At 34.8% G+C, this 144,179-nt stretch overlaps 1 protein-coding gene across 1 annotated transcript; it reads right to left on the bottom strand.

Annotated features, from left to right (window-relative positions):
• Positions 1-27,758: 27,758 nt before the first annotated feature.
• On the bottom strand, positions 27,759-94,653 carry LOC149772842 (uncharacterized). The gene is made up of 3 exons (XM_089947208.1): positions 94,402-94,653; positions 69,326-69,457; positions 27,759-39,228 (listed from the first exon to the last, which is right to left on the bottom strand). The coding sequence occupies exon 3, from the start codon at positions 39,168-39,170 to the stop codon at positions 37,116-37,118; it is 2,055 nt and encodes a 684-aa protein (XP_089803334.1). The 5' UTR covers positions 39,171-39,228; positions 69,326-69,457; positions 94,402-94,653; the 3' UTR covers positions 27,759-37,115.
• Positions 94,654-144,179: the final 49,526 nt, after the last annotated feature.

The following is a 144,179-nucleotide window of genomic DNA, read 5'->3' as shown; positions in this document are numbered from 1 at the left end:
TGAATTTTATTCCAAAGATAAATCGCTCCTCGGAATGCGAGTTTTTTATATGCTCGATTATCTTCTTGGCCCGTTCCAGATTCATCGTAGCATCAACAGAGTTAGTTTTCCATGTCGACCAAACATGAATCGCTCCATCATCGAGGAATTCTCTCTTGGCACGATCGACCTCAGGAATGATATATTCTGCCTCATCAAGATCAAATGTATCCATTATTATATTTTAGACAAATATTTAAATTATAATATGCAGTGCAAATGGATACCAATCGGATCAACAAAATCATGTGACAAATCCTGCAGAGGCGATTATTGTGGCGCTCACATATATGCAATTCGACGTGGCAGCAAGGGACCACAGCGGTGTTTAGTTTGTCAAGTTGGCACTCGAGGAAAAACTCGATTGTGTTTGTCCTGTGGAGGGAAAAATTATCGGGAATTGCTCAGATATTACAAAAAGAAATCTTCCTCGGTGATAACCTGCGAAGAGGATTATATTAATCGATTCAAGGCAAATTATGATTTAGACAGATAATTATTATATAATGGAAATGAAATCAACGATTCCTGCAATGAAAATCACACACGAGTTTAGATCTCATCCTACGATCAAGGGATACGAGTCATCATCAGATGGTATTGTCAGAAACATCAAAACAAAGAAAAATGTTGGTAATATTTGCAATTCTGGTTATTTGATATGTAACTTCAGTAATAGTGGGAGAAGAGGTATAAATTATCTTTCTCACAGATTTATATTCGAGTGTTTCCATGGACTCATCAAGAATAATTTGGTCATTGACCATATCGACGGAGATAAACTTAATAACAAATTATCTAACCTTCGAGCGATAACTCCGAGTGAAAATTGTATATATGGCAATACCGGCAAACATCCGAAATATGCCAAGGCCGTCAAATCGATAAATCAGGAAACGTGCGAGGAGATGATATTCGAATCAATGAGCGCCGCTGCAAAATATTATAATATTAATCCAGCATCGGTGCAACGAGTGGCAAAGGGAATAACTAGCGCAGCATTTTCCTACAAATTTGACGAGTGGATCGAATTTTCTTATATACCAATAATACTCGATTCGGAAAGCGACGAAGAATAATTGAATATTACAGAATTATATAATGGACGAACAAACCATAAGCAATATTATCGAAGCTATCGATGACCTGAGAAAGAAAAAAATAAATCTTCCATCAGAGTTGGACACGAGTAAAATCAGATCCGAATTCAAGACGATTGTTCAGGGGAAACTTGAATACAAATACACGCTGCCGTCAGAGTACAAATTAATAAAGAAAATCCAAATTGCCATGTATCAATCACTTGCGACAGTCAGCGATGATCGCGTCGAGGATTTTGTTAAATTATCGACGCTAGTGGAGAAAGCTAGATTGATTTTATCAGAAGCGTACGAGTCAAAAAAAATTACAAGTTCACGCATCAGACAACTGAAAAAGCTTGTCGATGAGAGCAAGGCCAAGGAAATCGCAGACTCTTGAATTTTCCTGAATATTTTCCGCAAACAACAAAAAAAACAAAAATTAAAAAAATATATTAATTTTGAAAATTTTCCTGGATTTTATTTATTTTTTTGGCCCGTTTTTCCCTGGTGTACAGATTTACGATTTCACCAGGAGATTGATACTTATCGTTTCTCCGCGTATATCAAGCAAATTTCCTTTCTGATCCGTTAGTTTGAAATTTATCTTCGACAACAATCGATTATGACATCTTAGGTAAAACGGATTCACTGGCTCCTTTATTATCAAAAAACCAGGAGAGGCGCTAGGTGAAAACGAATACAAGATAAATCCCTGCTGCGCTTGATTTGACTCTGACGAATCAACATTGTAGCTGCCTTCGACAACATCCGCGTGAAGATAAATCGCGATAACTTCCGTTATATTAACGATACCTGGCGAGATATGCCGCCCCTGCCCGGCGGGATCATTATCGTGTTTGAGAATCGATTCTGATTGTATTTTTTTAGTCCACGCGGCATGTAACTTCGGAAATAAATCATCGATGGTATCAGTGACGGATTTTCTCATTTTATCAACATCATAATCGGGAAATTTGAAATTTGGTAGCGTTTCCTTGGTTAATCCAAATACTCTCATGAATTTTTGTTTTTCTCCTGAATTTTTGATCAACTCGAATTTGCTAATAGGAAGAACATAATCGGCAATTGATATATCGTCGACTATCGCCTTAATGAACATACCATGATAATATTCAACATCATTCGCGAGTTGATTTAAAATCTTCACGCGTTTGATAATTTCGCTACATGAGCCTGATTTATTTAAGATGCATTCATGAAAAGATTCCCGCAATAAATTTAATTGTATTGTATGTTCTTGAATAAATTCGTCGAGTGTTCTTCTTACCAAGATACCGTCTATGGGGGCTATTATCTTAATGTTGGTAGCGTCGAAGATTTTCACACCAGGGGGAATTTTAGGAAGAGGCAACCACGAGAGAATTCTTTCGTTAATAAAAGTAAAAGCGAATATTACCAGGTTAATTTTGTGGTTATTCATGAGGTTGATGGCGCTATCGATCAGAGGTTTGTGTTTGATATCTCCATACCATCCTTCGTCGGTGGTAAAATCTTCTTTTTTTGGTTCCGGTAGTTCTGGAGGAGCTTCCTCGTACCAACCTGGAATAATAAAATCTGATTTTTTTGGTTTTGCTAGAGGTGCGATTTCAGGCCAACCTAATATGGTCCTAATCGATGATTGGTAAATATCTACCATGTAAGGTGATTTCACTTCTATCATCGATGACAGTGTTGGTTCATGCGCAGATATCCTTATTCCCGGAGTAGCATCGCCGGTTATATTTGATATTCTGGTGGTAAATTCCTTATCCAGCTGATCAATTTCGTAACTGCCTGTTGGTATGCCAACGACGATCCAATCTGGCGTTCCATCGGGTTTGTTTTTGTTGGCAAAAACAAGCGAATTATTTGATAATAATCTGCCAAATGACGTCGATCTAACATTAGGCCAGCTATTGTAGACACGCAATTGTGTTAACGCAATTTCTTTGACGCTAATTGGTGTTGGAAAATTAATGCTAAATTCAGGTTTGGTGGAGCTTAACGATATTAGTGTTGTTGTCGGCGGTGTCGTGTTTGTCACGATCTGGGCTAGCTCGGACATTATTAATATTCATTTGTTCAATCTCCGAGTAAATACCGATCATTACCGAAAATTCTGGATCGGAGATAACGCCATCGTTGAGACTTTCAGAAAGTAGCGATGATAATTTCGAATACGCGTCATTGACCTGGGATAATTTGTTTTTATACAAAGACAATTTCTCACTCATGCACGAGGAGATTTTTTTCGCTACGATATTGAGAACACCTGCGATTGTTGTTGTTGACGAGATTATATCGTTGCTACGATCGGCGCGATTGTTGTTACCGCGGATAAAATTATTCCAGCACCAGCGACTATCGCGGATACCGTATACACAGCGACATCAATGATAACTAATCTACGCTGGTATTTTTTTATTTTTGTTTGATACTCGTCTAGTAGTTTTTTTAGTGAATCCTGCCATGATCGCGCTTGATTATAACGGTAATCCGATGCGGTCATTTATTAGTTATTTATCTAGTCAATTTCTTTGTAAAATCAGAGTTTTTCCGTTTTCAAATAGTGGGGGGTTTTATCTCGATAACTACAGTTTCCTCTTCCTCGGCAACTGCGACCGGCTCGGGTCGACCAATTACGGCCCAACCCGATAAATATTCGAAAATTACAAAATAATACACTGGTCCCATGGTAGTTCTGCCTTCTGGTTCTAGTGTGAAATTTACGATGTTATTTTCATCTATGGAAATAACGAAAAATCCAGGATAGTATTCATAAATTTCATGATTATCGGCCGTCACGTTAAATTTTATTGACTTCGAAATAATATATACTCGATATACATCCTGAATTGGCGCGGTAAAGTTAAAAGAATCATTATCAGGTGTCCAGGTAATATTTTGTGTCCTCAGCACAAATGATACATTGCAGGAAAGATCTTTTGATTCTACCTGATTTGGTATCGAAATACGCATCAACGCAGGAATATCCAACGATGATATTTCTAAGTTAATATCACTAATTTTTGTAGTTGCGTCGAGAAGTTTCGCGTTGATATTTTGAATTTCTCCGTCGTACACTGATGTATCGACTTTTTTATTCGCTAATTCTCGTACCACGTTAATTTCCTCGGATATTTTAGTAACATCTTCGCTGATTTTTTTTGTTTTCTCGTGGAGATCATCGTGTGATGTTTTATCGACTTTTTCGTTTACGATTTGGCGTACCGCGTTAATATCATCGTTGATGGATTTTGTTTTCTCGTCGTGTGATGTTTTATCGATTTTTTCGTTTACGATTTGGCGTACCGCGTTAATATCATCGTTAATTTTAGTAATATCCTCGTCGATTTTTCTTGTTTTCTCGCTGAGATCGTTATGTGATGTTCTATCGGTTTTTTGAAATATTAGTGCACGTGCCGATTCAATATCTTTGTTGATTTGGGCGATATCTTCGTCGATTTTTCTTGTTTTCTCGCTGAGATCGTTATGTGATGTTCTATCGGTTTTTTGAAATATTAGTGCACGTGCCGATTCAATATCTTTGTTGATTTGGGCGATATCTTCGTTTATTTTCTTTGTTTTCTCGGTAAGATCGCTGTGTGATGTTCTATCGATTTTCTGACCCATCGCGGTATTTATTTTGGTAATTTCCTCGTTGATGGATTTTACTTTCTCGCTGAGATCGTTATGTGATGTTCTATCGGCTTTTTGAAATATTAATGCACGTGCCGATTCAATCTCTCTGTTGATTTGGGCGATATCTTCGTTGATTTTCTTTGTTTTCTCGTTGAGATCGCTGTGTGTAGTTGAGGAGGTTTCGATGAATTTTTTTATATCCTCATCGAGTTTTTTATTGAGATTTTTTGATGTATCGTCTAGTTTTTTAAGATCGTTAGTTAGCTTGGTAAATCTTTTTGTCAATCTGTCCTGAAGATCGTCGTGTAATGCTTTATCAGCCTTCAGAAGCAACGTTGCTGATAACTCCTTGTCGGATTTTTCCACATCCGCGATATTGGCCTTTAGAAGCATCGCCGCTGATAGCTCTTTGTCGGATTTTTCCACATCCGCGATATTGGCCTTTAGTGGTAATACCGCGATAATATCGGTAATATCAGCAATAGATTTTAATACCATCTCCGATTGGCGAGTAAACTGACTGATATGATCGCGGTATTCGTCTCGCTTGATTATATCAGTTATTTTGACGTTGCTGGTTTGTAATCGCCCTTCGGTATTTTGAAAAACAGCAACTTCACCAGGATCCACCTCTGACAGCGATAGAAGATTGTTAATATCGCTCTTGGTTGCGAACTTTGATAGATCGACGTCAGTCACTTCTGCCTTTTCCTTCCTGTAGATAAATCTACCGTAAATATCAACCATGATATTTATCTACGGCGTATTCAAATACAATTTTGTGATACGGACCGGATGATTTTGAAATTGCATCGAGGACGTTAATTGATTCAGGGCCGCATATTGGTGGATCCGCTAATGTCTGCGTTGGAAGTGTCGAATACCAAACCGGAAGTTTCAGCGAAGACACATAGTTGATAAATTCATTTGGCGGTGCTAATCCGTACGAATCAAAATAAACGACTTCGCGAGGATTAATCGCGTAGGCAACCCAGTGTGTGCCAGGGCCGGTATTTTTATCGAGATTTATTATTCCTGTCTCGGTAGGGTTTGGTTTTTCTGGTAGTTGATCTCGCATAAATACGCCTCTGAAAAATTTTATTTTTTTTTTCTTTGCTTCGCTAAGTAAATCTAAATTTGAATAGGCCGTGCTAATCTTAGGCCGGATCCGTATGGGGGGCGTCTTAGATAAAGGCCGTTCCCCTTTTTTTTACTGTATCTCCCTCCGGTAACTTTTCGCATTACTGTGGAGCCTAATTCAGAACCTATACCTGTGAGCGCGCCTAATCCTAGTGTCTTTCCAATCATCGGAAGAGCCATTTTCGCTAGCCCCAATAGAGCAGCAGGGAAAATACCGCCTGTTTTGACCATATCTCTGATGGCGCCTATGGAAAGGCTCACATGAACGCCAGAATTTGCTGATTTGGCCTTGGTAAATCGTTCACGTTGACCTCTAGTTAGCGACAGTTTGTTAGGCCCACCGTGAATCTGATCGTTTTTCAGTGTTAATTTCATACCACATCGCTTTGATATCGCTGTTTGGAGTTTTTTCATCTGACCTGGGGTCAGAGTTACACTGACGTGTTCGTATGGCATATTAATAATCGCTTAATCTAAATTTGGAATTTGTCACATGTTCTCGACTGGAGCGTCGATGACTCTCATTCTGCCGCTGATTCCCTCCAAGATCATTGTTCTATCACCGAGAATCACCGCGATGGCTCTTGCATTTCCAGCTGTGTTAATTCTGGCTTTGAAATGGATATCGACAACGGATTGTTTTACCAAGTCGAGATGCTCCAGGGAAAAGTAATAGATAGGATAAAATTTATTAAAATCCAGCTGTGATATTTGCAATCCGGTATCGATATTTTGATCGCGGCCCATGAAACTTAGCAATCGATGATACGCGCGGGCCGTCGAATAGTTGTCAAAATCGATGGCGATTTCCTCTGATGGTTCTTGCTGCCCGTTTATCCTTAGTGAGACGTTTGTTGCCGCGAATTGATCGAATATCATATGACTGTGATTTTGATCGTATCTGTTTGCGTTTTGAAGAGCAACGAAGATATGCCTAGGTGCCGAAGCGCCCTGTTGTGACGCAATTCGCCAGGTAAATATTCCGTTGATATTAACATCACAAGAGTCGGTCATCGTTGTCAACCAGGACATGACGGATTTTCCACCTTGATTCATGAATGATAATAATTTTTCTTCCTCGAGTATCGATGGAGTTATCGCTGGCATCCACAAGGTAAATTTAGTTAGGATTACCTTGCCTGCATCACCAGGATCTCGCCAGATGGCTTTGTCATTGCCAGTAGCGTCCCGAACGAAAATTATCGTGTGTTTTGCTCCGTAGATAACTTTCCTGAAATGTCTGCAAAATCCAAAAATGTGAGATAGCGGAATTGCACAGGAAAATCTTCGCTCATTTCCCTTTAACATAGCCCTTCTCGTGGCAAATCCAAGATTGAAATTGAGATTGGGGGATATCATCGTTGAAAGAACATCGGCGGCGGCAGCGCCAGCGGCATTTCTCGGCCTACCGATATCATACGGTAAATGTTCAGGGTCATTGGAGTTATCTTTGGCGAACATCATACTAGGGCCAGCTGACCTGGTAAAATCATCCGAGTATCTCGCTAGGCCTATTATCGTCGTTGCTATATCAATATTGTCCGTTATTGATTCGATCTCTCTTCCGTCGATCATGTAAGTGGCGCTCTTGAATAATGCCATGATGCCGTTGTTGACAAACCCAACAGCAAAATCATCGGCATAGTTGGTATCATCGACTTTCACAATTCTCCCAACAACCTCAATATATGCCTCGGATGGAAGAAAATATCTTGTTGTATCGTGAACTTGAATTTCCAAGCGATTATTTGTATTTGGTTCAACCGCATCGTATGAGAAATACTGGAAATCTCGCACGGATGTGTCTCTGCCTACAGGCTCGTCCATGTCGAACACTTCATTTGACACTTGTGCGAACATTTATTATTAAGAATATCATCTAAAACGAAGACCGCTACCTGAAATAAAACTTGTATTAGCAACTTCATTTGCGAGATTTGTCTTAGCAACTTCCTTTGCGAGATCATTTATTTTTTTATTTGCTGCGTCGTTTATGGCTTTACTGACTTCGGGCGGCATTTCTCTGGTGCTAGGTAATTTGACGGGTTGTTTTTTGCGCATTAAATTTAATATTTTACTTTTGACAGTATTGAAGCCTTTACTGGCCAAATTACCGATACCAGAAATGGCAGTTTCGCCGATTTTTCCTATTGCTTTTGACGCGAATTGCTTGATCGTGGGTCCGATTTTAGGTATTACTCGCGTAACGAGACTTCCAATGATATCGCCGAATCCATTACCGTGAATATATTTGTATACGGGCAATCGGGAGTTTACTATGCGGACCTGTTTGGGTCTGCGCTGATGTTTATGAACAATCATGTTATTTCAATTGTGTTGTTTTAATCGATGAGTTCATCGACAAGTTCCTTGTAAATGTGAGAATTAATGATGCCACCGCGGAATAACCGCTGACAAATATCTGAAGCCTCGTTGATTACTTCGCGAGAGTTATTTCCGGCTCGTTTTCCTCCGATTAATACCTCGAGGCGAGACACATCGTTGACAACACTGTCAGGGCAAACGGTATATCCGCTTCCTGTTTTTGGTTCTGATTCATCTGACGATAGAACTGGCGAATCAGACGACCTTGGTGAATATATTTCTGGTGGAGTATCGCGTCTACCAAGTGGCCAAGCCTCATCTTTCGGAATACTCCGTTTTCCTGGGGGTGAAAGTTCCTGTGGTTTCCAGTTTGTCGATGTTGGTTCTGGAGGTGGGGAGAGCCAGAAGGGGCGTTCTGCAGGACTCCCCCTTGGATATATTGTAGGAGAAAGGGAGGGATGGTGAAGATCAAAAGAGGGGGAAGAAGAACTATCACTCTTAGGTAATTGTTCTGAAGGGAGGTAAAAGGAAGGGGGGGGGGGATTATGGGGATTAACGTGTCACTCGCCAATGTAGGTGACAAAATTGTACTTCTCTTCATTGCTTTATATTTATTAACATCCGATAAAAATTTTATAAAATTTTCATCATAATATTTTATTGGTTTTCCTAAACTACCAAAATAAATTATCGCCAGCCAATCAATTTCTTTGACTTTATCGGCAATATCCTTATTCAAAAAAGATCTTTTATTTTCCGGAGAATTATCCGCAGCCATCTGAATTCTTGAACCATCGTTACTGAGTAAATGCAACAAATTCTTGTTCAAATAATTATCAGCTGATATTTTAGGATCAATTATAAACGAACCATTGTCCGCAGATGGTTTATATTCGCTTGGTTGAGTTACTGGTTCCTGATCACTCTGATCTTTTTTCTTTTTTGATTTTCTCTCTTTTTTCTGAGGTGGAATTTTTTCTTTTGGTCTAGCTCCTAATTCCTGTGGTTGAATATCTTCTTCCTGTGGTTGAATATCCTCTTCCTGTGGTATTACCTTTTTTCCTCGTGTTTTAGTTTTTTCTTTCTTTTCCTGTTCTTTTCTTTCTTTCTCTTGCTGTTTTCTTTCTTCCGCCATTTGTTTATTATAATTATATCTATCGTTTGCTGCTTCTAAAAATCTTCTAAAAAATGGATCCCTTTCACTCGCCTGTGTTTTTTCCGCATAAACTTTATATAACATACTATACCAACTATTACGAGTTTTATATTTTCCCTTTCCTATTTCAGTCAAATATTCATTTCGAGTACTAAATATATCTTCCGCAAATTGACCAATTCGATCTATGGAATATAGTGTCGAGAGCGGTCGTGATATTATTTCCCATCCCTCATCGGTGAAATTTTCTCTTAAATTCTCGATACTAAACTTCCCTTTTTTTACTCCCGGTTTTCCCTTACTACCTGTTTTATAAGTAATTGTAGATCGTCGCCCTTGTGCTGCTGCTATTGCTAATCGATTGGGTAATGTTCGTGATTGTTCCTCAATACCTTTCAACATAGGAAAAATTCCCTTTTTCCTGGTATCTGGATCTTTTTCGTCACCAAATACAACTTGCTCGATTGTTCCGGTAACTGACTTCAACCATTTCAATGATTCCTCGGCAATTCCATGTTGCACATCTTCGTAACCACGAACATTTCTCTTAAATAATTGTTTTGTCGGGATAAGCTTCTTTAATGCCGCTAATTGCTCTCGCGCTAATCTGGCAGAATGAGGCTCTCCAACTGTACTAGCTTTCGGACTCATATTATTTTCAAGTATATTGTTTTAATGCGAGGTAAAATTGGGATCGGGCAGCCAAATTCCATTTCACAAACTTCAAAAATTTTACTACCCCCCCCCTAAAATTGTTACTTGAAAATCACAAATTTGCACACAAAAAATTGTAGTCGGGAGTGAATTTACGCAAATTAATTCTCGTAGGAAGGCTTATTTTAGCTTTCTGAGGCTTCTACGGAGAAAGTTTGCGTAGGAAGGTTTATTTTGTCTGGACAGTCTGGTCTGTAGAACTTCCCTGCTGCTCACACACACACACACACACACACACTACGTAAACACTATATCATAAACGCTGCGTGTTGGTGCTACATTTACTGAACATACTCAGGCTTAAAACGAAATCCTTCTGGTAGTTAATCGTTAGAGATGAGCGCCTTTTACTTCCAATGCACATATGTAAAAAAAAAAGAAAAAAAAACTCACGAGTTGTACTTTTAGCAATTAACGCCTCGCCATAAAAACGACAATGGGCATCATCACATCAATAATTGAATATATCTCACAAACTGCCCGAGGCAAACTTAGAACCTCAAAGTCTGCGAATCCCTGATACATACAAATATTGCGATTACAAATTAAGCTAAATTATAAATAGTTAATCATTTTTTTGTCAAATCTAGCTTCAAATGGTAAACATTTTTATTATCACGTCTTCTACGTGAGAAAATGCGAGACCGACCTTGATATTGACTACAAGATGGAAATGACACATACAAAAAGATGAACGAAACTATAGCAGGTATACTTAAGAATAATGCACTATATGTAAACGCTAAAAAAGGTGCTGATATATGCATTGTGGCAGTGTACAACACGTGCAGAATATGTAGCAATACAACCTGAACACACCTTATCGGTAAATTAGCTCGCAAAGAATTTCTGTCTTTGACCAATGACATCGACGTTCAGATCAATGTTTTGTATCTTGCATGTACAAGAAAAATCGTCTATATTCTCTCATGACCGCAAACATTCCACTTTTTGTAGTTGGCGTTTATCTTCCTGTCGATGATAATCTTCATTTTTACCAAGAATGTACTGACATTGCTGTGTCCCTGTTTGAATAATATGCTTCCGTTGGTGAGGTAATACTCATGGGAGATATTAATGCCAGAAAAAAAAACAACGTTAAACTCTTATAATTGAAATTTCAATTATTCGTTATGTTGTTTTGTTTGCATCATTAAAAAATAGAAATCTTAATTGAGCGTAGTAATACATGTTTGGGGTTTTTCTGTTACGTAGCTATATATAGCACTTGGGATTGTCCTGCTTGATCGTAATAAGGTCATCATAATACCAGCCCTTCAACCAATGGAAGCCAAATTTATTCAATTTTGTTATAAACAATGTACGAATGCTGTTTTTCTTTAATGTTTACTTCGTGTCTGCCTTCACTGGCCGTGTTTATCTTATGCTGTACACGTGACTCTATTTATAGAAGTGGAAAAGTAGTTCTCTTTACAGTTCATACAGAAATTAACGCAATTCATTTTGATCACGTGGTGACATTCTGACCAATGGAAATGTTACTTTCCTGTACCAGCTACTGCCATTGCAATTATGAGGTAATATATATTTAAAATTGTACAATATTAACAGCTATGAGGAGAATCAAACTTAGTTTATTATAATTAAGTATTGTAACGGAAATAACAAATTTCTATGTTTATAATATAATAGGAAAAATACAAGAATCATTAATGTTACCTGGTTGATATTATATGATTTTTAGAAGTAAAGGTCTAGGAGAGTCTAACCTATTTGTGTAATGTATAATTTAAATACTGAATGATAAAATATACCATGCTTTAAGAATTAATCAACATAAGATGGCATAATTAATAAATGAAGAATATATATTTGTATGCCAGGAAACGTTATTCCGGTAGAGATACGCCCAAAAAATCGAGTAACCTGGCATCAAAATTAACTGTAGTGATATGAATAATAACGAATACTTGTCATTATCAAGGAATGAATTGGCATTATGATGTGCTAAAATATATAAGGCAAAATAATAAATGCTCATTTTTGTTTAATGGTTTAGATAACAAACACATACATAAAATATCTTATGATCATTGTTCCAGAAAAAACAATAAACACTATTTTGCAAATATTTATAATTAATGTACATCTCAGCTATATTCTTTTATAGCCTTTGATGAAACAACTCTAAATACACAACAGAAAGTGCTTTTATCTGTTCTGGAATCCATCGTAATTCCAACGACAATTTTCATAAAAAACAACAATTATGCCATATTTATGCTGATCGTAATTGTATAATGACGTTAATTACCAATATTTTGTACATGTTACCATCCATGTATACTTAAAGTAGAAGTTTTATTAATTGTATTTGCTTCAAACATACCCAATCTATGATTTTGGGATTTTATTTTAAGTAATGTAAAGCGATTTTTCACAAACGAATTGATATGGATCAGTGAATGATTGGTTTCCTTGTTTGCTCTAGCATCAGCATTTCATCCAATTCTCGTGGAACGGCCTTATTGTCGACCCCTTATTAGTGGGAAGCAGAAATAGCAGTCTCGTTACTGGAGGTGCTATCAGAAACAATCATATTTGTAAAGGATTTAGTTACGATTTTTAATTTACAGATATTGGCTAAACCTTTGTATAGACTTTTATCATACTTGGCACGAATCAATATGATGCCATGAAAATTTATTCTATGACATGTCTGCTAGGTCATGTAAACCTACGATCAAAGTTGCAGTCATAGTAACCGTGCCTTAAAGTTGTCGTCAAAGTTTTTCGTTTGCTAATATTTCTAAAACCTTTTGATAGATCGTCATCATACTTGGCATTAACCATTATGAAGTCAACAAGTTATACCTACCACACGCTCACTTGCCCATATGACCGTGAAACTTTGTGTTAAGGTTCCCATTAAAAAGTTTATATTTGGCTTATATTTCGTACAACCCTTGACACTTTTCTTCAAAAATGGGACGATTCTTTATGAAGCTAAGACATTCATTCTACTTACTACATGCTCGTTCGCTCATACGATTTTGGTGTCAAGGCAACCCAATATTGATTTTTTTATATAGTTAGATAAATCAATTTAAAGATAAGATAATTTTACATGCGACGTGCTCGGTTAGCGTTTCTACCTTGGGGTCCATGGCACACAATTTACAATTTTATATTTTAAACTGATGAGACTTAATAAACTGAACGCTGAACATAATTTTCTGCAGAGAGATTTGTTACATTTTTACTATCCTTTTTGTGCTTTGTCTTGAGACATCAACAGATCGTTTATTTTTGGTGTTAGAAATTCCGGGTTTATTGGAACAAATGTTGCTATTTAAAGGAGATGTCTGTTTAAGCAAACTAAAACTAGCCTGATTATACAAAAGGTGTGATACGCAGAAACTGGAGAGTTATAAAGAAACACTTATTGATTACCATGTGCACCTACAATATATTGTTTATTTTTCCGATACTTTGTGATCCCGACCTTACCATATACCTGAATATCATACTTGGAATTACTTGCAGTGTATGCTTAACCTGTTAATTAAAATAAATTTGTTTCCTAAAATATAGCATATACAAGTTATACATACATACTGTTTTATTTTGTTTCTTTACGACAAAAAAAATATTTATTCTTACACTGCAGTATTTTCTTGAGCATTTGTATCAACTCATGGAACACTTATTTCTGAAAATATTTCTTATAAGTGTTTCATAAAATCTAAAATAAATACATCTGCGATAAAAAAATGAGTAAATGGAATAAATTAAAGTATTAATATGAATTAAAACGTAAAGAGTATGACAAATAAATGTTAAGATCAGGATGAGCAAAACTCGTCACGTTATTGACCTCTTATATCAATTTATATTTGTTTTCGTGCCTATGGAGAGTCGAGTCAAAATCATCGACGATGTAATGTTATTCGAAGTGCATTTTCTGTTGCCTTCAGTATCGAACTCAAACCAATTTTGCCAATTAAAATTCCTCTGACTGCTCTAAGTGAAATAAAACAAGTGCCCTTTTATGCAAGCAATATTTGTTATTTTTATCCTTTATTTATTGTCTCCCCTTTCTTACCTCACTTCCCCCCCCCACACACACACACAAACACAATGTGGCCCAGATTGGCCGAGTGGTCTAAAGCGCGCATCGTTACGGATCATTGTCATCTCACCTTTGTCTGCGTGGGTTCGAGTCTCGGATTCGGATAATGTGGGTATGCGAGAAAGCTTGCCAGTAGCTTCTCGTGGGTCTGTGGTTCTTTCCGGGGTTTTCCCGGGTTCTTCCTCCACCATTTATACTGGCCTATCTTTTGCTGAAAACGGCGTTAAACCCTACAAGAACAACAACAACAACAATCCCACCGTTCTTTATAGGTTTTGCTTATCAACACCCAACGTTCCACATTTCTTATTGGTACTGAGTGAAATCAGTATTACTAAAACCGAATTGTTTTTGCAGACAGTCTATTATGTCAACGATTACAAACCCCAATACCATCTCTTAAATATACCCATGTGACCTTTCATAACCATTTTGAACTAATTGATTTGACGTCCAATAATCAGGTATCAACGAAATCTTTGCTAGACAAATTGATGTATTCCACTCACACCTCAGTTGAGAATTGGGCAAAATATCATTGCGTCTCAAGGCAATTACCACTTGCTGCGCAGTACACAAATTATAAATAATTTCAAAACAAACTGACAGCTTAGTCACCAAAATGTCCACAACCATCGTTACTGGCGGCGAAATATTCATATTTTAGATTCAATTTATTTGATATTGCCCCCAGAAGTAATTTATTATTCGGTCTAAGAGGACACAAACAAATACTTGCAAGAACGAATTGCATATTATCTTTAATAACCTACTGGATGCCAGAGGTGTCATCGGCCTTTTTAACAAATGCGATGAGACAAGCTTGAAAATTTAACAAAACCCTTGAAAACCGTGTCAAGTAATTTTGACAAGAGTACAAAATCTCATTCGAACGCAAATAACTTGCTGTATTACTAGTGTAACGAAAAAGACAATACTATTTGGCATAAGACCGTTACTGTCATGAAAAGTTAAAAATATACTGTATATTTTGGTTTTTAAACTTTATAATATTACTACATTTGTATCGCAGATATCAGTATATCTATATTTCCTTATATTTATAGCACCCGAAGAGGATATAAAAAAATCGATCAATTAGTTTTAAAAACGTGTCAGGTTCATATTCATTGTCATCATTCACAAAAGAAATTATTGATAAAAGCGCCACACCCTTGTTGAAACCATCTGTACATGAAAATTCAATTTTATATGATACAAATGATTAACCAAAATAAAATCAATAAATAATATTCATTCTTTGAGCAGCAGGCTGCCGCATCAGTAGGAAGATTCCAGTTCTTTTACCTCAGACGTACTGAGTTCAATTCTCGATGGTGTAAGCTTTAAAGTTTAGTGGCAGCCTGTGCAGTATTCATGATTTTCTTTGGGTACTACAGTTTCGTCCATCACCAAGGTAACTTAGTGCCACCTAGCAGTTAATTAATACAATGAATCAGGGTAAAACGAAATTAAGCTAATGGAATGAAATGTCTTCCAACTGATAGACGTGATAACATATTCTGATTATGAATTTTTCCTTCATTAGTGCCACTTGATTTCTGAAATGGAACGTACACGAAAGGAAATATAATTTATTCACCGTTTGGACGCTGCCTATCCGGAATTATTGTAATATTATATATATATATATATAGATATATATAGATATGTATATATATATATATAGCTATATATAGCTATATATATAGATATATATAGATAGCTATATATATAGATATATATATAGATATATATATATATATATATATATATATATATATATATATATATATATATATATATATATATATATACATACATACATATATATATATATATATATATATATATATATATATATATATATATATATATATATATATATATATATATATATATATATATATATATATATATATATATATATATATATATATATATATATATATATAGTGCAGAATCGAACTTTGAATTGCAGTAAACGTTAAAGTTGAATGCATTGAGCATTAAAATTTTATGGCATTTAAGCCAGAAAAGTCTTTGTGAAGGGTTACTTCGAGCTTTCTTTGTTCATCTCCCCCATGTCAGTGTATACGTCAAAGGGGCAGAATTCCAACTTTGACCGGGGTATCTTAACACGGTCCTTAGAAATTCACAGATTCCGAGCTGTCTCAAACTGGTGAAAGGAATTATTTCTTTGTGAAACTTTAGGGACCGCTAAATTAAGGCGTACAATTGAAAACAACCAGACTTTAAAGTGACGACATTAGTCGAAATTCTTTGGTGTTGTTGTTGTGAGGCTTAACGCCATTTTTCAGCACACGATAGGCTATACATGGCGGCTAGTATTAATGGTGGAGGAAGAACCCGGGAAAACCCCGAAAAGAACCACCGACCCACGAGAACCTACTGGCAAGCTTTCTCACATGCCCACATTGGCTGAATCCGAGACTTGAACCGCCGCAGACAGATGTGAGATGGCAGTGGTCCAAAATTCTTTAGTCTGAAAATTTCTTGGAAGAGGAAACTTAGTCGACGCCGTGTAAGCATAAAGATTATATTGCTTTCCTCGCGAAACAAGAAAGGGACCAGGTGGTCATCTGGTAAAAGGTAATACATGTTTAGAAACAAGATGGCCGCTATCGATTAACCGGCTTGAAGCAGCTGTTCCGTTTTTTAGCGCCGTTTTCATGATATTTGTGCTTGTTGCCTGTTTTCATCTTCGTTATTGCGTTCATTATGTATTGGCTGTTAAAAACAATTCGACCGTTAATTTAGATAACTTAAATCAAATCCCTATTAACTTTTGTGGCAACTATCCAAGAAAGAGCTCTGCGCATTGCATTATTGAATGCCCAGTCAGTAGGACCACCGGAAAAGCGTACAGAAATAGTTAATTTTATCAACGACCAGAATGTTGACATATTTTTCTTGACAGAAACATGGCTAAAAATATCAGGCGATGAGATCAAGTGTGCGGATCTAACACCCACTGGTTACTCCATCAAGTCGTTTCCCCGTAATTCGCGCGGAGGTGGAATTGCTGTCATCACAAAGAACTCCATGATAAGACGTCTTAACTACACCACAACATTCAGTTTCGACCACACATCGTTTGAACTAGTCCAAACGACACTCACACTGGAGCAGAGGTCAGTCCATTTTTTTCTGCCTATACCGCCCACCTCCTAGTACAGAAAACAAGCTGGCTGACTCTCTCTTTTTGGAGCAGTTTCCGAATCTCCTGGACTATGGAAATTCGATAGGTGGAAACCTGATTATTCTTGGAGATTTCAACTTTCTCTTTGACTGTCCCGGAAACTCAAATACATCAAAACTCACAGATTCCATTAATGTTTTCAACCTCAAACAGTCAGTTCACCAACCCACCCATAAACATGGTCACATTTTAGATTGGATTCTTCATAGACCTGATGATAACATTCTACAGTCCTCCCTGGCATCCCATGACCTTGCATCAGATCACTTCTGCATTATATGCCATCTTGACGTATCAGACCCTAACACTCCACCTTTATCTGCTACCAAGAGAAACCTCCGTATGATAAATAGAACCAAACTAATGCACGACATCCAAGCTAACCTAACATCTTGCTTACCTCCTACCGCAGTACAACTCGATAACTATCTGAGTTCATTACTTGACAAACATGCCCCAGCTACCAAGTGCAGAGTATCAATTCAAAAGTGTCATCCATGGTATAGCAGCTTCGCACTGCTAAAAGAGACCGCCGTAAAGCTGAGAGGCTCTGTCTTTCCACCAGACTCACTATTCAAAAGCAAATCTATGAAGTCGCTAAGAAGAATGTCACAAATATAGTCCATGCAGCGAAATCAGCCCACTACACTACTAAGATCATGGAAAGTTTCAGCTGCAAAGAACTCGTCGAGATTATAACAAGCTAATGTCAAGGAACAAATCAACACCACTTCCAACTACCTTCTCTCCAGTCGACCTTCCGGACATGTTTGAAAATTTCTTCCATGACAAAGTACAAACCATTAGAGTTAAGCTTGACACCACAATTCCACTTGACTCATCGTCACCATACAGTTGGGATACAGAATTTGAGCGGCAACCATTAACAGCATTTGAACCTGTCTCTATTGATTTCGTACGTACAATCGTGATGAAGAGTGCACCAAAGTCATGTCAACTTGATCCAATTCCAACATCACTGCTGCTTGAGTGCTTATATCCAGTATTGCCTTCACTAACTGTTGTTATCAATACCTCTCTCTCATCCGGGGAATTCCCATCATTTTTCAGAACTGCCATTGTAAAGCCTCTGCTGAAGAAAACAACACTAGACCATAATGATTTAAAGAACTACCGCCCAGTTTCTAATATCCCATTCATATAAAAAATCTTAGAAAAGGTTGTTCTATTCCAGCTTGTATCTCATCTGAATTCAAAGTCTTTTTAGCAATGTAAAATCTGCATATCGCCCTTGCCACAGTACTGAAACTACTCTTCTAAAAGTAGTTAATGACATTCTCTCTGCGTTGGATAGCGGAAAGATTACAGTCCTCACTCTCCTTGATTTGTCTGCAGCATTTGACACAATAGACCGTGATATATTACTTCACCGTCTCCAGCATGTATTTGGCATTCATGATACAGCCTTACTGTGGTTCAAGTCCTACTTGGTCAACAGGACACAAATTGTATCTGCAAATGGAATACACTCCAGCCCAGTTGATCTATGTTGTGGTGTTCCACAGAGGTCTGTTCTTGGACCTGTTCTCTTCATTCTGTGCACTCAATCGCTCTCAAGTGTCATAGATCATCATCCAGTGTCTCACCAATTGTACGCTGATGACACCCAAATATACAAATCTAGCCACCCAAATGAAGTTGATGCTGCCATCCAAGGTGTAGAGAGGTGCATTTCTGATGTGAAATCATGGAGGACATGAAACAAGCTGCAGATGAATGATGATAAAACTGAGGCCACTCTGATCACAACACAAAGACTTTCTCATTCACATCCTTTACCTCAAACAATAAATATCAGCAACGCCAACATTAAATTTGACACAATCAGTACGAAACCTAGGTGTTACTCTGGACAGTACTCTCACATTGCACCAACATGTCATGATCATATGCAAGGCTGCATATCTTCAGCTGAGACGCATCAGCTCAGTTCGCAAATATCTTTCAGTTGATGCCACTAAAACACTTGTGTGTTCATTAGTACTTTCAAGACTGGACTATTGTAACTCAATTCTGTCTGGTTCATCTCAGTATCTACTACAGAAACTTCCAAAAGTTCAAAACACAGCGGCTCGGATCATACTTAGAGTACCACGATCAGAGCACACCTCCTCGCTGCTCTGTACCCTACGCTGACTGACTATCCATTCGATCCAGAATCAAACACAAAATTTGTTCTCTGTGCTACGTTTCACTGTCTGACTCTAGTCCAACATACCTATCTGACCTCACCCATGTGTACACACCAGCAAGATACTTACGCTCCTCTTCTGACAATCGATACTCATTATTCCCACTATAAAAACAAAGTCTTTTTCATACCAGATCCCAGCAACGTGGAATGAATTTCCCACTGAACTTAGACACAAAGACACAGTGATCACATTCAAGAGGGCTCTCAAAACTCACTTATTTCGACTGCATAAACAAACTTAAAGACCTAATAATGTTTCCTACCTGAAATATTCTCAGCATGTTTTTTTTATAATGTTTTTCTAATTTCATTGTGTTTATTTTTGTAATAATGTTATTATATGTTGTTTTTTTATCTTATATGTGTTGTCTAATGTTTTAAAGCGCTTAGCGCTTCTAAAGATTAGGCGCTATACAAAGTCCTCATTATTATTATTATTATTATTATTATTATTAGTACTAGGACGCAAAATTTCTGAAAGGGAACAGCAATAACGTACGCAATTTTAGTTTCCCTTGTATTCTATTATTTGATGGTTTGTTTATGCAAATGTGTTTGCTATGACTAGGTTTCCGTGTTATGTGTCGTTTATTCAATTTATGGAAAGGTATTGATGCTACAGATGTTATCAGTTTATTGTATTGAATTCATGGAGATGTGTTGATGCTAGAGTTGTCATGCAATTTATTTTATTCAGTTTCATAGGGTTATGTGAAGTAACTTCCTTTGTTTTTAGGACGTTACAGGTTATCATGAGTTAACGATAATTACCTAATTATATTTGATTTTGCAATGTTTGAATAATCTTGTAGGTTATGGATTGCTGTGAGTTACAATTTGTGAATTTCATACAATAGTAATCGAAGATGTAGTAGCATACGTAAAGTGACACTATAATATTCGATAGACGCTCACGTGGTAATTTAAGACTTGCCGCTGGAAAGCGAGAGCAATGTCCTACCGTACTAAGTCAGAATTACGTAGTGTGTGGAGCCTACATGATCTGAATAACGTAAGTGAAATGTATGTACCTCTAGAGAGTGGGGTATATAGAATGATGAGGTATTTTTTCCTTTAAGGAACAGCTTTCTGAGAGAAAGACGGGACAGTCTGAAGACAGAAGTCCGGGGGAAAGATCAGAATAAAAGGAACATGAAGTCCGTGAAGGGGCAAAGCATAGAGCTTATGAAGGATGAAATAGGAAACGTTGATATATGGTCCAGAAAGGATGGTGATGCAAGTCGGTCGTGCACCTAAAAACAGATTAAAACATCTCTAGTTGGGAGCTAAGCGATCCCGGCGCCTTATCTGCCCTAGAAATGAAAGTGCTTGCCTGTATCACCAGAAGGCCTCAGAGATTATAAGACATGTATATATATATATTTCATAAAGGATCATTTTCTAGCGAACTTTGAGTGCCATTAGACAAAGTTCAACATTTAGTATATGTAACTTCGCCTTCTTAGTAAGAGGGGTGGTTATTGGGTTTGGCTGGCGTTATCCAGAGGATGACCTCCTTCGATATTATAGCCCGGCGGGAGTGAAAGAAGAATGGAATTTCAACAGAGAACCGAGCGAGAATACTGGGAAGAAATAAATACGAGCCCCATTTTGACAAGAAAATAACAAATTTAACAAATTTAATCAGAACAAACTAAAACGGCAATTCCGCTTCAAGTTAGATTATCTGAGTGGAATTTAACTGGTGTGTCCAATTAGGATTTATTACATCATCGTAACGTGAGGTGAAGAGAGCGCAATGTCAACGATCGATTGCATCATCTTCATTCACTTTGACCGTGTATCAACGAATCCTAGTTCATTCTACCTAAACTCTAGGTTCCGCCCCTTCATGGACTTCCTGGTCCTTTATTCTGACCTCGCCCTTCTTTCTTTCTTTTCCCCGTACTCCTGTCATCGGACTTTCTCGTCTTCCTCTCAGAAAACTGTTCCTTAATGAACAAATTTACCCCATAAGTATGCATACCCACTATTGACAGGTATATGCAATTCGATTCAAATTATTCAGAGCATGCTGCTATTCACACACCGCGTAAATTCTGACTTAGTATGGTAGGACATTGACCTCATTTTCCAGTGGCAAGTCTTAATTTACCACGTGAATGTCTACCACATATTACCGTATTATTTTACATATGCTACAATATCTTCAATTAATATTGCATGAAATTCAAAAGAAATGTAACTCATGGCATTCCTTAACTACAAGATTATCCAAGCATTACAAAATCAGATATAATTAGGTAATTATCGTTAACTCACAATGATCTGTATCGTCCTAACAACAAAGATAGTTATTTCATATAACCATATGAAATCCTACACATGTGAACATTGAACTAATAACTGTAAAATTAAAAGGTAAATTGCATAACAATTCTAGGAACAACACTTTCCATGAAATTGATTAAAATAAATGGCATAATAACTATAGCATCAACACTTACCACGAAATTGAATAAAATAAATTGCATAACATCGCTAGCATCAACACATTCCCATGAATCGAATAAACGGTGCATAATATTGAAACCTAGTTATAGCAAACACAATGGCATAGAACAAACAACTAAAATATAGAATATTACGTGAAACTAAATTTGCGTATCTTGGCGCTGTTTCTTTCAGGACTTGTGCGTTCTAGCACTAAACTTGCCTTTCTTTTTACACGACGACCACCTGGAGGAAAGCACTAACCACTTTTATGCTTTCCACGGAGTCAACTAAGCTTCCTCTTCCAAGAAATGTTCAGACTAAACAATTTCGACATGGGTCATCACTCTAAAGTCATATTGCTCTAAAGTGTACGCCCTAATTTATTCTACCCAATCGTAGCCGGTGGTCCCTAATCTTTGCCAAAGAAATAATTCCTTTCATCAGATTTAGACAGCTCAGAATATGTGTACGAGAGTGTGTGACAATTTCCCTTTGAAAATATGACAAGTGGACATATGTTCCTACCAAGGTGTTAGGGTTTGTATCTCAAATGTTTACTTTCTAAGGACCGTGTTAAGATACCCCGGTTAATTTTAATGGGTCGGAATGCTGTTCCTTTGAAGTTTACACTGACATGGGGGAGATGAACAAAGAAAGGTCGAAGTGACACCTTCGTAAAGAATTTTCTGGCTTAACTGCGATAAGACTTTAATTGCTCAATGCATTCAACTTTAAAAGTTTCTGTAATTCAAAATTCGACACTTGACAGTATATATATATATATATATATATATATATATATATATATATATATATATATATATATATATATATATATATATATACTTTCCTATTTGCTAAAGGGTTAATACCGTTGAAAAGATCATCACCATATTCTGCGATGCTATTAAACTTATCTTCGTATTCCTAGGCAATAGAAAAGCATAATAATTTATATTGTCGCGATGTAAATATAGTGTGATACTCCACGTGGTCTTTTATATACGTGCTGCTGCATTTGGAGTTTTGGCACACGTCGCAGTAGTTCACTGACAACTGCCTCACTATTCCGGTGCTAGTGAGACCGCAAAGAACAAGCATTCTCCATCTTAACCAAACTGCTGAATCTTTGCATTTCTCCCATAATTCATCCCAACCATTAGTTTGGATCTCTGCTTCACATGATTTCTGCTACATACTCTTATTACGCGATTTAACTTAACGAGAGACACAGATTGTACTAGTTTCCGGTCTCAATCTTTGACAGTTTTGGGGAAAAAATACACATAAATGTGTTTCGTTATAATAGTGGAATAAAAGCTAATAATATGGCGTCAGGAGTTTGGACACAACTGCTTTAAAATTTGATTCAATAAATTAAGATCCTTTTTAATTAGTCATTCTCAGTTGTTATAAATGTATTACTGTTGTGTATTTTAATTATTCAACTAAATACGTATCAAAAATTTCAACGGAATGAGCGTAATTCCATTACGAATAGGGCAGTATGCTGCATAAAACGTACAATATCCATCTTAAAAATATTTACCGACCAGTGTTACTTTTATCTTTCATTCACGAACAAGGTGTCGGAAACTAGTTGAATAGTTCAAGGTATGTGTTACCATATCAGCTCGCCTTAGCAGCTTGTAGCAGTTCCGATGAACTGCTCACACTGTGGACCATTAAACTGACCTTTTTCCAGATGCCTTTCGAAACACTCACTTTAACCAATTATGTTTTAAATACTCGGGGATGGCTGTTTTATTTTTTATATTGTCTCTGACAACATCAATATTTGCCAGTTTTTTAGTATCTGAGACATTTTGGTAAATCAGTTTTTGATAGCGTTTGCAAGACATTGCCAAACTTCATAATGCCACATACTAATCACGGCCAGCCGGAAACTTTAATGGGTCTGTGCTAGAAAGGGTTTTGGTGGTAATGCTGTGGATCTGAACGTTGCCTCATAAAGTAAGCGATGACAATGATTTCAGTGTGTTTCTGGCACACCGCGTGGTGTGTAAGCCCCGCCACCTATGGACGACGAAGAAGAACATCATATCTGCGTCATCGTGAATTACCTTTAGTATTTGGGTGAAGTGCTGAGAAACGTACAACATGTCAGCATTCTTTTGCTATACGGGGCTGAAGACGTGAATGGTAATCTAGCATTATAATCACCATCGACGATTACTTTTTTTACGGCGGTTTAGGTCACCAGTGCTGGGTCCTCTTGATGTTGGAGATAAACGTCATGGGGTTCTCAGTGATGACAAATGTTTCAACACTGTGTTCTAGGCCGTGGCATCTGTCATCATCATGGCCTTCTTTATATCGGCGTCGTTGTAGATTTCACTGTTAACCTAAACAACTCTGCCGCTGCAACAACAATTAACCAAACCCACTTTCCCCCTCGACGTTTGGGCCAGCCTGGAGAAGACTTGAGACTAACTTTATTGTGTCTCCATGGCCGCTTGGACCAGGCGATCTAACTGCACTTGCGAATTAAACTGAGAATAGTGCTTGATTGAGGCATAGGCTTAAGATTTCCAGCTTGCTTCATGCATCCCCTTCTCCAGCCTCACCCCTCGCGCGCGCAAAAATACTATTTTAGGTCTCTGGTCGACGATCAATAACACCGGATTTTGAAGTTGTAAACTTTGTGCACTAGGCACTTTGATAACTCAAACACTGTAAATCCACTGTAAATTGGAGTGAAATTTTCCTGTTAGTCATACTAAATGTGACTAAGTCATCATCAATAATTGTCCTTCTTGTCAATAATATATCATTTGTGGTATTGAAAAATAATGCCATCTACTCGTGTTTAAACTTTTTGAAATGATAATGGAAACGTAATAGAACCTCCAAATACGGTTTTAAAACGCAACCACCATAATTGTCATCTGGTTATTTTGAACAAATTTTCTTCTACTCCTCTAATTTGTTCGTCACTTAATTCTCTAAAGTTATTTACCGGCATGTACTGAGACCATCTCCAGTAATACACATTGTTAAGCAGGAGGTAGATAATAAATTACCTTGGCATTGGTATTGACCTTATGTACTCACTGTCATTCGGCATCTTATCATCTGTCCTTAATTTCTCGACATTGTCACACACCATTAATGTCTATATTTGCCATTTAGTAATCGTGGATATCTGCAGGTGTATTCGGGTTTAAATGTTACACGGAATTTTGAACATACTGATGATCACCAATTGATTTGCATGAATCATTCGTGTATGAGCAAAACTTCTCTATTTGTCTCAAAAACTGCTTTGTCATGTTTTCCACAGCCTCTTTTATTTTGCTATGATATAAGCCTTTCCTCCGATATTTTGATTTCATGTCTCTAAAATGTTTCGTTATATAATGGAACTTTTTATCGCTTTACTTTGTTTGTCTTGTGTACAGAGAAAAAGCAAGCATTTGTTACAGCTATATTTCTCTCCGTGATGTCTAACTTCGAATCCTTGCAATGTTATTCTCCATGTTTCTAGTTATTATGATCACCATATGAAATATGTTTAACACGTCAACATGTATCTGTCTTCCTATCTCGGTTATTCTAATCTTTTTTTTAATGTAAGACGGCTCAGCTGTATTATATACATTTACAGACATATCAAGTTCACGTTAATTTTTTTCATGTCCTCTATTTTCACAGGACATCTATTATATCAGCAACTGTATATATCCAACTTATGATTTGATGGTCTCTGTGAATTTATTTTGGGAGTATTTCAAACTTATGCCACATGTTAGAAAAAAAATTAATTATTCACAATTTTTTGCTAATGAACGTTTTTAAAAAAAAATACAAAAAAAAATTCCTTTGAGTTGTTGGTTTGCATCTATTTACAAAGTTAATTATTTCAATCCTGTGAAACATCCGTCTGCACATTCATTTGTGTCTGTCCAAAGTTGATATGTAAAATGATCATTAAAAGTTCACTGACATCTTCAAAGATATACGGTTTGCAGCGCATGCCCTGTAATTTAAAATGTTATCAATTCTTACATTGTACAGCGATTTAATGTCGTATTCCCTTGACTCAAGCCACTATGGTTCATACATGAACGACAAACTGAATTTCGTGTTTAGGCAAGAACCGATCTGTAGACCTTCGTTCTCATATCAGACTATACAATGTACCTTTCTTACTAGTAATGCAATGTTCCTGTATAGTAGCATACAAGCAGACAATATCTGCTGTTTGTTACATGCAAAGTACGATGTTTCACTTCGATCGATCAAATTGTAGATTAAGACACATTTCCACATATTCAGCGCACATGTCAAAGGCATGGAATGTGTGTTTATCTTTATGTTTCTTAGTTCAAGCTCCGATGCCGCCGTTACGTGCAAAACGTTGTATATGCACAATCACCTGAATAATACTGAATCTTGAAAGATATTGGTCCTAAACATCTTTGGATGCCCTTGAAACTAAATAATATGGATGATCTATTGCCTTATAAACCATATAATTTCTCCCTCAAACCGAGAAATATGGCCATTTTTTCACATGAGTACGAATTAATCCTATGTTCATCTGCAATATTCTGGGTCATTCGATTGATTTCACTCGAAAGTGGAACACAAGATTTGATAACGTCATCGTTGTAAACAGAAGAAGCCAACAACACTATATGTCGGATACGGTAGGTGAGCTGTATGTGCTATTATTTTAGGTTAATATTATTGTAGGTTACTTATTCCAAATACAAATAAATTGTATATGAAATGAAGGAAAAAGATCAAGCGTATTGTTTATGACATTTGTACAATAGTTAAAAAGCGGGTCTACCTCTTTTCATTCATTCTCGAATCAATTTGTCCGCCATGTGCGAATGTTGTTGTTATTAGATTAGTCACTAGCGGAATTTGTCGATTATACAGCGTCATTACTTTTGAAGTACTTTCGTAAACAAACGGAATTACGAGCGACTTCGGCGACTGGATTAAGATGTGGCACCTCTTAATTCTAAATTGAATATTTGAACGTCTTTTAAACCTAGCATCTTGATTATTTCAAAGAAAGGTTAGTGTCAGATAACTTTTTTTAACGGATCATTTCCACCCTTTCCGACTTTTAGTTAGATTGGAAGACTGGTGAAATGTATGAAAAATGGCGGCGTTGGGGCTAAAATATTGGCATGATTTTTAATTCCATTTCTGCAATCATTCGTTCCATTCTACTTTTAATGCCTTATTAGTTTTCCTATTCGTATTTAGTTTGTAATTTTATTTTAAAATGTTTGTGAAAATAGTTGTATAGTCGCTGTAAACTCCATTGTGACACAACACTGTCTTTTTAATACATATTACTCTTTGTTTATTAGTTATCAGACAGTGGAGAGGTCTGAAATGTATTAAATGATAATCGCACACAGTAAGTTGGTGTTTTGTTGGTGGGGCATTTATCGATTTTGTTTTTGGTATTAGCCGTATATCTTAGTCTGTTTGTACTAATGATTTAGTGATGATAGGTCATTTTATTGGCCTATCACTTTTGTTCTTAGTAAATGATTACATTTATGATAATTTAATAGAGTAAAGTGGCGAAAACCCTACTGTAAGTAACGGCGATACTTTAGCAATGTACAACTGAGCTATAATTATCTCTTCCTATTGCAAAATAGAGAGATGAGTCTTGAAGCTGAGATTGTCTCACTTTATTTTGACAGAGAAAGATACTATTTAAATGTACAATAGCAGACAACAATAAACATCATTTGACAGAATAATGGAATTAGCTCATTTAAAATTTATTTAATAAAGAACAGCACAAATCATTTGCAATCGTATATGTAATGTAAGGAATAGTAGATATAGAAAATTAACCTTAAAATGTATTCATTGAGACTGATCTTTCATTTTTTTTTATAATTGTGTGATCAATTTTCAGACAATGAAATACACGTCAATCAGTGACAAAACTTGTCACTTACCAAGACACTTTGAACTTTGTTTTATGCAAATATTTACAAAACAAAAGTAGTTCTGAGAACAAAAGAAAATGGCATTATTTATATCAAAAATATATAAGACTTCATCCAAGGTGTAGGACACAATATCACTGTGCTGTTATATTTCATGCGTACTTTATGTACAGGGTATCAATGTTTGAGCAAGATTATTCTATTTCATATTTCAAACTTAATTAACGGAACCAAAAGGAATTGTCAAGATAACAAATAAGACATGATTGAAGTGAATTAGAAGAAATAAAGAACACACTTAAAGCTTAGTCAATGTACGTGGGGGATATTTTGTAAAGATGATGTCACGTTAGCGTTCATTATCATTTGTCTCCCTGTGGTTTTATGGTTCCATTACTAGTACAAAGAATATATGCATTATAAGGATATTTCATTTGTGCTTGTTAATAGTTATCTTTACAAACTACCTATTATATATGTTTAGAATGTCACCATTTTAGTTAATCCCCATATATGAATATAATATATGTTGGGAAGCTAGGTCTTTTCTTCAATCCGAATTATAAAACACTTACATCAATGTAAACCATCACTATAATACACGCACATGACGAAAATTGGTAAGAAACCTCACCATTTTAATAATAATAATAATAATAATAATAATAATAATAATAACTAAAGCAGATACAATCTCAGACCACCGCAGTTCCCATTTTTTTTATTGCATGTTCCATCCATGTCGCTATGTTTCCCAGCGACAGGACATCACACATAATCTGTCTTATATATGTTGTATCGTAATCCTATGACTGCATGTATAGAGTTTGGTCAAACATATTTGAAAATCCCATTGTAATTTAAATTTGTGCTTATCTTATATCCGACACTCTGCTAGGGACCCTAAGGTATGTGCCAGTGACCACCATCTCTTGCAGATAGTAACCCCAATGGAAACTTTACTACCCAGTTCCATACATTTTCAGACAACTTCTTAGGAGGAGATTTGGTAACGGACAGACGGACAGACAGAGTGTGTTAGAATATTCCTGCTAAAACAATGTGATAATATTGCTACTGTGTTAAATCATATTGACAGCCACTGTATTCTGAATAAATTCTGAAAATTGTCTAGGGGATAGTGAACTCTGTACCTTATTGTTTCTATGAAAACGATTTTATTAAAACCCTAAAACCTGATTGCTGACTTAGAATATATTTCTCATTCTTGTTGGAATTAAAAGTAGCAATTGTCTTTGTTCTCCAAGAAACTGGGTAAAATTTACTTTGTTGTACAATTGTAACCATAAATTCAGCATTTCCAATAATTAATATTTTCTATAACACAATGCTAAACTTTTCGTTTCGAACGTAATCGTACTGCTATTTAATAAAGCATGCAAACATAAATTAAGGCAAACTTAAATTATTGTCAATATAGTTTTGAATTCGTCAAGTGCCGTAATATTAGTTCCACCTTACTTCTTGACTTTTAAAGTGTCCTACACATGGCTCTAAAATAATATACAGTTTCCTCCACTGGCATGTTAGAGTGATAAAGACGGAGATCTACAATTCTAACTTTTTGTAGCTAATTTTAAAAGGATAATGGAGTAGGAAAAAATGTGAATATGTTTGTTGAATTACTATTGGTAGAAGAGCGTGTAAATTTCAGGATATGACAATTTGCTGCATGGTTTTGGAATTAAATTACAAATTTCCTACAGTAATACATACTTTTATAATACAGTATTACATACTTTTGTTTTATTATTTTAAAATTAGTCTTAAAAATCTGAATTTAAACAGTTACATTTTTATTAAAAACACAATACTATATCGTGAAATGAGTGTTTTTTCTCCGGAAATTGTGTAGTCTCGAAGACATGTAAGTATTCTTGCCGCTTCAGGCTGTGGGTTTTCAAGCTTTGACAAAGCAGTCAATGAACATTCATCCCAGACTACATATTCCATAATGCCCTTGATATGGCCAATTTATAACTTAGAGATCGTCTGCCTGGCACGTTGTATTTTAGCTTTGGCTTTTCGAAATAATACTGTTTTCAGAATGCTATCGATATCACGTGTCAATCTGATATTTTATGGAAGTAGTACTCCAAGATGATGAAAAGCCACATGCCGAAGAAACAAATTCAGCTAATTTTGCTACTTTTATATTCGTGACAAACGTGACCATTTTTCCCGGATTGAATTTTAAGAACCAATTTATTAGATCAATTTTTATGAGCTGTTTAACTTCAAGACTAAATGAGGATGAATATTGTAAAGCGGAATCACCTCCAAAGAGACAGGTGAGAAAACTTGTGCCATCAGAGACGTCGTTTACATAGATTTGAAACAAGAAAGGCTCAATAACAGATCTTTGTAGTAAGACAGTATTCATACTCTTGTCTCTTAAATATGTATCGTTCCAATACTTAGATAGCTTTCACACAATTTCGGTATAATATCTGGAACAGATATTCGTTCATTTAAAACAGACGTTCCCGTTAACAAACCCATCCAGATTTATTGAAAATTCAAAACATCCAATACAACAATGTTGAGATTGTTCCATTCACTTACATAAACTTTGAGACAGTTCCATAAGTTCAACAACAGTGGTGTGAGCGCAAAGGATTGATACTTGTAATAAAGATGATAATTATTCATAGAAATTTGTTGCGACACAGCCAAGAAGATATATGTGTATAATTTGAAATTTCGTGTAAACCACATGTTTTTAGGAATGAGAAGAACATACAGCAGTTTCTGTCTATCTAGAAATTTAATTTCTTAGGAGGATAGATTAAGAAGAATAATTAGTGGTGCTCCTGTTGTTTGTCCAAGCCTACAATCACTGTATGACTTACGTCATAAGGTTCCTTAGCTTTATTTACAGGAACAGATGTAATTTCTTTCTAAGAAATTGTAATTCATTCAGTGTATCATTGCTTCCTTATTGCAAATATGGGAGGGAAACATTACTATCATTAATAGCTCGTATATGTTCATTTACTAAGCTAGCCTATTCATTTTAGTTGTAAATTTTAATAAAAAAAATTATTACTTGTAATTTTTTAATGCTGGAAAGGATTTTGAAGAATTTGTGTCTTTCAAAAAGAGACCGTGTAATTTTCCAAAATGGTTTTGGATATTTTTTCTCAGAATTGAAAACATGCGCATCATAATTATCCATACATTGCTATTTTGGCATCCTGTTATGATAGCCAAAGTTCAAATCGCTCAGACAATAGTTAAATAGTTTATCGGAAATTATACCATGATGCCGTCTGTATTGCAGCTTCTGCATTTTGTAAACGAATCTTTAATACAATCGTGTTTTAAACTATACATATGGATGAGAGAATTTAAATGTGTTGTTACAGCATAAATTGATAAATCGTCAGCTATACTTCGAAGGATTTTTATTCCAGATGATTCTAGCATAAAAAACGAAGCAAAGAAATTTCTTTTTCCTTTAATACCCCCACACAAAATGACTAAGAGGAGTACCAATAAGACAAATGGAATATTTTTGATGTGTGGCAATACAGCAACTGCATATAATTGCTTAAAAACATATTTCGAAACTTATTTATCACGTTTATTTGCAGGCCTTTCCCACTGAACAACACAGAACGATTATCGAATGTCCCAGTGGGCATTCTGTACTGTATTATAGGGTTATCTATAATCATTACGAATTTTATTATGTTGATACTGCTCTCCATTGGGGTGATTGCCATTAAGACAAGATATCGACAAATCAGATATAAAATTCTAAATGTACAACACTGTATTACTGACATCGAGCCCTAAGGACGAGAAGAGAATGATAGATAGAAATAGATTTTAAAAAAAGCTATAGACGAGAAGATGTGTACAAAGTTTTCGTGAGTGTTATAATTGGCTGGTTAATTTGGCATACAACTGGGAAGGTGTATTGACTTTAAAGTCGAAACATAGACTTGATACAGTGTTAAAACCGCATACTAAATATCTTCAATACATATTGAATAAATATTGAGTTATATTTCGAGATAAAATCATAATGTAAACTCTGGAAGAATGGATATTACAGCCCTTTGTCTAGAACAACGAGCACACAGGATGATTTTGAACAAATTACATGTAAGAAGATAATCAGATCAGTTACGTAGCAGATGAAGCAAAGAATCTCTCTCTCTCTCACTATATATATATATATATATCTGTGCGTGTGTGTAACGTGTAATTATTAGATATACATTATTTGTAAGGCAATTTAAATAATTACAGCAAAGTTGTGTTACAGCTATTATTCAACTTTGAAAATAATCTAAATTTAAAACACCAGTGCTTTTAATTAATATGAATTTTAAACATTCAAAAGCATTTGACAATGAAAATTTAATTCCGCTCAACATGTTCGATATACGAATTCAGTACAAAATAGTACAGTATTACCGATGTCACATTATCAACTTTGTTTCAGTGTTAGCGTCTACATTATACAACATTATATTAATGTAATCAGCTGGAATCAGCCAATCAAAAATGGGAATACAATTTGAAATGCCCGGAAACAACACGATTAATAAAACATTAATGGATATTAAAGCACAATAAAGTATAATTTGCATAATTAGTTATGTTAATAAACATCATTAACTTATATGATAATGTATTACGTATATTATGTTTCCTGTATTATATACTTAGCATAATTGAGGAAGTTTTATGGTAAGGTATTTATAAATCTAAACAAAAGGATAACAAAATGCCGTACATTCTTTTTAGACATACAAGAGGTCGAGCTTGAAAATTAAATTCTCGAATGGTATATATTCAGTGAAACTCTTTTACTTGTTTGTTCCAATTAAAAATTAGAAATAGCTGTTCTGTATTAATTATGATATGATAAATGTCAGAGGATGAAACTAGGATGTCTAATTCTGAATTTACATGAAATATCTCGCATTCGTCGACTTATCTGAATGAAATATTCCCATCACGTGTCCAAAGGAATTGCTTCTGTGCTTTTTTGTATGATTGACGCACATATTCCGGCACCGATTTTAATGCCATGCTTATATTAAAGATCACCATGCAGCACGTAATCAGCTGGAATCAGCCAATCAAAAATAGGAATTCGGAAGTGTTATTGTGGTATTCTTTTTGAGATTTTAAACAGACGATCTGACCTAACTACCTATTATAAAATTAAAGTTTTAAAAGACATAAAAATAGTTTCTATCATTTGAGAGTCATATGGAGCGAAATGTCAAAATTATTAAACAGGTTTTCTAACTAGTTTCTGAGAATGGGCAGAAATTAAGATTTTGTTCACATGACGAAAAGCACGAATTTGTGTCAACAAGGTTTGAGGTAATTTTATTGATTATGTCTGAAATTCACATGGGCACTATTATTTTTCAAGTAAGCATATACGGCAGTGTAGTCACGATATGGCGCAATTATTACAAGAATTAAAATCAGGCTCCATTCATCTTAAATTAGAGTAATATACAAAAATACTTCGCCGTTAAATTATTACAGTAATTATTCAAACATTTGCCCTATCGGCCGTAGACAAGTCATATTACAGCCGGGTGTTAGCTCGTATAAATACGAATTATGTAACACGGGACAACGTTTGTTTAATAAATAATATTGCTTGTAAACTTTACCAGGAACGCAACACAACAGTTCCATTTAGGTCACACCTGTAATGTGAAGTCAGCGTGAAAAACACTTATTCGTTTACAATTTATAATAAGCAGAATTACTTATATTATTTGCTTGAGCAAGAAGAAACGTATTTTGAGCAATACGTAATGTATCGGGTTACATTCCCATTCAAGATTCAAACAAGAACATTGTTCTGTCTTAAATTGTTATTTAATAAGTTATATTTTTCTATTTTGACGTCATGTGCAACGTTTCATTCTTTAACGTATATATAGGTTTGCAAAAGCTTGAAATTATTCAAATAGTTTCATAAATTTAATAATAAATTTATTCACATTTGAGATCATGTTTATCGCATAGATTTTTTTAATGGAAGTAGTTTAGAGAGAAAGAAGAAGAAATAACATCGTTTATTCTGAATCAGACACTGTACATTTCATTTGGTGTACGTAATAAAAAACAACACTAGCAGTTGTATAACCAGTGACATTTGAAAGTAGATCCTTTTGCCTATTATAATTCAAAGAGCAACTGTCCTTTCAAATCATTAGAATGTTTGACATGCGTCATATTTCAATTCTGGACCTCCGATGAAAAGTCATGTGTGATGTCACATAGTTAGCTAGAGTTATGTTAGGTGAGACAGAGACATCGTTTTCTACGAGAACGTTTACAAGGTTTCCACCTATAGTGTGATAATTCCACTACTATAGACGCATAATTGTATACGACAGAAAAGGTCCCATTTCTACTTGTTGGATATGCATGTTAAGGGACGATTATTGGATGCAGAAACTGTACAAAATCTAGACTGAAGATGATGATGAGTCTAGTAATTCAAGATTTAATATATTTGTGACCGGATATTTGCATTACTTGATTTAAAAAAAACCACAAAAAACGATGCTTTGTTTGGATGTCGTTCGATATTTGGAAGACACTGATTTTTCCAAATTCTTCTCTGAACACAGTCGAGTTTATTTGCTCCTATAAGTTCACATTTAAACCAAATTTTCATAGGTTTGGTACCTGTTATACCCCTCCAAACCCTCTATCCGTTGACCAAAACTTTTAATTATATTTTTAACTTGCCCCATGTGTGGTAAATTGGCCATATTCTGAAATACGGAGCCTTTTTCACCAAATTCAATCCCGGCAATCGATTTGATAAAGTTCTTCCTAAATGATAATAGTAAAAGCAAACAAAAATTGTTTTGGAAAACAGGGTATGGAAAATTAACACGGTCGCAGCCAATCAGAGAATAAAGGGCACGAATTTAATGAATCTATTTAGACCAATCAGAATTTAATGGATCTATTTAGACCAATCAGATTCACATAAAGTTAAATGCTATCATCTTGACATATCAAAAACATTAAACTGCATACCGACTGTTTGATAAACAATCTGAAACTGATTCAAACAAAGTCATATCTATGGCGCAATGTAAGAAGTTGGATATTTTACATGTGTGCTCATCTTAAACAATTATTTATAGTAATAATTCCTAAAAATTCTATGTTTTGCCAGCCCTAAAATTAGTCGACGGTTTCCATGAATTGTATTTGAAATTGGCAGAAATATAAGTATGTACTACGTAGTTGGATTCAATGTCATGCCAGCACAATACTGCCAATATGATGCCACCACAGAACAAAGTTATGAAAAGGTAAATATAAATCATTGCTAAAATTAAATAATAAGTAAATATATAAATGAAAACGCTATGAAGATAAAGCCTTTCAAACAACATAAACATGAAATACTAAATGACAGAGTTAATAGGCATAGCTGCTACAATTCTGCAAAACGTTTAGTGATCATTACAAGATAAAAGTAAAAAATATAAAATCAGTTAAACATATAGTCAACATTTTGTAATTAATCACATGAAAAAAATACCGATTTTGTTTGACGAAACCTTAGAATGATGAAGCGAAAATGCACATCGATCATCGAATATGTAATAAAAATATTAACTCTCAAGAATCATTTTTGCAGACGAGTCATCATCATACGCCTCATAGTGGTTTACCTTTCATTGAAAGATGCTATCACTGCTACAACGCCGTACAGTATGGTGGTAAAATGGATCATTGACTAATCAGATCGCCATATATGTGTGACAAATTACGCAATTTTATCTGGCTGGAACTGTTTCGAGGTGACAATTAACCCATTTGGACACCCATGTACTTTTCTCTGTATAACAGTACCCTTTCCCACTCTATATAATTCATTTCGTCTAATTTTAGCACGCTTTATCAGTCCTGTCTAAATAAAAATATTTTTTATATGTAGTAAAATTCTCATATAAATAATCATGTTAATGGACAGATCAAGCATTCTCCACTTTTGTGATAGGTGAATAGGTGTTGATTGGTCAACCTTTGTTTATGTTGATTAGTAGATAGGACATTCTCCGCTTTGAGATTGGTCAGTCTTTATGTCGGCCAGTAGCTTTTCTGATGCGTCAGTTTTAGTTTATGTTAATGATTACATAAAACATATTCCGTTTTCTTTTTAATAGGTCAGTTTCGTTTATGTAAATGAGTAGATATATTATAATCTTTTTCTCATTGGTCAAATTTTGTTTGGGATACCGTGAAGATTAAGCATTCTCAGGTTGTTATTTTTGTGTTTATGCTAATCAGTACATCTAAAAATGTTATTAACTTCGTTCCGTTTGTACATGTTTATACAAACCAGATATATTTGGGATATTTCTTTTGTATAATCTTGTGAAATGAATAGACGTTTTGAAAAACAACCAAATATTATCAACCTTCTGAAATTAGATTGCGAATTCAAAAGGTACTTTGTTTAGTACAAATATATCATTCCGTTTGCTTCTAAAGGAATCTAGATGGCTCTATTTATTAGAAATCGCGTACCGTTTGGAATCAGCAGGCTGCATAACACAGAAATAGATGCACGAATGAAATAAACATATTAAGTATTTAAAAAGCAGAATAATTTCAAACTTGAATCACTATCATGCACTCGTCTCGTATTTTCGATCACTTTTTATGAATTAGTACAAATCATTAACAGTCTTGCTTAGTTTTAATGAAAGATACAACATTCTCACTAAGCCAGTAACAATTTGTTCCAAATATGGAATGATGGATCATGATTTATCAAGATATTTCTCCTTGGACCGGCATGCTATCTAAAGGAATATAAGAACATTGAACTTAACGCATATGTACCACTTTAGGATAGCTCAAAGATGGCAAAACATTATGTAATTTGCTTTATGTTTCTGTTAAAAGCGAAGACATCTTTGAATCACACACGTACATTTAATGTGTACGAAATGTCCCAATCTGATATGCCAACATCGCTAAATGTTTTCAATTCAAAATTATATAGATCTCCTTCTAATAAACAATATATCATCACCGAATAAAATGTTTCAAGACAAACAACATCATTTGCAATAAAATGCACGGTGGAATATAAATATGCACAGGTGAACCGTTCTTTGGATTATATGTCTCCTTCGGTGTAGGGAGCCTGTATCGGGGTGTGATAGTAGCAACTGTTGGGATATCTATTGAAGTTGATTTTCTGTCAGGTTGTTCCAACTTTGTTTTATCCTCATGCTCATAGGGGGTAGCAAGAGGGAAATACGGACACGATCTAGGAGGATTGCTAGGGATAATATAATAGTTTCTTGGGATAAAATCACCCCTTATGATCGAGTTTACAGCCTCTTTATGGCAGTCAGCTGCGTTCAAAACATATATTCTGCCCGCTTCGCCTTGATTCACCCCCTCTGCTCTGAATATCCAACACATGAACTCTTCGTGTCTGTGTAATGACCTCGTGATTATAGCGCGTGTAATTCCATCGAACTTCATAGATGCAATGCATTTGTAATCCTGCTGTTGGCTGTCAGTTTTTGAAGTACAGTTTAGGGCCACTTTGACAATTCTGTCATAGAAATGACGGTGGTTTGCGTAGTAAATAAAGCAGGTATCGCATTGATTTTGTTCCCGTGTGTACAGTGTTTCACCTCTGAATCCTGTCCATTCGGTTAAAGAGCAATTGACGCTAAAATGGTATCGAGAGTCGATCAAAATCTTCATCGGTTCTTCAGACAGACTTTTTCCAAACCGAGCCTTCTCGTCGCTGCTTGGCTGGAATTTCGAATTATTACAGATAACAGATTTTAAATTTCCCCACTCATGTACAGGCCACGAAACTCTCTGCCCAAGACGATATTCAACAGCTGAGTTCGCAACTTTCTGAATATCAAGGCATGCATAGCGAGGGAAGCACCCGTTATCAAATGTCTGTAATAACATGGTTCTATTTTGGAAATCATGCCCGTCTGTTTCATAACACTGAAATTTTCCAGCATCTCCTATTTCTAGTCCATAGAAGTTAATTATAACGGTGTTTTTGTTCTCTCCGTAATCTTCATACCAATTTCCACGTAAGTGTTCTGGGAAGGTGCACGGGTTGAGCTCCCCGCTACATTGCTTGCATGCCTTAGGACAATGTCTCCTGATTCCTGTTTCACAAAATCGTTTTTCAGAACAGTAGCTTAGTTCGTCTGCGCAAATTGAATTTACTATATGTTGCTCGAATTCAAGAGTCAGATAATTCGAAGTGTCCCTAATTTGTCCATGTCCATCCCCAGGGTCACACACGAAATCCATAAAAATGTGACCCTCTTCAATTTTATTCAGAGGGCTTTTACCTTTCAGTCTGAGACACCAGACGTGGAAATCCTCCTCTTGTGGTCTAAGGATGACAAATGTATAGTTTCCATGGACCCACGTGGCAACACAGTATAAGGACTGATTGACCTTCATTTCTAGTGCACTGTCCATGCATACTGTTGACCGGAAGTTGATATGAATTCCATCCCCTGATTCACATTCGCTTTCGATTCGCGGGGGAACGTACTGATCTGGACATTTGGACTGCCCGTGAGAAGTTATCAAACGCATGTTATATCCTCCAATAAATGGGCAAAGAATAGACTGTTTGTGAAAGTTCTCCATTGACACTATAGGCCAGTTGTCTAAAATGAGACTATCATCATCGCATGACTTCGGGCTGTGATAAGACAGAGGTTGCGATTCCCTAATTTGAATAATATTATCTGATCGACGAATGAACTGCATACAGAGAAATTTAGCAGGAGTTTTTAGGCTCTTATCGGTATGTTCCACCTCGTAGGTGTCGTTGGCTTCCTTCTGAATGCATCTCCTCTCGTATTCCTGACACTGGCTAAGCCCAGTTCGGCACCTGGACGCAGAGATGACGTCACCACGGAAGTATGCTTTAAACGTCACACCATCGTTATAGCTGGCGGTCCACGCCGATGTTGTTTGTACATATTTAGGAAACCTGCAATTTTGGGTGGACAATTCGAAAAGTACCAATAGAAAATAGGCACAAAGTTGGATTTCTTTAGTCGGATGACAGATTGAAACCATTGTAGCACTTAGAAAATGTTGCACTGCTGAACTGACACATCAACCGAAAGGAACCAATCTGAAAGGAAAATAAACTCTGTGTTATTGGCTCGAATAAAGTAATATGAAAATGTACTGAAGTTTCTACATGAAAATCAAACTTGTCGCACTGGATAATGAAGTCAAGAAGCAGGTGATCAGCAAACAAACAATACATTTAACTACATTGATAAAATATGCAACCAGTATACTTGACTTTACAATGATCTCATTGTTTTTTACTATTTCTTGCATGAATCTTGATATTTAATGTTCTAAATAAAACTTAAAACCGGTACTTATAGAATGCTTGCAGATATCTTGATAAATTGTCTTCCGTCTAATAAATAATTCCTAAATCATGCATGGCAAAGAGGACTCAAAGCAATCAGTAAAACGAGTACGAAAATAACCTCATTACTGCAGAAGAAATAAAACTAAAATACCTTTTAAGAGTCCGATGTAATACTGTCACACAAGCTTATTGTTTCTCACATAAAGTACAAACAATTTTTGCTCTGCGCCGTGCCCCATTGTCATTTTTACACTGTGCACACACACACACACACACACAGAGAGACAGACAGACAGACGGGACAGACACACACACAAACTGTGCTGTGCCCCATTGTTATTCTTACACTGCACACACACACACACAGACAGACAGACAGACACACACACACACACACACACACATATATATATATATATATATATATATATATATATATATATATATATATATATATATATATATATATATATAATTTTTGCTGTATCATTGATATACCAATTCGAGATTTAAGCATTTGTTATTAAAAGGCAGCAAAGTTTGCCGAGTGAAGTATTAGTTCATTGATGTACAAATTCTGGTAATAGACGTAGGCTACTTCCAATAACAGTACCTAGAACTCCCAAGGAAGCAACATATATATATATATATATATATATATATATATATATATATATATATATATATATATATATATATATATATATATATATAACAAAGGTAATATCACACATGGAGAGAATATAATTTATTATAATTTTAGTAAAGAAAAGAATTGTGTAAATGATAAGAAGTTATTCGAGTCTGTGTCATAAGTTTTTAAATCTCTCATGATTTGTTTTGTTTTCTTTTCTAGCATTTCTTTATTTTGCTTTGTTTCTATTTGTTTGATAATTCTTTCTTTCATTGTTGTTTTCTTTGCACAGATTGTGTTCATGCTATTTTTAACGAGTACCACCGGGATGTACTATTATTATTCGTTCCAAACAGCTTGGGGAATTTTATCCTCTCTGTAACTCAGTACATTTTCAGGTCAGTCGTTAATTTTACTTAAAAGTACCTAATTAACTTTAAATACTTTGTGTTAAACGAATTGGGCACTTTTATTTACGTGTAATGACCCTGACCTGAAAATTTACCGAGCTACGGATAGCATAAAATTCGCGATGCTATTTGGAACGATCGATAATACTGTATTGTACGGAACAGACCCAATATGTACGTATATATGTTTTAGATAGGTAAATAGATAGGCATATATGTATGGATATATATAGAAAGATGGAATGCGAGAGTTCGAATAATCGATGGTGTGATATGTTTCCATTTGATAATTGTCAATATCACAAAAGAAAGAAATGACGATAGCATTATATATGTATAACTAAATCACCTGTTATCATGGCGGCATTGTTTTCTACTCTCCTATGTTGGCATACAGAAAACATTATTGGTAATGATGATATAATGGTATGATGATAATTGTGTTAGATGATGATGATGATGATGATGATGATGATGAAGAGAAGGAGGAGGAGAAAAAAAAAGGACCTGGGGATTGGAGATAAGTAAACACAGCAACTCTGATTTGTTGCAAGGGACACGTTGTGCGAATGCTATACGGAATATGCAAATTACATTGCTAGCATGGTGTAAATCATGTCTTGTTGATAATTTTCTTCCAATTATTTTGACGAAGGAAATGCCCCTCTTAACGGTCCGCTGCCCGATGGATGATAGCAAACAAAATTCATTAAATATTCACGACTAATTTGTAGGAATATTAAAACATCAAGGTAAATTACAGAGACACGAGTGAGCCAAACGTCCGCAGCTTTCCCAAAGGAAGCGATTGGATCGTTATTCGAGTCAAACAGTTCCGGTCTCTGACGATTAATCAAACAGGTAAACGTTCATGGCTAAATTAATATCATATTAATTTTTTTATTTTTTGTGTCTTAGTTAATTAAAAAATAAATAATTAAAAACATATATATTTTTTTGAAAAACTTAATCGTACCTCCCAAATAAAATAATAGGAATATTTGAATTGGAGCTTTTTCTTACTGCGTCAATTCTGTAAGTTGGTTTATATTCTTGCTGCATATTTTCATTTCGGATTTCTAATGGAATAAAATCAAAATGAATTTAATTCCCACCACCAATGTTTTTCTCGTTCAGTTCTGCCAGTATCTTCTCATGTAAGAATGCATCCCATCCATATTAAGCTACATTTACTTTAACAGCGGCATCTGTCTATATGCAAGCGATGAACTTAACCTATATTTTGCACAGTTTAATGTGATCGAACACATCAGGCATTATTTTGTATGTATGTATGTATGCATGTATGTATGTATGTATGTATGTATGTATCTATGTATTTGTGCATGTGTAACAGAAAAAAGCAAAAACCAACCAGTCTTGTAAAATTCATGAAATAATTTATTTTCTACAATGCAAAGCGAAATTTGTTTTTTTTTTTACAGTATTGTGAATTAAGTCTCAAATTTTCCTCAAATCCAAAAGTATGGGGATCCGAATGAATTCTAGCTGTGTTACAAATTAATTACAATCTTGACTGTGCTGATGTGTCAGCAGCCTTGAACGTGCTAATATGCCAAGTTTTACTGTAACATAATGATATATTGTATATCCTGACTTGCCTATTCCTCCTTTGCGCTTCACTTTAATAATTAAAACAATGGTCTCCTTTGTATGGTTTGCTCGTGATTTTGTTTACTGTTAAGAATAATTTGGTGACTTGCTCGTGTACAAAAGGAACATTCGGATTCTCTTTTAGCGTCTAACGTATAAGTAACATGATGGTTTTAACATTTAATTCAGTGTAAAGATGAACGTGAAAGACCGAAAAGTGCGCATCTTCAATATACAATCTGATACAAACGATTAGAATGACATCTTGCTGCGAAGTATATTTCGCTTGTAACATGTATTATGCAAAACGTGATGGAACAATGTTAAATCTGTAACTTGAATTCTGCAAAACATGATGTACATAATTTAACCCATAACTTGTATTCTCGTGGAGCACAGTTAAATCCGTAACTTGTTTTCTGATGGAGCATGGTTAAATCCGTAATTTATAATCTACAAAACTTGATGGAGGATAGTAAAATCAGTAATATGTATTTTGATGGAGCATGGTTAAATTCGTAACTTGCATTCTGATGAAGAATAATTAAATCTATAACTTGCAAGATGATGGTACTTGGTTAAATCCTTAACTTATATTCTGACAGTGCATGTTTAAATCAGTCACTTGTATTCTGCAAATCGTGATTGTGCATTCCTAAATCCTTAACTTGCATTTTGATGGAGCATACTTAAAGCTGTAACTTGTAATGTTGAGGAGCTTTGTTAAATTTGTAACTTGTATTCTACACAACGTAATAGAGCATAATTAAATCCGTAACTCGTATTCTGATGGGGCATAGCTAAATCCGTAACTGGTATTCTGATGAAGCATGGTTAAATCCGTAACTTGTATTTAAAAAAACTTGATAGATCATAATTTAATAATCCGTAGCTATTATTCTGATGGAGCATCATTAAATCCGTAACTTGTATTCTGCAAAACGTGAAGGAGCATAGTTTCAGTCCGTAACTTGTATCCTGATGGAGCATGGTTAAATCCGTAACTTGCATTCTACAAAACGTGATAGAGCATAGTTAAATCCGTAAATTGTATTGTGCGAAATGTAAGCATAGTTGAATCCAGAACTTTGATTCAGAAGGACCATAATTCAATCGGTAGCTTGTATTCTAATGAACCAACCTGTAACTTGTATTCTGATGGAGCTTAGTTAAATCCATAATTTGTTGTCTGCAAAACGTAAAGCAGCATAGGTAAATCCGGAACTTGTAATCTGATGGAACATTGTTAAACCCGTAACTTGTATTCTGATGCAGCATAGTTAAATCCGTAACTTGTATTATGCAAATCGTCAGCTTGGTTAAATCCGTAACTTGTATTATGCAAATCGTCAGCTTGGTTAAATCCGTAACTTGTACTCTGATGGAGCATAGTTAAATCCGTCACTTGTATTCTGCAAATCGCGATGGAGCATAATTAAATCCGTAACATATATTCTCATAGAACACAAGTAAATCCATAACTTGTATTCTGATAGAGAATGGCTGAATATAAAACTTGTTTTCTGCAAAGCATAGTTAAATCCATAACTCGCATTCAAATTGACCATAGTTAAATTCGTAATATGTATTCTGATGGTACATGATTAAATCCGTAACGTAAGCTTGGTTAAACCCATAACTTGTATTCTCATGGCCCATAGTTAAATTCGTAACATGTCCTCTGATGGAGAAATCCGTAACTTATATAATGGTGGAGCATAGTTAAATCCCTAACTTGTTTTTTGCAAAACGTGATGGAATATAACCAAACCCATAAGTTTCATTACCATGGAGCATAGTTAAATTCATAACTTTCTGCAAAACGTGATGGAGTATAATCAAATCCAGAAGTTGCATTATCATGGAGCATCGTTAAATTCATAACGTTCTGCAAAACGTGATGGAGTATAATCAAATCCAGAAGTTGCATTATCATGGAGCATCGTTACATTCATAACGTTCTGCAAAACGTGATGGAATATAATCAAATCCAGAAGTTGCATTATCATGGAGCATCGTTAAATTCATAACTTTCTGCAAAACGTGATGGAGTATAATCAAATCCAGAAGTTGCATTATCATGGAGCATCGTTACATTCATAACGTTCTGCAAAACGTGATGGAGTATAATCAAATCCAGAAGTTGCATTATCATGGAGCATCGTTACATTCATAACTTTCTGCAAAACGTGATGGAGTATAATCAAATCCAGAAGTTGCATTATCATGGAGCATGGTTACATTCATAACTTTCTGCAAAACGTGATGGAGTATAATCAAATCCATAAAATGCATTATCATGGAGCATGGTTACATTCATATCTTCCTGCAAAACGTGATGGAGTATAACAAAATCCATACGTTGCATCATCATGGGTCATAGTTAAATTCATAAATTCCTGCAAAACGTGATGGAGTATAACCAAATCCATAAGTTGTATTATCATAGGGCATAGTTAAATTCGTTACTTCCTGCATATATATAACTTGCATTCTAATGGATCATAATTAAATCTCTACATTGTATTCTGATTTAGCATGGTTAAATTCGTATCTTAGATTCTGCAAAACGTGGTGGAAATTACTTAAATCCGTAACTTGTATTCTCATGGATCATATTTGAAACTTTAACTTGTATTTTGATCGAGCAAAGTTAAATCCGTAACGTGTATTCTGATCGAACAGAGGTAAATCCGTAACGTGTATTCTGATCGAACAGAGGTAAATCCGTAACGTGTATTCTGATCGAACAGAGGTAAATCCGTAACTTGTATTCTGATCGAACAGAGGTAAATCCGTAACTTGTATTCTGATCGAACAAAGTTAAATCCGTAACTTGTATTCTGATCGAACAGAGGTAAATCCGTAACGTGTATTCTGATCGAACAGAGGTAAATCCGTAACTTGTATTCTGATCGAACAAAGTTAAATCCGTAACTTGTATTCTGATCGAACAGAGGTAAATCCGTAACTGCTCTCTAATGTCTAGGGTGTAGCTTCAGACTTTAAAACTTTCCATCAGTCCTTCATTATTTGTGCTTCAAATGAAGCTTTTAATTCTGGTGTTTTATCTCCCGAACAGATGAAAGTATTTTTATCGGTACACCTGACTTGGAACAATGTATAAATTGCATTGCCATATACATCTAAACATTGGTCTGGTATCTCGTTTTTATTATTATTGATTTCATTTTTTAAATTCATTTACAAAACGTTTTAATGCAAAACTTTTTATGTCCATTTCCGTGTTCAATTCAGTTTTAAATGTCGATTATATTGGTTGTTGTTGTTCGTTTTGACTGTATCACTTCTATCTCCTAATACAAAAACTATTTTGTATATATTTCAGTTTTAAATGTACCTGTCCCTGTCATAAACATTTCCTCCAGATCATTTAAATCGTTACCCATTCGTTTAACTGTTTCGTCTAATTTGTCAATTCTACCTTGTACCATCAACACATGATTTTATTTGGTTTGGATTGCTTCATCTCAGTATGTTATATATTGCAAATCTAAAACTTTCGTCGTTATGATCTTACAATTCAAATCAATCATATGTACAGCATAAGTTGGTTTCATGACTAATTAATTGCATGCTTAATGTCAAGAACCTTTTGTTGGATTTCATGACTTAAAATTTATCTGTAACTGTTCTAGAGTAGACTGCAATGTGTTGCAATCTTCCCGAGATTTCTTCTATGTTTATCTGTCGCTTTCCGAAGTATCCATCTCATTCTAATACCTCTATGGACTGGCTGTAGATAGTAGACTTATCACCAGATCTTCATCTTAATATTTGCAAAACTTGCAAAGCATTTTACGGTGTGATGATTTTCATTTTGACACGCCGTGTGCACATCTCAAATAATTTCGTTTCATATCACTCAGTTTTGTGTAGTTGTGGGATTTTGTTGTCTCTATCAGTAACACTCTATTTAATAGCTCTTAATTTATTGTAAGCCGTGTTCCTTCCGTGTTTTATATCAGTAACGAATATTTAATTTCTATGTTTATGTATTTCCTAATAAAGTCACGCAAATACGTTCTCCCTTTACAAGGTGTCGTGATAATGTGAAGAATGAAGACTCGCTCACATAACCGAAGGCTGTCAAGCTATGGATACTTGCCATACTTCATGTACGTTTCTCGGAACATTGCGTTAAATAGTTACCTTGAGGCTTACACTGTTTAATACCATAATGTTTCTTTCGCCATGATATAATTAATATATGTGTTTTGTACATTCAGCTGCATTTCGATACGCTTTGTCATTTGAGTACGACACTCTCCTGCTGTGGAGTCATTGAAACTATGTCACGAGGCGGAATGCAACAAGCGTTTTAATTGGTTGATTGAGTTTCCCTTAGCTACCTTATTTGTATATAAATATATATGCAGCAATGGTTGTGAAATGAGTCATAAACACGACATTACGGTTAAAATAAAGCAAATATGCTCAGCTATAGATATGGCAATGCTTCAGGTATTGCTGAAGCTGGAGTAAAGAACCGTTGCAATGATATTAGAACTATAATTTACCCGGTTTTGGAGCACATTCCAAATTACCATTAATCCCCGTCGATGGAAGCATCCTGACTTGTAAACATGTCAATTCCGATCCTGGTAAAAAAAAAACTCGAAACAGATGTGTTATGTTAATTCGTAAGAAAATATTTAAGGGGTGATTACTAATCCTACAATCCAACAGCAAGATATTTGAAGTGATGTATAAATTGTGGTGTTACGTGCAGTCATTGTTAACACCAAATGCACATGATCATGTACATGCTAGTAGCCATAGATGGGTAAACAAAATACATGTATAGTATTATTGTCGGAATGGCGTACGCGTGTGGTTCCAATGCGTGTGTGATTAAATGTCTTACATTTAATTCATCCTAACTTCGATTTCTTTTGGTCAAGTCTGAGACGAACCTTCTATTATGAAAACGTTGATCATAAGTGAATGAAGAAAAGGTTACATATCTCTCAATTCATTTCCTCCAAAGTCTTACATATTTGAGCATCAGCAGCTTTGTAATAAAACAATTAACTTTGGATTAAATAAAGTCCCATTGAAACACATTTAAACAGGTACAGATTCAAGCGACGTAAAATAGTTACCATTCGAAACAATTTTTAGAATATTTTTTGACGAAGATAAATTTATACATGAATATCTCTCAAGCACCCCACAACATTATCAGTTTCATTGATTCCATTAAAGTTATCGAGCATGTGAAAATAAGCAATTTATTGTTGTAGTTTGTAATATATGCTGTTTATTTGTTACTTGTAGTGACTTTGAACATTTGGATTACATCCAAACATTACACATCAATATTTTCGTCATTGCCATGAATTATAGTCATTCCATCTTTGAATTTGGAAATGTACATTTTGATGTAAAAGCATCAAAAATAAAAATAGATCATGTTTTATTCTTGTCACTGATGTAAAATATAGTTTCTTATGTCATCCGAAATATTGTAGTAACTATCGAAAAATCTATTATCTACAAGAATTGCTTTCGTTAATCGTGGGTTGTAGAAACTATCAAAAGAATGTATTATCTACAAGAATTGCTGTCGTTAATTGTGGATTGTAGTAGCTATCAAGACAATCTATTATCTACAAGAATAGCTGCCGTTAATTGTGGATTGTAATAACTGTAAAAAAAATATATTATCTACAAAAATTGCTGTCGTTAATTGTGGATTGATGTGTAAGAGTTCTTTCTTTGGGACATCGTCGATTGTAATACAGCTCTCAGTTTATCTAATGTATTACGCAAAACATTTCTTTTACAGAATTCAAACAGTCAAGTATTGTAACAAATTAACGGGCTCTTTATTGTAAAAGGTCTTGCTCTAATTTATACTGTTTGTTGTAACGATATACACTCACTGTTATCTGTATGTATCAAAATCATTATGTTTCATTCACTTTCTTTCCTTCCTCTGCAAATGATTTGTTTTTAAAATTTCATCTTTGCTCCCTTTCAGTAAGGCTATACAATTTTGTGTATTTCCTTTTAGCTGATTATACCGTCAATGCTGCCTAGTTTACTTATAGCAAATGTTATTATATCATCACGTTTAAAAACTTTGCTTTAGATCAACTTCTCCTTTTAGAATAAGTCAAATCAGTTTTGTACTAATCCAATCAAAGCCTTAGAAAAAGCCGCACTGGCTATTATAAGAGTAACGTCTAATTTAGCACTGTGATTCGCATGCAGCCTGACTCTGATGCCATGCTAGCGTCCACCTTATTTATAACGGAAAACACTACCTTACATTTCTTTCTAACTGCTTTGTAGTGTTCCATCACTGCATTTCTGACAAATCATTTTTATCTTATTAATTGTTTGCAGTCTAAGTAATATTCGATATCCATTGGTAGCTGTTGGATATAGCGGAGGAGTACTTGGTGATTTTCGATTATATCTATCTATCTATCTATCTATCTATCTATCTATCTATCTATCTATCTATCTATCTATCTATCTATCTATCTATCTATCTGTCTATCTTTCTTTCTATATATCTATCTATCTATCTTTCTTGCTTTCTTTCTTTCTGTCTGTCTATCTATCTATTTATCTATCTATCTATCTATCTATCTATCTATCTATCTATCTATCTATCTATCTGTCTGTCTGTCTGTCTGTCTATCTATCTATCTATCTATCTGTCTGTCTGTCTATCTGTCTATCTATCCATCAGTTTTTATACCCAAATTAATAGGTTTTATAAAACACGATGAAAGATTATGTACATATACGTACATACACACACACACACACACACACACACACACACACATATATATATATATATATATATATATATATATATATATATATATATATATATATATATATATATATATATATATATATATATATATATATATATATATATATATATATATATATATATATATATATATATATATGAATAACGCATTAAATAGATTACAGTATGCGTATTCCTTCTTAAAATAAACGTACCTTACAATTCTTCACAGTGTGCTGCAACGTTGCAACTTTGTATCACTAGTATTGTGAACACTGTATTAAAATCCCTTGGAATGTCTACACCTAACATAAGTCACGGTTTCTTGCAGGGTACTTCGCGCAAGTTAAGTCTTTTTTTTTATTTCTTTCACGCCACATAATTCCTGGTATTATCTCTCTAAGCATGGGGGTGGGGGGGGGATTTCGATGAACTGCTGCATATGGTTAATTCACTTAGAAGACGGGGATTATTAATATTGTTACCGTTATTTTAATACAACACTGATGATTAATCAGTAGCAATTCGTCACAGATTAATGAATATAAAAATGATAACTTTTTTTTGAAATATAACCTAATGTTGGAACAACATTTACATCAGCGTATTAATGCGTCATGGGTGGATAACATTTTGATATGCCAGCAGTATTGATGTATCAATTCCTTAATACCAACACTTTAAAGTCATTATATATATATATATATATATATATATATATATATATATATATATATATATATATATATATATATATATATATATATATAGGCACGGCTTGTACCTGATTTATTGACTCTGTGTTGTGCTTTGTACACTTTGCGAAAGCTATGTCTTTTTCGGTTGTGCAGCTGTAATGTTTATATTTCTCTCTGTGTTTTTTGACCAAGTACCTCGGACCTTTCGACCACTAGTACTATTTCTCGTTTACACCTATTACAAAATTCTCCTTTCCAGCTGCTAAGCTACTTACCTACTGGCAAATGTTTAAAAGGATTGCTCCTTCAAAACATGTATTGGGCAACAATTTTATTGACTACAGTCATTACAGGACGGACTAAAATTTGCATAATTAGCTATACTATGTCTTCGTTATGTTTGACTATGGGTCAGTTATGCACTCACTATATTTTCAAACGATTGCTACATGCAAAATACATTACATCTGATTTTGAAATGTATTTAAAACAGATTAACTAGCTTAAAACCGAATCGGCAAAGAAATGGACCAACAAAGACGCAGTATTACGATAATATTGGAAATTGTTTAAGTCCTTCAAAATCACACGTGGTTACAATCTAACAAAATATACAGAGTTTTCAGAAATATTCTGAATAATATAATTCGAAAGTTTAGAAAACTTACCATTAAGTGAAATGTTGAAATTGACTGTTTAAAGGTAAGGTTGATACAGTATGTGATATAACCAGTGCCGTTGACATGACGACAACTACTTCTTTATAATAAGCAAATTTTGTAAAGCATTGGAGGCAGAGGAGAAACATGTGGCGGTGTAGATTAAACAAGCCACAAAGGTGATTTAATCGCTGGCAATATGAATAAAAAATACAAAATGAAAATTGGAAATTATTACTTTGAGTTAGTCAAAGAAACAACAGCAGAATTTCCTGGAATTATTGGCAGTGTAAACATCTAGCTTTTTTATAAACGGTTGAACAGGTTTACTCTGGTCCTAGATGAACATACAATTTTTCTTATTTTGACATTAGTGGGTTTATTATTTACATTATTTATCAGAGATGTAAACAAATCAATGAGTAGGATTAATTGCTTGTAAACTATTCCCACAAGGTAAACTATAGGAGTTGCATCCATTAGTTCCAATATGTGACTTTCGTATTTTTCATTATTAGTTTTGTTTAGTTCTTATTTTACGTATCGATTTAGAATTTAACCACATGCATGCTTCTCGTCCTTGTTCTTTAACTTAGTGATTGTCATGTGCTATATGAACATTCAGTATCGAATCGAATGAGCAAGTATACTATACTTAGTCTTATGTTACGTGTTTAGGCTCGAATAAACAATAACACAAGAAAGGGTATTAAAAAAACAAGCTTTGAAAAATTTAACAAATATTCCCTGGAAAAATACTGTAAAAATGAAAAAATAATAAATTACTTTTTAAGAAATAAATCTAAAAATAATCCAAAAATAATCCACGAATATAGTTTTAGAAGTCGTAATATTGAAATGTTCTAATGAATTCAAGTTCGAGTCCCGATGAAGAATCAAAGATGGAAGGCGATGACGTATGCTGCATCATGTATTGTTCTGTAGTCTACAGTTCCTTGTAGAAACACAAGAAGTAACACTCCGGCGTTCGAAATCCGAATAATATTTTTAATAAATGTGTTTGTTCAAGAACTTTGTATGAGCACAAAAATATTTCAAGAGAAACGAATTATTATTTTAGAATCCAAATAATCTAATGAAAAATTAACATATAACTCGAAAACTGGCTACAACAGAAGGAAACTACTAGACAGCAAACGTTTTTAAGCCCAGACTGTCCGATCTCTCTCTAAGATTCACTATTAAAACTATGTAATGCGCAATTTTGGAAATGCCTAATTGCGAAATAGACGATCACGTGATCATGTTTACATATAAAGCAACACGTAGCCCCAGTATGACCTTGATAAAAACCAATCATTTCACTCCGAGAAGTGTGTGTGATTTGGATTTTTAATGTAGCTTTAACAATTGTTCAGTCATATTGCTACGATGTCTGCAGTGCGACAGTTTATAGTGATTCCTAGCACTGGGGCATCATGCCGCAGACATGTAGCATCATGTCCCACCCAGTCACATTATCCTGACACCAGGCCGACCAGACCTAACACTAACCTCTTAATGCTGAGCGCCAAGCGAGGCAGCTGTTAGTACCATTTTTGTAAGTCATTGGTATGACTCGGCCGGGGATCGAACCCACGACCTCCCGCATCCGAGGCAGACGCTCTAACCACCTGGCCACCGAAGCGGTCTTCACTCTGCGAAATAAAGTTGCATAGTTCACTAAAACTGTTTACAAGCCTCAGGTGACGTATTCAATACAGCTTCAATCTCAACCTTATTATTCCCACAATACAAAAAATTAAGAAAAGAACTTGTTCACGTGACTGTTACTAATTTTGAACTAAGGTCGGGAACTAGGTCAGCTTTAAGTGTTTACCAAATAAACTGTCATGGTCAAACTGTTTTCTCGAAAAAAATTCCAAATCACGTAAACAAGATTATATTATAACAGCATGTAATAGAATAAAACATTTTTTAAACTGAGAAACAAACAATAAAATTAAAATAAATATAAATTAAATCAGATATACGTAACACTCAGGCTCTGCTTTTCTGGCATAACTTGCTACTAAGTCTATATGTCGCGTTAATTAGCGCAAACGATCACCTGCAACGGCCGTTTGTTTCTGTGTTCTACAGATAATGATTTGTAAAAAGCAATGATGCATATAATGCAAACATTTTAAATTCTAATATTCTATTTTAGAGTATAGATGAACTGTGTCACGACAGTCCAGCTACATCTTTTATTTAAATTTGTACGCACAAAAATCATTTGTTGCTTTGTACATGTTGTGCAATAGACCTCATAAAATATCATAAACCGATATTTTTATCGAAGAATGGCCATGCTATTGGTTATGGTACATACCTGTCTAAATTGTGTGCAGTCTAGTTTGCTAATATTTGTTGAAGAGTTATTAGAGTAGATATAAATCTTTTACCCGATCCCGTTTATCATCTTTCTTGTTTTAACTTTTTATATCCGAACTACTTTTAGCAGTAAAAAGTGTTTTAAATTTTAGCAACTGTTGAAGAAGAAAAGAGCAACCAATTATCCAAGTAGAATAAACATAGTCATTGTAATGATTTTCACTTTTCAAAACAATTATTCCAACTAGTATGAAGTTGTACTTCACAGAACACGAAGTAAACAAAATACACTCACAAGCACACGTGCACATGTACATAGATACACAAAAAGAAGTGAAATATTTCAGAACCTTTTGATTTTGCTGGTAGACATATCATCATAACTACAGTGCAAAATCGTTTAAACAAGCACTATTTGCACTGATAATTTGTACTTCAAAACATGAACGATTTGTTGTGAGTATATACGGGAACAGGAGATGAATGGAAAGCTATCTGGATATTGATCTTTTTAAATGCATTAGAAATCCAAGATAACAGCATCAGAAATTAATATAATTTACATATTGTTGTATAATCCACGTGTTCATTGGCCTTGCTCTGGCCTCCTAATATACTTTTGTCCGGTCAGATGATTTCCTAAATAATCTTTTACAAGCGTTTACCTGGTATGAAGTAAAGGTAAAACCTTTATACGCTTACTTTACGTGTATTATAGATGATGTTAATAACAGCTTCATGTGACGTTTATATGAGATTTATCGCTGAAAATTAAATTGTCACTTTCGAAAATACTTTCGAAAATACCTTCCTGTACCCAGACATGAAAGCATTAGCGTAAAAATAGTACGTCCATTGATTGGTAAAGCACACAAGCACGAAAGTGTCACTAAGTCACACTTTTCTCTATAAGCTAACAAAAGCTAATGTAAGAGTTTGGGCATGCCAAATAGGATACAAAGACATGAATCGATCAAACGTGGTTATCTCTTGCTTGCAGAAGTGTCAATATATTTACTCAAAGAAAGCGAGTTTGTGGTTTTCCCTTGGAAAAGGCAGTGCACTATATTTTTGTTTTGGCGTATGCGATGTAACACTGTGCTTAATTCACTGTCAGACGAACAAGCAAGGTGTTTAATTGCACATCTTTTTCTTTAAATTTGATTGAGCGGAGTTTGCTAATGATCCTGCTGAAATTAGACCCAGGCTGGGTACAAACAGCTTAGCTATATATCACGTTGACAGGCTAAATGAAAACGTTCAAAAATGTGACTGAATTAGTCTTCATTTACCTGAGTTAGTAAGAGTAATGACCTTTTCAACATTTCACCAGCACATTCTTTTCAATTTAGCATCTGCTAGTCCTGGATTTAAAAATTATTTCTTTGTCGAGAGATACTCAATATGTCGAGAGATACTCAATATGCCGAGATAAGTATAGTAACTGCCCATGTATTCAGATGTTTTTCCTGTGACGTTGAATGTGCATTGCAAAACAAAAATAAAGACTGAATCTAAACTTAAATCAATCAATCAATCAATCAATCAATCAATCAATCAATCAATCGAGCAACCAATCAATCGACCAGATCGTTGATCGTTGTGCTATAAACTAATGTGACGATCGCCGACAAAGAGAAATAGATACTGATATGGCACCTAACAAAAGTCATTATTAACATAGGTTTCATGACTCGAAGAATGATTGCCCTATTTGACCAAACTGCAAGACTTTCATCCGAAATACATTTTCATCTTGTTTCGGAATGCAAAACAACTTGGCTGAATTCGACAAAAGATAGATATACAGATAGATAGATAGATAGATAGATAGATAGATAGATAGATAGATAGATAGATAGATAGATAGATAGATAGGTAGGTAGATGGAACTTAGCTGTTTGCTTATATAAATACAGACGTGGGATACGCTGAATACTGACAGCACCCAAAGTGTATCATCTGACCCAATTAGTTAAAAGAATTAGCCTATCGCCGATAAAACGACTATTTTGACAAAGTTCTCTCACGCTTGCGCCTCGGGAATTTTAAGAACTGGCAAAATTTAAAATGGGTATTTATGTATTGCAAAGATGTCTTTTGTCCAATCCCCATAGTTGTACTTTAATAATACCAGCTCTAAGGTAATTACTTTTCTTTTGGTACTATTGTATTTTTGTAGGAGATTGACGTTTGCTGCTATAATGGTTAGACACATGTACAGTGCGTGTTTGATTTGGATGTTTAACGTAGCTTTAAAAAATCCATAATTTATCTTTAAGAAAGTCAAGAAATGTTTCAAAAGAAATATAATTCTATAGCAATCGTGAGATTAAAAAGGAATTGGTGATTTGTATCACTAACCCTTTCCAACTGATGGACATCCAGAGCAGAAATAGTTCAGAATACTCATTATCACGGTCGTTGAAAGCAAATTTCGGAGACTTTATTATGGTAAGTTCTTCCACTGAAATTCATTGAATTCTTAACTTATGCTGAATATTTCACAACAAATGGATGACATATTTTTAACCTATGACAATCTGAATTTGTATATGGTTATAAGTTAGCAATCATAGATGTGTCAGGATTGCTCCGAAAAGCAACACGAGCTTAATATTGCTGTAATTATGAAAAGTGGGGGGGGGGCAGGTTATTATTAGTGTGCTATTTTGCTAAAGTTTGACAAACAGGTGGGAAGTGGATGATCCATTAGTTGGGTCAACATAACCGTATCATCATTAAAATTACTAACTCTCTATACTTGGTCACGATTTTATTGCCTAGCCATGTTAGCTGGTCATGGGAGCACAAAACAACCCATTAAATTTTATACTTGATGATTACCTTTGGTTAAAATAATAAATACCTATAGGAACAAAGTTAAATTCTCCTAATTATTGGTGCTCTAGTAACATTGTCTGTGGACCGAGCATAATATAATTCATCCATGCCTTTTTTAAGGAAGTTTGATTACACAAGGGCTGTGCACTAGCTTTGCGAATATTGTGAGTGAATATGTCATGACCTCAGTATGAAGAATGGTCGAAACTTTATTTGGAAATGACACTCAATGTAGATATGAAAATGTAGAAACAATATATTTATCTGTTTCACCGGAATGGAGAAAATCACGTCGGTTTTGAGTGTTCTTTCAAAGGTGTGTGAAATCGACGCTAATGTTTTATGCCATCGGGCATTAAATTCTGTATTGTTCATCTTAATTTATCCAACGAGTGTTATACAACCGCTTATACTATTAACAGGAAATACCCATACATGAGAAAACTGCTCAATGTATTCCGTTCAGACAGGAACGAGATCGCAGAGTACAAAGCATATCTCTCTCTCTCTCTCCCTATATATATATATAAAGTCTTAAAGGTCGGATATTAACGATAGCCACTAAAGCATGGTAACATCACGAACTCGCATCGGGATTTAATCGCATTATCTAGCACTCAAGAAACCTCTAGAATAATAGGAATTTGTATGTTATGTGTTGCTTGAACTAGTAGATCAACTGGTTACTCACCTTCAATTGCATATTAATAAATATTTATTCCATTATTACACTATTATTAAACGACTATTTGAATTATCAAAGCTCAAAAGATATATATATATATATATATATATATATATATATATATATATATATATATATATATATATATATATATATATATATATAAATATAAAGATATTGGTATACTAGATTGTGATTAGCCCATACATAATATGCATATATAAATATTTATATATATTTATGCAACATTATATTACCTAATTCTGTAATGAATTTCTTCTGATTAATCATTGGTGACATGATAAAATAACGATAGAAATAATAACCCCAGTCTTCTAAATGAATTAAAACATGATGAAAAATTTTATCGAAGTCCCTTCCCTCATCCATGTCTGTCTCTGTCTGTCTGTCTGTCTGTCTGTCTCTGTCTCTGTCTCTCTCTCATGCACAATGAAGATAACACGGGGATGTGGAGTGAGGGGAAAAAAAGAAAACCGAACTTGCACCAAGTAACCTATAACGGTAAAATTATATCTAAGCAGGAAGTCATATAGTGTAATGGATTTATTGCTTTGCTTAGTTTTATTTCTTCTCCGTGTATTATAAAACCTGCTAATATGTGACTAAAAACATATTTTTTAAATATTTAAATGTCTGAAGGCCGCTATACTCTTTCTCGGCCATTCTCTATCATTGTGCGGGTTGGTAAGGTAGCAAAGAAATCGACCAATAAAGATGCAATGGGATGGGCAAAGAATAAAGGCTTTCATGGTAAGTCTCCCCAACTCCACCATCACATCTCTCTCTCTCTCTCTCTGTCTCTCTGTCTCTCTCTCTCTCTCTCTCTCTCTCTCTCGTGTGGCGGATTTTTTGTTATGTGTCATGTGACGATGTCTCTGGATCTTTGACGGAAAAACGTAGTCACACGAAGCAACAGAAAGTGAAAAGTTAAAAATGGAGGATAGAAACAATTGTATAGTTGGTAGAAATGTTGAATAAATTACAATAATGACAAAGATGAACTGTAAATACCTTTAAATGTTTGAAATACCTCTTACCGGTTCCTCATTTTGTCTAGTTTATATACCCAACGCATATAAATATGCTTTTTGTGAAAGCCAGTGCGTTCACTGTTCAAGTCGTTAACCATGCTGTGTTTGTAGTGCTCAACTTTCTTAATTTAAACCACTTTCTTGTTTGAATCATAAGTGAGTCTTATATTTATTTATTAATTATGAATGAAAATTGAGGTACAGAAAATAAAATAAGCAACGTATTTAATTTGAAAAAGTGATTGCGATTATTAGCGAAAGGTTTAAAAAAAATGCATTTTGTAGCGAACACACTGGACAGGATTGTGCAGAGTTCATTTATTCCGACAATACACACTAGCTCGTAATCAGCCTTAACTGCGAAGGAAATGCAAGTATGTTTTTGTATGTAATATAAATAAAATATGTGTATAGTTTGTACGCTGTGTTTTTGACATACCATTCGTTGTATACATTTTTCATGAAAACGAAACTCGTTTCCTTATAATGAAAAGTGCATACATCTCGTTATATATCAATGATACATCGTACATACTATATTTACATTGTAATTCTATGGTCGCGCAAAGTACTAACCTGTGTTTTGTTACACTGAATGACAAATTCAGCATAATGAACAATTATCCGCACTATGTTTTTTGTGCTATGCTATTTTAAATAATACAACACAAATTATTCCACGTTATGCTATACCTTACACATACCCACACCAGGTGACATATGTTATGCTACCCAATTAACAATGCAAGCTAAAATTAGCAATACTATTCTGTAGAATTACCCACACAAGATACACAGTGTTATGCTATACTGTACAAATATCCACACTAAATACCACGGGTTATGCAATACTGTACAATTATCAGCACGAGATACCACGTGTTTTGCAAAACTGTACAATAACCCACACGAGATACCCTCTTGTATGCTATACTGTACAACTATCCACACAATATACATAATGTTATGCTATACTGTACAGTTCTCCACACGAGATACCCTGTTCTACACTTTAGTGCACAATTATCTACACAAGATACCCTGTGCTACGCTATTCTGTACAGTTATACCCACGAGATACCTATGTTATATTATACTGTACAATTAGCCACACGAGATACCATGTGTTATGCTATACTGTACCATCATCCACACGAGATGGGGCCCCGAGTGTCCGAGTGGTCTAAAGCACTCTCTGTTACGGATCACTGCCATCTCACCTCTGTCTGCGTGGGTTCGAGTCTAGGATTCGGCCAATGTGGGTATGTGAGAAAGCTTGCTAGTAGTTTCTCGTGGGTCGGTGATTCTTCCCGGCTTTTCCAGGGTTCTTCCTATACCATTGATACTGGCCGCCATGCATAGCCTATCGTGTGCTGAAAAATGGCGTTAAACCCAACAACAACAACAACAATCCACACGAGATACCATATTCTACCTATTCTGTGCAATTAATCACACGAGATACCATGTGTTATGCTATACTGTACAACTTTCTACAAGAGATACCCTTTGTTATGCTATACTGTACAATTATCCACATAATATTCCTGTGTTATGCTATGCTGTACAACTATCCACACGATACCCTGTGCTACGATATACTGTACAATTATCCACGCCAGAAAAGCTGTAAACCACGCTTTCGTCATATGCGATGAGATCAGGACATTGGAAGCAAGTTAGATTGACATGGAGAAAATATTAATCGGAAGTCCTGATGCACAGGCAGATATATCGTTGGCTAAAACCAAATCCAATAAGGCAAGTGATCACATTATTAAGCGTTTGGATTTTTAACTTGGTATTCATGCCTTAGTACCAATGAATGAAGAGCATAATTTCTCCTAGAACTTCATTAACCAGACGTTGTTTTTATCTTCAGTATAATGATATAGATTTTAAACATGTTTCAGATGTGAAATTTTGAGGAAAACTAGCGAATGTAGTGTCATCCACAAGACATAAAAAAAATTCAAAAATCATTTTAGCAACAATTTTTTTGCATTTTAGGTAGCGATTTTGAAGTTAAAATTATTGGACTGTAATTGTCTACTTTAATTTTCGTAGAAACGTATCCATTTCGCTAAATATTATTAATATATGTATAATGTTGGTTAAGTTCATATTTAATAGAGACGTCGTCACGCTTAAATAGGGTCAGTGTCTGAAAGGCCACTCGCTCATCGTGGCCTATTTCACTCGGAGAGTTCTTGAACCAAATCTGTATCGTTGATGTTACTTCTACTAAGTGGAACACATTAATGATAGTCTTATTTCCTATGGACTAATGACTGGGTATGACTTATACTCACATTATATAGTCTAGCAGTGTACTAGAATGGAGTCATCTTCCAAACAAAATACTTCGTTTTTATCTTAATATAAAAAAATAACTATATGCCGCATCCATTGGTCGCATAAACTCCTGAATTAGCTAATGCAGGCATTTTGATTGACTTCTCAAACGATGTTGCTTATAAGAGGTTTAAGAAGACTGCTTTAACGTGCCTGTCATGATCTTGTATCCAAGACGGAGCCCAATCTAATCAAGGTAAGTTATTTAAAATATGCTCACGCGGCACCATAAAGATAGCGTTCCCATTGATCACCACCAGCTGGAGCAATCATAAACTTGGGCGGGGTGGGGAGTGTATTTAAATCTGATATAAGTGTTTGTTATAAATTTAGACGTAACCTCTAATTGGTTCTGCGTTTAAGGAAACGTGATAATCTATCAAATCGTCTGATTATTCTGAAAGTAAGAAATACAAGCTCACAGTTCTGTCCCCACATTCACTAGCCTAATTCCATATATTTCTTTTGTTTTACATGTGTTTTCTTTGAGCATTATTTAATAAATCTTGTGTGAACATTGTTTCATTAGTCACCATCAAAATGAAGCGTATTTGAGATGTGGCCAATAATCTATTTAAATGTGTATATTTGGAAAAATGTAGGGTATGTTCTGTTTTATTTACTATTAAATATTCCGCAGATGTTAATAATTATTTAACTTGATTGCTTGGAGATCAGTGTTTCTCGGATGTTTCACAAACTAAGTAATTAGCCAGTTACTAGATATAGCCTTCATGCCCACTTGTATTCACTGAATTTTATTCCAACCTGTGTTACTTTGTAAATTAGCCCCGACCAAAATTTTTAAAATAAACATAATGTTTTTAAATATTCTCACCTATAAGTGTTTCGTAATTACAGATATAACACTTTTGTGCATTAGGTTTTGGGACCGTGTTGTTTTACGTGTCATTAAATATCTATCTACGGCTTAGAATTGCATAGTGATAAATTATACAATTGTGAAGTCAGAAGTAAACAATATGCAAATGTGAAACTCGAGTCTCATGAAAGTGTAGACCTCTCAAGTTTGATATCGGAAAATGATTGTGGTGTATTATGAAATGAGTACGTTGTAGAACCTTTTGCTGGCGGCGTGTGCGGTGTTAAGGACCTTGAAAATATAAATAAAATAAATTCCAAACAAACTTACGCAGTATGTTTGATGCTTTTGTTATTGTTCTGTTGTTCTTGATTTCCATGTAAGAACTAGTATGACATGATATTTCCCATTGACTGTTAGATATATGGCTTATAGCAGCATGTATGTATGTATGTATGTATGTATGTATGTATGTATGTATGTATGTATGTATGTATGTATGTATGTATGTATGTATTATTATGATTACTATTATTATGCATATTTAATTTGTATTGTTTGTTGTCGTTTCACTAAGATTATTTGCTATGTATATCTGTATTTTATACGTGTCCTTTGTGCAAAATAAACTTAATGCTGTATATGACCAGTGACATTTATTTTGTAAACAATATAATATGTATCTAATATATTTATATGAGTATATATTAAATATTCAGATCATTCAGATCATCATTAATTGTAAACATGTTTACTTTAGAATGATTTAAGATGCAGCCTTTATTCTCACCTAAGAATATTCCAGAAAAGAAATTTTTCTATCAAGTTGACAGCATTTGCAGAAAATGGTAATTGCGACCAAGATCAAGTAGAAGGTTATATAGTCTTGTTTAGATAAGAACTGCACATTCCTGCCTTAACATCCGAAGCGAACCCAGTCTTATTGTTGTGTTGAGTTTTTAATTTGGGTGGATTTATTTATTGAAAATATTGCTCGCTGGAAGTACAAAGTACTCAGTACTATTCTTGGACTAAAACATTAATATGGAATTATAGTGAATTCAGTCAATGTCATTTTGGATTATATTATTGTAATACATCAAAAGACTGTTAACACATTAACAACTTTTGAGACTAGAGGCACAGCGACACATTCAATATTGGATATTATTTGACAGATCATATTTAGGACAATTTGGGATTTATTTCACAATACTGTAAGTTCTTTCAAACTTTCACTTCGCATTCTAGGAAAATTAATATGTTGTTGAATTTGATAAAACTTGTTGATTTACACTCTTTACTGTTATTTAGTTTAAGACCATATCATCGTAATAGAAGCATGGGAGCCTCTGGTCTGAAATATGAATTTCTGTCAAATGTTGCAGGACATTTTGATTATAAACATTTCTATTGGAATTTTCTTAGTCCCATGTATTTTCATTTCACATGTTTGGGAAATCTGTAGCGAAACAAACAAGGTTTTAAAACGCCATCTAAAGTGGGGAGCATTGTTTCAAATCTTACACAGTATGGGTTATAGTCCTTCAAAAAGGATGAATTGTTCCAGTTTGTCAGACAATATTATTTTTCTGAGGGGAAGGATTGTGTAACAAAACAATAAATAAAAAATATATTCGTCCAACATTTAATGGAAAAGACTATTTTGGATGAAAACTAACTGATTCAGGTTGGATCAGTTAGTCTCTATCTGTCTCTGACAAGAACGTAATAGCACTGAAATTAAAACACCAGAAAGAGAGTTCAGAAAGCTTCATCTTCAGAAAGAATAAAGAGAAATGTAGCTTCGGAAAGATGAGAGACAAATGCATTTGGAGAAAGAGGGAAAAGAGACACAAATGCAGTTACAGAAAGAAGAAAGAGAAATCCAAATGCAGAAAGAGCACAGAGAGACAGGAAGAGAAACAGAAGAAAGGCAAATGTAAATGCAAAGAGAAAAAGAAGAGAGAAAACTAGAGATGCAGAGAGAAAGAGACAAAGAAGAGACGAAAATACAAATGCAGAGAGAAAGAGAAGAGTAGAAAGAGAATTTCAATTTAGATTACTCTGGCAAGTGGAAAACAATCACTCCCTTTTGCATATAAGTTCAGTTTTTGATATTACCAGAAATATTAGGTTAGTACCCCGTTTTAAAAAAAAGAAGTTGATAAATATTTGTCTCAATTTAAATAAATTGATGAAAATTTAAGATGGACAAAAGCACACTGGACTCTATTTTTACAAAGTGTACTCATTGGTAAAGCCCGTGACGCTTCACTCTCAGCACAACAAAGGACTGATTATGATTCTGTTAAGGAATGAGTTTTGAAGGGTTATGAGTTGGTATCGAGGAAGGCTTAGGAATCGTAAAAAAGAAACTGGATAGACTAATGTTGCATTTACAAGAGAAAATGAAAATGGCGAGTGGTGACGAATGGCCAGTGAGTTATAAAATTGTTGTTCTTAAGTCGCACTATCTCAAGTCGCACCATCTTCGCTAGCTAAGGTTCCGATGTGATAACCCCATCTATACCTCGGTGTATCGAGCAGATATTTCTGTGCTTCGGGTCTGTGAATTTCATTAAAATTAAGTTTTTCAAATTTAAACAATGTTTTTACATGATCGAGACAAGGGGAGCCCACATCTTAAATGGACTGATAAATAAGCAGTTTTCCACTGCCAATTCGTGTTTGCAAAAATACCTTTCACTCAAATAGACCTATATTGACTTTAGTCTGGTACGTACTCATACTTTCGATGTTAACTTTACAAAGTATCCTTTACAGGTCAACTGCCTCCACAATTTTCGGCCCATGTACAACTTTCGATGTTAACTTTACAAAGTATCCTTTCAAGGTCAATTGCCTCCACAATTTTCGGCCAATGTACAATGCACCACGCTTTTGATTAGTTGGCATTATATACTAAGGGAGACAACTCACGAAATCCAATTGATGTCGCTAGGACAATGCACCAATATATGTTAGATCCGCCAAGGTGTGGATAGGGTTATCATATCGGAACCTTGGCTAGCTAAGCGGAGTTCGTACAGAAAGTGAATTCTTAGTCTAGCCCATGAAATTCCTTGGGCTGGCCATTTAGGGGTCAAACAGACTTATCACAAGATCTTTAACCATATTTATTGGCAAAATATTAAAAGTGATGTTTGCAAATACTGTCGATCTGGGCACACTTGTCAAATGGTAGGAAAACCCAGTATGAAGATAACTATATGCAACACATTCCTGCATTTGACAAACCATCTAGCAGAATAATGGTCCATTATAGTTAATAAAAGAGAAACTTCTTTCAATTGTAGATTCAGAAATTTATCTTCTTGACTATTTTAAGCTATCAAAGGCTTGTGTAATAGCAAGATCTAATCTTCTCTCAGCTCATTCTGAAATGAAATTAATGTATGACAAATAGATAAAGGAAGGGAGATTTCAGCCTGGTGATATAGTTCTGGCTCTACTCAATTGTGTAATATTGTCCTTATACAGTTGAAAAGAATGTAAATGACTTTAATTATATCATTATCACTCTAAAAATAACTTTGCCATATACATATGTTAAGGGAGTTTGTTGATAGAGATACCCCGGTTAATCATGCAATCATTTTCGCTGGATCTGTCCCACACAGTGAGTATTTAAGTGATGGAATGAAATCGGACGGTAGTGATTGTGGAGCAAACAGTCTTTAGAATTTAGAAATATAAAATAATCTGGACCAGAAACTTGTGCACCTACAACCACAAGAAAAGAATGAAATAAAAGAGCTATTTTTTAATATGAACCCCTTTCCAGTTCCAACACGAACGAATAAATCTACCATGAACTTGAATTTGTAGATTTCACACCTCATAAACAGCATATGTACAGGAAGAAACCTCTGAAGCAGGAATGTTCGGAAAAAAGTATTTGCTGGAGAATGATTTCATAGAATCAAGCAACTGTGACTGGAGTTCGCAATTGATTCTTGTACCGAAACTAGATAATACTTTCGGCATGTGCACTGACTATAGAAAAGGGAACATTGTGACAAAACAGATCCATTTCCATTGCCAAGAACTGATGACTGCATTAAAAATATTGGAAATGCAAAATATGCCACCAAATTTAATCTTTTGAAAGAATTCTGGCAATTTCCACTCACAGAAAGGGCAAAGGAAGTTTCGATATTCGTAATTCCAGATGGACATTATCAATATAAAGTGGTACTGTTTAGGTTGAAATGTTCCCTTGTACTTTCCAATGTTTAATAAACATGAGTACATATGGTCTTTATAACTGTGGCGCTTATATCGATGACGTCATCATTTAAAATGACACCTGGAAAGATCACTTTGAAACCACTGGAAATTCTTTGATAGACTCAGTGATACAAATTTGAAAATTACTTTAAGTAAAACTGAGTTTTACCGTGCATGTGTTACATTGCTAGGACTTATCGTTATTCATGGTCAAGTTAAACCGATAGAAGTTAAGGTCAAGACCGTATCTGAATTCCTAATGCATATCACTAAAAAGCAGCTGATGCGGATGTTTGGGTATAGATGGATATCATCGGAAAGTTTGCTCCAGAAAATGTTAATTGCAACCTAGGTCGATTGGAGGGGTATATAATCTTGTTTACTTCAGAATTACTCATTTCTGCCTTAATATCCGAAGCGGAATCAGTCTTATTGTTTGGTTTAATTTTTAATCTGGGTGGGTTAATTTATGTATGTATGTATGTATGTATGTATGTATGTATGTATGTATGTATGTATGTATGTATGTATGTATGTATGTATGTATCCATGGATGCATGATTACATGTAGGTAGGTGTTGATGATGTTATATAGGTAAGCATATCTCTGCGAATACAGCATGCATTTTATCTTTTTGTGATGCCTCTAAACTTTGGGCATGCGGGAAGATATTCAAACTCCAAGAAATAGCAAGTTAAAAACTAAAATTCGAAAAACATCTCTTTCAATAGCCAGTATAAACTGCAAGTTGGTATTTAAGACAACAACCTAAGTACACATACGGACGTATCATTAGATACAAATGAAAATATATCAAGTCTGTAAACAGCATGACAGGTTTACAACTGTCAATGAAGTTATCTTCAGTAATGTAATGTTCATGCTGGCATTGACGTTCTGTATTTGGTTAAGTAAGACTCAGCGAAACTCAGGAGGGATTCATTGAAAGACCCTTCACACTTTTCAAGTACTTGTCAAATCGCTCGGTAACAGAAGTCTAATTAGCTTCAAAAGTTCTTGAACAGTAAACCCAATTTTTCTCATTGATGTCGATCCATGACAAAATGTTATTGATAAACTGGTCTCCTCGTGAGATTTTACTTTAATTTAGGACTTTACTACCATTGGTATGAACCAGTCAAACGTCCTAATACATACACCGTGTACCTAAAGTCATTCGTTATTCTTGAAATAAAATCAAATGGAAATGCTTGTTCATCATGTACTAGAATGGTTTCGTGTATTCAAGTGTCAGGCAAAGATTAGTGATATAGTATCTTTTGTACATTTCCCCCGCTATGATAAAACCGTTTTTTTCAGCTCTTTATAAAGAGGAGGGATATTGTAACATCGTGATTAGTGGTAAAGTGAAGAAATGTTATAATATCGTGAGTGATGGTAAAGAGAAGAAATATTATAGTATCCTGATTGGTTGTAAAGAGTAGAAATGTTATGATATCGTGATTGATTGTAAAGAGTAGAAATGTTATGATATCGTGATTGATTGTAAAGAGTAGAAATGTTATAACATCGTGATTAGTGGTAAAGAGAAGAAATGTTATAACATCGTGATTAGTAGTAAAGAGAAGAAATTTTATAACATCGTGATTAGTGGTAAAGAGGAGAAATGTTATAACATTATGGTTGCTGATAGGTTAAGCTGTATCAGTCTATACTATCTTGAGTTTATGCTATGATAACCGCCAACTCGTGCCACCTGGCACACTCTGGCCTTCTTATTTTTCGAAACTTGGTCGATCTAACCAGAAAACTCTTTGTCTAGAACGTTAATGTTTATCAGATGGAAATGGTGGCTAAAGGTGCAGGTAACACCTTTATGGACAGTTTCCACGAAGACATTGTTTACAACATAGTTCTGTCGTATCAGTTTATCCACAATATTTTCTACACATGTAGATAGCTGAATTGCTATCATTAAGAGATTATATTAAGAATAATAATACGTACGTTCGCACTGGAAATTTATATACTCTTTTTCTCTTCATACAACAACATTATAGTTTAAAAATCGTGTAATAACATAAGTTCATCATGTCAATTTAAAACTAATAATTCAGCAACCTGTACGTTCCTTATTATAATAACTCATCAAAATAAGTATACATATCTGCAAAGGGATTAAAAATGTTTATTAATTTATATAACAGAGAGATAGAAGGATAGATAAATAGACACATAAAGAAATATTTATGATTGAGCCTTTCATTTGCATTATAATATGACATTGGCCACCGTTGTATCGCTCTCTGTGTCTCGTGATCCCAACTGAAATTGTTATGAATTAGAGAAGCACTTCTTGCCTTTTATGCAGTCAATGGTTCATGAGAGGCAGATCATACTGGCATCAGTTACTGAAAAATCTCAAAGGATTTCAGTGTGCCTTTATGTAAATATGCATTGGCACTTTTCGATACGCACGTCGCTTCTTTGAGTTGGTACTTTCAGCAATTTGGATATTCGTTTCATTTTGGGTTTAACCTGATATCCTTATAGCAAACCCCATGATGCATCTATAAGACAAAAGTGTCTGGCGAAGATAAAATGCATAATGTTTGAGGGAGATATTTCGATATTTTACATGCTTTGTCAGCAAATATATAGTTGTGCGAAGAAGCTTAGTTTCTTTATTGCATGATACCAAATCGTTTGAATCTAACCCAAATATACACGATTAACATAAAACGATAATAATTAATAGAAATCCATATTTTCTTTTGTTTTAATAGACTCTTCATCTAAATGAACACATTATGAGAATGGATAAACCTATAGTACAAGTCACACAGGTCATATAGGCATTCATCACCGATTATTCCAGTAATGGGTGTCATGTTTAAGAATTTGATTCTACATACTTTTTAAGTGGCCAGTAGTCATTTCATTTGGATTCGTTTACATCCATATTCCTTTGGAAGGTCATTATTTAGACGCCCCGATAGGTGCATACGACAAAATCATTGTTAAAAAGTACGTAGACAATTTTGGACGAAATTAACCTGAAGGTGTGATCCAGTACAATCCGGATTGAATGTCGCGCGCGTTGATATCACAATGAAAGCTACGCATATTGATAAATAAATTTGTAATACCTTTGATTGTGACTATTTCACTCGATGCGCTCTTATGGTGATCCAAGTTTAGATCATGGCCACCATTGTGAAAGGCCATAGAGATAAATAATTTTCGTGTGGAAGTTTCTTGGTGACAGTTAATGTACAGAGCATTCAATAATCTGAATTGAATAGACTTTGATTACAGAAAGTTAGCATTCAAATATATTTAATTTAAAAATGAGTACATACTCATACATGACCCATGTGACTTGTACTATATATCAGGATAGAAACGACATAAGCTGGTAATAATTCGAGACAGATCGAAGACTTTGTCTCAATGTGAAAAAGTGAAATTGTCCATTTTCACATCTGCCAATCGTGTATCGGGTCTTTGTTTTATTTTAATGTCGATACAAAGCATTACAGCTCAAAATAGGTTCTAGGAAAACAAACATGATTTTTGTTGCAAACGTCAACATCGGAGTAAGGCTGCCTTGTTCAGTCACAATGACTTGAGAGTCATTGAAACGTTGAATGGCTATAATTGGGCAATGTTCAGGGACCATGGACTGCACATCCTGATAATTGGTACATGAATTAAAATTTACCGTGGTATCTTTTGGTGACCTATGGACAAGGCTTCTTTATCAGAAATGACACACCGACAAGTCGACTTAGCAATTAATTCTCATCTGTACAGTGCTAGTATGAATTAAAATTCTCAAATCTTTATGATAATGCTATTTATTCGTATTCATACAAATTCTCAGTATTGTCAATGTCAGTATTATCATGTAATATCCTGTAGAATGCAGGGGTAACAAATTCCGTTTCTTATGGTGTAAATTTGTAACTAACTCTCTCTCTCTCTCCCTCTCTCTTTATTTCTTTCTTAGGAAGCAGGAATGACTGTGTACATATTATAACTAATTACTAGGCTGACATGTGGGTGTGTCTGGTACGCACGGAGGCCTATACCACCGCCTCTTTAATGTGTCTTGGTGATGTGAGCATGGTCGAGATGGTATAGGGGTTGGTACTTACAGGTATGGCGAAGTTGCCATTTACACGTGCACCTGGCTTCGAATCTTTGTAGAGGACAAATTAAAATTATCTAACCTGTATGATAATGCTATTTATTCGAATTTATAAAAAAAATTCTGTAAGTATTACTACGCAACCTCCTGTAGAGTCCAATGAAAACACTTTCCGTTGTGTGTGTGTGTGTGTGAGAGAGAGAGAGAGAGAGAGAGAGAGAGAGAGAGAGAGAGAGAGAGAGAAGAGAGAGAGAGAGAGAGAGTATGAGCAAGGCGATTATGTGTATCAAACGATGCGTCTAGAATAAATGAAGAGTTCGATAGATTTATGGATAGATAAACGTAGGCACATTCACGATTGCATGGAAACTTTCATGTGCATACCATTGGTTTTCTGACGGCTAACTCTTGCAACAGAATTTTTGCAGTACATAATAGTTTTTAAGTATATATATATATATATATATATATATATATATATATATATATATATATATATATATATATATATATATATAATCAAAAGATCTATACGCATTTGTTTGTAAAAGAGTATGACTCACCTCGGTACTTTAGTCAAATAATCCACATGCACACTATTATTGACAGCACCAATCCTCTCTAAAGAATACACTTAGCACGTGAACTTCACAGTGGAAAGAGGTTGTCTTCTTCAATGATCAGTCCTTGTTGCACTGGAAGCAAATGGATAAAAGAGGATTTAAATATCGAAAACGTCACCGAAGTTTAAATTAAATTAAAAATTGTTTCCTAAGTTTGGAATTACTTTTCAGATGTTCAAGTCCTCACTTTTTCATCAGTACCAAAAGCTGACTACCTACGAAAACATATTAGAAGTCAGCTGATTCAGAATGGTCTAGTGCAATGTGTTGTTTAGTTACGAACAATAGCTATGGCAATGATTAAATTGAACAGTGATATAAACTAGCCATCGACTAAAGCTTGGCTGTATGTCTCAATACAGTAAAGGATGGAATGGGTGCAAACGCTCGAATGTTTACCGTAACCAGGAAATTGACTTCATCAATGATGGGACTTTACCATTATTAGATTGACACATTCATTGGATAATCAGATTGATACAATAAAGGTAGTGAAGTTATAAATTGACAATTTGCCACAATAAGCACTGACGGAAAATATTTCATTATTATGCTTTATTGTATCATAATGGATATAGATTTTTCAAACAAATAATTGTATAAATACAATTGGAAGCCACCAAGACTACTACTACTACTACTACTACTACTACTACTTTTCTGTTGGCTATGCAACTATTACAGTTTCCACTACCATTCATTATTATAATTTTATTTTGTACAATAACTGGTGTAATTAAACGTTTGGAACAATCGTTATAACGTGTCAATTGTTGCAAATTAAATTTCAAAATTAACAATTTGGCATTGTGAACTATAGTTGATCACTTTAGAGGAAACCAAGAAAAGAATGAGTGAATATTACAACAATTTAACTCCGCAACCTTGATAGTAGTACAAAAACGACGACACCAAAAAAAAAACAAAAGAAAACCACACACACAAAAACCCAGTTTTGTAATGCTAAACTTGTGCCAAGTATAATACTTCAAAATTATTTTTCAACCTTTATGCAACTGGATGTCTTTTTAAATATATTTACACTTGATGACCTGAATTTTAATATGCCATTAGATCTAAAGGTTAATCGTAAAGCCAAAGTATCCATCCAGTCTTGAAAATGAAGAAATCTATGAGAAAACTATATTAAAAAAATAGTTTCAAATGCTAATTATTGTTTATACGTGTATAAGTAATTATTGAAAAAAATAATTTAGAGCTATACATTGATCTTTACCTGCCAGGTAATAATCAAATATAGCAATGATCAGCTAAAACAACAAAATATTATGGAACAGAAAGACATGTATGGCGTAAATTTCATATTAACGTTACAAGTAAAATCCAGCACAAATACTCTGGTCGAGTTTCATCTCATGGTTCCTTGATTGATTGAGATACAGATATTTTGTGGTTAAGAATGAAAACCATACACGATAAGAATGTAATCTATACTAACTTCATCATAATCAAATGTGCTTTTGTTTGAAAACAAATTTGATGCCAAGGCATATTCATCAAAAGAGTTTGGTACTTTGGAGTAATTTAATGACACGTTCTCCATTGTTTTTTTTTTACAGATAACCGTCAAATAATTTGTTCCTACTCACCAAATTTGCATATTTCGTTTCTTTAAATTTATTATTTTTATAAAGTATTTAAGGCACAGTTGTAGTCTGGTGCAAATATCGAATTACCTGAAATATTGATAAGTAAACCGATTATAATGTTCGCTACTTTAAGCACGACAGATGTTCTTGATTCGCTTGACCACGGCAACTGGAAGTATTCAGTAAATTATATTTCTCTTTTGTAAGTACGTTACAGTCAGAATTCTTGACACGTCTTACTTTGGGTTTATACTAAAGAAGCAAACTTTGAAATCGATATTATCATAGAAATTATTGATATGTCTTAATATTAAATACTAATATTGAATTTAACCTTGATTTGTTTATCTAAAACTTGTTAAATTGGATTCACAACAGTATTTTCGAACCTTTGCGTCTCATTGATTACGTTTAAATGAGCACAGCTACCGTATTGGGAACCCAGACGAACCTGCCGATATCCCATTTATCGTTGTCAGTTCAGTAATTAATCATTCCCCTTTCAAAAATCCATATCAACATTGTATTGAAATTTATATACTGTTTTAGGCAGGAAAATCCGATAGTTGAGTTTGTTTAGTGTAAAAATAGCAGTTAAGGTAGTGGAACAAGACAAAGAGTTTTTCATACAGCACAAGAGAATTACAATTGATACTTTTCTGCGATCAATTAGCTTTCTATGATTTAGATAGTTTTGCGACAGAAAAAAGGGTATGCAGATTTCTGAATGTTTGAACGATAAAAGCAAATAAGACGCATCTGCAAATACTCGTGAAGACAACAAAAGCGCACCTGTACAATTATTGACTCGAGTCAAAATGTGTCTCTTAATGATTCTACATAAAATCGATTTTCAGGTATGGAACCAGAATCCTTAGTTAATTGTTTCACTAAATATATATATATATATATATATATATATATATATATATATATATATATATATATATATATATATATATATATATATATATATATATATATATATATATATATATATATATATATATATATTGATTTGGGTAAGTTTCTTCTAAAGTAAGTGTTGTTCCTACAGTTTTTCTGAGGAATTTCATATCAATAGTATTGTTGTATGTTTGGGTGTGGGGTGGAATGGGGTAGACAAATCATCGTATACGCTTGAATTTCCCTTTAGATGATCGACACACCATCAAGATGACAGCCATTCAGGATCATTTTCTCTCATCTTTTAAAATTAATATTTACTAGCAAGATGTTATCAAAATTAAAGTGGTGGTGACAAAATTGCAATTTAATTAATGCCTTACGCGTAATAACTATCCCTAACTATCTAACAAAGATAGTCAAAAGACATCCAAGTTATTTTGTGGTATATTAATTAGCAAATGAATAAATTAATGAGATGTCTGTTGAATGGGGTTTGACCAAAAAAATCACAAAGCGAGCTCTGTTCGAATTCAAATGGCGAATACTAGTTTATTCGTTGTGTATAGATACAGAATTACTCTATCTTGATGTTGCACAGTTTGAAGAAGACATCAATAATGGACTTTCACCTATATGCACAAATGAGACTTTTACACTGAGATTTCATTGGACCATGTGGATAAAGAACAGAACAAAAAATCCAGTAGACGCATTAATTTGAACTATTTAATCATTAAGTGGTCTTTCCTGATCTGGATCTGAATCAGTGACGTCAGACCGCACGATATAGGTCTGATTTACGTGACGAGTTATGTCATTATTGCTCATGAATATTTGATATTCCTTCATGACTCTTTGCAAAAATAAAAATTAGTTACATTCAATGCTGTCATTTCGTGTTTATACACCATAATTTTAAATGAAACAAACAAGTCCAATATACTTCACTGATCTATGTGTGTCAGCCCAGTATGGCTTTCAATATATGGAAGCAAAAGATCGCTTGATAATAGTTTGCAATCTTGTTTAGTGTATGATACGGTCGATACGGGAAATAAGTGCTCTAAATATGATGACCGGAAAAAAAGCGGACCTAGCTTTCACTACGATAAAACGAGAGCTCACCTTAGCATACCGAATGTAAAAGCTGTCCAATTACTTTTCACTTGTCAATATAAACTGAGTTGCTTGTTACGTTCTGTTAACTGGCGCGATGTGATAACGATAACATTGCGAAGATAAACATTTTCTGTATTGGTCTGTATGACAAGCGGCTCCATGCCAGACAGAGAGCAATCGGGCACCATATTTACTCGCTTATAAGTCAAGTCAAACTGCAAAGAACAAAGTTCATGAACTGCCGTAGTATAATGCGCCTGCGGATCAGGGTCGATGTTGTTTGTTCTACTGATTACTCCTAACGGATTACACCGACCCGGATCTCTCAGCGCATTATGCAGTTTGCAGTTGGATTCGTCTTATAAGCTAGTATTTACGATATGTATTGATGCTTTTGAGGAACAGACACTCTATAATGTGACGTTTCCAATCAGACCCCCAATAGCCGTGTCTCAAGAAAGGAACGACCATAAAGGTGATATCCTGCAGAAGAAAGAAAATGCTTCGATTGTGACTGTTTAAGGTTACTCAGTTCTTAAGTTCGGTCTAGTTTACACAAAAAAAAATACTTTCTGGTCACTCATTCCTTATCTTAAATATCATGGAGGATCAAGAAGAAAGTCTGGTGCTATTTGCAGTAAACACTTTCGCCGCTGCAAAGATAATACAATTTTTGAAACTTCCTTGACTACACAGGTTCCTATATCGAAAATGTATATTAAAATGTATATAGCAGCCTTTTCAGCTGACTTACCTTTAGAGAAGCAAATGTTTAAACGAAGACTCAAATATGTGGGAACAAGTCATGTTAATTAGACCTGACATGTGTGTTTGCTACAATTTATGTATCATGTTCATTGCTTTGAACTGTTAGTGTCGTTATCCGTTATTCTGCTAATTGAAAGAACTTTCAAAAAATGTACCTTGATATATATATCTCATGCGTAGGTAAATGTATTCTGTATTAAAATCAATTGTAATTCACATGCAGTTGATACACAGAGACCTGTGGTATACATTATCGACACATACATTTGAATGAATTGGAGGGAAACATAATTTGTAACACGAACACTGGGCGATATCAGTAGCATACTAACGGGGGTAGGGGGTGGCGGTCGACCGGGCGCCAGAGGTCTTGAGGCGCCAAAACCTCAGGCGCCAGAGATCTTGAAGCGCCAAAACTTATTTGGGCCATCATCATCGCCATGGGCGCCATTTACTCTTTGTAAACCAATGTGCGATGCTTAGTTTCAATGCATAGTACATGTTTGCTGTTGGTGTTATGAGCTTAACGCTATCTATCAGTACATGGTAGGCAATATAGAGCGGCAAGTATATTTAGAAGTGGAAGATTCCTGGAAAATCACCACACTACAACATGCTTCCTCACATACCCACGATGGCCAAGCCCGAGACTTGAATTCACTAGGACATAGATGAAATATTGAAATATAAGTGATGTGTAAAGGCGAGCGCCTTTGTCCACTCGGCTTCCCAGGTCTCGAACACATACAGCAAATTAAGTCCGTCTTTGAAAGTTAAGCGAATAAATTCCTAATATCCTTTGATTATTTTGTGACACACAAATCCCAGGGAACTGATAGATGAAACAACCTGAATAATGTTCAGTTCTCATGGAAAAGATGTTTTACAGATTTATTTTTGTAAGGTATGTTATAAAACATTGCACTTAATATTCAGAAACATATAGACAATTGGCATTCTATTACAAAAGTTTATTCTGTTTACTCGAAACGTGTGTTATGATGTGCAGACTTTGATCGCTCTGTAACTTAGCTAGTTACTAGAGATCTGCTCCTATTAAATAATGTGACTTATTTGCCTTTTGTTAATGTGCCTGCTTCATTCAGCATTGTACGGAAGGTCACAGGTTTGAACCTTGACCGAGTCATACCAAAGACTTATAAAAATAGTACTAACAGCTGCCTCGCTAGGCATTCAGCATTAAGAAGTTAGTGTTAGGACTGGTCGGCCTGGTGTCAGGATAATGTGACTGGGTAGGACTTGATGCTAAATATCTGCAGCTTGATGCCCCAGTGCTAGACATCACTGTAAACTGATACACTGCAGACATCGTAGCGATGTGACTGAAAAATCTAAATCACACACACACGCGCGCACTCACATCCAGCAATGTGATACAAACAAAACTCATATTTACCAATAGAGTACTGATATTGGTAATATTTTGGGGAAGGCTGGGAGTTTTGTACCATGAAATTATTTGAAAATATATGCAAATCTAGGTGGAGACGATGGAGTATCAATGTATATATAAAGATAAATCAGGATGAACTGATACGATTATTAGATAATGTCGGAATCAGTAAAATGCCATTCACGAAGACCCACCCAATCCCGACTTTTTATATCTCAAAAGAGCTACATTTAATAAGTTCTATAAAAGATAATTTAATTTTCATAACATGAATCTTCTTTTCGATACGCACATGAAATTATGCACATGATCTAAGCAGCCTGAGTAAAGTGTTTTTTGAAAGCAAAAAGTATATTCCAGCCAAAACTTATTTAGACATAGCTACTATGTCTCTGTAGAAATTGAACATGTTATACATTTTGTATGCAAATCTCGTACAAAAGTGCAATACATTTCTCTCAGGCGAAAGGGGTTGACAAGATTACGGTTGATGTATGTATTAATTGTTTGTGCCACACTCATCTATTTGTGTAACCCATGTACATCTCGTTTGCTCTCGACTATCACAAACAACAACAGCAACAACAAGACGTTTGGAACCATTATATTTTAGCAGTCAAATGATATTTGGTGTTTCTCATTTAAAGGTATGACACGTTATCTCTATTTCGTTCACAGAGATTATTTTGCTGCTGATGTACAAGAAGACCAGGTTTTTACAACGTAAGTTTACAAAATAGATCCTTGTGAAAGGAAAAATACGCAGGGTAATAAAGGTCGACAAACATGTAAACGAAAGATGATAATGGAAGGATTAGTTACACTTGCCTGTTTGAACCTATAATGTGACGCTTGCGAATTGAACATATAAGAAAGTAGATTTTGGAAGTATTTGATAGAAAAGCGATACCCTTTTAACACAAAGAGTCGGGATGGGGAAACACAATTAGGATCGTGATAACATAATCGGAGTAAAGATGAGAGACCCTGTGTTAGGCACAAAAAATGCTATAAAGAATATTTTTTGTCTCTATGTATTTATGCAAGGTGACTCCGTTCCCGCGGAAAAGGAACGGTGTCTCTGGGCATTTATGCTAGATGACTCGAATCCTGTTGAAGAGGAACGGCGTCTAATGGCATTTATGCAAGATGACTCGAGTCCAGCTGAAGAGGAACGGTGTTTCTAGGTGTTTGTGCAAGATGACTCGAATCCAGCTGAAGAGGAACGGTGTCTCCTGGCATATATGCGAGAGGACTCGAACCCTGCTGAATAGAACTAGTTCAAGTCTACTATACACTTTTCCACTTTAGGCTAACATGAAGATAGTTTCTGTTGTTCACACTGACAGAAGAAATCAATGACTCTGTCAGCTTCGTAAGGCCTGCAATAACTTATCGGAGCATGTATGTGTTATTAGTAACATATGGGCTCTTTAAATGGGTTGTCGGTCATGTCTTTTATCGATTAACACCAACAGATCCTTTATGTGAAAAACTTCCGTAAAGAGGCCGATCATGATAACACATAGTTTGCAAAAGATCGTACTAAATTTGCTACTAAAAGCTGCTCTCTTACACAACGGAGGGCGCTCTGAAATCATTTCTGACACACTGAGTGTCCGATCAAGACATTACCGTTTATTGATGAAATTCCAACTTTGTGTTTAAGTTAAGCACCATGTACTCCCTTTTCACTTATTTTCCACGTTTTAAGTCACATCTTTTGTGCCTGTCAAAAAAGTGTTCCTTTAGTCACGATTGAATACTATTTGTTGTATAATGTAAACCAACAGATCGCGATGCTTCTCTGAAGCAGATCTCACTGGTCTAACGGAACTTGCTGAACGCTAAAAAGTAAAGTATCGCCATGATTTAATGAGCAAATAAACAAAGACTGGAGTGGACTTACAGCTTATTACAAACATTTTAAGATCCATGCAGTCGTTGAATTCACCTTGACTCCAGTTTAGTGCTTATAAGGACCAGAGTTTAATCTGCATTGTGTAATGTAGGTACAGTTACTGAAATTATCCATGGCACGATCGCATACAGTACACATATTATCTATAACAAGACCATTTCAGTTGGAACCTAATTTTGGAGAACTGGACGAAATGTCACACTCTGTTCGATAGGATATGTTCAGTATATGTTTCATATTTTTGCTAATATTAATATTTCTCGGCACTATATAAATTTGAAGCAAATTGATTACGAGATTTTCATGCGAAATAGGTTTAAATAATGGAGTAAGACTATCGAGCGAAGCATACAACAGTCTCACGTATATGCATTTGCAGCATGTAGAGAAAAGATGAGGCAGATTATAGCATTTTGAAAACATTTCTGAACAAAATTCAGATAAGAAGATTTTAGAAGAAGAAGAAAAAAAAAACATTCGAGGAAAATGGGATATTTCACTGTGTTCGTTCTGCCTGACAAAATAAAGGTTAAACCTCATAAATAAATAAAATCTCGTACAATGTTTCTTGCTATCTGTAAATGTATATTTTATGGTCACAATAATTGGGTTGTAGATACAATTTAAACTAGCGAATGCACACAATTCATGTGCCAACCCGAATGCCATTCAGTATACGAAGTAAGTCAATGAAAACTATAAACGTCCTAATATGCGATACAGTACCCGAGGACATAGTCTCGGTTTGGATGGTGCCGGAATGTTAAAGCATGAAACAAAACTCCAGAATCAATTTCAAGCTCAAGCCTGCACAGAACAGTTTCGACTTTGATCTTTAACACAAAGACCTCAGTTAAATAGAATGTTATATTTACTGAGAACACAATAATTGTAGAACTAACTACGCACTATACCTTTTTCACAGTGTACGATATTTCCTTGCGCCATTCCAAACATTTTGTTACACCAGTCTATGAAAGGTTTAATGCTTTTCCACATATTGTTTGGCACAAGACTGCGTCAACATGCAGTATATCAGTAACTTGAACATTAAAACTCTGTTTCCGATAGGTAAGAACAGTTGGTTTAATCTAACGTTAATAAAGTCCAATGTTAACATTTTCAATATCAGTTTTTCACAATGATTCGAAACAAATTAAAAACCTCGGGGAATAAATTTTAGATTTTAAAGAGCCCAACATAACAGATTTTGTGTCCAAAATCATTTCTCATAGGCAACGCTATCAAAGCGTTTTATTTACCATTTAATTATAAAAAATATAGGGGAATATGCCACGAAAATCAACCCTTTACATGAAAAATTAAACAAGGACTTATAATTGGTACACACCAGCAATAAGGTTAATGATAAAATTATAGATATTGTGTTTGTCTACCAACTTTGTTCCTGGACAAAAACGAGTGCTTTGTGATTTAGAACAAATAAAAAGAAACTGTCTTATATTACAGACATGAAAATTCATCGTTGATGAAGAAATCTGAAACGACTAAAACCAAATATTAGGTGACCTTAATCTTTCTAAGCTGCAAAATATCGTAGGCATCTTTAGCTAGGATGAAGAACACTGGTATTAAAAGACACTGTTCTTCCCTGAATTCAGTACTAAACTAATTATGAAGCAACGTTTTAATGTTTTGAAGTAACCACATTAGTAATGAACAATATTACATACTACTACTACTACTACTACTGCTACTACTACTACTAATAATAATAGCAGATAAGAGGAGGAGAACAGCACTCATTCTAATTTTTACTGCGAAGTGCAGAAGACAGTAAGCCATCAATATTTCTCCCTACATTTGACCTGCAGTATACTTCGTAGCTTTCGATACTTTACATCATACTAAAGACGTTAAGACGACTTATTCACAAGAAAGTTGGTGAAGTATGGATTAAAGATATCAAAAGAAATTAAAATTACAAGCATCTTTACCACTCCATTCGACATTATGTGCATTTTCTTTATATTCAGAAACTGAAACGTACGGATTTACATATTATTAAAATGGATAATTTAAATAATGTAAATGATACTGTTGTTGTTTGTAAGGTTTAACGCTATTTTGTCAACACAATATAGGCTATACGTGGCGGTCAGTATAAATGATGGAGGAAGAACCCAGGAAAACCTCTAAAAGAACCACCTACCCACGATAAGCTACTGACAAGCTTTCTTACGTACCCACACTGGCCGAACCCGAGACTCGAACCCACGTAGATAGAGGTTAGATTGCAATGATCCGTAACGGGAAGCGCTTTTGACAACTCGGCCACTCGGGGCCCCCTTTAATAGGTGTACTTTTTCTGCCTGGAGTTTAATAATAATTTTTAAATCAGAACTTTTATTAGATATTTAGTAGTCAAAATATTAAATCAAACACTGTTAATACCTCTTAGAAATTAACAGACAAAATCCGTTTTGATCTCTAGTTTCAAATAAAATGTGATGTTTAATCCTATTAGTTTCTAATTTGTATCGACCTGATTTAATATATGTTACTTTGTTATCTTTCTGTGGTCCTAATGCGTCATTCACTTAAGAAATGTTGTTTATTCTTTTCGCAACACTGCTTGATGCTATTTTAGACGTTACGTTTAGAAATGATATTCGAGGCGATTTTTGTTAATAAATATCTAGATCTGTTAGGGTAGGATATGCAAATTATGATACCTTGCTTTTTAGTAGTTGATACAAAGCCTAGAGTATTTAAAGAATTAATTGACCTAACATAAATAATCTAAACTCTTTCCCAACAAAAGTTTAAAAACCTATCCCTGTATAGTCAGACCTATACGCATGCGCGAGTTTACTATCTAATCAAAACTGAACATATGGGCGCGTTTGTTTTTGTGCATTTCTTCTGTTTATTTTCATGTTTAACTCCCCGTAATTAAGAATCAAGACTCCCAGTAATTAAGACTACCTATGCTGTTTATTACTTTACCACGAGCAATTGGGTTGTTGTTATATAAACTATTTTCTACACAAATGTCTCAAACGGAACCCAAATTTATTCATCAAACCATGTAACATAACCTTCAGAAAATCAATAGTTTTGTTTATATATATGTGTGTGTGTGTGTGTGTGTGTGTAACCGAATCTAGACGTAAACTGAATAAATTTTAGGCACGTAGCACTCAGTCCAATTATACTTCGCAAATCATGTTAACGTTGTGCAACAGCGACTTCTACTACTACTGCCAGAAGTACTATTAACAAAGCATACTTACCGTTATAGTTTCATTCTAATTGCATACTACTGCATTGCAAATTAATCCGAAAACAGTACATAAAAGGATGGAAAAGTATCATGGTAGTAAACGAAAAAAGTGGAATGAGTTTGTTGAATCGATTGTCATTTTATAGACATTCATTTAGCCAATAGATTTGACAACCAGTCTATTTTACATGTTGAAGATTTTATGTCAAGGGTTGCATCAATAAGCGTGAGATATTTTATGTTGTGGAAACGAAACATTAATGATCTCTTATTACCGAAACAACGCCTTGTCAGAGAAGCTAACCCTTCTGAAACTACGCAAATACGCACATCCTAAACTGATTTCCGCCCAAAATGTGCAATTAGGCACTCTCTAAATCCCCATTTTCCCAAACCCATTTGATGTGACAGAAAAACCTTTTCTCTGAAGTGATAATTTGCTATCAGGGAGAAGTAGCAGCAGACACATTTAGTCTTGTTCACACCTGCATCTTTAAACACAGATGAGCGGTAATGCGACTAGCTGACAAAATCGCCCAATTGTCTTGACTGTCAGAACTAATGGCAGGTCCATAGCTATAATTATCTAACACTAGGAGTAAAGTTCCAGCAAGGAATGGCGCGTGTCAATGATTGATAAGATAAACGCTAAAAAGCTAACGATGAACTGTGCAAAACTTATTAAACTAGCCAAAGCGCTTTCGACTCTCATTGCGTCTTTGTCTAAGGCAATTACAAGACAGGACAAACAAGACAAATCATAAACATAAACGACAAAAGTGTACTTTACCATGCCTGTCTGAAGTGCAAGGTTTTATCAAGAACAAGTCTTAGTTGCTTGTTTTTTTTTTCTTCATGTTGCAGTCTCAGTATCCCAAACCTAAGGTTACTTGTATAAGGCCTAAATGTCAAGTCTCAGTATCCCAAACCCAAGGATACTGGTATAAGGCCTAAATGACAAGTCTCAGTATCCCAAACCCAAGGATACTGGTATAAGGCCTAAATGTCAAGTCTCGGTATCCCAAACCCAAGGATACTTGTAAATGGGGTAAATGTCAAGTAAGATTAAAACACAGGATGTTTTTGATGAAAAGTGTATAGTATTGCTTTCATCTCCATTGCTTTGTCATACACCGAGATATTCAAAATACCGTGTAAAGAAACCAAATTATACGAACATATATAGCATTTTTGCTGGCATTGCTTCGCCACATTTCAGTTTTCTTCGGAATATACTTGAGGAAAAAAGTGCTTACAATATACCAATGCAGCAAAGTCCCTTCAACAACCGTACCAATATCTCTCACGAGAGCTTTGTATTTTAACGTATCGCATGTACACACGTACACACACACGCACGCACGCACACACACACACACGCACGTACACACCTACGCACACACGCACGCACGCACACACACACACACACACGCGCGCGCGATCATGCTCAATATTTGAAAGTATGTCGACGGTCTTTCTCAAGACTATTAAATAAGGAAACTTTTCCTCCTTTCTTTAAAAGCCGATTGTGTATTGGATCGTTGTTTGATCTCGATTCTGGATTGTTATATTTAAAGTTACTAACGCTATCTGATAGATAAGAAATGACTGAAGTCATTGCGTGATACACGGTAAGATGGTGTTATGCATTAATAATCTGTATGGCTTGTTGGCTTTTCTCCATGATTATATGTCACGTATATCTGTATTTTTAACTTGCCCTTTGTCCAAAATCAAGTTAATGGTGTATCTGAAAAGAAACAGTTTTGTTAATAACTTAATACATAACTAATATTTCTCCATGAGTGTATATTAAATATTCAGATCATTATTAATCATAAACATGTCTACTTCAATTTGAGTTAAAAATACAGTTTCGATTCTGACTTTAGAAAATTCCAGAAAGGACATTTCTGATTATGTTGACAAAATATTTCCAGAAAATAGTAATTGCGACGTGGGTCATGTTGAGATGTATACAAACTTGTTTACATTATGTTTATTCATTCTTGCCTTAACATTTGAAGCAGTTTCTGTCTTATCGTTGTGTTCAGTTTTTAATTTGGGTGCATCTCTTTATTCAGATTATTATTATTCACTGGAATTACAAAGTGCTCAATAAAATTCTTGGACTGAAACATTAATATGGAATTATAGTGAATTCAGCGAAGTATATTATGGATTATATTATCGTGATAGATCAAAAGACTTTAGGCACGTAGCCACATCCCAGACCATTGATACATTAGCACATTCGAGACTGGAGGCAAATCAACACATTCAGTATCGGATTTTTTGGGGGGAATACCACCGGAATTTAGTTGAAACTTCATACATTTGGACTCATGATAAAGCATTTAGACTATTTCGTTTTTGATTCACAATAATGTAAGTTCCTTTTAACTTTTCAATTTGTTGTATTCTAGAGAAATAAATTATTTGTTGAATTTTACAAGACTTGTTGGTTTTCGCTCTTTTCTGTTAATAGTTGAAGACCATAGAGTCAAAACTCACAATGATTCAATGATTTCGTACAACTGATAAAATAATTTTTTTACTAAAGTCCCTTCCAAATACCGAGACTGTCTAATATAAAATGTCACAATGCAACCGAATAAAAGCAATTACCATATCATAATGAATTTATTCACACTAACGACGTTAGCCTTTGATAGGGTCTACAAAAATCCGTTTGTCTGCACACACAAAAAAAAACAGATATGACAGATTCAGTCCGAGTATCACGTTGCATCATGCTTTCCATCATGTCTGATCTTATCCACATCGTTTACTCTAACGGATTGCTGACAATTCATATCTAGAACAATACAATATTTTCGACAATATCGGTTCTAATATTTAGATGACATGTAAAAGTAAACACTTGAAAAATCTTATCAGTTCCTGGAAAGCCATTTTTAAGGGTTACCACATAAACGAGATGATATGAAAAGTAAAAATGAAATGCAATTTGCTGAAAAAAAATTACCCGTGTAAGTACAGGTTTTAGAGAGACTGTTTAGACATGTTTTGATCGATTTGCATATTAGAATCTTTCAAATATTTGCGACACCATTTACAACGAGAAATAGGTTGTATGTTGGAAATAAACCTCTAATTTATTGATATATACGGAATGAAATATAACGTGGAAGCTGAAGGCAGCATAGTTTTTTCGCTCATCATCCTAACTTTAGCTTTTTCTCCAATTCCAGTGCAAACAAACCATTTCAGCTGGGAAGCAGCAAAAAAAAAAAGGCGAAAGCATTTCCGCACTCGTTGGAAAATACTTTGCTGTATTAAAATTTGGTACTTACCATGACCTCTATGACCTTTTGAGGTGGGTAATAAGACCTGCACGTGCAAACGTAGGTGATTGCATCTGTAATCATTGGTGTATTACAACCTTTCCCGCAGATTCGTCAGGTTGTGTTAATTCCCACGTATGAGTGTTGATGTGCAAAGTTTACACTGCTGCAAAGCCTTAGTCTATCAGTTTCGTAGAGACACTACAAATCCTCTCATAGAACCAACTCCACAAGGGGGTAGTGCAAACAGACATTACTTGCAACATGAGCTGCACTGACTCGGTCGAATGCACACAGTACATTGATTTTTGTATTTTGACTCTTCGTTATGTTCATGCTTTAAAACTAAAAGGAAAGCAACAAAATTAAAAAAATAAAAGCGCTTGAGAAGGCGAGATACTTGGCGTTTGAGATATAGCTAATACAGACGTAAATAACAAATATTGTTGTTTAGAGATGCGAACGGCGAGGATTATAAAATAGTAAAACTACATATTTTTTCAGGGAATGTAATGGTCTCTTTTTGTGTAGCTATTGCGTAGCGGACACTTATTCTTGATGTACTTAGTAAAGGTGTCCCACACCTTCCCGTCCATACAAAGACAAAATTAAGGGGTGTCCCACACGTTTCCTTACATTCCTCTTCTCATAGCTTTTACTATAGCACAGCTACGTTACAAAGTCCATTCCTAACCAGACTGATTCAAAGCCAGTCAGTCTTTGCATGTAATTAACATTTGATGTTGAGGACGATGTTTCGGCTATTCGTTCCATTTTTAAACGCAAAATAAATGTTTCTAGATATGAACGTGTCTCTGCATACACGCACATCTCTAGAAAATGCATGCCTGGACAAAATACAAATTGCAGTTAAAGTATATATATATATATATATATATATATATATATATATATATATATATATATATATATATATATATATATATATTCTTGCTCGGGTATAATAGGATGTTTTTATTAAAAATATGCATATAATGTAGTAAATCTTGTCATATTCAATATTTTAGTCACGATTTATTTATCAAACCTCTTTAACCTTTGAATATCTTACGCGACACAAATCATTTCCTCATTATTTCAATTTTATCCTAAGCCCACCGGATTTCATGGGGTTACGATGACCCAAATGTACGAGGGAAAGTTCTGCCATCAACAGCCATACTTAACATGTGTTTCAATATATACATCACTGATCAAGAGAGGCTATGTTGTACCTACCTGAATCGGTTTACCAAAAACTGCATCTCTAATATCAAGTAGCGTCCTGTTATGTGGGTGGTATGATCCATGTCGTACAAGCTAATTAACATCAAACTTTCTTTTAAAACTGCATGAATGTGATAACTACGCTAATTACATTCAGACACACTCTAATTTGTTACTTTCCAACACATGTTATTCACAGAGCATTGATGATCCAAACCAACATTACAAACACTCCAACAGACGGAATTTACCAAAGTATCACCAGTTATCGCATCTGGTTAATTGAAAGCGATACTTATGGTGAGTACCTCATGTATGAACACCAGTGGCAGATTAGCAATAGCCGAACAGCCTATTTAGAGTTGTTTAACATATATTGTTACCAATTAAGAGGAAACCTTAAAGCAAAATAATAAGAAAGTGTCACGTGATGTTCTAATAACTAGGTGCTTTGCTCTTGATTCAGTCCTGAGACCAACAACTCGAGCGAGCGTGGGACGTATAATCAAAATGAATATACAGAAGCACTGGATTCAAAAAAATTGTTGTTGTTGTTGTTGTACGGTTTAACGCCATTTTTCAGCACACGCCTATACATGGCGGCCAGTATTAATGGCGGAGGAAGAACCCGGGAAAACCGCGGAAAGAACCACCGACCCACGAGAAGCTACTGGCAAGCTTTCTCACATACCCACACTGGCCGAATCCGAGACTCGAACCCACGCAGACAGAGGTGAGATGGCAGTGATCCGTAACGGAAAGCACTTTAGACCACTCGACCACTCGGGGCCCCGGATTCAAATAAATACCTATGAGACATAACTTTTATCGGACAGAAAATGTCTCTAATTACATACTCATTGTATCATCTAATTTGCTTAGGAGCAAGCGCGAACATATGTGAAAGTGTTTACTGTTGTTATAGGTGTTCAGGCGAAATTCCATTACTAGTCGCAAAAGTTTGAGATACAGTTTTGATAACAGTGCTTGCTCGTCAGGACGTATGGAGTTGATGTGGCTGTTTACCAGGTTTAATACATAAAAAGTCCTTTTTCATGATTGAAAGAACTGGTTTTAAATATTTGCATAATGAGTGCATGCCTTAAAAATATATATGGATATAACAAAATTATGTTTATCCCTATATATTCAATGTATTCCTTAAAAATTGAGTCATCTTTATATTTGAATATTTATGTCTCTTTTGTGCAAGTGTGTAGGGTGCCATGTGTGTAAGTGTATAGGATTTTTTTTGTAATAGGTGTGACGATACCTTTTGTGTAAGTGTGTAGGGTGTCTTTTGTGTTAGTGTATAGGGTGTATTTAGTGTAAGTGCGTAGGGTGTCTTTTGTGTTAGTGTAAAGGGTGTTTTTAGTGTAAGTGTTTAGGTGACCTTTGTGTTAGTATATAGGGTGTAATTTGTGCTCGTGCATAGGGTGTCTTTTGTGTAAGTGTGTCTTTTGTGGTAGTATATAGGGTGTTTTTTATGTTAGTGTATAGGGTGTCTTTTATATAAGCGTGTATGGTACCTATTGAGTAAATGGGTAGGGTGTCTTTTGTGGAAGTGTGGAAGTGTCTTTTGTGTTAGTATATATTGTATCTTTCATGTGAGTATATAGGGTGTCTTTTGTGTAAGTGTAGAGGGTGTTTTTGTGTAAGTGTGTACGGTGCCTTTTATGTAATTGTGTAGGATGAACTCTTTTACGATACACGACGAGAATGGTATTGATCCTTTGACGCAAGTAATTGAAAAGTAAGCTTTTCTTCGAAACTGGTCAACTTTGACGAGAACATCCAGCATTTTACACTATGAATAAGCAAAGGTCGGAGCCGGGTTGATCACAAAAGATAGTAAAACTGAATTCGTTGTTGACATGACAAAAATATTAATAAATAAAACAAGTACTTTTGCAAGGACAAAGACTTAAAGAAAACGAGAAACAAATTCAATTTTATTTAACATTGATTCGATTCACGAACTGTTTACTTATTCTTAAGTTTATTCATGAACCTTATTTAGTTTTAATTAACAAAATATATGGTTGATTTGCGTATTTTCCCTGTTATTCTGAATATGCTTCACTAAATTTTGGAACAATGTCGACAACTGGGGCTGTCAAAAACGTATTGTTAAAATGGTATAAGTAAAAACTTGCTGACCAAGCAGTTGTTCAACTTGATGTTTCTACAACTAACGTACATAACTTCATTTTATAATGACTTCGTTATTTTTAGTCCAGTCAGTGAGAAATGTTCATTAACAAGCCAAAATATCCCTCTAATAAAACCTTATAATTTTCCCCAAGAGCAGCAGCTTCACAGACAATGTGGGTAAGCGTTGTAACGACAGGTCCCCCCCCCCCCCCACAAGTAAAACACTGATTATACTGTTGGGCGGTTTTGCTGGCCCCATAAACCATCCATCAGCAACATCATGGTTTGAAAGCCTGATTTATCATACTATGTCCCCAAGTCTACGCCTACGTAATGCTATCCTTTGTGTTGAAAATTGCTAGAAAAGGTGATGGCATGGATAAGGGGTCAGATGATAATATAAGAATAAGTGACAAAGAGCACATTAAAGACACGTCTAAAGGACAGTACCCCATCATGATATTTCTCTACTTAAAGCTAAACAATACAAAAGAAAGCAAACTCCACAATGTATAGTCATTATTTAAGTCACGTTTAATTTAGCAGTCTTTTTTAACCGTCGAGTCCTACTTGACCTTCGACCTTAATAATGTCCTCATTGATTGAGCTTTGTAATACCTCCACCTGAATTCACGAGGTTACGATCGCCCAAAAGTACAAGGCCAATGACGAAAGTTGACACGCATATTTTATTGGTAAGTTTTGTATACATGCCTATGACGAAAGTTGACGCGCATATTTTGTTAGTGAGTTTTGTATACATGCCTATGACGAAAGTTGACACGCATATTTTATTGGTGAGTTTTGTATACATGCCTATGACGAAAGTTGACACGCATATTTTATTGGTGAAATGATTACTACAGAAAGTCATATTTAACGACTGAGGCATTGATTGTTGAAACTTTACAAGGGTGTTAAATGTTTGATATATACTATTTTTTTATATTTGAATGATTAACCATTAAATATCAACATTTATACATGACATTTTTGCACGCTTAAATCTCGTGATAACATTGTTAATAATGTTGTGATTGGCCCAAAGTAAGTTGGTATACAAGTAATACGACGACATCTACATATTAAAGAAGCAAGTAGCAAAACATGGCATAGCTGATTCTTCGGCCCCACCAATAGACGAGCTTCACAAAGTAACGCCATTTATCGAATTATATCGTTAATAGAAAGCGAGACTTAGGGTGCATAGCTTACGTCAGAATACAAATTTTAGACTATCAATAGTCCAACAGCCTATTTAGATTTGTTATTTAAGCTAAATTGTTTTAAAATGAGCGAAAAGCCTTTCAGCTAAATGATAGAAAAGTGACACATAATGAATAGGTTCTTGATATTGTGCTCTTGGTCCCTTCCCTGAGGTCAACAGCTTGAGCACGTGTAATATGAATAATGGAAATGAATGCATAAAACCATTGGATTTTAAATAGATACCTATATAACCATAATGACCTTTGTCTGACAGACACTTGATCTACTTACATTCTGGTTGTCAATCACCTTTTTGTAAAATGGAAGTTTTACAACAAAATTCTGGTTACATCGAATTTGCGGGGAAAATACTTTTATCCGCAATACTGGAATAAGCTCTGCATTACGAAGGAAGTACTTCTTCGAAATTGTCTTAATGACGAGAATATCTACCAATTTACACCATGAAAAAGCAAAGGTGTGAGTGCCATAAAAATGATAACAACACATCCGATGACAAGATAACAAATATAATAATAAACAAATCAATTACTATTCGTGATCAACAAAATATACGGAAAATGCTTTGCCAAAGATAGACACAAATTACATTTTATAGTAATTATTTTTTTGACAGTGAGTTATTAATATACAATTTAAATATATTTAAGTTGATTCATTAACCTAAATAAGTTATTAACTAACAAAATATGTTGATCATTTGCATAGCTTGCCCTGCTGTTCTGGATTACCTTCATTAATCTTTGTAAAAATGTCGACAACTGGGCTGGGATATGCTACCAGTGTTAGCATGGTGAAGGTAAACTCGTGCTGCGCAAAAAATTCATACACCTGAAGTTTCCACAACATAATGTATTTAAGTTCAGTTTGTAACGACTTCATTATTTTTCATCCAATTAGTGAGAACATTTCATTATCGACCCGAAAATCTCGTTATTGAAACAGTATAATTTGGTATAAAAGCATAAGATTTCCAGGAAATTGCAAGTTAAATAGCTAAGAACGTTCTCTTATTTCTGAGGATTTGTCAATAAGTTTGTTTGTTTTTTGGGTGGGTGGGGTGGGTGGGTGGGTTTGGGGATTTGGATGAGCGTTTACATAACCTGAGACGAAGCTGTGGGCTTATAAAGTAATATAAGATCGAATTACATCATCGGTGTGTCATACTAACCCATTACTGATGCCATTTTGGGTCATTTTAGAAGGTCTTACAATTCTTTGGTTGTGTTCGCAGACTCCATTGTTATGTTTATGTGAGCTTAACAATATTTTTAAGGACACGATAGGGTATACGTGACATATAATATATCTAGCTGAGGAATAACCAAGTAAATCAACGTGAAAAACAATAGACCCACTGATAGCTACTGGCAAGCATTCTTACATACCCGTATTGGTCAAGCCGAGACTAGCACTCATTTGTGAGTGACATATAAAGGTGAGAGCCTTAGACCACACAGTCACCCGACCATTCCTAGGCTCAGGCAGTCGTCTGTGAGGAAGGTCATTTGGACAAACTCAGCTAATTTCTGCGAGACAAAAATATACCGCTGAAATATGATCCGTAGGATTGCACTCGAAGTTCCGAATGTAAAAAACTTGATCAATAACTAAGAAACCAACAGATTCATTTAGCTATCACCCGCGCGCGGGGGTGTACTTTCGTTGTCCAGTTGGAATATTTCATTTTCAGCGGGGTGTGTGGGGGGGGGGAGCAGGGCATGGAATAAACAAAACCTGCCCCTAAATATCTTAAACTATTCTCGCTGTCATTAAAAAAACAAAGGTTTAATTCAAATTATCATATAAGTTTTAAAAAAAAGTAATCGTAACATTAAAAAAGAAGAAATTATTATTTTTGGTAGAGAAAATGCAAGCAGTTTCACCCAAAACCCGACCCGCGTGAATCTATTCCCTTCCCCAAAAAACGCCATTTAATGGTCGGTCACAAAAAGTCAGAAACATCTGTCCCACCGCCCCATCCCACAAAACTACACCCTTCCAAGACCTGTGCCGATACTGATAGACGGTTTTCGGAGCCACATAACCGTTAATGAATACCAATACAGGTTAGGGAGGATTATTGTCAGACTCGGTTCCAAAGACCTCGCCTATATTAATAACAGGTATAACAATGGTAAATTTACTAAATTTAGTAGGAAACATAATGCTTTGAAAATCGATATTTACCACGGTGTGTCTCCAATGAAATGCATTGACGAGATCATTCATGTGGAAGGACTGGTAAACCGCTCATGGATATAAAGAAATGAGTTAAAAAATTTGTTAAAATTATAATTCGACCACACTATTTTTCTTTGTGTTGTTTGCATATATGGTGCGTATTTCAACTTTCACTCACTTCACAAGGAATAGAACCAAGCGTTTCTTTCCTTTACATAACGGCTGTTAAAATATGTATTCTTTAGTGTATCCCTTCTTACACAAACACACGTTTCCCTGAGAAAGTAGTGTTCTTTGATTTGGGGCATTGAAATTTATTGTATTCAGAGATGACAAGGGACCTTTTTAAGTGTGCAGCATTTTTTATGTTCTTCTAGCGCATTTATAGGAGATGAGGCAGACATCAAGTAAAACTGACTGACGGCAACCAGTTGGGACGAATGAAAATGGAAGAAATAATAAACTGGAAACAAGCGCTACTAAATCAATTACTATGGATCGTCATGTTAATAAAGTAATACATAATGTTACGACTATATGGTCCTTAACTAAATAACAGAAAAAGTAAGAAGTTAAGTACAGTTCAACAAATAATTTTATTTCCCATGAATACAAAGAGAAAAATTCAATGGTCCTAAAAGTTCTATCACATATCCAAAAGTTTAGAGTGTTCCAGATGAATTCCGGTATTGAATGCGCTGATATGTCAATAGTCCTGGATGAGATAATGTACCAATATACTTAATAAATGACAGTGATACAATCCAGAAAGTCACTGAACTATTCCCAAAACTGTGGTTGAGTTAGCCCAAACATCAATGAGCACTTTGTAATTCCAATGAATAATTTAATTGTAATTACAATTAATAATTTCAATAAAATATTCCTCGCAAATTAAATCTGAATAAAATTAAGTTAAAGATAGGAAAATTAACTTTGATCAAAACAACCATATATAAGAGACTAAGACACGACAAAAAAAAATGTGGAGCATTTCCCCAACAAATTCGAAAAATTGTTCCCTTCTAAAACATTCTTAATTTCTTTTAATAAACCCAAAAATATACTTTGAACCAAACGTCAGTAAACAACCTAATTATAACTTACAAAAAAGACCAAAAGGCATGTAGGCCTTCTAGAACCGTCTTAGGTCAAAGGGCCATGTCAACATATCTACATTATCTTAACGTACAGTCTACTGTAGAATCATGGACAAAAATTAGCTATGAAATATGTTGACTACAAATGACACTTACAGTATACAGTCATGGATAAAAGTCAAACACACAATATAGATAAATATCACAATAAACATACTTCAGATGAAAGGATGTGTTTAGTAGTTTATACCATTTAAGAATTTTATTCCTGACGTAATTTCTGCTAAAATTGAAACAATTTCATCAGCACTGAATTTTGAGATTTTTTGATTGAACTTAATCACTCTCAATTCAATGATTTCATCTTGCACGAAAAATTGGACTCAGGCGGCTTTTGTTCAATTTATATTTTGCTTTTGTTTCTTTCAAAATTAAGAACATCTTATTTGATCAATCACCGAAAACCGATTGTCATTCTCTAGACTCAATGTTTCCAACAGACGGCTTCTCCTCCACCCCAAATAAGTATTGGTATTAGACATATAAAGGTGAAAATCTCAAAGTATCTTCACATATACACACCGAGATCTAAACTTCCTCTGTATTGCAGTTACACAACATTTTCTCCATTTGTTATGCAAATTAGTATTGATTGAACTTACCGTGACCTTCTGCAATTCGAGACTCAGTATCACCTAGACCATTGTCAAAATCCATCATAAACTCTAAGACAAACTGTACAAACTTGAGGCCATAAAGAAATAAAACAAAACAAAACAAAAAACTTTGGATAAAGATATTATGCTAAAACTTACTTTTACTAATTTGAAAATCTCGTCACACTCTTACTTTTGTTTGCATGGTGAATGCTAACGGAAATCAAGCAAGTCATCTTTTAGAATGCAAACTTCTCATTTCGAATGCATGTGTTGGTGTGATATGGAGTTTTTACATAGCTTTAAAAACATTTTCAGTCATTTCGCTACGATATCTGCAGTGTGGCAGTTTACAGTGATGTCTAGCACTGGGACATCTTGCCGTAGACATGTAGCATGATGTCCCACCCAGTCACATTATCTGTCAATAGGCCGACCAGCGAGGCAGCTGTTAGTAACATTTTTGTAAGTCTTTGGAATGACTCGACCGTGATTCGAACTCGCGACCTCAGGCATCCGAGGAGGACGCTCTAACCACTAGGCCACCGGAGCGGTGTCAGTTCGAATGCAGGAATAACAAAATAATTACTCAAATAATAACAGGTAAACTCGCAATCATTACATCTCTGATTTAGAGGTATTAAGGTCTGATTGCTTTACGCGCAAAATGTGTTAATGGCAAATATTCGCTTCATGTATTCAGTAACGCCTTAAGCAAAATGAAAACTACAATATTTAAAGAATTAGTTGCTTGACAAAAATAGTACAAGTTACACTACTAAATTATTACAACATTTTGGAAATTACTTTAATAGGTGGAATAGTACGGCTTACATCTTGCTTACATTGGTAACCTCGTTGACACACCAAGATTGGGAAAGCTTCATGCAGATCTGAGTTTTCTTTCAGATGTGTGTAATTAAAAGACAATCTACGTTTTGTTTAAGTAGATCCAAGGAAACGTTCCACAAGTGATGTAAAGCGTTTTGTATTGTAACGAGTGACAATACAAAATGTGTTCATTTCATTGTTTAATATTTTCTTAAATGTAATTAATCAATGTTGATATTCTATATATTCTCAAAGGCAACTAACTATTTTATCAGCTACCGTTTATAAAAGAAAGAACGTCGCTGGTTGGCTGCCAAAAACTACCAGAACAAATTCACATACTTTTTTGACAACAAGCGTATGCATAGGTAAACTCTACTCAACAGTCTGTTTAAACGTAACACCGGTTTAATTTTATTATCACCGCTTATGTACTCCTTGATGTAAATGAGCTAATCTCACCCGGGTCAAAATTTAATAGTGCGCACATGCATGGAAATGTTTTTCTCAAACCAGCTACGCAGCATACCATTTTCATCTTCTCAAAAGTTTCCTTTTGACAGTCAGTTTAAAGTATGTGAGGATGACTTTTTAGTTGTACCGCAAATAAACTATAGTAATTTGACCAAATAATAATATTACAGCCAATGCAAACTTATTAGTTGTCGGTGCCCACATATATTTCTTGAATGCAACAATAAAGTAGTTTTGTAGATACGTTTTTAGTTATTATCGTTCCAGTTTATATTTTTGACTTTACCCAACTTCTGCCTTCTTGCATCATATCCACATACCTGTCAAATGGTTAACGACGCTTCTGTTAATTTTGCCGTCAGTATGTTTTGTCTTGCGTAACTTAGTGCTCTTCAGAATCTCAAGGTGCTCTTGATAATTAGGTATTACCGTACTTATTCCTACGCGACAATCTTACGACAGTCTGTTTATAAATAACCGTCATTTTCTGTTATTTAGCCTAATCACGCATCACCTAAAACTATGGTAAAGCTTAATTACATCTTACTATGCTAAGTACAAAGATTTTATTAAGGCACATTTTATACTATAATTAATTTTCGAAAAAAAAAACCACACAAATACAATAGCATCGAAATATACATCTGTCCATGAGTGCCAAATGACATATTTGTGTGCGTGTTAGAATATTGTTTAAATAAATAAATAATAAATAAATAAGTAAATATAAACCTGTTTCGAAACTGCGTGCATGTGCCAAAGTAGTAAATTATGAGGGTTTGAGTGTTTCAAAATTGCTTTCAACAGTTGTGCAAATGGGTCTATTATAAATATTCATAAGTGTATCAAACTTGAGTTACTCACCCTTGTAGGTGTGTTCGTGAATCCTGATAAAGATTAAGCACATTTACATCGACGTGCAAATCCACTCGAAAGAATACATAACAATCTGACATCGCACACGAAAGGGCTTCGTCTTCAACACAGATCAACACTTTGGTCATTGGAAGAAATAAATAAATTGGGAATTTAATATTCAACAAATTGCGAAGAGCTCCGTTATTTCTCTAATTCCTCCCTTGAATTTCTTTCATATATTTCCAATATCTCCATCCGCGCCAAACGATTACCACTGCGCTTAATGCTTAGTAGTCGTCTGCTTTATATTTGGCGTGGCTGCGCGTTTTGTTTCAGTTACGAACAATGCCAATGGGGATTAACAATTGAATAAGCGATATAAACCAGCCAGCAACTGAAACCTGCTACCGGTATATATACATTGATATAACGAGGAACGGAGGGGTCCAAATGTTTACTGTTTACTCTAACCTGGAAATGCCCCCAATTAGTGATGGAAGGTTTTCACCGCTATTTGATAGACACGCTTTTTGAATAAACTCATGAATCAAACGAAATCCGCGGAGAGCAACATTTGCAATTTAACAATAACTACATCTTTGTTATGATTGCATTATGATGAACAACGACTTAATTTTTCAGAATCTTCGAGAGTTCATAATGACGGTCAACACATCTACAGACACTATACCATCACTGATTATTCCGCTGTTGCTACCGATGCAACCACTACAACTACCATGCTACTGATTCCAGTGTTACAACCGGCACTGATATTATTATTACTATTACCACTGCTGCTTCTGCTGCTGCTTCAATTATATGGGTTAAATCCTGTAAATGTTTACGATTTTTCTCTCGAACTAGAAGAAATGGGTCTCATTTTGTAGAGTGTATGCAATACTCCTTCAGTCAAATAAAAATTCGTCAATGTTTAAAACAGCCAATTTGTTGCTACAAAACACATTTGCAATATAATCTGTGCAACCTAGTTGTAAAAACGTATAAAAGCAGTATGTTGATCTTGTATTGTTATTCGCATGTCATCCCTTTCTTTTATAACTGCGCGTATCTTTCTGCAATCGGGATAACCATTTAATGCGTTGCTGTCATATCTTGAATTTCCCTGAATATAAAATACATGTATATCCCCATCAATATTAAAAGCAAACAGGACAAAGATTTCAACTGCACGAAGTTTAATTTAAAGGCGCTAAAATTACGATTATTGGGAACTAATTAGTTTTCAGTAAGTAACGCTATGCTAGTTTTATTGGTAGTTTGACTTAAACGTTGAAGCAACGTTGCAAGATCCATGCAGAATATATTTAATTTAATCAGGAATGATCGCACCGGCATGCACCCCCCCCCCCCCTCGTTATAACAGCAAGTTTGGTGATTAATTATTTTCGAGTCCAGTTTGCTCAGCCACTATGTCCGGACATGATAAGAAGAGTACAATTCAAACTAAGGACACGTCTATGGGGTTGCGCACTGAAGCAGTCATTAAGTGTTGATATCGTAGTCCTAATGGATGAACACTGTATGTAAATTATACATGTTTGCTCATACTACATGAAAATAAACAGATACCTATACAATGGTCAAAGTCGATAAATTTCGATCTTTATCAGTTAATTAATATTCAAATGAGAATGCACCGTCTCTCAGTTTCGTCAATGGATATCATTTTCATGGTTTCATAAATGTCATGCGTGAGTTTCAAGATTTATCGGTAGCGCCCATGCACAAGGTAATAAAGATTATTGATTTTTCACCGAGGCAAGCAACAAAAACTTTAAGTTGACGCCCTTCCTGTCAATATTTATTGTCATATATTTACATTTGTGTAATATTCTTTACAAATGAAAAAATCTTTGCAGTATTCAAGATGCTTTTGGTTGACTGTTAATAGCACATGTACATTTAGATAGAACATTTACATACTACTTCTTTGGACTTATACTTTTTAATAGACCTATTGATAACCCCTTAAATGTAACGGCAAGCATTTAGTAATACAGTCAACTCCGCTTATTTGCATAGCCTCGTGACCTGACTCAAGCTATGCATATAAACGGAGTATGCATTTAAGCGGTATTCATGTATATTTACAATATTAAACTAGACCATACTTTCGCTATGCATTTAAGCGATCTATGCAATTAAGCGATATGCATTTATGGGGAGCCGACTGTATAATAAAAAGGTGAAGATGATAAATTTCATAAAAAGCTATAAAGAAATTAAAAGAAATAAAACTAACGATATAAAATCCTACAAATATATGATTAAAAACAATTTAAGATACGGATTAGGAAATATTCGCCTGACTAAATGGCAAGTTTGTGTGAGTAATCCGCAATAAATTTTTTAATTGGGGTTTTATGTCAACGTGCCACAGAAATACATTTTGTAGCTCATCAAAAGATATTCTGATTTTCTGTGAAAGGGTTCATGAAGGACAAGGGACTAATCGTATGGTAAAACCTATTAGAACTGAATTGATCCAAGCAAGAGAAAACCTACTGATGTCAAGACTGCTGCTGAGGAAGTCAGACAAATATTATATGTACGCTTTTATTTGGTTTCGCGTTGTATTTTATTACCAAGGTTTTTGTAGGAAATAGGTATATGGACACTTCTGTCCAAAAACCACTAGCATGAAGTGTATTATCTTTACTCTTTCATACCACCCTTTATACTCACAAAATACGAATAATGTATTTTGAAAAAAATCTGTTTAAATTCGTCAAAATGTTTGCAAATAAACTTTTGTCAATACGTCACTAAAATATACAACTAAGCCTGTCAATATGTTACCTATGTATACAAAAGCTTGCCAATATGTCACTTATGTATAGGAAGTCTGTCATTATGTCACTAATGTATGCAAAAAGCCTGTCGGTCCTTTTAAGACATAGTTATCATCTTTACTCGCTTATACGTTGACTCCAACTGCAAACTGCACAAACCCAGATTTGTTGTCACATATTGCGCTGACAGACTGGTCCTATGGAGTTTGCTAAGAGTATTCAGCAGAATAAACAGCATTGACACTAATCTGCGTTATGATTATGCGATGACAGATCTGGGTCAGTGTTGCTTGCTACTGGACCCGTCTTATAAGTAAATACAGACGGTAGTAGATCTTTTAAATGAACTCACGTTATGTGACATGTCATGTACGTTTTTAAAATAACGTCTTACAAGATATGATTATAATATGCACATATTTGAACCATCAATCACACACTTGAACCATTCGACCTGCTATGAAAGGATTATTACGTACTTCGCTTTTTCGTCTTTCGATAACATCCATTTGATTGGGTAGAGGCGTGAGTGATATTTATAATGACGTTCAGTCTCAAATTCCCAGTCAATCTGCCTGTGCATGTACCAATAGACATGATGGAGTCCTAGAGGAGTCGATGGTCTGGTGATCTGGACATTAAATAAACGGTAAATAAAACATATATTTTGGCTTCACCCCGTTGGCTAATAGAAATTTCCACATAGCGCATATTTTGTATTTCTATCCACAGCAAAACAATATTAAAACTGCGACACAGTATTCATCGAAGAGGCATACCGCATAAGCCATCTCTATTGTTTCTTCATGCGTCTAACCGGTCAAGACCGATCTATTAAGATTTATGATGTAAATGCCGTATGGTTAACTTCACATTGATTATTATTTCACATAACTGATCAGAATTTATCATACAATGAACAGAGAATTAGACCAAATTCTCATAAGTGGATTAATGATTATATCTTGTATTCCGTCATACAGGTTATTAATGAACGATCACAAAAAGAGTCAGGATCGGGTCTCTGGGCGACTGGGCCTTTTGCATCGAAATATAATAATGCCGTTTAAATTCTTGACAGTCCGATTACATGGATCGATTTTGTGGTCTCCGCTCGTTTTCTCCCATCCAAATATTACTATTTTCTCTTGAATCGGGCTCACAAAAGTAAATCCTTATTTCATCAGCTGTGACAATTTCATTCATATTTAGAGGATAACTATTAATAACTGTTTGGGGATTTTTACCCAATTTTGTTCTTGATGAACCGTTAGCGAATGCAGAGCCCATTTGCCATATCCCTTTCTGAGCTTCACACAACTCTTCAGGATAGGAAACCTTTTCATCAAATGCTCACGACACACCAGCCACTTCCCGCTCACCAACAATCTTCCAGTACGGGGATAATGTTCCATTGATTAACGAATATATTCAGAATGACGAAGACACTTCGAAATTATAGGATATGAAAGAAAATTTCATTCGAAAGCTGTCTGAAAATGAAATTGCATATTGTGTATCAATAGGTTCGAAATTTAATGACATGTTCAAATAAATAAAAAATGTCAAATACCCCTCATACTTACAAGATCTTACAAAAGTTAGCAAAAGAATATTTCAATTTGTTTTCAATTGTAACAAGCATTATGTCAAGGAGTAAACAGTTGAGTGATACAAAGGATTTATACGTACCAAGAATCCCAACAGTATTTTAAGAAGCCTTAGTTGAAAACATTCGCGACCTGCTGTTTGCAGATGACTGTGCCCTCAACTCCAGCATGGAGGGAGGCATGCAACAGAGCATGGACATTTTTTCCACAGAGTGCTCCAACGTCGGACTCACCATCTCAACCAGCAAGATCGAGGTTCTGCATCAGCTAGCTCCTGGAGAAGATTGCCTGGAACCATCCATCATTGTCAATGACCATAAGCTCAAAAATGTAGACAGGTTCACATACCTCGGCAGCACCCTCTCACAAGCAGTCCACATAGACGATGAGGTCAACACTAGGATTACCAAAGCCAGCATAGCATTTGGTAGACTCCGCTCAAATGTATGGGATAGGAAAGGCATCAAGCTTGCCAACAAACTCAAAGTCTACGCAGCGGTTGTTCTCCCCACCCTCCTCTATGCTTGCGAGACATGGACTGTGTATAGCCGCCATGTTACAAAACTGAACCACTTCCATATGAGCTCCCTGAGGAAACTACTGAAAATCAGATGGCAGGACAAGGTACCAAGCACAGAGGTGCTCACTAAGGCAGGCATAACAAGCATCCACACCATGCTGTGCAAGGCACATCTCCGATGGGCTGGCCATTTGTCCGCATGCCGGTAGAACGCCTACCTAAGAGGGTCTTTTATGGAGAGCTACAACAAGGCAAAAGGTCTCACGGTGGTAAAAAAAAAGAGATACAAGGATACCCTCAAGGCTTCGCTGAAGAACCTAGGCATTGATCCTGATAGCTGGGAGAGTGTCGCTGCTAACCTATCTGCTTGGCGTTGTCAAGTCAACGCTGGTGCAGAAGCCTTTGAGCAGAAAAGACTGGTGGACGCAGCTGACAAACGTGATCTGCGCAAATCCAGGAACATCAGTTCCGCAACTCCCGGCCAGCAACCTGCACATCCATGTGCCCACTGCAACAGACTCTCCGGGCCCGGATCGGACTGATCAGCCATCTCTAGACGCACCCCCAGTGAATCGATGACATTAAATGGTCCTCATCGACACGGATGGACGAACATCAAGGAACCTTATGGAACAGTTTATTATATACTTTTTAGAGAGTGATGTATGTAAGGTAAAGTTGTTGCATTTTAAACATGCACCATGGAGCGAATGTTGGCATACCTCAAACCTACTTTAATGTAATGTGGCTGATATTTCTTTGGATATTGTACTTGCGGAAACTGGACATGATCTAAGCACTCTGCTGTCTGAAATGATTGTGCTAAAAACATCAGCCTGAATTAGTCTAAAGTACACTATCTTTAGCAGCTATTAAAATATGGAAAATGAATTTTGCCAGACAAGGCAAAACCAGGTTATGAAATGACTGAATTACCAAATACATAAAATGTAAAGAATATTATCGGCTCCTTTATGATACAGTTTACCTCGGAAATCCAGGAAGTGAACACAAACAATTAGATCTGACAGTTTTTTTTTTTTAAAAAGTGCACATCTAAGGTAAGGCCAAGCTGTATACTTTTTAACCCATATTACACACATCAAAGATACACCAAAATAAAGGAAAATAAATGTTCTTTGAACAATAACTAAGATATACAATGTCTTTTTAATTAGTTAGTATAACCAGTGAGGAAACTCGGGGAAATTCTTTTTCTTTAAAATTTTAACCTATGAAACTATACAGCGCCACCTTACGACATAATTTCAAAGAAACCCTTAATGTTTCCGCATGTAAGAAATTCTACATCTGCACGAACTTTAAGGAGTAATTTATATATTGTGAAGGCATAAAATTAACAATGGTATACCATTATGTTAACCTTGTATAATTTGTTTTACCACTAACATTGAATAATTTGTATTGACGTTTTCATACTTGTGTTCTTCTTTGCATGGGATGTCAATCTTATAAATGTTTACTAATTACGTCTATATTTTTGTTTTAATTTCAATGTCATAAAGCAAACTAGTCACAGACTATTATGTTAATCTGCCTCAGATTCTCATAGAGAGAGACTGGTCCAAGGAAATAATACAATGTTAAAGAGTGAATGGGTTAACACCTGCGAAAAAAAGAAACAGAAGACGACGCGTTCTTTGTCTTCGATGAGAACTTTATCGGAAATTTGATGGTATTTCTACAAAGGGCTTAAAAGAGACGTGGCCAATACTTTTTTCTTCCAGCTGCAGCATAATAACGTATCCAAACATGTTCTTTACATCAGCAACTCTATCATATCCAACCACCTGCAACAAAGGCCATGTTTCAAACCTTACACCTATGTCGGAAACTTTATTACTGATCATTATAATTTTATGTTTAAGTGAATTCGATATCATGGTTGTGGTTGATGAAACGCCACAATTATGCACGAAATATATTTTGATGAATTGTGTTCCTTGGCCGGTTGAAGACGAAAGATTATATCTGCAGAGGTGGTTAATGTTCCAAGATTTAACGTTCAAAACCTTCTCTGCTCTGTAATGCTCCTGAGTGAAGTTTCCTATCATCTAAACCCGTGAAGTTCGACTGAGTTCACAATATAATTTTTCAACGTGTCATTAAACAATTAATCCACCATTAAGTGCCAGACACAGTCAGATCACAGAAATCGATAAATGGCTGCAAATGAAAACGTTTCTGCTTTGGTCTGACTGACAGGCAGTACTAATTCAGGCTGACGGAAGCCATGCTAGTGTTGCAGTTAACGATCAACAAAACAGAACACACACATCGTTGATAAAAGTCATTCGCTGTACATTTCTATAAAGAAAACATATTATTGTTTGTTTTATCTTTTAAACAGCAATGCTGTTGAAACGATTACTTTCATGATTTTCTGTGATAACCGGTAACAATAACTGAAAACTATATTGTGCCGCAAACCAACACTTCGTTTTCCATTTCATGGACAGATATGAAATCAATAAAGCACAGTCGGTGTGATACAAATTTAATTTTATTGTAGTAAACACACGCCTTAGTGAAATGTGGTCTATCTTGCTTTCACGTAAAACAACTTGGTGAAATTGTTGCGGCTTCAAATTTCGCAGCATCAAGTTGTAATTCAGACTTGAAATTCTATACAACTTTATTGCAAGAATGCATCGATATTTTATGATAGTATAATACTATTTGCAATATAATACTAATGATAGTATAATACTATTTGCAATACAATACTATTGACAGTATAATATTATTTGCAATATAATACTAATGATAGTATAATACTATTTGCAATACAATACTAATGATAGTATAATACTATTTGCAATATAATACTAATGATAGTATAATACTATTTGCAATACAATACTAATGATAGTATAATACTATTTGCAATATAATACTAATGATAGTATAATACTATTTGCAATACAATACTAATGATAGTATAATACTATTTGTAATATAATACTAATGATAGTAAAATGCTATTTGCAATACAATACTAATGATAGTATAATACTATTTGCAATATAATACTAATGATAGTATAATAATATTTGTAATATAATACTAATGATAGTATAATACTATTTGCAATATAATACTAATGATAGTATAATACTATTTGTAATATAATACTAATGATAGTATAATACTATTTGCAATATAATACTAATGATAGTATAATACTATTTGCAATATAATACTAATGATAGTATAATACTATTTGCAATACAATACTAATGATAGTATAATACTATTTGCAATATAATACTAATGATAGTATAATACTATTTGCAATACAATACTAATGATAGTATAATACTATTTGTAATATAATACTAATGATAGTAAAATACTATTTGTAATATAATACTAATGATAGTATAATACTATTTGTAATACAATACTAATGATAGTATAATACTATTTGTAATATAATACTAATGATAGTAAAATACTATTTGTAATACAATACTAATGATAGTATAATACTATTTGTAATATAATACTAATGATAGTAAAATACTATTTGTAATATAATACTAATGATAGTATAATACTATTTGTAATACAATACTAATGATAGTATAATACTATTTGTAATACAATACTAATGATAGTAAAATACTATTTGCAATATAATACTAATGATAGTATAATACTATTTGTAATATAATACTAATGATAGTATAATACTATTTGTAATATAATACTAATGATAGTAAAATACTATTTGCAATATAATACTAATGATAGTATAATACTATTTGTAATACAATACTAATGATAGTAAAATACTATTTGCAATATTTCTCCTGAAACTAAAGTCACATTAGTTATTCAAAGACTAAATATTTTGGGGAAAGTAATTACATTTTTATAAACCCAACGTATACAATATTTTACAAGTATTAAATTAATATTCCTAATGAACTTACTCAGTGAGATATACATTTTTTCTTCATAAGTAATCAATAACACGTTGTACTCGAGTCAAAGAAAGAAACAATGACACAAAAAAGGTCTGCGTATACAGTTTTACTGTTGAGAAATTTTCGAATGGAACAGTTGCAAAGAACTTTAATTTTCACATACTCGTGGAAAATTCAGAAAAAAGGTTATATCCTATGTCGGTCTTTAGAAAACAATACACAACAAGACAAACAAAAATAAATAAATAAACGGGAACAAAATAAATCAATAAATAAAACTTCTTAATTTTGAGATGTATCTTAAAAAATGTTCAATTTTGTGACGCAATCTGAAATGGCAACTGTGTGTAATAAAATAAGTTTAACGGTATGTAATAAAATAAGTTTAACCGTGTGTAATAAAATAAGTTTAACGGTGCGTAATAAAATAATGTTAACTGTGTTGCAATAAAATAAGTTTAACGGTGTGTAATAAAATAAGGTCATAAATGGTGCACACACTAAACACCGTTATTAAGACAATTGTTAAGATTATTCAAAATTTTATTTTTAAAATATATTACCAGGTAAAGGCAATCTTTTACAAACTCAGCATGATATTAGTACACTCTCAAATTCTAAAATCTTTAATGGCTTTCGGCCGTTAACGTACTGTAGGGGTGTTAAGACATCTTGAATTCAAAATTATTTCGAAGTGATATTGGACAGTTGAGTCGAAATGACTGTAGGAACATTAAGACAGCTTGCATACAGTTATGTATGAATGAATGTCGGGGCGTCAAAACTGCTTGAATAAACAGTCGAAGAGACTGTAATTGTTTTAAGATAAATGATGCTTTGATATTTTATTCGTTAGTTTTTGGATAGAAATTCACGTTATTCGCTATCGTATCTAATGTTCTCTTGGGAAGCAACTACTGATTGTGACACCTAATGTTCTTAAATAATTACATCTTCTATGTGACAAATATACAATGACCCATAATACCATAGCAGATAAAAACCTCCTGACACACATATTAAGAGTATTACTTGCAGTAGGAAATTAAATAATAGGAGTATGACAGACAAGAAAGCAAGAAGTGCATAAAAGCTAACGTCTCAGTTTCAGGAGTTTCTCGATTATCTTATTTCATTCGATAAATTACTCCATGAATTTGATGCCGTTTTAGTGTGCGATGATCATTCGAATACAACATGAATATTTATTTTTTCAAAACTGTACTGCCGTTCTTGTTTACTTTGTGTGTGTTCCTGGCAACGGGAATTCTACTGTTTACTTGATCAATATTTCTTCATAAGTGTCAGTACCTAAATAATGATAAATACATGTTGCCATAATTTACCTTCAATCAGATTATGCAAATAGCATTGAATTATTTGTCAAAGTGAGAAACACAAACAAGCTTCATAACAGGAGCAATAATACATAGCTGTGTAAATAAGCCGTGTTACGACCCTACTGTCCCTTTGGCATGACTGTGTAAATAAGCCGTGTTACGACCCTACTGTCACTTTGGCATAAATGTGTAAATAAGCCGTGTTGCGACCCTACTGTCCCTTTGGCATGACTGTGTAAATAAGCCGTGTTACGACCCTACTGTTCCTTTTGCATAGCTGTGTAAATAAGCCGTGTTACGACCCTACTGTCCCTTTGGCATGACTGTGTAAATAAGCCGTATTACGACCCTACTGTCACTTTGGCATGACTGTGTAAATAAGCCGTGTTACGACCCTACTGTCACTTTTGCGTAGCTGTGTAAATAAGCCGTATTACGACCCTACTGTCACTTTTGCATAGCTGTGCAAATAAGCCGTGTTACGACCCTACTGTCACTTTGGCATAAATGTGTAAATAAGCCGTGTTACGACCCTACTGTCACTTTTGCATAGCTGTGCAAATAAGCCGTGTTACGACCCTACTGTCACTTTGGCATAAATGTGTAAAAAAGCCGTGTTACGACCCTACTGTCACTTTTGCATAGCTGTGTAAATAAGCCGTGTTACGACCCTACTGTCCCTTTGGCATGACTGTGTAAATAAGCCGTGTTACGACCCTACTGTCACTTTGGCATGATTGTGTAAATAAGCCGTGTTACGACCCTACTGTCACTTTTGCGTAGCTGTGTAAATAAGCCGTATTACGACCCTACTGTCACTTTTGCATAGCTGTGTAAATAAGCCGTGTTACGACCCTACTGTCACTTTGGCATAAATGTGTAAATAAGCCGTGTTACGACCCTACTGTCACTTTTGCATAGCTGTGTAAATAAGCCGTGTTACGACCCTACTGTCCCCTTGGCATGACTGTGTAAATAAGCCGTGTTACGACCCTACTGTCACTTTGGCATAACTTTGTAAATAAGCCGTGTTACGACCCTACTGTCACTTTTGCATAGCTGTGTAAATAAGACGTATTACGACCCTACTGTCACTTTGGCATAAATGTGTAAATAAGCTGTGTTACGACCCTACTGTCACTTTTACCTAACTGTAAATGAGCCGTATTAAGAGCCTACTGTCACTTTGGCATAACTGCGTAAATATTCACTTTGTCATAACTGTGTAAATAAGCGCGTTAAGACACTACTGTCACTTTTGTCTGTGTAAATAAGTAGTGTTACGACCCTACTGTAACCTTGGCATAAATGTGTACATAAGCCGTGTTACGACCCTACTGTCACTTTGGCATAATTGTATTAAAAAAACCTGTCTTACGACCCTTTTGTCACCTTGGCATGACTGTGTAAATAAGCCGTGTTACGAATCTACTGTTACTTTGGAATAGCTGTAAATAACCCGTGTTAAGACAATACTGTCACTTTGGCATAATCGTGTATGTAAGCCGTCTTAAGATCCCTACGGTCACTTGGACTTAATTATATATGTAAGCCGTCTTATGACCCCAACTGCCACTATGATTAAGTGTGTATATAAGATGACTTGTGACCCCTACGTTCATTATGACTTAATTGTGTATATAAGATGTCTTAAGACCCTTACGGTCACTATGACTTAACTGTGTATATAAGATATATTGAGACCCTTACGGTCACAATGACTTAACTGTGTATATAAGATATCTTGAGACCCCTACGGTCACTTTGACTTAAGTGTGTATATAAGATGACTTGTGACCCCTACGGTCACTATGACTTAACTGTGTATATAAGATATCTTGAGACCCCTACGGTCACTATGACTTAAGTGTGTATATATGATGACTTGAGACCCATACGGTCACTTTGACCAACTGGGTATATAAGATGACTTGAGACCCCTACGGTCACAATGACTTAACTGTGTATATAAGATGCATTAAGACCCCTACGGGCACAATGACTTAACTGTGTATATAAGATGTATTAATACCCCTATGGTCACTTTGACTGAACTGTGTATATAAGATGTATTAAGACCCCTACGGTCACTATGACTTAACTGTGTATATAAGATGTATTAAGACCCTTACGGTCACTATGACTTAACTGGGTATATAAGATAACTTGAGACCCCTGCGGTCACAATGAATTAACTGTGTATATAAGATGCATTAAGACCCCTACGATCACTTTGACTGAACTGTGTATATAAGATATCTTAAGACTCCTACGGTCACAATGACTTAACTGTGTATATAAGATGTCTTAAGACCCCTACGGTCACTATGTCTTAACTGTGTATATAAGATGTTTTAAGACCCCTACGGTCACTATGGCTTAACTGTATATATAATAGACCCCTACGGTCACTATGGCTTAACTGTGTATATAAAATTTCTTAAGACCCCTACGGTCACTATGATTTAACTGTGTATATGAGATATATTGAGACCACTACGGTCACCATGACTTCGTTGTGTATATAAGATGTTTTAAGACGCCTACGGTCACTATGGCTTAACTGTGTATATAAGATATCTTGATACCCCTACGGTCACTATAACTTACCTGTGTATATAAGATGTCTTAAGACCGCTACGGTCACTTTGAATTGTGTATATAAGATGTCTTGAGACCCCTGCGGTTTGTTTAATTTAACTATGTATTTAAGCTGTTTTATTACCCCTACGGTCACTATGACTTAACTGTGTATTTAAGCTGTGTAAATGAGACCTAATGTCTATATAATGTAGAATATTGAACATGTCGAACATGATCAGTTTGACTTTCATCAAGTCTAAGACAACATTGTTATTTATAATGCTGAGAAATTTATAAACATTATAAAATGTATAAAAAAGAGGTGGAAAAGAATTTACATTTGATCTCATGTCCTTATTACACTAGAAACTATACAAGATGATTCTCCTTTTCCCCTAGCGAGTATCAGAAACACAAACGCATTTTGGTAACGGTGTTGTTCAAACATTTTTCGTCCAATCATTCATGACTTCATATAGAATAGATTCAACAAAAGTACACATATACACTTAATCAACAAAGGTTAAAAACACTTACAAATCTATGCAATATCGATTGTTTATAGCCCGAAGAAAGAACATATCGTTATCATTTGCAACTAATTTTAGCTATAAGGGAAAACAGTTTTCATTTAAGTCCATAAATGTTGAATAGTATTCCTTTATAAAAGTGTAATTCATAAAACTCCTGCTAACAGTCACTGCAACTTTACAAAGCAAATATTCCAAATCGAATCGTGTTTGAAATGCAAGGTTCAAATTCCCCCCCCCCCTTCAGATTTTATACACGTTCCACCATGCCTTTAGATTTAAATTAGACCGTTTTCCATGGATGTGTGCTTGACGTATTTGAGAGAAAACTTCCTTCTCTGTTTCAAAAGCCTGCTGTATGTCATGGCAACGGTTTACATGAAGGGCCAATCACACGTACTAAGAAGTCCTTAAATCGTTTCGTAATAGCAGCCGAATCGACTTCGCAAGTTTTCAATTTTATCTTTATGCCAATTGACAATTGCACAAAGTGAAACAAATTGCCGACAGAATCGGGTTTCTGTTATAGAAATACTTGCATCTGGGGCCTCACATACGTCATGGTGCTGTGCGTTTTCTAGGCAGTCAATCGTTTTTATTTATTTGTGATCTAAAAAGGGGTTACGGTATTGAAAGGTTGTGCCGCAATCCATAAATCAAGCAAACAATATGTATTGTATTGTTTTCTTGTGGGATTTTTTTTTTCGCTTAATGGTAAATTTTCCAAAAACTCAGAATCAAGAATAAACTTCCTAAATCGTAAAATGAAGATGCCATTCGAAATAAGAAAGTAACATATATAAATTGTCTTAATATTTAGAACGTTTTCTATTTAACAACAGCTACAAGAATAACCGTCGAAACCACACAACAACTGCAGATAAAACCGATGCACTATTCATGCTCTTTACAAAAAGAACACGTTTGAAACGGATTGATCTTGATATACGAATTACTATTTTTCAGGTTCTCGAAAAGCCTTCCTGTGAATTTTATACATGCATGTACCAAGGCTTGATATGGAAATTTTATATCCATTTCTTAATTTATAATCATTCAGTGCATGATTAAACTTTCATTTACCCAGAAAGAACTATTTCAAAATATCCAAAGAGGACCAGGATACATCAGATAAAAATAAAAAATCAAACATAACTAAACATTCTTAAGCAGATTTTGACTACCTTGCTTTCGTTATGCGGAAATGTGAATGCAATTTTATAGCACTAATTGACTCTAAAGTAATACTGCCCGTGCACAAGACCAAGACAATGAAATTTATGTAATTGTATCTGCACATTAGTCTCTAATCGACTCTTGTATGGCATTACCATTTCATGTAATGAATAATAATGCGTAATTATGTCGGCTTTATGCTTCACCAACATCAAGATTCATTCTAGATTTTTTTGTTTTAGAGAAACAGATTTGTTTTCTATGTGATTGCCAATATGTCATACCTAACTGTCTAATGTTTCTCAATCTGCACCATCAAGCGTCTTCTGCCACAATTGTTCTCAAATGGATCACTCTCTAGTCCTTGTTTCCCGAAACACCTTTTCTGGTTTTCGATGTTTTTACAAAAAGGGACTATAATCGCGATTTCTATTCGTAGAGGTACGATCGATTCCTATTGGTTGTGGGACAGTTTTATCCAGTCGTCGATTCAAGGTGTAAACAAGTAAAGTTGGCAAGTTCACAAGTTTTCTTGAAAGGAAGATATAAAGACCGACCACACTGCTACCAATGTATGGAAAATAATAATAATCAAACAACCGACCAGTTTTTTCACTAACATTTTTTTTTGTTCCCCATTCTTTAACGGCTTCCAAAATGAGTGTTTGTAATGAAGCAGTTATAACATGTCCGTTTTCACGTTGTTATTGGCGTTGTTACTGACAACGATGGCACATTTGAGGCGTTAATTTAGGACCTTGATCATGATTTGCTTTAATTTGTCGACGGATCCTATGCAAATAGTAGTTTTTTGGAACAAGTATGTCGCAGTTTCTTCACAGATGAAGATTATTAGGGATAGATCTAAATGCAATCTTCCGGGCTACAAGTTGCTTTATGTTTTTATATGTACATTCTGACTCCATGTGATTGATTTAGATTTTCCTGTTTTTGTTCCACTTTTCTTAAAATCATTATAACGCTAATATCGAAAACCAGACGATACGCATATATGTTTCTTTTTTTGGACATACAGTTTTGAAGACATTAACGCAAGCATAATTTCTGTTTGATTTTTTCTTTTTTCTTTTTCGCAATTCGTTTAAATAGATGTTTAAAAGGAATATGATACATGCCATTTTAAGTTTACAATATTCGAATTCCATGAAATTTAACCAGAGTTTGAAAATGAAATTAAAAGAAAGAATGGAAACTAGGCAAAGGTTCCATATATATATATATTTGAAGAGCACCTAGTATTGGCACATGAATATTTGTCATACTGGTAATGTTTAAAGTCAGGACGACAACCTTTTCTATACAGTAATGCTTTTCTACACAGTAATGTAGAAGTTAAAATTGATATAGTTCTTCTCAGTAATGTATTAGCAAACTTGATACACCAGAGGTGGTTTACTGATTTCATTCGGATTAATTACACCTGGGAGATTGAATATTCCACCACGTTGGTCGATTTTTCAACCTGCAGCATTGCATACGTTATTTTTTTTAAATTCAGCATGAGGAGGTTATTTCGTATTCAACAATACCAAAATAATAGAAAACGTAACGTGAATGTGGATATTAATAAAACATGTTTATAATAATGTAGTAGATATTCAATTTATGAATCCGGTAAATCCACTAATCTCCGCATACAACAAAATATAAAACTATGCGAATATTGTGATCCTTATACGTATGATAGATTGTGTCTAATGGCTGGTCATTAACTTTATTTAATTGTATCTAATCACAGTAACCCATTTCTGGTCTGTCTTCCTTGGTTGTTTATTATCCGTACTTAAATGTATTAAACCGTAGTAACCCGTTTATGGCATTTCTTCCTCGGCTGTGTATTAACCGTATTTAATTGTATCCAACCAAAGTAACCTATTTATATCGTATCTTCCTTGGCTGTTTATTAACTTTATCTAACTGTATCCAACCACAGAAACCCATTTCTGGTGTGTCTTCCTCGGCTGTGTATTAACCGTATTTAATTGTATCCAACCACAGTAACCAATTTCTGTCGTATCTTCCTTGGCTGCTTATTAGCCAAGTGTGCTGGTGACGGAGTGCGTACCTCCACACATGTAATCTTTTAGCCGTGGGCTAATATTTGGGGCTTGTAATACCAAGTGTATTTTTGGGACTGTAAAGATATTTTGTACATCCGTCCCTCGGTTTTCATCATTTTCACTATTTGTGTGAATACGTTTTTACTATATGAGTAAAATACCACAGTTTTACTATCTGAGTAAAACACACCATTCTTTCGCCGTGAAATCTGTGTGAATCTTTCACTCATTGTCCTTATACTGTGTAAGGTCATTTATTTGTATTTTCATTATTTAGTTCGTGCGGATTATGTTAATTGATCCAATATTTGGATATAATACGCACGTATTAATCATAATTCTTTTCTCATTCAAGTCATTCGTCATTAAAAATTGTATTTGTATCAAAAGTATTGTGTTGTAAATCCGAAATCACACCCGGTTGTCTTGTACAAATGTTATGGGGATGATAATAAAGTGTCATCTTCAAATATTCAGAGAGAATGACACCTAGTATGCTCAACTGTTGCACTTTTTTCATGAAACGAAAAACATAAGCAGTGGTAGATACGCCGAAGAAAATCGCCTAATAAGAGTTTTAATATCACGATATCTGGGCAAATCAAAAAGAAATGCTGGTCAACAGGGTCAATGTTGTTTTGTTTGCAGCGACTTTGTATCCCAGATGATAGGCACTTTCTAATTTTTTGAACGAATATCTAGATAAATGGCCATCTACAAAGTGTCTTGTCCTCTAAAACGTGACTTAATTACTGCGCAATACAAGAATGTATGGAATACTGATATTTTTAAGTGTAGTTTGTAGAGTTGTGAAAAATGTTTATGCAGCATAAATAGAAAACTTCTGTATTAACGAGTTACGCACATTCGTAAGTGTGTGAAATGACCTAGATGAGGATATTTAACCAATCATGGAATCGCAAATCTGAACATCTACCCTAGATCCACAAAAGGTTCCCTGACTACATTAGAGGTCAGCTGCTTCATAATGACATCTTGCATTTTGTTTTTTTATATGAACAATATGGCAATTGGGTTCATTAGTTCAAAAACGATATGGAGAAAACAGATCCTCAAGCACGTATGAATCGCTGTTGAAAAGGACGAAGTAGGAGCAAACGCCTGTTCATTGTAACAAGGAAATTAGGAACGTGACTTTTTGCAGTTATTTGATAGAGACGAGTCTTTCATAATCTTTATCATACAAAATCGGAAGTCAAATAATGGCGGTCTTGCACAAAGAGCATGGTAGGTCAATGGTTCATTTATATTTTTATTGCATCATTTATTACCTTCGTAACGTATAAAATATTCATTACAATATCTATTGATACTACTAATGCTACTGTACACATGTAACATTTTATAACAATGCATTTAATCAGTTACAAATTATTGCAAATTTTTTATACTTCTAAATAGTTAAGATGGTTTTATGCAAAACAAAGTTTATTGTGTTTCTAGCAATGAAAACGAGAATAACTTAATAATCCGAAGTAAGATTTGCCTTCAGTCAATAGTAGGCTTATCTAGCCGTTTGGACAAAGCTACAATATCTCGCAAACACGTGTGTATAAAGTCATGGCCGGTTTGTAGATTTTCCAGAGAAGAATGATGCAAATATTTGCAAGCATTTATATTTGGGGTATAAAGAAAACAGATTAGCAAAGCGTGGTCGGATTATGTTTCAAAACCTTTTGTTCATTCTTTGTATAGTTCAGTAAGAGATCATATCAGTAGGTATTGAATTTCTCGTTAGATGACGGACACCAGTTTAAAAGCCACACCTCTTGTCGTCTTCTGATAAACTCTTCAAGATCAGGTTTCGCTTTTAAATGTTAGATAATGATAACCTTTCATGTTAAGAACATACTTGAACGCAATACACTGCTACCATGGAATGTATTTCAATTTTTCTAGTAATGCCAACAGTCGTTGCCATCTTACCAATACACGCCTACACCGTCTGTCTTTACTTGATCAATATATTAAAAAGTATTTCCTTTCACTTTCAAGTTTAGGTGCCACGTTGTTACAATGAAACGAACAATATGGAAGCACACTTTTTCATGATCGCCTTACTGTGGATTAGTGCTATTTATTGGGCAGAAAGTTCCTGTTGTGTATAATCAACATTTAAAACAATTTCAAAGATTTTAATTTCAATGTATTAAAGGAATTGTTATATACAATCAGGCTGTTGAAAACAAAGAAACAAAAACTTTTCCCCAAACAATGCGATTATTTAACAAAAACAAACTTTGTTCTAAGTTACTGAGGCAGAGTATTCAAGTTTTTGATATAATGTACGAGAAAACATGGGTATTATACGTTGTATCTGCAACTCATCATGGATGAGGCAAACAGTGTCACGAGCCCTGTGCCAAAGCATAGGTGAAAATGTATGTATATCCAACACAGTATTGGTGTAGTAAAATGTACTAGCCCTATGAAAGTCAAAATATATTTATTTTCAGTCCCTTGTCATATCCTTGAGAAAAAAATTCAAAGTTTTTTTCTATCCGTCTACTTATCACGCTGTAACTGGCGCAGAAAGCTAGCAACGACATGTATACCAGTTGATTCAGTTTTCAAGCAGGTTTGTCCCTCTTAAATTTTCTGATGAAACGTCCGATCTCAAGCTCAAGTTTGACTTCCTTGCGTATCATATCATTCGTTACGACAGCAATTCGAAAATATGTAATCACGATAACGACGTCATGTCCAAAACATCATATATGTTTTGCTCGAAAAATGCATTCATATCAATGTATATAACGACATTAAAAATAAATTAACTTGTTTATATTATGAATCATTAAAAATAAATTAACTTGTTTATATTATGAATCATCTATATGGCCTGGTTGAATCTTATATTCAATCATTTAATTCTTCCTTTGACTGACCAAGAGATCGATGGTTATTTGATTTCGAATTATTTAATATTCAAATACCCTTCGTGATAGCGCATAATACACAAAATTGCCTTTCTGAAGTCTTAACTTATGCACATTTACTGAACATACGCTATAACTTTTAAACGTCATTACACAATTTAGTTTCCATTAATAGCAAGGCAGAGTCGAAGTGAAAGTTATATTTACTTATAGCATCAGATGAAAGCGTTTCACGGTGGTCTTAGTGATACGTACATCTAAAGCAGAGTAATAGAAAATGTGCTTTGTTTACGATGAACAAACATTGAGAAAAGCATCTTTGCCAAATAGAAAGCGAATTTTAGTGATTTGAAAAACTAACACCTTTAAGTGGTTTGCAATATCAACTCTTTTAAGTTACTTTTACTAGTGAACCATATTACTATGATTCAAATATTAAACTTACAGCCATACTATTAAACTATATCTCAAATGGGGATGATACAAACAGTGAAGACCTAGTAGGAAATACCGTATATAGTCGCTTATAGGTATAGTTTAACTGCAAACTGCACAGACCCATAATGCGCCGGCATATCTAGGTCTGTGCAGTTCTTTTTAGGAGTAATCAGTTGAACAAACAATTTATAAGACCCCGATCTGCAAGCACATGATGCCACGGCAGATCATATCATGATTTTTGTTGTTTGTAGTTTTGGCTCTACTTTAAACCGAGTACATACGGTACTTGTGGTCAACTATTGCTTTGAAGACGTAGATGATGGACTGTTAGAAAACGACGACGACACGGTCTTTGTAATCACATACTCTTTGTATATATGTTTCAGTCGATACATAAGAAATTATTTAAATTCTTCATTCAAAGCAAGCAAGATACGACTGAAATTGCATCGAACGGTAAACGTACGAGCTCTCTGTGTCAACGGTCATGTCTAATGCTTTGCCTTTCATTGACTGATACCCAGTCCACAAAACACCTGCAATCGATTATAGAAGTTTAGTGTAAATATTTGAAACGCCCGTCTGTCTGCAACGACTCATCTCATGCTTCATAGTGAATCGGTACAGGATCGGATTTATCCAGCAATAACTGATAATGATGTATTATCAGTGCAGACTGCTGGCCAGAAAATAAGAACTGCAAGTAATGTTTTAATGCTCAAAAGTATTAGATAGCAATATGTATAACAGTCTGAAGAATGAGATTTTATTTTACTATGTTTCGCGATAATGTCAGAGTCTTACTATTTATCTCTTGCTGTGTTTTGTGTACACTCGCACAGAAAATATAAGTAATAATTATCCTTCCTAATTTAAGCTTAAACAGCACATACTTTTGGAGAAAAAGGTATTTACACCTTGATGGATTTGAACCTTTATGGTTGTATGCAAGGCGGCCAGACTACGAAAACGTCTTCAAGTAACTCCAAAATTTCAAAATGTTATCATATCAATTATTATTGAGGAGCGTTAATATTTTTCTTCAGAAAATCCAGTAATTCACGGTCTAGCATAAAATAAAACATTGATGTTTAATTTGATATTGATATTTATGTCCCTAAATCGTCTTTGCTATGTGTTTGTGGGTAGTATATGCTGCTTATGCATCGTGTTTGTGGTCTGTAAGCAAGGAGGCCATATTTATCACATGATCACGCATAAATCACTCAGCTAGCCTTTATCAACCCACGCAATGAAACGTTTCTTTTTCTGCCTGGAGTACTGCAATTTAGCACTCCATACACTCCCATTTTTCGAAACCCATTCCATTTAATAGAAAGAAAACCTTGTTCAATGGCAATAGGGGAGAAATATAGAATCGATTAACATTACTGTAAGAACTATGCATTAGTCTCTAAAATCTGGCCCCAATATTGCACACATTATAATACACAGTTTCAGACCATAATCAAAGTTCTGACAAACTGATTGGACAGTGTCATTAGACATTAGCCAATCAGCAGTTAAGCTGAGTCTGAGTGAGATAATGCTATGTAATCTTTTGTCCGTTCGATGAGTATGCGCACGTAACAATTTAAGACTTCGGCACGTTAAAAAATAACATTTTCATTGTCTCTTTCTGCGTTCAGTGCAAACAACAACAATGTGATTGAAGCAATATTTTAATAACACAATCTTTGAATTTCATGACATCTGCAAAATAATAGATTTCAAAAATGCAAAAGGAAAATATTTGCTCACAGAAATTTACAAGATTACATCTCTTAAATAATTGATTTCAAAATTGTAGAAAGGGAAATATTTGCTCACGGAAATTTACAAATGTATCTACGCATACACATCTGTTGATGAAAAGTCACATTCAATTACGAAAAACATTGCTTAGTTCCATGGAAAGTGGAGGGAGAAAAAAAAGATCTCTGAAATCTTTTGAATACAATTCCCTATTAGTACGCAAAGCTTTGTGTATACATGTATTGCAATTGTTGGTTGGCTAACCGCCTCTTTGCTTAAGCCACTGTGGAATTTCTGGTTTTTGTTTCAGTGTAGGTTGATCTTAATGACATCATCTGAAACCCCGCGATAACCACAAGAGACTAAACTGTTGGCGAAATCCATAATAAGCGGATTAATGCATACTACTTTTGCTTCGTCTTAGTAAATAGTATCGGTATTTTAAATGCTAGATCAAGCAAATGTACTGGTGCAAAACTTGCATATATGATTCCACGATGATTAAATTTCACGTGGTTTAATAATAAATAAGCATGTAAAAGGCATTAAGCAAGACCGGTTTTGCTATGCTTAATGTATATCTTTTAATGGCATTAACAATCAGGTGCCATAACCGTAATATTGCAACCTTTGTCAACAATGGAATTCATGCAAAAGTGTAGCTACATCTAGTTATAAAAGTTTCTTGTTTTTGTCTTGCTTTACCTGTATACACTATTCATTAAATATTTAGCATTCAGCAAAAGGTCGTCAGGGCGGTGTGTGTGTGTGTGAAAATGCAAAATATAATCAAGGTTGTTGAATACTTGTCAACTCAAGTTACTTGCTACATTAGGAAAGTTGAATAATTGATGCTATCTCCGCGAAATTGAATCCCAGAAAAGCTGTCAATGAGATAATATTTACTCAATTCAAAGGCTAAAGTGACAGTTTTCTTGCTGGACAATTTATATTTTAGACATGTAATACTCTCCAGGGTAATACACAATTGTTAAAATAACTAGGCTGCATATGTTCCTAATATTTTCTGGACTAATATTTGACAGAAATAGAAATACTTAGCCGCCGTTTTCAGCAGTGTGAATTAGCGGTTTAATTAACTTTTACATGAAGACAAAATGCTAAGAATAATGCGTGAGCTAAACTCATAAAAATCATTGGCGTAAATTCAGTGAAAGGACCTTTAGGTAGATTAAAGATTCAGAGCGAGAGATACAGTTATATCTTTAAATAACAATTAATATTAATTTCTCTTCGAAAGTCGCATATGAGTAATAACATTAATTTGAGGGATATTAAGCTATATTTTAACAGAATAAATTCTTAATAAAGTATGCACCGTTCTGGATAATGTACAATTGCCTTGGTAAGTGTACGAAATAAATCCTGACGAGGAAAGCATAATAGAGGAATACAAATCCAGCTAACAAAAGACACATGACATTCATAAAATACAGAGAAGGGTGTATTTTACAAATAAGGTATGTACTTTGTCCTCAGTGTAAAGAAAAGATTAGCTATTAAACAAGTCAACCGATTGTATAACAAATGTAAAATTATCACTTTGTTTTCATTCTTTTTTCTTTAATTCATATTTCATTCAACGTTTCTTCAGCGATATCTCCCACGATCCGCAACGGAATTTACCACGATTAGTAATGATATCTCCCACGATCAGTAATGATATCACCCTCGATCAGCAACTGAATCTACCACGATCAGTGACGATCTGTCCTACTGTCAGTAACGAAATCTCCTACGATCAGTAACGAAATCTACCACGGTCAATAAGGAAACCTACTTAGACTAGCAACTAAATCTCATAAGCCGTCTATCTAGAGTTTGACATTTTATATTGTAGTGTCGCATTTTGTGATAGCTTTGAACAATAACAAAATATGGATTCAAATTAGATATAAATCTACCAGCGCAGGAAGCTTCTCGGGTTATGTGCCAGTGTAACAAATGACAGAACGGGTACGTGTGATGAATTATTCACCATGACCAGGAAGTGGCAAGCATTAGAGATGAAATGTCTAATCGTTATTTAATAGCAATGCTTGTCTGAAAATCTGACTGATCAAACTAACTGAAGAGGACGATTATTGGGGGTCATCACACCAAGCATGGTCAGAAATATTAGTCATTACTATGCTTTTATATACTGTAATAATCTTGCCGTCAAAACTTCCGTCTTGAATTTCGATGAAAACCAAACTGATGTTATTGTCTCTGCTTCTTCTGCTATTTCTACTACTTTTGCTACTACGACAACTAATTCTAATATAGAATGCTTCCTTGTAATACCACTATTAGCATCGTTAAGTTTGATGCAACACTCTTTAAACATTAACCTTTATTTGCAAATAATTAATAAATGTTAAATAAAGATGAAAAATTGGGTCTACAATTAATGCAATGGATATGACTGTTCAAAACTTTAAGTTCCGTCTTTATTTATTTTCTTTATCCTAAAACAACATAAACCGGCGTGTGTGTGTGTGTGTGTGTGTGTGTGTGTGTGTGTGTGTGTTTTGGATTTTTAACGTAGCTTTCACATAAACTGGGATCAACACATTTTGCCATTGACAGATCGAAAGAAGGAGACTAATGGGATAGCTGTATGGTCATCTTCTATGGAGATTGCGGTCATATTTAAAATGATGCAACCACCTCAAAAGTGTACTATATGATAGAGAATTCCGTCTATATGACAGAGGATTAATGGATTCATATTTTCAGAAAATTCAGAAAGAAAATAACTTTCAACCAGTTTTGTTTAAGACATTGGTATCTCAATTAGGAATGTGAATTATTTTGTTTTAGGTCTGCTATTTACGATTACACAAGTGGAATAGTAATCAGATGAGATATATCAATCCCGTAGGTTGACAGGATAGGTAATGCACATATGACAGATTGTAGCAAAATGGACTTTCGCTCTTGTTGGAAAATTGAATACCTGTGTACGTTTGAGCAATTGTATCATATGAAACCCCGTGGTTTCATATCGGAACTGAAGTCAATATTAAAGCCACCCATAGAGACTACTTGATTTCAAAATCCCATGTGGCCTCTAGCTCGCCCTCAAATTGATCAGTTCATTATAAGAGATGGATTTCAGGTCGGTAAACAGAGCAGATATAAGTAGATTTCTATTGAGGAAACCTAGGTCGATCACTGCTAATTCTGCACTAGATATTTCCAAATCAAAATTTAACTCATAGTTTAGATTGTTTCAAACGTACATGGATCTCCCTCCTCCCATTCCTTGCTCTCGATCTCGTCTTTCAATTGTAACGTTTTTAAAAGAAACACCACAGTTCAGTGCATTATAGTCAAGACCGTTTCACACAGCTCAGTACAAGGTTAGAATAATTGTTATTGTAATACAAACTGTACGCAGATTCAACTCAACATACATAGTTGTGTTTAAACAATAACCCAATAGAAGAAGATTGTATAAGTGCCAGTTACTGTGTTAATAAGTCGCATACATTTTATAACTACTTTATCATTTAAATTTCAAGTCTTGTGCATTTGGAATAAAACACAAAATGCGCCACGGAAGGAAATAATAGCGTTCATTCTTTTTCAACGTGTTGTTCATTTCGAACAATGAAACCATCGGAATGGGTGGGGCGGTTGCCCTGGGTGCCAGAGGTCTTCGGGCGCCAAAACCCCTTTCGGCCTTCATCGTCGCCCGGGCGCAACTTAGTGATGCTTTTTATAAGTTTGACCAGAGGTAAACAAGGAGAGCATTTATTTTTCTAGGTATTCATATTTTTGACTGTTTGTGGATTTGGTACAGGTAAAACAATTGACTAAACATTGATAAACAACCAAGCATTGCGAAAACGTGTCGAAAGAGAATGATAAAAGACATCTCAAAGAAATAACCTAATGGTCCAACTAAGTACATGACATACTTTAAGATTCTATTTACGACTTTCTTTAACTTTTGTGTTTTCTTTCCTTGCCTTTCTTTCTTCCTTACCAATATTTAATTGCGTCAATTTATTGCGTTCATGTCATGCAAATGTATTAATGGGTACTTTTACATATGTATCGAAAAACACTAATTATTTACGTCATAAAACGGTTTTCTGGCATGGTCCTGACAAACAGTGAAATATGGTTAATCTGATTTGCACGCGATATCTTATAATTATATTGTTTTTATTTGCACGCGATATGTTATAATTCTATCTGTTTTTATTTGCAAAGCGTTATGGAAAGTCATGACATGACAAAAGCTCAATATTCGTTGTACTGGAGACGGATATTGCTACAAATGAGTGATAATAGTCTATGGTCACAGTGACTACCTCCCCTGTAAACCTTCCAAGAAATCCACAAAATCCCATCAAACAAACAATTTCTATTGTTGGTTGCTTGGCAGCTCATCTACGAAGAACAATATGGAGAAAATGATTAGTAAAAGTCGATGTTAAGTTGTACCGACTAAACATTACTACAAAAGGGAAATACATGTGTATAATACGAAGTTATTCTATTCCGTTTCAGATACCTCACTCAGTATGATTGTCAATTTCATGCTAACGGCAAATATAAAATAGAAATTGTGATCGAGCACCGTGGGACCCTCTCGCAGATGAAAACAAAAATAAAATAAATAAAAGCGGCAAATAAATCCACAATTTGTCTGCAAATCTTTCATTAATATTGAACAATAAAAGCGGATGCCTTTGATGTCAAACTTATTTTCTAGTTGAATTTACATTTTTTTCACACCTGTCTGAACAAATATTGATCGATTTTTGTTTCCTTCCTTCTATAATATAATATCCCAGGATCACGAAAGATATTAAACACCGTAAATCAATAGTTTCAACTTTGATTACAAAGTGAATGGGCAACAAGTAGGCATTACTAATATGTTAATTCCATGATAAATTATCTGCCGAATCCTCAAAGGTTTAGCGCTGTAAGTTTATCTGATAGCCCTGAGACAGAATATTAATGTGTGTGTGTGTGAATACACACAACTGAATATGTCACTTTTATTGCTAAACCAGTCAGACAGTTTGTTGTCTAAGTCCGGGTACAGAATATTTTACCAGGCATAACATTTTATTCTGTTTTGTTACGGCATCCTTAACGATATTAAAACCCAATATCTTATACACTCATGAATGCAACGTAATGCCAGTAACTAATCCATATGAAAACTATGTCACTGTGATGTAATATGTATGTTTTATTGACTTCATATATTTTCAGTTATCGGTCTTTGACCCTATTGTTATCTACATTTATGAAAATTGGTATGTCGATCCATCCTATAGTGAATAGTCAAACTGCACAAAGTAGGTCAGTGCGACTAATTTTCACGCTTGAGTGTCTTGTGCACTCCCTTCTATCAACTTTTGCTGCACCATTAATTTTGTACTGTTTAACCTACATTCGTGAAAATTGGTCTATAGATACATGTTAAAGAGCGTAACTCAACCAAACAAACACGTGGGTCACTGTTACTTAACTATAACGCTAGAATTACTTGAAAACTTTGGCTATTTGTAAGATAATCTGACCATTAACTCTATTACATTCAATACAAGTTTCCTTTGACACCGATGCATCACAATAAGTAGTATATTTCAGTCATATTTTCTTCTGACAAATTAATCAGTCCTTTGCTTAGACTGATAACAGTTTGAATCCCGTCCAGACTATTCAAGTCGGTTGTTGTGCCATATCTCTATGCAAGACAATCAACTTCCGTTGCTTCGGCATTAGTTCTTCTAACAAGTTTGCATATTGACGGCCTCTCTAAATGTGTTCGTGTCGTGCTCGCTGGTTTACTATATATATATATATATATATATATATATATATATATATATATATATATATATATATATATATATATATATATATATACTGATTAATGTTTAAAAAGGCATGCATTTTGGTGACTAGAACTGCACTAGAAATGTCAGACGTTTTGCCCACCAGCTGCACTGTTTCATTTCCTTCGAGCTACTGGAAATGAACTATGACATTGATAACTGTTTAATTCTTTATAAGGAATCAGCAGAAACGTTTATTGTGAGAAATAACTTCCAGAGTCTGTCATTACAAACCTATTGAAAACTGTTCCAAATTTGACCTTTTATTAATGTGCATGCTTCTGACAATATTAATGTTCGAAGTCTAGGAACACTATGTATTTTTACATGACATGAATTATTATCAGCTAAGGTCATTAAATATCCAGACTTCCTGATATTATTCAATCATGAACAAAATTATATCTGCATACTCATAACGAATGTGTCATTGGTCAATTCTTCTTGACCCTGATTGATAATCTGCATATTTATCCAGCGGAAACTAACTTCAAAAACTTCAATAGGCCGATAATTCCTTTTAGTGCTGATATACGTATACTGTAATTAGTTTGCCAATTACGTTAGAGGTGCAGTGTCTGCCCTGAACAATATCAAAAACGATATTCTAACTTCCGGTTCGTAGTGCTAAGAGAGGTTTCTTTTAAATATTTTGCTTACAATTAAAATCATATAGATAAAAAGGAATAGTTGAAAACACCTTCCCATTTATCTATAACAGTGTCAAAATTACATTACAAGCAATAAATCATAAACATATGTCATGTGTTTTGGATTTTTAACTTAGCTTTAACCATTTTTCAGTCATACGATGTCTGCATTGTGGCACTTTATAGTGATGTCTAGCACTGGGGCATCATGCCGCAGATATGTAACATGATGTCCAACACTATCACGTTATCCTGACACCAGGCCGACCAGTCCTAACACTTACCTCTTATTGTTGAACTCATAGCAAGGCAGCTGTTAGTACCATTTGTTTAAAATTTTGAAGTGATTATGGTTACAGTGGAACCTTTCAACACAAGACACACTAGGGACCACTTAGATTTCAGCTACATTTCATCCTTGTGGACAGGTATAGTTAATACAGAAGTTTAAAACGATCACAGATACAATTAAAGGGACCCATACATTGTGTAGAGGAGTGTTTTCTTACACGGAAACGTTGACGAAGGCAGGTTTTGCTGTAAATGAGTGGAAAATATAGATATATTACTTTCATGGAAAGTCTGCCTCTCTCATTCGCTCACAAGTCACTTTTGCTTATCGATGGACAAAATAACGCTATATAAAATTATCATTTGTTGCAGGTGCAGCACGTCTAACACATGGAAAAATATATACATCTTACGCAACATAGGTGAATAACAGCGAAATAATAATGATGTAAAATGTTTGGGGTAGGAAGACGATTCTGCTAGTGAGGTAAAAACATACTGTAAAATTCGGACACACTTACGGTATTTTCTGACTGATGTCAAGGCCGACCTGGAGGAAGGTTATGGATGCAATTTTCTGTCAAATTTCATAATTCTGAGGCATTGCATCGTTGTAAAAATGGTTGCGAAGATGCCCAATGTTCTAGAAGACCGTTAACTACGATTGGTGAGTCGAAGGTGGATGCTATGAAGGGGCAGTTTATGAGGATGCTCGATACTGAGTGGAAGATATATATATATATATATATATATATATATATATATATATATATATATATATATATATATATATATATATATATATATATCTGCAATAACTGATTAATTTACATAGCGTTTATTTGTCCATCGATAAGCAAAACTGACTTGTGAGTGAATGAGAGAGGTCGACTTTCCATGAAAGTAATATATCTAAATTTTCCACTCATTTACAGCAAAACCTGACGTAGTCAACGTCTCTGTGTTAAGAAAACACGCCTCTACATAATGTACGGGTCTCTTTTATTATTTTTATAATATATATATATATATATATATATATATATATATATATATATATATATATATATATATATATATATATATATATATATATATATATAATCACGGGCATTAATTCGTTAGCTGTTCTTAGTAAATTAATAAATCATTTCAAGCTTAAGAAGGTTTATGCAAGATGGCTCGTGCTGACCAAAACAGACTCGGTTGCACTAGTCGACAACTTCTCGCCAAATATGACTAGATTAGACATATTTGATATTTGGCTGTGTAGTGTTGAATAACATGTTCAGCACATGATAGGCTATATATACCTTGCCGCCAGTATATTTGGTGGAGGAAGGATCAAGGAAGAGCCAACGTTCCGCTACTGGCAAGCTGTCTCACATATCCACGTTGATCGTGCCGAGACTCGAACTAAAGCTGACAGAGGTATTATGTGCGAGTGACCTGTAAAGGCGGGAGTCTGGGCCACCAGAGTGGCCCAGAGATGCTTAAATGAAGTTGTCACAGGTGATTGAACATGCTTATTTATTTTAACCGACTAAGATAAATTGGGGGCGGGGGGGGGGGGGTAGCGTAGGCGTTTGAAAGTCGTCAGGCGGTTGGCAGTATATTTTTCCAGTGTATGAACAACATACCAAAAAGGAAATACAAAGCAACATTTAATGATTCGATGATCAGACTGAGAGAGTGTGTACATGTGCTTGGGGGTTATTTTTGACGGGATGCGTTGATGTTCTATTCACAAATAAAGTACTTTGATATAAAGAGCAATATTATTCCCAACATTTTAAATACCCCACCTTGTCTATCAAAATAATTAATGAATGTGAGAAAACTATATAAAAGCTCATGAAATGGCCTGAAAATCTAATCAAGTTATCTACATAACAATACAAATATGCATGCTTAATTTTATTGGGTTACACCAAGTCAGATTTTCTTCATAGGGAGTAAAAAAAATTATTGTTTACAAAATGTCTACTAAATCCCCCCAAATACAAAAACGTTTTTAAAATAATTGAAAAAATAAGGTCACAATTACCAGAACCTAACCAGGCCTTGTTACCCACTCAGAGTACCTAAATATTTCATATGGTCTCGTTTGGCTTAAAATGTTCAGATATTGACCATTTACAAATGTTTATGGACAGACAGGCAGACGGACAGACATCAGAAAAAATGACAAAATACAATGTCTGCCTCCAATTAGAGGGTTGGGAATGGTTTAAGTCAGAGCTACAACAAATGGGTTGGTCCTCTCACGGCAAAGTTTATATTGAAACTATAAAATGCAACAAATACAAATTAAAATTTCTATTTACTTTTACGTATTTGCAGCTATTTTGTAACCACATCCTTATTGAAATCAGACGCAAGCATTTTCTGTATCAGTACCTTTTGCACAAGAAATGGAACAGAGGTCAAATATAGATGCATCTTTAGTGACTGTTTAAGAGAAGTAATCTACAATATAAAAAATAGTTTGTGAACTGCTTTGAGGTCGGACATTATCAATTCTATATAATTGCATGAAAATATGCTAAATTTCGGTAACACATTTTTCTTGGCAAATGATGATATTTGAAGGGACACATTGTTAAGATACAAGCTTCCTGCAATAATGGAGAGTGCTTATATTAGAACACATGGTCGGTATAGAACGTTTCATTAAACGCTTAATGAATAATTTATTCAAAATCGGTTTACCTTATCTTAGTTGAATAATATATTTTATATTCATGAGTGTTGAAGCCTAATACATTAGGTGAACTTGAGCAAGCAAATTTTTAGACAATATTTTTACAATGCTGAGATGAAAACGCACACCCACAAAAGATGATTGCTTTAATGATTGTATTGGAAAGAATTCTTTTGAAGCGACATCATGACGAATATCAAAAGAAAGTCACTGGTACCTACCCCACTGATTTGAAATATTTGAAATCTAAGTATAATCCATACACAGTTGCTGAAGTTGCATGACCTGAATAGATCTCTTTGCTTAATTGCTAGAAACATGTCTTTCTATTTATGGACAACACATCCAAACGTTATAATTATGGTATGGTGATTTTTTTCGTATGTTTATAGCCAGTGTTTATTCTTAGCATCATTGCACTGCAGTACTTTGCGACATGAGCCAGTTTTTATTTTTAGCATCATTGCACTGGAGTACTTTGCGACATGAGCCAGTGTTTATTCTTAGCACCATTGCACTGGAGTACTTTGCGACATGAGCAAGCTCTAGGGCAGCATATGGAGTGAAGCTACAATACTAAACTTAGTTTCATGCTACGGAACAACGATATATAAGGTGTGTTTAGAACTCATTTGATACAAACTGTATACAATACCGTAGCTTTTCGCAAAATGTGTCATTACATTTTATGAGGTTATTGTTATGACCTTCTCTGGGAACTAGCGTACTGATCAATCACGTGACGTGCAGGCGTACCGTAAAACGAGCAACCTTCCCTTAGAGGCGACAAAGTAAATCAAATTTCACCATCCCGTCGGTATTTCCATGAAAATGCGTTGTTTCTAGCAACACAGTCTGGATAAATGAAAGAAACTGAGTTGCTAAGACCTAAGAAGTAATGGACTCACGGTACTAATTCCACTCCAATGGTAAACATATGGAAACACTATCATATTCAAAATTCAATAACTTAAAATTTATGGGTGCTGATAATAACACCTATAATTTTTCATGCACATCTAACCTTGGTGCAAGCTTATGTGTGGAGAACACCATATGACCCGCGGCAATTTGTTTACATACATGTGCATGAAACACGTGTTATTGATTCTGCACCAAATGAATCAGGTGCTACTTTCAGTATTGAGTACTCCTGAGTCAAGCCTGTAAAAATGCTAAAGTTGCATCAGTAGAAATTTGTCAATATTTTTTTTACATTACATATAGGATAAGCTCTCAAAAGATATTTTTCCTAAAATTTTAATTTTCATTATTAACCAATTATGGACCACCAAACCTGTAAATACTCTATTATTTCTTCACCCATTTCTAGACTGGTTCACAGTTCTTCCGTATAATTAGTACCGTGTGTCCATGCATCCTCATAAACTGTACTGAGCGATAGTCAGATGCAGCACTGAAATCATCTTGGATTACGTTTGTAATTGATGCCTCACTGTTCAGCCTCATTATCTGTTTTTGTGATATACATATCAAACTCAAATTGTATACCAATGCCTCACGCAAAGAATTAAACTCAAATTGTATACCCATGCCTCACGCAAAGAATTAAACTCAAATTGTATACCCATGCCTCACGCAAAGAATTAAACTCAAATTGTATACCCATGCCTCACGCAAAGAATTTAACTCAAATTGTATACCCATGCCTCACGCAAAGAATTTAACTCAAATTGTATACCCATGCCTCACGCAAAGAATTAAACTCAAATTGTATACCCATGCCTCACGCAAAGAATTAAACTCAAATTGTATACCCATGCCTCACGCAAAGAATTAAACTCAAATTGTATACCCATGCCTCACGCAAAGAATTTAACTCAAATTGTATACCCATGCCTCACGCAAAGAATTTAACTCAAATTGTATACCCATGCCTCACGCAAAGAATTAAACTCAAATTGTATACCCATGCCTCACGCAAAGAATTTAACTCAAATTGTATACCCATGCCTCACGCAAAGAATTAAACTCAAATTGTATACCCATGCCTCACGCAAAGAATTTAACTCAAATTGTATACCCATGCCTCACGCAAAGAATGTAACTCAAATTGTATACCCATGCCTCACGCAAAGAATTAAACTCAAATTGTATACCCATGCCTCACGCAAAGAATTTAACTCAAATTGTATACCCATGCCTCACGCAAAGAATTTAACTCAAATTGTATACCCATGCCTCACGCAAAGAATTTAACTCAAATTGTATACCCATGCCTCACGCAAAGAATTTAACTCAAATTGTATACCCATGCCTCACGCAAAGAATTTAACTCAAATTGTATACCCATGCCTCACGCAAAGAATTTAACTCAAATTGTATACCCATGCCTCACGCAAAGAATTTAACTCAAATTGTATACCCATGCCTCACGCAAAGAATTTAACTCAAATTGTATACCCATGCCTCACGCAAAGAATTTAACTCAAATTGTATACCCATGCCTCACGCAAAGAATTTAACTCAAATTGTATACCCATGCCTCACGCAAAGAATTTAACTCAAATTGTATACCCATGCCTCACGCAAAGAATTTAACTCAAATTGTATACCCATGCCTCACGCAAAGAATTTAACTCAAATTGTATACCCATGCCTCACGCAAAGAATTTAACTCAAATTGTATACCCATGCCTCACGCAAAGAATTTAACTCAAATTGTATACCCATGCCTCACGCAAAGAATTTAACTCAAATTGTATACCCATGCCTCACGCAAAGAATTTAACTCAAATTGTATACCCATGCCTCACGCAAAGAATTTAACTCAAATTGTATACCCATGCCTCACGCAAAGAATCAAACTCAAATTGTATACCCATGCCTCACGCAAAGAATTAAACTCAAATTGTATACCCATGCCTCACGCAAAGAATCAAACTCAAATTGTATACCCATGCCTCACGCAAAGAATTAAACTCAAATTGTATACCCATGCCTCACGCAAAGAATTAAACTCAAATTGTATACCCATGCCTCACGCAAAGAATTAAACTCAAATTGTATACCCATGCCTCACGCAAAGAATTTAACTCAAATTGTATACCCATGCCTCACGCAAAGAATTTAACTCAAATTGTATACCCATGCCTCACGCAAAGAATTTAACTCAAATTGTATACCCATGCCTCACGCAAAGAATTTAACTCAAATTGTATACCCATGCCTCACGCAAACTCAAATTGTATACCCATGCCTCACGCAAAGAATCAAACTCAAATTGTATACCCATGCCTCACGCAAAGAATTTAACTCAAATTGTATACCCATGCCTCACGCAAAGAATTAAACCGTTTTGTTACCGATAGAACAAATTTCATCATATGATCGAGTGACAGATCGAACTATAGTCCAGCTGTATTAATAACTATTTTGGAACATATCATTGTATGACACCTGTTTCAAATGGACCACGACTTACAACAATTCACCCATGACTTGTATCAATTTTGTCACCTAACGCTACATTACCTTACAGTAGCATTGCCCTCTTATCTGTTCCTAACTGTTAACGAGTGAATCCTAATTAAAACTCAATTAACACCACAATCAGGACGGATTCTACCACTCGCAGTCAACAACCAATACTGACCAATACACCAATCTTAATGTTTATCTGTCATTGGAAAGAAAGTACGTTGACATTATACCACAGACAGATTATTATACAAAATTTGGCACCATTACATAAAAACACAGGAATGTATGTATTTATGTAGGTAATATTATATATGTAATATTTTGTTCTATGTACCCATGAATGTTACATCATAAGTGTCTTTCCATGAGTTTCTTAAGTATACGCTTGTTTGTGATGACAAAATGTGAAATCTTCATTGCAGAAGCTACTTTTAAACAAGTGTTACCCTTTAATTTTCTTTTTCTACGTTCACAGAGAAAAACCAGAAAAGCGATACAAATATCTATCCAAACTGATCAATGTGGTATGTTAGAATGACACTATCTTCAGTTTTTGTATTCAACAACAACAAAAAAATTATTTACAAATTCCATAGTTGATTATTTCAAAGTGAAATTCTCAACGCGACAATTAAGAAACATCGCAGCATGCATTCTTCATCCCCTACAGAGTCTGCTGAAGGGACATTTAAAAAAAATAAACGAATTAATTTGATCGATAATTCTCTTTTAAAAAAATAAGTAGTTTTTCAATGCATTTATTTGCACGAATATCCTTCGCAGTAATACATCTTAGAAAACATATTTAAGCAAAGAAACACCTTTAAGACGTTTGTAAAGTGTTTTTATATATATTTTCGTCTCAGTTATACATCCTGAAAAACAGAAAACATCCAAATACACTGGAAGGTGGAGAGCAAATTTCTGTGCTAGCTAAATGTCTGCAAAATGCAGGTACTGGTGAGGTTTATGTTCCGAAATCTATATCTGCCCTAATATTTAGGATCGTAATATTTACAGTAATAAAAGAAATACACGTAGCCCAAGAACATATTGTTTTGAATCTTCGTCGGCCGTATCTGAAAGGATGCTATCAAATTTCAAGAGTTTATTATTAAAAATGTGCTCCTGATCTATTGAATTTGCCTGCATCAAAATCGGATATTAGATACCAACTTGATATATTAAATGGAAGAGCAGGATTTCAGAAATTCATAAAATTTTCTCATCAACATAAAAGGTATGATATTCTACATCTTACCGTATATGCTCTCCAGAGAGTTAGAGAGTTTGTATAGTACAAAAATTATTGATTTAGGTAGACATTAATTTGACATTAGGCAGACTGGGCTATGCAACTATTCTTTCTCACTTAAATTCGTCCTTATTTCAGAAAGTATGGAATAGCCCTTGGCAAATCGTATTGGTCTTGTTATAAGAAATATTATGTATTATGACTATATAATTTCTCATATTTGCATAGAAAATGACGTAAACATCGAACATTTTTTAACGCTTGTATTCGAATACATGTAGGAACAAGATGTCAGCTTTAATATGTCTGTTTTTATGTAAGGTAAATCAATGCCATTTGATTTGATTATACATTACTTACTCATACAAGAATTGGCTAAATCTCTGAAAATGCTGTGATAAACTAATTATTAAGGAAAGGGTTACTTAAACTTGATCGTCCTTTAGCTTTGGCCTACCATCTGCCAATGACATTCACATTCATAGTACATAACAGGGCACAGTGTTCACGTACGTTTCAAAAAGGGGTGTTTATTAAATAGGATGACATAGTGTTCAAGTAACACTGAAAAAGGAGTAATCATTTATTATACGGAATGGCACAGTGTTCACGTCGATTGTTCGTTTATTATATAGGATGACAGATTATTCACGTAGATTGAAAAGAGGTGTTTATTTATTATATAGGATGTCAGAGTATTCACGTAAATTGAAAATAGGTGTTCATTTTTTATAAGACGACATAGTGTTCAAGTACATTGAAAATGACTGTTCATTAATTGTATAGGATGGCAGAGTGTTCACGTAGATTGGAAAAGGAATGTTCCTTCATTATATAACACGGCACAGTGTTCACGTACATTGAAAAATGAGTGTTCGTTTATTATATTTCAAATATTTCTATCATACTTACGATGTGTATATTTTTTCACCGTTTTATATTATATTAATGTAGCTAAGAGATATATTGACTTGCGTGACCTGTTTTATACATCTGATGCACTCATACTGTCACTATTTACAACTCGCACCAACCTCCTTTCGTCTTTGGGTCACCCCTCACTCAGCGCAAAACCAATCGTTTTCTCACATTTGTCTAAAGCTTTCCAAAGTTTGTTTACTTCTATAGTCCCTGGGAATCTAAACAATATTTGTCCTTTTCCACTGGTAAATCTATAATAATAATAATAATAATAATAATAATAATAATAATAATAATAATAATAACAAATGATGATGATAATATGATCTGCATACTTTAAGATATTATAATGAAGCTTCTACCTTTGCGTAAAGAACTGAGGCCCTGAGGGCAACCACCCCACTTTTTTCTAATCCGATGTCAAGGTTTGCTAATCGGAGTTCTCAAGTTACTAATCCTAGATCTCGCTAAAGCGATTAGTAAACCGATCTTCGATTAATAAATCAGGATTGCCAGTTTTGAAGAAAAAAAGATAATAATAATAATAATAATAATAATAATAATAATAATAATAATAATATTAATAAAAATAATAATAATATCATCTATTTTGTTCATCTTAAGGCATTTTACAAATCGAAATATTTTATTATACATTGCATTATGCGCTGGAGCAGAAACGCTACGTGTGCGCATTTATTTTTTAAGGTTGAACCTGTGTTCGATATGCTATGAACTACATCTGACCCATGCAAGAATTCGTTCGCGACAATCTGCCCACTTTACGCAAAATAGCTAATCAATCAAAAGAAATAAATAATTCGCCACTTTGCTCATTTGCCTCAGTAGGGTTGGTGTCACCTAATGCGGTAACTTATGGTGTCACCCCCATAGACCTCTTTCCGTAACAGACCATACAGAATCCTTAGTAATGTTTTTTGTACTAATGTTACTCGTAAATCCTAATTCCCGTATATCACTGAATATAATTTATAGGCAGTCATTTTGCTTTCTGATGGTGTCACCCGGCCCCCCCCCCCCGGCACACCCCTAGTGACGCAACTGACTTGTCTTACACATAAGAATTAAATTCTTTACCTTATAAAACTAGTTTCCTTATTTGAATTATGAGTAGTTCGGTTTATCAATACGAGATAATTGGTTTGTACGTAGTTTTATGCGTCGTTCCGTGTTTCGTTACGATTTACTCACTTCGTATGTGGTTATGAGTCGTTTGGGTTTTCAGTACCAGTTAATCGGTTTACACATTGCTATGAATCATAATCTTTCAGAACGAGTAACTCGGTTTGTACGAGGTTCTGTTCAGCTGATATCTCGTTCCACATCTTATTTTCAAGCGTACAGGTTGCGCTAAACATTATTGCCAAATGAGAGAATCAAGAATCAACTGAGGGTGGGCAACACGTTATAAAGTTTAGGCACATTCTTTCCACTACATAAACGGCACCTTGTCATTATACACGAGACACGGAGAGAGAGAGAGAGAGAGAGAGAGACAGACAGACAGACAGACAGACAGACAGAGAGGCAGAGACAGACAGACAGACCGAGAGGCAGAGCATAAGACAGTTACGTTGATACCTTACGAAGCATGTCAATAATCACAGGCAAAGGTAGATTGCTACGACTTAGAATAAAAGCATGGCTCTTGATCTCCATAACTGCTACACTCGAAAGACTTTTATACGCTTTTCAGGTGTCTCTCCACAGTCCTTTAACGACGACTGACTTACATGATTAATACATAAGTCATTATCTAGAGTACTGCAGTAGTGCATAAATCTCGCATTAGAAAATAGTATTTACTCTCACATATGCATAGTGTTGCGGGGGTGGGGATGAAGTTTAAAGTTTTGACATGATATTTCCTCTCACATATGTAATATATAGGAAAATTGGTGGGGATTAGAGTTTTCACATATTTCCTCCCATATATATAAAAGTCATACAGGTTAGAGAATTTTTAATTTGTACTCTGCGGAGATTCGAACCCAGTTCCGCGGGTAAACGGCACCCATCGCCTTGCCTGCACACACGATCCCATATTCTCTCACGACTAAGCACACATCACCAAGCAATGATGCTACTCAATCGGTCCTATATGAACGGAAAGTGCTATCATTACGCTTAATGCAATCAGTTCTGTAGGTTTAAAAGAAAATACAAAAAAAATGAACACAAAATAATACATGTATTGGTGCGTGATATGAGACTGTTATCTTAAAATAGTGCGCGTACAAACTTCGTTCCTTTTTTAACCGACAATGTTATAAGCGAAGGTTCAAAAAGCGGACATCTTGTTTCAGGTTTAAAAATCTCTTTTACTGGGGTTTATAATTAGGAAATCACAAAGGAATTGAATGCTTCATCAATTCAAACTAATTGGGGCTTGAGAAAAGCCTATTATCCTGGCGGAACGTATGAAAGATGACGATAATACTCATGATTACCGGAGATTGCATGGCATGGTTAAGCACATTGCTCTCAATAGAACTGGAACACATTTTCATTATCGTGTCTCATGATCTAAACAGTAGTTTCGGTGTATTATGCTCTTATCGTCTTTGGTTTGCATTAGATAAATTTTGCCTATTTTATGTCATGCATCTCCCAATTACACTTAAGGAGTTACACTTAATAGGCACATAAAAAATGGCAAGAATGAATACATTCACGACTGTACATATTTAAAATCATTGACCATCGGTATCAACGCAGACTAGCACTTTTCAGTCAACAGGCAAAAAATATCATCGTGGTCAAGATTTTCAAAAAATGGGAGTTTGTCAGAAAGTACTGATACGCAATACTTTGTGGATATTTTTCGCAATAGGTAGTAAAATATATAATCTACTTGCTTGATTAGAAAATCAGGTTCAAATTATTGTTATGATTTTACTAAAAACAGTTTGTACTATAAATATGTATAAAAGTTTAACCTCGTATCTTTACAACCTATCATAAATTGGCTTTGCAAATATATTGGTTTAGAATTCTGATACGAAGTCAGTTACTGTACCAACACCATCATCCATCCTAACAACCACTACCCCCAATTAGTCCGCAAAGTCAGCAATAAACACACACGCCTTCATATATTAGATGTGCAAATTTGATGTAGTTTTACGTACTAATTCCTCTATTATTTTCTATTTGGTTACGTACTTTCGGCCATTTTATGACACATATCTAACTTGGTATATGATAGCAAAATGCGCACCGACTTACAAGTTATTTTCTGGATATTTTAATTCTTTTTACACTTGAATAAAATTATCGATATTTATAAAGTTACGAACTTGAACTTTGAGTACTCAGGCTCTCAGTCCTTTTATGATCACAACCCGAACTGCATCTGTAAGCATACGTCTGTTACACTTCAGAATATGTATATCCCATCGTACTGGTGAAAGGTTCTGATCCTTTCAAATAACAATCTAAAGGAAGATAAAATGGTATTCAGTTTGTTTAATGAGTGATACATGGTATGTTATGTTGCAATTGCATGGTTTTGTTGTCTCTGAAATCCTTCTGATTAGGCATCAGCTATTTTGCAGTGTGTGTGTGTGTGTGTGTGTGTGTGCGCGTGTGTGTGTGTGTGTGTGTGTGTGAGAGAGAGAGAGAGAGAGAGAGAGAGAGATTTGGATTTTTAACGTAGCTTTCACAAATATTCAGTCATATCGATAAGATATATGCAGTGTGGCAGTTTATAGTGATGTTTATAGTGATGTCTAGCACTGGGGCATCACGCCGCAGACATTTACCATGATGTACCACCCAGCCATGTTACCCTGACACTAGGCCGACCAGTTCTGGCCGAACCTCTTAAATGATGTGCGCCTAGCGAGGCAGCTGCTAGTACCATTTTTATATGTCTTTTGTAAGACCCAGCCGGGGTTCGAACCCGCGACTTCCCGCATCTGAAGCTAACGCTTTTACCATTTAGGCCACCAGTTTAGTACAGAGAAGCCATGAAAGATGGCGAAGTCACCGCAAAACAAAATACAAAAAGTCTGAAAACTTAAATTTGGAATGAAAACCAATCTATCAGAATTAAATGAAGCGCATTTCAGCACACGAATTTTATTTTGAATAATTTAAATCTTATTTAGTTGATCTGTTTAAAAAATTGTGATCAATTTTAAAATTGTATAGCAACAAGATTGATCTGGAATTTCGTGAAATCAATTTTGACTAAATATGAAATACAATTTTGTCTATTTTCATAATCATTCTGGCATTTTTTGAGAATCTGTTATATTATTTCAAAAGTTTACAGGAGGGTAAGCTAGAAAAATATCTTTTTTCTGGTTTTCTTTTTTTAACAAAGTACTCTGCCAAGATAGGACCACCTCATATTTTAAATGACTATTTATCACCTATTGACACTGTTATATTATTTATTGTTCATGCTTTCTATGCATTTCGATCTTTCAAAAGCTAACTCGTGTCCATTTTTAGTGAGACCCCTTGCTTGTCAAATGGTCCTGACCTTTAAAAACAGCTGGTGGAATATATTGTCGAAGCGAAATGCAAATAATGTCTGAAGATTGGCTTCAGAAAAAACTAACAAACAATAAACCGGATATTCGCTTTCTTCGGCAAATGTGGTGTGTTTTGCAGTGCAGCAAGGTTTGTGCAACTTTTATTTGGCGATTTTAATATGGGGTGTGTAAATTGTAATCTGAAATCACAGGGATGGGTGGATGATGGCTTATTGTTATTATTAGTATGGTGTAAAGCGTTGGTATAGATAAAGCTTCGCATAAAATGACCTGGAAAGAGGGAAGCAAAAGTAGTCCACATAATTTATCGATGTGTAAAACATTCCAGTTCAATACACGTTAAGGTGTACATCCAATCACATTGTAAATATGCGGTAAATTCATAAAAATTGGAATCTATCTATCTATCTGTCTATCTATCTATCTATCTATCTATTCATACAGCAGGTTTTTTCCCTCATTGCCGACGAATTTCATAATAATCCATAGAAATAAAAAATATCATGAACTCATTGTTCCATTGAGATACACACTTGATGGTGGAATGAATTTATTTCTGTTTGGTCCCAGGGGTTGTTAATTATTGTAAGTTGTTAATGCTGCTGGCTGTGCTAAATTTCCATAGGGACTTAATCACACTTAGCATATCCTGGCGTGTGAACTTTTCTCTGGTAAATCCTCCGGAATGAAGTTTGCGGAGGGTCGTATTTTTTATTGGAGCAACCTGACTGAATCCGATACAGCAGTAAATAAGTTAGTGTTAAAAGACCTAGATTACTGGTAACCAGTCCAGATTTAGCTGTCACCACATATAGCTATACAGTATATTATTTGAGATAATACTGAGTGAAAATCAACATACATTTATTTCGTATTACATTTAAAAATAAAATAATTGCAAACGCCTGCAGGTCAGTTCACTCACTGGTTACCGATTTACACACGTTCACACCTCTTTTCTTTGCTCCTGACTTGTACAGGAAAGGGTGAGGTAATTTATCTAGCTTCCGGTCTAACATCACTTCCTCACTGTAACGTAACGTGTGTAACCGCTATTCCTTTAAGGAACCGTGTATACTCGCTTATAAGAGACGTTCAACTACAAATTGTACAGACCCAGATCATCCGTCGCAAAATGCGCCGGCAGATCTGGATTTGTGCAATTTGTTAGGAGGAACCGGTAGAACAAACAACATAGACACAATATTCTACGGCTGAACAGGACCTTTGTTTTCTGCAGTTTGACTCGACTTATAAGCGAGTATAGACGGTGGTACACGCATTTTGATTCCACGAAAACACTATAACGGCTGAAATACATAATGAATTTGAATGACACTGGAAGAAATATGAATATTTTTAAAATCTTTTTTATTTACTCGATGGACCTTCGTATTTCTTTTGTTGTTTCATTTGAATTTGAATCAATATCACCTTACATACTAAAAATGTATAGATACTCAGACAGGTACGGGTCCCTCACGAATGACGACACTAAAAGTAAGCATCACTGAGTTGCACAATTTCATTTTATTGGGAATATAAATAAGACGCCGCCGGGTGAGGCGGACAGTAAAACTTGTGTAACATCCCCATGCTCTACAAATCACTTATAACACAAGGAACGTTGATCTACGTGCATTAGGTATAAACTTAAACCTTGTTTTCTATCAAGAGATATAGCTCTATTGAGTGTTTTCTATCAAGAGATATAGCTCTATTGAGTGTTTTCTATCAAGAGATATAGCTCTATTGAGTGTTCTCAATTATTACTTCTACTTATCATTTTTCTTTTGTTTATATAAGAGAGAGAGAGAGAGAGGGAAGGATAAACAGGAATAAAAGCAAAAACAAAACAAACTAGAAATTTAATCGTGGCTTATATTCCGCCCTTTTTTCATTTAATCATTTTTCCCAAGGGGCTGTGGTAGGGTAGCTGCCACTTAGTACATAATATATGTGGCTTATTTAAGAATATAATATATTTGTCTTCAATATTGCAATAAACGTATATTTCCGTTATGATACATTTTTATGTCCCTTCTTTGTCTCTTAACTAAGTTTGCTGACATATATATTGTGTTCTGTATTTCAAAATCGAAAAGATGTGTAATGATGTAAAGGGATACAAAGTGTTATAGTTGATGTAAAGTTTCCTTAACGTGTCGCCTAACCCTTTTCAATTTTTTTGTGAGATTGATATGTATAGACCAAATCATAAAAGGACAGTGTATTTGTCTATTTAGTTTTCTTGCTTCCTGTTACATGTTTATGCTCATTCAAGCAGTAACAAGTAAAGTGTGAAACCAACAAGGTTAGAGAAATTTAACAAATAGTTTATTTCCCTAGAAAAACAAGGCAACAATTCGAAAAAGAACTTACGGCTTTACGAATCAAATCCAAAAAAATCCAAGAATAATCCAAGAATTAAAAAATAGAAGTCCTAGTAATAAAACGTCCTAATGAAACTGAGTTAAAATCCCGATGAAATCCAAAATGGAAGGTGATGACGTATGCTGTGGTCAGTGTAGTACTGATATGTCAACAGTTCTTTGTTGAATGACAGAAAATAATATTTCAGTGTTTGAATTCAGTGTAAATTTCGAAAACTGTCCTTGGCCAAGAATTAATTTAATGCACTAGTAGTTCCATGGAAAACAAACTTGTGATCAAAATAAATTAAATTAAACAGAATAATTAGCCCAAAACCTGGTCACAACATAAAACACTGACTTCTCGTGTGTTATGACATTACTAACTATTATTTTCTAAACGTCAATAATAAATCTAGCTACGACGCAAACAGATGTCCGGATGTGGGTCAGTCCTCCGGTAAAACCTAACTGATACATGCTATGTGTCACGGACTCCAAGTATGGCCTCGATTTGACTTATGAGTCTTACTCTGAGAAAGAATAAAATAAAATAAAAAAGTTGTTTACTTCAGCTCTTACTGGTTCTGAATATAGGTCAGGAACTAGGTAAGCATTTGATACAAAGTTTCTCTTATTACTTGTCTGCGAAAAACAGTCATGTCAAACTGAACTCAACTGAATTTATGGACAAGGTCAAATCCAATAAATAAAGTTACATTACAACATCATGTAATGGAATGAAAAAAGTTTAAAACTAACAAACAAACAATTAATATAAATCAAATATAAATTAAATAAAATATACATAACACTTCCTTTCATGTAACTTCGACAACTTAGCTCATTACCTGATGGAAATCCAATTATTAAGTGTTTTCATTTCCGCTTTGTGGCGATTCCATTGTGTTAATTTCAATACATTCATTATTAGTGTTCTACATAGTGAATTTTACAATTGCAATTTCCTGAATTTGAAGACCATACTTTTTAGTAGAATCACTTCTGCAGTCAATGATGACGTGTGTCTTTCTTCTGAACGAACAACACATGATGTAAAAGAAATAAGTTCAGCTATTTTCACATAAACAGTGTTCATTTCATGATGACAAAACAATTAGCAAATATCGGCCTCTTCAGCCGCATGCTATATAAATGAAACCCACACTCTGTGCCCTCTTGCGGCTGGTTTACATCAAGCGAAAAGTGTTGATCTCACCCCTTAAAATGTGTAGATATCATATTCATAATACACATACTTGTCCAGAAAGACTAAATCCAAATCCAATGAATTCCAGTGGTTTTCAGAATTAATTCCAATATTGATAGTGCTGATATAACAATAGCCTGAAATAGTGTTGATGTGCTAACAGTCTTGATGCATCGCAATGATATAATCCAACATATTTCTAAATGAATTAACAATAAACCGAAAATTGTGATTTAGTTGTAATGCCAGCGAATAATTTAAATCAATAAGTTCTCTCAAATTAAAGCTGAAAAAACTAAAATACTTTTTCCACTAGTCTAAAGTTAATGTAGGAAAAACAAATCGCTATGTTTTCCCTTATATATATAAAGTCCGTAGATATTTTTTAGTCTCGGGAAATCTTAGGATCTTATGCACCGGTTAAGTCAGCGGCAAAATACACAGTGTACAAGTGTGTGTGCGTATGTGTGTGTTTATGTGTGTGTGTTTCTTTATCCTTCTATATAATCATTGACACAAAACTGAAAAAGGCGCAAATTCCAAACGGTTTCCGAACGTTTCGAGCTAAACAAGTTTTTCCTCAGGGGAATAAACAGCCTACATACACAAGATAAATACTAATCATTAAAATCTAAGAAACATTCTAAGGTGAGCTTACAGCAAGGGATATACAGATAAAGGATAATAATAGTCGTACACGAGCGGTTTATAATCTCTATCACATTGGGAACGAACGTATTGATTTTATACTAGGTTGTATACTAAGGTCGGACTCAATTTACAAAATCTGCTAAAGAAATTATATCCCGGTAAAATTATGCATGGAGGTTCTATAAGATGTCACGAGAATGGCGTAGCCGCAGCGGGATAATTAAAAAGAACTAACATAACAACAACAACACTAATAATAATAATAATAATAATAATAATAAGTACAAGTAATAGGGTAAATATTATCGTAAAAATTGCAAAGGTGAACAACTGATGACTAGCAGTAATTTTGCTAAGACTGCAAAAGTAAGGTTGGATTCCCTATGAGTTTACATTTATAGCAACCGGTATCGTGCCTTACGCGTGGGTTCTATTTCAGTCCACCATGTTTGATTCAATCGGTAGCATTTCTAGGGACTCTAATGTTCAGTCGAGTAGTAGTTAATTTTGCTGAGAATGTGCTTTTTTAAATTATTCATTCGCTTCTGAGGTCAAAAGTTTCGCCAACATGTTGAGTGACACATATCTTTCATGTCAGACGATACACTGCATTTTTGTATCGACAGCCTAACTTCTCCCTGATCGTGTTGCTAACTCATGTTGCCGAAATTCTGAACGATTCGGTCTAGGGCCTTTTTTGGCAACATTGGCAATTCTGGTCTTTGAAGAGTGGCATGTGCCTGAATCTGAGGGCTTATTTTAATTTGCCCAGGCACGTACTAGATTGTCCTTGGGAGTTTTACGTCTACGAAACATAAACATAGTGATTTCTTAAAATGTAACCTTCAGATGTTCGGACGAGTCAAAAAAGGGACAATGCTTCCGATTGACCTGTTGTAGGTTTGGGGCAACGGGGTGGAAAGTTACCTCGCAGAGGATACACTTCTTGGTTTTCTTGGTTTTCAATTTCAGAAGGGCTCCTCTAACAAGCAATTTAGTTTTGTTAATAGCCTCCTCAATGTATGGTTCCTTATATATCGTCTCTTTCTAAGGTATCGCTTGAGTTATCTGAGTCTCTTTTAAAAGGTACCAGGATCAGAGCCTATGCGTTTGGTCGGAATGCACATACTGTAAGATTTTGGAATGCACGCTAACGGTGGCAACTGGTCGGGAATAGATACTGGTAAGAATCAGTAAGTTTAGAATACAGGCCATTCTCTATATTCCACTACAGGAGGATTGATTTTGTATCGGACACGACACTGGAACTGTTTGATCTCACACGTAACTTTAATCGTATGATGGTAGCTAATGGCGATTTCGCCGAATATTTTGAAATTGTCGCCCGCTTCGATCCATTATAATTCTTTATCATTAACGAATCTGCAGCAACTTATATATATATATATATATATATATATATATATATATATATATATATATATTCCGAAAAGAATTGTACACAGATTAGAATGACTGAGCCCTTACAACTATAAACAACCGTTGTTGCATACAGTTAAAATAATTAGTGATTTTAAATAAAATACTTCATGTTTATGGTCACGTATCACGCATTCATCTTTGGCGGATTTGTCAGAATTACAAGAGTAAAACAATTATGTGCATTATAATATGATTTTATTATGATAAAACTAAAAATGATCATCAGGTTCTTTAGCAATCAAGGTATTCTAATCTACTCAGCGTGTAAACTGATGCCTCCTTAGACTCTCTTTCCTTGGTGGAAGCTACGTGGCAAACTAAAGTACTATCATAAAATCCAAATTTCGTCAGTACAGCCGCATCCAAAAAGACGTGGAAGTCTTTGTGCACATTCCATGTATGAGAAAATAAAGGAAGGATGAAATCTTGACAAGATTTGACAAAATACATGATACGTGTGCCACAGTTACACCCTTACATTCGACTTATGTTTATTGTGGCGATGAAAATGTACGACTAGACTACATCCATCTGTCCTCAAGAAACAGGATAATTGGACTGTAAAGGTCCTGAATTTTCAAAATACTTTGTATCTATGTTCTCCTTCCTATAATACAAACCCAAACCCAGCCATCCAAAGACTATTCAATTACAGAAAACAATCAAAAGGACTAGTATTATATACAGCCGTAACGGTTTGAAAGTAGAACGATGTTAATGGAAATCACTATTAATTAGGATAAACACTTCTGAAGTTTCACCAGATCTGCCACTGATTATACTTGTAGCTTTTATAGAACAATCCCTACGGACTTCAACAGGTCTTTCTGTAAACAACTATTGGCATTTTTAGATTAGTTCTCTGAGAAAGATTACCATGTCTAGCTTTTTTTTCTTTCTTGATCTACCTTTTATCATTCTATTTTATCCCTTCATAGCTTATCCCTATGTCTGGCCAAGAAAGAAACCAAACGTTCAATGCATAGGAAAGAATCATGTGCCTCCATTCAACTCAGTCCTGAACATACAGATAATTTCGACTTTGAATAAAGTTAGAACAAATTTTGGAGTTGAATTTGTAAAGATATGTTTATTTAAATTTTGTACTAGTCTGTGTCCGATTTTGAAGCTTTGAGTATGGATACCAAACTTTGAGTATCGTTATCAATCTTTGAAAATTGTTAGAGAGCTTTAGTATCGCCTCCGGTGTCTTTGAGTATCGGTACCAGTCTTGGACTCTGGCTACCAAGCTCTGAGTCTAGGAATCAATTTTTACATATGGATGATTAATTTATCGATCAGTGATATCGTACTCGTGCACATTGGTGGGATGTTAGTGAAGCATTTTAATTAAATAATCTTTGTGTATTGTGACCCAAGTAGGATATAATAAAATGACTTTGACTTGGTTGCTTTTATGCGCTGTAAAACTTTGTCTTAGAGTAACATAGGAATAGTGCATAATGTATCGCAAATCCTTGTATAATTTGATGTGCTTCTGTATGTCCGAAATGGTAAGTAGTGCTTTTATAGTTGATTTAAAAATACTAGCGATTCGATTACATGATAAGAGTATTCAGACTGATTAATTCTTCCTGAACGTTTAATTGATCGATTCCTTGCGGTACGTTTAATTGATCGACTCCTTGCTGTACGTTTAATTGATCGACTTCTTGTTGTACGTATAATTGATCGACTCCTTGCTGTGCGTTTAATTGATTGACTTCTTCCTGTACGTTTAGATGATCTACTCCTTCCTGTACGTTTAGATGATCTACGTATGTTTCGTTTGTCTGAAGATAAATAATGCAACAGAGTCATATACAAGATATCCTCTAAACGAAAGAGGACAATCATACCCGTTTAAAAATTCCAGAAGCTCGTCTCCAGGCCAGGGGTTAGCAAAAGCAGGAAATTTGTCATGATACCATTTCAAAATAAACGAGTCTTTCTTTTCATTCTGAAGCCTATAGGCTTCAGTACGTGCGACCATCAGCTCGAAAAGTCGATGTTACTGAGCAATCTAATCATAAAACAGTTAGTCATCTGTACGAGGAGTCAATTCAACATAGCAAACTCACGGCTAGGCATCTGTACGAGGAGTCAGTTCAACATAGCAAACTCATGTCTAAAACAATCATGTCCTCGATGTTTTAAATGCCAAATTTTAGGACAACGACCTGTCCTAAGAAGCAATTGATGCCACTCCAGTATTCTTAATGCTAGTGATCCCTGATGTCACACACTGCTCCAGCATTCGATGCGCATGGATTAACGTTCTACTCTACGATAACGTCAGGCATATATATTTTATTATATCTGCACACACAGTTATCTTCTTACATTCTATGTGTAATGAGGCAATGTGTAGTGTGGAAAGCAAGTTCTATCAACCAACCTTTTAATCACGTTATCTATCCGATGGCGGAATAAATCTATCTTCTCAGGGGATTGTCGAAGTATATAAAAAGATGAGTGATGACCGTCCACTGAGAGAATGGATGGTATATAATACAATATAATATTATATATTATATTATTATTATATTATAATGATCTGATAGTAACCTTTTCAGTCAATAATAGACTCCAGAGCAACATACTCAACCGCGGTTTCGAGATGGTGGAGTGGATTTGGGGAGGCAAACATCAACACAATTCTTTTTCAAATTTAGCTTTGGCATTAGTCTGGTTTATAATAAAAGTGATTTTGCTTAAGTATATTACCAACAGAAAAAA

Source organism: Sinohyriopsis cumingii, unplaced genomic scaffold (genome assembly GCF_028554795.1).
Source record: "Sinohyriopsis cumingii isolate HCF-2022 unplaced genomic scaffold, ASM2855479v2 utg001101l, whole genome shotgun sequence".
NCBI lineage: Eukaryota > Metazoa > Mollusca > Bivalvia > Unionida > Unionidae > Sinohyriopsis > Sinohyriopsis cumingii.
This window is presented reverse-complemented; position numbering and strand designations above follow the sequence as displayed.

Coding starts and splice junctions, on each gene's coding strand:
- LOC149772842 (XM_089947208.1), bottom strand. CDS start 39,170: ATGGTTTCAATCTGTCATCCGACTAAAGAAATCCAACTTTGTGCCTAT.